The 144,179-nt window shown below is 37.5% G+C and overlaps 2 protein-coding genes and 1 non-coding gene across 5 annotated transcripts; 1 reads left to right on the top strand and 2 right to left on the bottom strand.

Annotated features, from left to right (window-relative positions):
- Positions 1–25,943: 25,943 nt before the first annotated feature.
- LOC112825384 (U6 spliceosomal RNA) lies at positions 25,944–26,049 on the bottom strand. Its single transcript, XR_003208679.1, has one exon. It is a non-coding gene; the product is annotated as a U6 spliceosomal RNA (small nuclear RNA).
- A 31,931-nt stretch (positions 26,050–57,980) lies between these two features.
- Positions 57,981–71,164, bottom strand: PEG10 (paternally expressed 10). Its single transcript, XM_073898843.1, is given in 3 exon segments — positions 57,981–63,263; positions 63,266–64,470; positions 70,917–71,164. Coding segments are annotated over 3 exon segments (2,382 nt in total). The 5' UTR covers positions 70,922–71,164; the 3' UTR covers positions 57,981–62,091.
- A 169-nt stretch (positions 71,165–71,333) lies between these two features.
- On the top strand, positions 71,334–138,335 carry SGCE (sarcoglycan epsilon). 3 transcript variants are annotated; one of them, XM_073898844.1, is made up of 12 exons: positions 71,337–71,528; positions 97,540–97,662; positions 99,255–99,412; positions 105,862–105,934; positions 110,569–110,767; positions 120,880–121,042; positions 123,401–123,612; positions 124,536–124,562; positions 125,296–125,484; positions 135,192–135,235; positions 136,114–136,148; positions 138,048–138,335. In XM_073898844.1, the coding sequence occupies exons 1-12, from the start codon at positions 71,420–71,422 to the stop codon at positions 138,096–138,098; spliced, it is 1,383 nt and encodes a 460-aa protein (XP_073754945.1). In that variant the 5' UTR covers positions 71,337–71,419; the 3' UTR covers positions 138,099–138,335. The 3 variants fall into 3 exon arrangements, with proteins under 3 accessions (XP_073754946.1, XP_073754945.1, XP_025729051.1); XM_073898845.1 differs by lacking the exon at positions 124,536–124,562 and having other exon boundaries at positions 71,334–71,528; XM_025873266.2 differs by lacking the exon at positions 136,114–136,148 and having other exon boundaries at positions 71,340–71,528.
- Positions 138,336–144,179: the final 5,844 nt, after the last annotated feature.

Raw genomic sequence — 144,179 nt, 5'->3', positions numbered from 1 at the left:
CCCTCATTAGCTCATTCTTTCTACATTCATTTAGAATAGCTAAGAGACCTTGAGAATTATCAGAGTGGATATTTTGCCTCCACAGCTTTGCTTTGTAACAAGCTCTGTCAAAGACTAGCAATCCCAGCATCAGAAAAAGAGTGACATCAAGACGGGGACATAGATTGCTCCTGACTTTGCTCCCTGTCACAAGAACAACTAACAACTACTCAAGAACAAGACACCACTAACAGAATCCTAGGACATGGAGGTGAGCCTGAAGCACCCTCAGACCATCAGAGACCAAGACAGTCTGCATTAGAAGCGTAAGTGACAACATTGACCACATTGCCCTTCCCCGAAACCAAAGCTGCACTATGTGGAGAGGTCTCCCATGAGCCTTCAGTTACTCCAGTGGGAAAAGAGAGCCCAGGGGATAACCAGACTCCCAGCATTGTAGGATATGGGAGCCCCCACTCTGCTCTTGTACCACAGGATCACAGGGGAATCAGCAGGGCTCAACCACAGGGAATCTGGCTGACAAAGAAGCGGGGGGAGGGCTTGCAACAACTTCTTGACCAACTTCATACCTGCAGTGCCCAAGTAGTAAACTCAGCTAGCAGTTTGGTCATCCACAGAGTCAAGGCAGGAGCACACTCTGACCAGGGAACTTGGATGGGTGCAGATCTGCCTGATTCAGATCTTTTAAAGATCTGAATCAGCCCTAAAATCCAGTTTGGACACACCCAGGTAAGGAGCTGAATCACGGCCCCACCCTCTGTAGAGAGTGTCTTCTGGTCCCATCTGACCAGAAGGGCTGGGGACAACTCTGGAAGCTGTGCGGCCTGGTGGTGCTCAATCCAATAGATGGGTGAGCAGAACTGATTTCCCCCAGAGTAAAGCCCCCAGTACCAGGCATGGAATATTCCTGTGCTATGCAAAGGCTTGGTGTTAATTCATTGCTGAAGGCTAAAGAGAGCTCCCAGCCCCTCCCAAGCAGAAAGCCAGTTTGAGAGTAGCCTAGAGCTGCTCCTTTTCCTCCCACCCAGGCAATGAGCTGAATCACAGCCCCACCCACTGTGAAGAGTATCTTGCAGTCCCATCTGATAAGGAGGGCTGACAGTAACTCCTGGAAGTTGTGTGGCCCAGCGGCACTCAAGCCAAGAAGCGGGTGGGCAGAGCCAATAGTTGCAGAAAAAAGCCAGTGGCCCTGTTTGGTCGGGGAACTTGGAGAGCTGGTTGGCTCCAGTTAAGACAGCAAACAAAGAACTTTGCTGGTTTTAGAACTGCTTCTCCCACTGTACCCAGGCAGAGAATCTAATTCATAGCCCCACTCATTACTGAATAGAGCCTTCAGCCTGTCTGACCAGGGAACCTAACCAGAGCACTGGGAAGCCACATAGCCCATTCAACAGCCCCGAGTATAGTTGCACTTCAACAGAGAGCACTACGTGTGGCTTCCCTGTCTGTAGAGCAAAACTAGAGGCCTTACCTTACCAGGGAATTCAGTGTACACTCTGCCTGATTTGGGTCCCCAAACAATAATCTGTTCAGGGTCTTGTCCTGCTGCCTACCAAGGCAGGGAAGCTAATCCATAACCCCTTCTACTGCTAAATATAGTACCCAAGCCCAACCATTTAGTGAGCCTGGCCCGAGAATCCAGGCAATTGTGAAGCCTATCATACAGCCTCACTTGGGTAGGGAACCAAGTTATTAGTCCTATGCCACTGTTCTCAGCCACTGGCACATACACACTCTATCCTCAGAGCTTGAACAGTTGCCTCACTCCAAAACAGACCATAATAGAAGGGCCCACCTACCTAAGGACATTACCAGTAGACATACCCAGAAACCCAAACTGAGCTGAATGGTGAAGAACTGTCTCTGTCAAAGCAAACCTATAAAGTTTGGAAGAAGAGCCTGATTTCTCAAATGAGCCTATACCGATGTAAGGAATCAATGATCATGAAAAATCAAATAAATATGACAAAACCAATGGAAACTAATAAAGTGCCAATAAGTGGCCCTAAAGAAAGGAAGACCTATGAACTGTCTGACAAAGAATTGAGAGTAATCTTCTTATGGAAGTTTAATGAACTACAAAATCCCCAACAAATAACCAAAAAACCCACAAGCCACAGACAGATAACTAAACAAAATTAGGAAAACAATGCATGAGCAAAATGAGAAGTTCAACAAGGAAAGAGCAATCACCAGAAACAAACAAACAAATCCTGGATTTGAAAAATGCAACTGAACTGCAGAATTCAATAGAGTTCCAAAAGCAGACTCAGCCATGCAGAAAAAAGCATAAGTGACCTGGAAGATAAGACATTGGAAATTATCCAGTCAGAGGAGCAAAATAAACAAACAAATAAATGATGAAAAAGTGTGAAGTAAACCTGTGGAATTATGGAACACAAAGGAAAAAAGCAATATGCACATTATGAGAATTCCTGATGGAGGAGAGAAAGAGAAATAAATAGAAAGTATATTTAAAGCAGTAATGGCTGAAAACTTCCCAAACCTGGGAAGAGGAATGGACATCCAGATCAACAAGGCCCAAGGAATTCCAAATACATTGAACATGAATAGGGCTACACTGAGACACGTTATAATTGTCAAAAGTTAAAGACCAAAAAAAAAAAAAAAAAAAGGAATTTTAATAGAAGCTAGGAAAAGTTACATACAAGGGACTACCCATAAGGCCATCAGCAGATTTCCCAACAGAAACTTTTCAAGCCCAGAGAGAATGGGATTACATATTCAAAATACTGAAAGAAAATAGCTGTCAACTGAGATTTCTATAGCTGGAGACCCCATTCTTCCAAACTGAATAAGGGATAAAGCCTTTCTTGCACAAACAAAAGCTAAGGGAGTTTATTACCACCAGAACTGCCTTATAAACAGTGCCAAAGGGAGTTCTTCGAGTGGTAGTAAAAGAATACTAATTGACATTGTAAAAGCATAAAAAAGTAGTAGAAACCTAACTAATAATGGTAAATACATAGTTATAGTTAAATTCCATAATATGGTAATAGTAGAGCATAATTCACTGACAACTGTAGTTTGAAAGTTAAAAAGAAATGGTAAAGAGAGAAAAGAGGTCATTATATAATGATAAAAGGGTCAATACATCAGGAAGATATATTACAAATGTTTATGTGCCCAACACTGGAGCACCTAAATATATAAAGTAAGAACTAACAGAGCTAAAACAGAGCTAAATGAGAACATAGCTAAAACAAGAAATAAGTAATACAATAATAGTTAGGGACTTTAATACCCCACCCTCAACAATAGATGGATCATCCAGACAGAGAATCAATAAGGAAACTGTGGGTTTGAATAACACTATAGACCAAATGGATAAAGACATATACAGAACATTCTATCCAACAAAAGCAGTATACACCTTCTTCTCAAGCACACATGGAAGATTTTCTAGGCTGGAGCATATGTTAGGCCACAAAACAAGTCTAAGCAAATTCAAGAAGATTGACAGCATATCAAGTATCTTCTCTGTCCACAACAGCATAAAACTAGAAATCAGTAACAAGAGAAAAACTGGAAAATTCACAAACACATAGAAATTAAACATTTTCTTGAACAACCAATGGAACGTAGTCAAAAGGTACAAACTTATGGTTATAACATGAAAAAATATTAGGGATGGCATGTACAACATGATGACTATTGCTAACAGTGCTGTGTGGTATATAGGAACGTTCTTAAGAGAGTAAATCCTAAGAATTCTCATCACAAGGAGAAAATATTTTTCCTTTTTTCTTTTTTTCCTTTTTTATTTCTTTTCATTTTACTTACTTTTTTGTTTGAGAATTTTTTTAAATTTAAATTCAATTAATTGACATACAATGTATTATTGGTTTCAGAGGTAGAGGTCAGTGATTCATTCGTCTCATATAATACCCAGTGCTCATTACATCACGTGCCCTCCTTAATGTCTATCACCCAGTAACCCACCCCCCATCTTTTCATTTTATTGTATCTATATGAGAAGATGATTGTTAGTTGAATCTATAGTAGTAATAATTTCATGATATATGTGAGTCAAACCATCATGCTTTATACACCTTAAACTTATACAGTGATGTATGTCAATTATTTCTCAATAAAACTGGAAAAGAAATTCAAATTAGAGAAATAGGTCAAAAGCTAAAAAAATGCAGAGAATGATAGAAAAGAGAGGTGAAGCAGAACAATACAATAATCATTATTTCATTTTGGCAGAAAAATAGAGAAACTTAGAGGTTTAAATATAATTGATTATAACATTAAAATGAGCTATATAATAGAATAATTTACTAAGGAAAAAGAATTTTTAAAAAGATCACTGTAAGAAACACATGGGAAGGGAAAACAAGTCTATAACATAATAAACTAAGGAGTAAATATAAAATAAGTTGAATATAACAAAATCAAATTGAATAATTGATTTGGTTAAATTCCCCCATAAAAAGACTTTTCGATTGGTTTAAGAAATAAAATCTAGCTATAAAGTGACTACAAGAAACAAACAGATGATGAAAATAAGGAGATGGAGAAAGATATGTTAGGCAAAGATGAATGAAAACATCAGACGATGAGGGGCGCCCGGCTGGCTCAGTCAGTGGAGCATGTGACTCTTGATCTGGGGTGATGAGTTTGAGCCCCACCCTGGGTGGGGAGCCTACTTAAAAAAAGATAAAATTAAATTAAAATTAAAAAAAAAATCAGATGATGATGTTAATATCAGATGTAGTAAAATTAAAAGGTATTCAACAAAAATGATTTTATGATAAAAATTACAATAGAAATTGATATGACATCACTAATATTATATTTACCAAATAACTAAGTATATAGAGATTCTGAACAGAACAATCTCCAACATATGTATATGTTTATGATATTTTATATCTAGCTATCTCTATCACTATACATATTTCTTAATTCATTACATTCATAGAACAATTGTAAAAAATCATCTGAAATTGGGCAGATAAAAAGCTTAGGAAAAAAAAGCTTAGAAAAATTTTAAATGAAGAAAGTAATGCTCTTTCAATAAAATGTGAGAAAACTAAAATCAGTAACAAAGAAACAATACAAACTTAGTTGCTTGGTGATTGAGAACACTCTTTAATATGATCTCAAGAAGAAATATAAATTTTACAAGAAGTGTAAAATCATTAAGGGATTAATGGAAAATGTAACATAATAGATAAAAACCTAAAAGAACACAGCTAAAATTCTACTTGAATAAATGCTTCAAGCAGAAGTTCTTTTTTTTTTTTTAGATTTTATCTATTTATTTGACAGAGAGAGACACAGCAAGAGAGGGAACACAAGCAGCGGGGGGAGTGGGAGAGGGAGAAGCCGACTTCCTGCTGAGCTGGGAGCCTGATGTGGGACTCGATCCTAGGACCCTGGGATCATGACCCGAGCCAATAGCAGACACTTAACAACTGAGCCACCCAGGCGCCCGGTCAAGCAGAAGTTCTTCTGGATATTCATTTTGATAACTGAGAAAAGAACAAGAAGAGTAACTAAAGTAACAACCAAGAGTCAGCAAACTTCAGCCTATAGACCAAATCTGGCTTGCTGCCTGTTTTGTAAATAGTTTCATTGGAACATAGCCACATTTATTTCTTTATGCATTCCCTCTGATTGCTTTACACAAGAGCGCCAGAATCGAGTAGTTGAAACAGAGGTCACAGGGATCACAAAATCTGAAATATCCACTACCTTGCCCTGAATGGAAAAAATCTGTTGATTCTAAAATAGACCATAAAGAAATTGCAAGATGATTATAGTCATAAAAAAATGATGTAAAGCAAATAAATCAATCAGTGAAATAGACAATACCCAGTAGATTCGTCTTTAGATAGATTGGTCAGGGAAAGTTAATCTGAGGAGATACAGAGGTCTGTAGGATGATTGTATGTCCAACATGTGAAGAACTAGGGAGAGAGCCTTCCTGGCAAAGATAACAATGTGGAAGAAAGGCTGATGATCTCGGGAAAGAGAAGGTAGGCTAGGGGGATGGAATACAAGTAAGCAAGGGCCAAGGTAAGAACTAGATCCTGCAGAGCAGGGAAAGAAGATGGGATTTTACTCAGAGAGCAGCAGAATTTACAGTAGAAAGACAATTATAGTTAGGTGATCTATCAATATAATATTTATAAGTACAAAAAGCAAAAATATGTAGTGATATTAATTGCTAATTTTTTTAATATGGTAAAATTCATCAGCCTTTCTTGATTACAACTGTAAACCAAAAGAAACAGAAAGCAATTCCAGAAAGACAGGCTTTCTCAGAGACCAACAACAACACAAATCATACAAAATAGAAAAACACTGAAGGCATTGCCATTGAAACCAGAAAAAAGACAGGGGTACCTGCCATCACCACTATTCAAGTTTTTTCTGAAGATTCTAGCTGATGCAAGAAGTACAAGGCGTAAGGACCACTACTGAAAAAAGAGATTATTTTTTATAGTTATTAAATAATGAATCTATGCCTAGAAAATCCAAGAAACTCAACTTTGAAAACTAGTATAGCTAGTTTGAGAATCTAATAAATGGCTAACAATAAATATGCAAAAATCAATAATTTTTATATTAAAAATCACAGCTAGAAATTAAAATAGAAAAATGTCCTGCATCCATAATAGTGAAAAATTATATGATATGTAGGAATATATTTAACAAGAAAAATAAGATTTTGTGAAGAAGAACTTTTGTGAAAATGTTAAGTACCATAAAACAAATCTGATTACATAGAAAGACATCATTTTCCAGGATGAGAAGACTTCATGTCCAATTGTCCCAGAATAAGATGTACATTGAATGTGATGCCAACTGGAATCCCAAAGATATTTAACTTTAGCACTCAATAAAATCATTCTCGTTACTGTAAAAGAATAAACACATGAAGCTTGCCAAGAAGTTTGTGGGAAAGAATAGTGTTGCAGAAGTTGTGCTACTAGATATGAAAACTTCCTTGAAGCTGCTTGATTAAAATGGTAGGATGCTGTTGTAGACATAAACAAATAGATCAAGAGAGTCTACAAAGTTATCTATGTATATATTGAATCCTAAAGAGAGATTGTGGAGAGTGGGGAGCATTAAAAGTTAGTGGAAGAGGGGCGCCTAGGTGGCTCAGTCGTTAAGCGTCTGCCTTTGGTTCAGGTCATGATCCTGGGGTCCTGGGATCGAGCCCCACATCGGGCTCCCTGCTCAGCAGGAAGCCTGCTTCTCCCTCTCCCACTCCCCCTGCTTGTGTTCCCTCTCTCACCGTGTCTCTCTCTGTCAAATAAATAAAATATTTAAGTAAGGAAGTAAGTAAGTAAATAAATAAATAAATAAATAAAAAGTGGAAGAAAGAATATATTATTCAATAATTATGTCAGGGCAACTGGTTAAATGCATGGATGATAATAGACATGTATATATACAAAAATATGAGAAAAATAAGACAATGAGCAAAAAATATACAGGCAGTTAGAAGAGAAAACAAAAGTGACTACTAAGAATATAAAAAGTTGCTCAGTCAGAGTTTACTGAGTCTCTTGGATGTATAGATTTGTGTCTTCCTTTAATTGGGAAATTTCAGCCATTATTTCTTGACATATTGAGTATTTTTCAAGTATTCTTCTTGCCTCCCCCCCCTCTTCTTCTGAGGTATTATGTGTTTGTTGATATGCTTGATGGTGTCCCACAATTCTCTTAGACTCTGTTCCTTGTTCTTCATCCTTTTTTCTTTCTCTTCCTCAGATGACATAATTTCATTTGACTTATCTTTAAATTCTCTCGTTCTTTCTTTTCTCTACTCAAATCTGCTAGTCAGTCCCTCCAGTGAATTTTTCATTTCAGTTATTGTATTGTTCAGCTTCAACTATTCCACTTGGTCTCTTTTTATAATTTCTATCTCTTTGTTGGCATTCTCAATTTACTGAAATATCATTTTCCTGGCTTCCTTTACTTCTTTGTCCATGGTTTCCTTCAGCTCTTTGAGCACACGTAAGACCATTTGTCGAGGTCTTTGTCAACTGAAGTACAGTGTTTGTAGCTTCCTCAGGAACAGTTTTTGTCCATTTCGGTTTTTCTTCCTGGGAAAGAGCCATAGTCTTCTTTCTTTGTATGCCTCATAATCTTTTACTGAAAACTGGACATTTGGAATATTATGATGTAGCAACTCTGGAAATTACATTCTCCCCTCTCTCCAGTTTTGCTGTTTTTGTTTTTTTTTTTAAAGATTTTTATTTATTTATTGAGAGAGAGAGAGAATGGTAGAGAGAGAGCATGAGAGGGAAGAAGGTCAGAGGGAGAAGCAGACTCCCTGCCGAGCAGGGAGCCCGATGCGGGACTCAATCCCGGGACTCCAGGATCATGACCTGAGCCGAAGGCAGTCGCTTAACCGACTGAGCCACCCAGGCGCCCAAGTTTTGCTGGTTTTTTTTGTGTTGGGTTCTAGTTGTTTGTTTTTGTAATTTTTCTAAACTATTTTTGTAAAGACTGTATTCTTTGTTATGTCTGACTCTGAAGTTTCTGTTCCTTTAGTTTAGTTGTTCACTAATTGCTTGACAGAGATTTCCCCAAACTTCTGGACCCCAAAAGAAGGAAAAGAGGAAAGAAAAAGAAGAAAATAATTCTCTCCAGGTCTTTGGAGAGTGGCACAGTGTGGAGGCACTCCTTTATTGCTTAGCCTGTCTGTTTACAGCTCTCACTTAGCCTTCACTTCCTGCTTTCATTGAACCTAAAGATCAGCCAGAGGTGAAAGGTTATGGTCTTTTTCATTCTTTTCTGAGCAGGCACGTGTGTGGTTTTCTAGGTTCCTCGTTATAGGCAGAAGCTTTGCAAAGCCCTTAGTCCCCAAAGATTCTCACTCCCCTGCTTCTCTGTGTCTATCCCCTGTCTTCTTTTTTGGTCCAGCTGACAAGCTCATTCTTTTGACTTTCTGTCTTGTAGAGGAACACCCTCCATGTAGCTGCTTCTCCACCTAGAGAGTTCCAAGTCAGGGGAAACAAAGGCAGGCCCCTTGCATCAGTCCTTCAGGAAACCCATGGACAGGTCAAAAAGAAAATTCCTAGGAACAAGATCTGCTTGGCTCTCTCTGGAACCATGTTCCCATCTGTACAGCTCTTGTGCTGGGAAGAGGGGCAGGGCAAGGCTAAGTGAATGTCACAAAATTTTCTTACCCTGTATCTGTGGCCTTACAAACCTTTGACTATCTTCCAGAGTTCCTGTGTGGTTGATTCTGAAAGTTCTTGCCAGGATTTTGTCGTTCTTTGGGAGACACAGGCTCCTGGAGGTTTATGCTTCACCATTTTCACTGACATCCATGTGTCTTAAATTTCTCCTTTAATGGAAGTGTTGAAGAAACATTTTCCCCTTTACGATGCCAAAATGCAGCGCAGGTTGCATAAAAAGTTTACATTACAGACTCATTTTATCAACAATTATGTCAAAAATTTTTGTGTGTTTCATTGGAAAGTGTGTCATTTATACCATATCCTTCCAGGTTGTCAGATTCTAGTTCTGTTCACTGTCTTTGAGCTACTTTGCATCTCTTCCTATGTTTAGGTAACTAACAAATATGTAAATAGTATTGTGTCTGGTAATGATTTTAATTGATTTCCTCCCCTCTCTGAAAAAAATAGTTTTGCCTCCATTTGCAATTCCTCTCAACATTCCTTTACTCCATATAATTTTTCCTGTTATTTGACTTTTTCTGTGAACTGATTGTAACATCTGTTTGGTTCTCTCATATGGGCATAATAAAAAAATTCTTTAACATATGCATATTTTTATATTTGTACAAGTGTCATGATTTTTCCTTTTGCTGAAAATTATCTGTTATTAATTATAAATATAAATATTCTAAATACAAACATTTGCAAATAAAATTCGGTATCACAATATCATATGTATGATATCTCAGGAATGCAAATTTGATTCAATATTAGAATAGCTATTATTATATATTATCATATTGTAATATTTAAAGAGAAAAAAGTCATATATCTTTCCTTTAAGAACTTACGTTTTTAATGGTTAAAGGATAATTTTCAAAAAGGTGAAGTCATGTCTCAAGAAATTATCAAATGAACATATGTCAAAGATTTTGTTCAACTCATCAGTTAATGAGGGAATCAGTAAGATGCTAAAACTAGAGAGCATTTAAGGAGCCAGGAATCTAGAGGTAATTTAATGAAAGAATATTAGTTTAGATTCCTGGTTTATATTTTACAGTATAATAAATGATACTGGGTAGAAGTTATTTATATCTCCACTGGACAAAAGTCTGCATGTTAATTTCTGTCCCTACAGAGTTGTAAAATACTGCCTGCAATAGGAAGTTAATCAGAGCTACAAGCCAACACTGGGCTTAAATAATTCACTCTACTCACTTATGCTTATTTCTGGTTCTGGGAGAATTTTCTATCACATTGGTAGAGATATGTTAAATTTCCTGCAGGGCTGGCCGGTGTTTAACCCAGTGTAATTTTGACATTTCTTTAATACCAAGTGACTGGAAAATGTGTTCCCCAAGGTTCTTTTCTTACCAGCAACCCTCTTAATAGACCAGCCAGTGAAGATGACTGGGAAGTCACTGGGAATTTACTACTCAGGGTCCAATATGGTTATAGGATTAGTTTTCAGAGGTGACTTGGAAAGTGGGATGACCATATCCTGGTTTTATTAAAGAGAGATAGGCAAGCATGGATGAGTTAGCTTGATCCACTGAATTTGAGATCTCCATCATTTTTGGATAAATGCATAGTCACATGCAGCTTTGGGTACATATAAATGAATATGTCTCACTCTCTCTAGAGATAGATAGGTAGATAGATAGATAGATAGATAGATAGATAGAAATATAATATAAGAGTAAGAAAAAATGGCATTTTTACTCAGATGTGTTGTATCTGGTGTTCAAGATCAAGTAGCATAATTTTTATAGTGGCTCTGGGTATTACTGATGGTGCTCATGAACTTTTCACAGCTAGAAACCAAAATTTTTCAAATGGGAAAACTCTGAATGGAGGATGTGGAATGAGCAAAGACAACTCAAGTGAGTCTAGATAGGAGTTATTTACTCACTTTGCTAGATCAAGGCAGTCAGCCTCTATCACTTGCATTTGGCAGAGACTCAAAGGCAGACAGGAGAGTATGAAAGCTTTATGGTGGAAAAAGGGCTAACTAGAAATGGGGCATCTCATGTGATTGGTTTGGGGGAGATTATTTAACTTTTTCTAGTTCATCCTGACTTAGAACTGAGGACAAAAATTAGGAAATCTGGCAATCATTGACTAAGTTGTGATCCTTCTGGGCTGATTGCGGCAGATGTTGTGGGTCAGAGTTGGATTACACTTATGGTCTGGCCATTATCAGTTTGATATCTGGTCTCCCAGTCACCCTCCCTGGCAACCTTTGGTAATTTTCTCACTTGTGAGAGGTTGACCAATTCAGGGATGGCTGAGAGGTCTAGAATTTCACCAACTGGGAATTGTTCAGTCACCTCTATAGTTAACTGTACTGAAAGATCTTCAATTCATGAAGAGGTGTTATAAGCTCAGAAAGATTTGGCACCAAATGTCTGCAATATCCAGTTAAACTTAGAAATCCCCTCAACTGTCTTTTTATAATGGGTATTGGATACGTTTGGATTGTCTTTAGTCTATTCACACTCTATTAGAGAGGGCTTTTCCCTTTTTAATTAGGTCATATCTTAAATAATGAGGGGTATTTTGGTAAAATTGTAACATCTTTTGAAACTTTATGTCTCTTTTTTGCTATGGCTGAGAGTAAGTGATCTGTTCCACAGGCTTCCTTGTTCTCTGAATAAAGTATGGCATCATCTACATATTGTAACAGAACTAAATCACAAGGGAAACTTAGATCTTTTAAACCTTCATGGGGTACCTGTTCCTATAGTTTCAGGTTTTGTTTCCATAATTCAATTATGGGTGTATATATATATATATATATATATATATATATACACACACACACACACACATAGATATATATATATCTCCATAATATATATACATTGTACACACACATAATATATATATGTATACACGCGTGCACACACACTTTTTTTTTTAAAGGGGGGTGAAACTTTATTTGCCATTCAGTGCCGGGGACCCCATCCCACCACCCTCCTGAGATGTCTCACAAGATCTTTGTGGCCTCCAGCTGCAGGTCCCCGCCCACTTCTAAGAGGCACACGCACGCAGGTGGGAATTGGTAGTAGAAGTGGTGGTACTAGGAGTCGTGGACCATTGCCTTGAACCCTTCTTCAGTGGCAATGAGGAACACTTCGAAGTGCTGCCCATGCTGGAAGGAAATGCCTGAGCCACACTCCTCTCAGCCCCAGGTGCCCTGCTCCAGGGCGTTGAACACCACGGTGGATTGGTCCAGGTGGGGACTGAATGCAGGGCAGCCTCAGCATCCTGCCCCTAGCCGCACAGCAGGTTCACATGGAACCTGCCAGCAAAGCCACGAACGCTCATCACAGTGCCGACTCAGATGCCCTTCGGCAGCGGGGATATTAGAGCTCCCTGCTTTGTCTGGGACAGTGGGGCAGGCAATGGTGGTGTCCATTCAATTTTTATTGGAAATATTTCAGGCATTGTTTTAGGAGACTTTAACCTCATTTTTGAGCCCTTTTCTGACTCTTAGATTTACTGTCTCAAAAAGGGATTTTTTGTAGGTTTCTTTCTGAGTTGATCCAACCAACATTTGCCATCAGAATTTAGTGTCTCAGGTTCTGATCAACATGTAGGTGTACATATAAGCCAGGTAACCCTGGGTTATATGTGCCTGAAATAATTCATCTACGAATACCTATCAGTCTTGTCTGGGTTTAGGGAAGTCCTGGACCGTGGGAAGAAGACGAAGGAGTCCAGGCAGGTGCAGAAGGAGAGAGATCAGAAGATAAGAGGAAGAGGCAGAGCTGGCTATAAGGAAGAAGCGGGAGGACAAGCAGGCAGTGGATTCACCAGGGAAATGAGTCCAGTTTGTTTCTGATTAAATTTGTTAAATTGCTCCTTGTTTTTGGCCATAGACTCTTTCAGTAAATTTTTTTTTCAGAATTTCATTTACGTCTCTGCATACCAATCAAAACATGCTGCTCATTAGACCCAAGAAACCATATTCCCTCCCTTTTGTCAGGTGCCTTTCAAACAGTAGTGTTCACATCAAATGTTCCCCAGCATAGCCATTGGAGGCCCCATTATGCCGTTTTGAAAGATACACGCAATAGTTAGGATTGTGATGAGAGAATACGTAGGAAGACATTGTACCTGAAAGGAGAAGGTTTTGGCTTAGAGGACTCCATGAGGGCAGGCGGGGGTCAATAGAGACGTGATGCTCCTGCACTCAATATTTCAGGTCCCTAATCTGAAAGTTGGCTTTCAACTGTAGAGCCACTAATCTGTAGCCCCCCCCAACACCCCCAACCCCACAGGATAAAACCAGAGGAAACACTCTCTCTGGATCAAAGGCAAGCTTTCAAGACCAGAAGCCAAGACAGAGGGGAAATTCCTGGTTTTTGGTGACCCTCTGCAGAGTTTGTCCAAATGGACACTTGTCCAGTAAGAACAGGAAATTCATGACTCTGTGAGGTCAGCTGGAGCCACAGGCTTATAGGGACTGGGCCTATGTTTTCACCTGTCATTCTCCTTCTTCTAACAAACACTTCCAGGCAGTACAATCCAGAGCAGAAGCACAAAACACAGCAAAATGGATGAAAAAAAAGTGATCTGATTCCATTAAGAATGCCAAACAAATGGGAACCAATAACAATGTCTGTCTATCAAACAGAGGATAAATAGCCAGGGAACTCAATGCGAAGACAGCAGAGTTCAGACCCGGCGCTGACTTACCACACGGGTCGGGGTCTCCACAGGCCAAGAGCTGCAAGGCACCAGGGGTGACCACGGGTAATGCAACTGGTCAAAGGCTGAGGTTTGTGGCAACAGCCAGGGCAGATCATATCTAGTTGGGACTCCCAGTAAAACTGTGGAAATAAATGAGTACCACCCAAATAAGAATTTTGAAAGACTATATTCAGAGCTTGCTATGGGTGGGGATGGGAGGTGGGGGTTAGCCACCATTGCTTGCCTTTGGCAGAGACTCCAAGGCAAGGAAGCTTAATAACTGGGAAAAAAAAAAAAAAAAGACGGGTAGGCTTCAGCTAGGCTCCGATTAGAGGTTGTTGGCACGGGAAAGTGAAAGGGCCTAGCTAGAAGTGGGACATCTGACATGACTGATTCGGGAAATGTACGAGGCTTTCTCTGGTCGGTCCTGAGTTGCACGCTGGGCAATCATTAGAGGAAGCTGGCAATCACTGACCAAGTCCTGATGATTCGGGGCTGATTGCTGCAGTGGTTGTGGGCAGAGTTGTATGGTCTGACATTGCCCATTTGTATTTTCAGTCTCTCAAGGAGACCAGTGATTTTTTTTTTTTTTTTAATCTAAAAACTCTTCATTGAACTGATAGCTGGAGCAGGTCTTGTGCTTAGTAAGAGGTATAATTTTTGGATGGATTTCTCTAGTCCCCGCTGGACATATTCCATTGGACCATTGGTCTGGGGATTTCTTTGGAGGCACTTTCATTTTTATAGGCTACTTCTGGTTCTCATTTCCTTTCCTCTTATACCGCTGTGTGACCCAGTGCCCTGAAGCTGACATATGGCTACAGCATGTTGCCCTGGCTTTGCCCGCCCAGAAGTGTTCCATATTCCAAAACGGCTGTTAGAAACTCTTTGAAGTCCAAGGCTTTTCCTTTTGTTATTCTTTTAAATTGTCAATAATACGAACACAGTCATCTACACACAGAGGGTGATCAATAAGTGATTCTGAGTCATTTAAAAATGTGCCTCCGATTCACCAAAGCCCAGAGCTCAGAGAGAAACTGGCTCATTAAAATGGTATCACACCAGGTCATCCTTATTATCTTCCCCCCAAATTATTAAATGTACATGTTACTGAGCAGGGGTGCTTAGCAGATTACTTAAAAAGCAAAGAAAATCTATTTTTGATTGTGAGAAAATCTTTGAGAACCGGAGACATAGTCAGTTTCAAACTGCTTTTGCACCTGAGCAGAATTCTCAGTTATTCTGTCCCAGGGAGGAAGAGAGAATTAACTCGCTCATTATCAAGGCTCCTGGTAGTCAGCCCCACAGGTTCAGGCTGACCCTGTAACTCACAAAATTGCCTGCTGGTGAGGCAGTTAATGAATAAAGAACTGAGTGAAAGCTCTGAGGTTAAAAATTACCAAGAAGGGTTCGATATGGTTCAAATAGGAAGACAAATACTCCACATCTATGTTTTTAGCTGTGGTTCTCTGCAGTAGCTGAATGTAGTTCTATTTCTATTCTATAGGATACCTGACTTGCTCACACTTTGTCAGTGGTGGTTAATGACTAGTTGTTAGCTTGCAGCAACCCAACTCTCTTCTTTATAGTAAATATTATTATCAGCGTGAAAGTGAGATTTTTTTTTTAAAGTGAGTTTTCTATGCCCTCAAGAACAGCTTTTCTGTGTGGAAAAGCTCATTTCTTAGGTTTCTTTTTAAATGACTATTTTATTCACTTGATTCTTTATTAAGCTTTTAATTTACCTTATATCCTGAATTCTTTTTAAAAGTTTAGCAAATTTAAAAAAAAAGTTTAGCAAATTTTTACAATTGCTTTTAAGGGGGATTTTAGCACCTTACTAAATTCCCTTAAATATCTGAACTTATTAAATTTTCTTTTATGTTTAACATTTCACGTTAAAATGTTCAATTTTCTTTTCAGCAAGACAATCATCTAACTTAAAGAGTCTTCCTGACTACTTAACTCTGATGGTCTCATAAACTAAACTTATAAATACATTATCTTCAGTTTTTCAAGAATGTACATAAATTGGGGCACCTGGGTGGCTCAGTGGTTAAGCCTCTGCCTTCCGCTCAGGTGGTGATCCCAGGCTCCTGGGATTGAGCCCCGCATCGGGCTCCCTGCTCGGCAGGAAGCCTGCTTCTCCCTCTCCCATTCCCCCTGCTTGTGTTCCCTCTCTCGCTGTGTCTCTCTCTGTCAAATAAATAAATAAAATCTTTAAAGAAAAAGTACATAAATTTAGTAAGAATTGAATTTAATATCACAAACCTAAATCAACTACACAGATACACGTTAGAAAATGGAATTACAGGCTAATTAGCAAACATTATAAAATATAGTAGAAAATATGCAGGATCCCTTACTGCAAAATATTAACACCATGGATTTTATTTTCCTAAGATTTTTATACATACTCCATATTCTTCCTGGGTGAAAAGATGCTTTATCACTAAAGAGATACTTATGTCATACCAAACAATTTTTGGAGATGCCTTCTGAATAAGGTGAAGTTCTGGAATGATTCTTTCTCCCCCTCTTTTATTCTTTTATTGCAGTAAAAAATGCATAACGTAAAATTTACCATCTTCACCATTTCTATGTGTACATTACAGAAGTGTTAGGTATATTCACATTGTCGTGCAACCGATCTCCACAACCTTTTCATTTAGAAAAAGTTAAAACTCTGTATCTGTTAAACAATTCCTCACTTTTCCCGTCCCCCAACCATTGGCAACCACAATTTTACTTTCTCTTGCAATGGATTTGACTGCTTTAGATACCTTACATAAGCAGCATAGTACAGAGTATTTGTCTTCGTGTTACTGGCTTATTTCACGTAGCATAATGTCCTCAAGGTTCATCCATATTGTAGTGTGTGTCAGCATTTCCTTCCTTTTTCAGGCAGAACTATTCTAGAATAATTCTTAATGACAACAGTGACAAACTTAGTTATAACCACTATATCTGTGGAGGATGGAGAAGAGTTCCACGAAGGGTTCGTGCGCATGAATTTAAGTCACAACTAAGTCATAGATTTCCTAATATAGACACAGCTGCTGATTCTCTCCTTGGTTAAGATCTTTCCACTAGGATGCATCTTGGATGCCCTGAACTTTCTCTCTCAAAACAATATTTTAGGCTGGTGTTTATGTGGAGAAAAATGTGTATTTATGTCCCCAAAGCTCAATGCGATATTTTTTTATTAAAGTGATGAGGGGAAAAAGCCTTGGGTTGAGATCCAAATACAATTGACAGAATGACAGGGTCCATGTAGAAGCCTTGACAAGAGTAATGTAATGCCAGTAAAAGAGACGTGACTCTTAGGATGTCCATGGTGTAAAGAGAGGCATTGTAGCATTACTGCATAGGATACAACCTTTAGTTATAATAACTTCACATCCTAATAATAGAGTCTGCTACTCATATGCACTGGTTTCCTGTACTTTAAGAAATTGGTTGGAGGCACTGAGTTGATGGTTAACATATTAAAAGTTTTCCATTTAAAATAATGAGGCATCGGTTTCTGTTCACAATTGTATGCGTAAGAGCTGATTGTCAGGAACAGTTTACTGACATGGCTCAGGACATGGCTGAGCTTGTCTTCTAGAAGTATGCAGCCCCGCTAGGGTTGTTATCCCTTGCTTTATCATCTCAGCTGGATTTTCACTTCTTTGTCTCCTAAGATATTTAAATATCTTCCTGTCCATCTTCAAAAATCTTTGACCTGACCATCTCTTGCATTCTTTTCATGTTCTAGCTTCTAGGACTATAGTTTTCATAAATATTAGAGGATATTTATAAAATAAACTTTAAAAGCCAGGCATCCTCATGGCTTTGTCTGGTTTCCACACTCTTGACTATTAAAATCTTCCTACCGACACTTACACAGGCAAGATCATTTTCTGTATGGATCTGTATTGTCTATCTATGTCTGCCTCTTAATCTGGTTTATCAAACTAAAAAGCCCTTTTTGGATGGGTTTTAGAAATGTCTCCATATTTACTGAGTCAAATCATGTTTTAATTTCTCTGTTTTAATAAATGTAAGCAGTGAAATATGTATATTAGGCTTCCAATTCAGACGGCTTCACCAAATTACAATTGACAAAGACATTTTTGCTTTAGTCCAAAACAGTGAAATCGTTCCTATTATGAAGTAGCCGGACTGATTCTGTCATCTGTAATCTTATTTTTTGATCTACCAGTCATGTTAGAAGGAAAATGTCCAAATTGTTTGCTTTACAAAAGGGTCAAAAGGGTAAGCTGCTCATTTTTCTTAACCTAAATTTTTATGTAAATAACTGCAAGATATTAAAGTTAGAAGAAATGGTTACTAGCCTTAGAAGTTTGATGAATTTTTGCTAGTTATAAATGGGAGCAGGTTAAGGTAGGATAGGCCAGTGTACTCGGGAAACCTGAGGGAATCTGAGGTCCAAACCCTGGTGAAACTTCTTTTAACTTTAATGGATTAACAACCAATATCCCCTTTGCCAGAAAATGGAAACAGAAATATTACCAGATCAATGAAAGATAATATACCATTCTAAATAAAGGATATGTTCTAAGGAAACAGAAGAAAATTATTCCTCTGAAAAATATTAACTGATTTTTATGTGGGAAATCATCTTAAGGCAATGATGCTTTGTGGTCTACCCCTGGACAAGCCATAGCAGAGGTCACAGATTAGAAAGGTTCAGAGAATTCCAACCCCCTGTGCCATCATGACACAACTATTCTTCCAGACAACTGTGGTCCAGGGAGATAAGACCAAAAATCAGTACATTTTACTACCTGTTCAGGGCATTTCTGCAAACTAATTTTGTCCAGGTGAATACTTGGCTCATTCAGATAACAACTCTTCTATTAGGACAGTAGGTAGCTGGCTTGGGCAAACACCTTGTTTCCCCTTCAATGGTTTACTCATTAAAACACCTCACCGCGTCCACCAATCCGAAATTACTGTGTCAAAACTATCACAGTCAGTTACCTGCCGTGAAAGACTTACTTGAAACCTCATAAACCCTACACCTAAACCCTACAAATACTGTTTCTTGAAATCTCCCTTCTGAGACACTACTAAGACTTTGAAGGTGCCCTTATTACAGCAAGTCTAATAAACTTAGCTTTGCTTGATCAACATGCTTTTCTGATGTTCTTTTGGGGAATTGACACTGACATTCTTGGAGACCATGAGAAGATCTGATGGAGAGCCCCTGGCCGTCATGGCCTGAGACCCTCGGCTCTGAAACCACATTTACCCCTGAGGCTTGAACTTCCTATTCAGAGGTCTCTCCCACTATAGTGGCCAGGTAGGTCCTGCTTTGGTGCTCAAGTCCAAGAGATTTATGTGAAGTCCTCTCTGAAACAGTTTATTTTGTGTCCTGGGAATGAGGATTCCTTTCAGGAATCCTTTGGTGATCTGGTCAGATTTGAAAACTCTTATATCTGGAGGGAAAGCTGGTTTGTTATCAATAACATGTCTTAGTTCTTTTTTTGTCCTTGTCACTTTTTGTTGTGAGTCCATAAGAGAAAGTTTGGAGGGGAAAAGATGAACGTAGCTTCAATAGTCTGTCTCTCGATCCATCCTTGGAGAGCTGACAGGTTCAGAAGGGCCCATCAGGCACAGCCTCCTTATTGGACCCATTTTGCTGTGGGCCACTGATTCAAACCTAGTAAGACCTTTCCTCAGTCTTGCTTTGTTTCTTTGATAATTACTTAATTTAGTTTCTTTTGCTTGGAGCCGCAAGTCTCCAAGCTGTGAGACTGGCTGATCAGTCAGATGCTTACGAGCGTTGCAGGAATCTTGGGGTCTTCTTTCTTTCACACCCTGGGCCATGCCTATGCTGCCTTCACACTTTCATTCAGGTGCATATTTCTCTAACTGGCCTAATTTCACCAAGGAGAATTTAGAAATACTGTGGCCACTATGGGATATTTCTGGCATGGACTAGATGCATTATTTAAGGGACAATTTAGAACAAATAGGAAGAAAACCTTGGGAGGAGATTCTCTGACTTGTTTGTCTGAATGAAAGATCACTTTTTATCGTAAGAGATCACCTTCTCAAATTTTCCTACTTTGGTGATTAGTAAGTACCAGCTTTTTAATCATATGGTTTGATTGAATCATTAAGGACTCTAGCTATTGCTTCAATAAGCTGTAATGCTTTTTCTCTGGTGTGTATAGGTGTAAAAATAGGGTTTCTTTCATCTAACCCTCCTTTCCTTGTAGAGTTTAGGTAATTAGGCTTTTACAGTAAAACTTGTAATATAACTGTTTATAGAATAACTGTTTTAAGCTGGCTTCCTCCTGCTTCTTTCCCCCTTCTTTTCCTTTTATCTTTTTTTTACCTTTGGAAATTTGGAAATGAATCTGTTCATGCACATGCTCTGTCATTATGTATAAATTCTAGAAATATCTAGTGCAGATATAAAGTGAAGACTTTCCAAAAAAGGGGGAAAGCAGGGGAAATATTAAATTGTGTGTGCTTCTTTTGTGTTTTCCCTTGCCAAGAGTGAAACTCAGAAAAAAAGTTAACTGTGAATTCACGTAATAGACATGGCTCCCAGATAGAAAGAAGAATTCAACACTGGGAACTTTTGGCAAAACTCCAGTCTTTAAATTTTTTGATATTTTAATACAGAGATTTATTTATATTTGAAAAATCAGGAAAAGATATTCTTCTTAAATAGATAATTCTTTGGGCAAATTAGAGTAATGGTAGTTTAAAATCAACATTGTCTTCTTACTAATTTTGTTAACATGTAAAAATCTTTAGCAAAATATTTTAGTTAGTACAAGAGGAGTTTAATTTTTCATCATTTAAATATTTAAGATTTCCTGCATTACTTCCATAGATCTAGTAAGTAATCTTTGTTTCCACAAATTATTTAGGGTTAAAAAAATAAAGAAAATGTGTTTAAATGAGAATGTAATGAGAGATGTCTTTTGAAAGAGATTAATCTTTTAAATTGTTATTTTCCAGCCCCAAATGTCAATAGTGCCAAAGCAGAGAAACCCAAAATTATAGATCTAGTCTGATTTGTCCAAGATTTCACCTTGATAATATGGATTTGGATTCTTATATAAAAGTGTTCTGAATTAAGTTCCTCTAGAAAGGGTTTTTAAAAAAGACTAACATATATAAAATATTAAAATTTAGTTTATTTAATTTCTAGAAATTCTGGGACCATTAGAGATATTGTATTATTGTACCTTATTAACTTGTATAAACCAATCAGAACAGAGCTCTTTTCTTTTGTGAGACTTTACAGTCTAATTTATTAATACCCTTTAGAGATAGGAATATATTTGAAATCACCCCCCAAAAGCTAAAAACTTCCCTCAATCACAAAAACACAGAGAGAGCCTGCAGCCTTTGGTCTACAACCTCAAGTAAAAGTAAACACAGAACACAAAAACTCCCCAGTTCAGATATCAAAGGGTTAGTCTCCTCTCCGATGAACAGAAAAATATTTTCTTAATTGATATGAGTTCACAAATAGTCAAACAGAAAAACAAGCCAGATTCTCTATTGTCTCTTACCTGACAGAGAACAGATCTCCATCATCCCTTGCAGATTACTAAATGGCTAGACCATGCAAACAGACTACCAGTCATTGTTGCAATCAAGTAGGAAACATTTACTGGCTACACACAAATTAAATTCATGTACACACAAGGTGCTCAAGACAGCCTACTCCCTGCTCTTGGTTGTAGAAAGCAAAGAAAGCAAAAAAAAAAAAAAAAAAAACCTGTAGAACCTGTGAGTCAGCAAAGATAAGTTTCCAAAGTTGATTGGAAAACCCTACAGGAACCAAGAAAAAACATGCCTTAGCTTAACAGCTCTTCGATTTCACTTCTTGGATGATGCCATTTTATTGAATCTAGCAGATAAAACCACTTGGGTATCTCAGTGGATGACCTATCAACATGTTAAACACAATTCTCATACGAATATAGAATGAATACAAGTCAAATATTTTTGTCTAATTTTTTTATTTTATTTCCTTTTCTTTTTTAAAAAAGTAATCTCCACACTCAACCTGGGGCTTGAACTCATGATCCTGAGATCAAGAGTCACATGCTTTACCCACTGAGCCAGCCATGTACCCCTTTTGTCCAATTTTTTAAATAATAAAGAACCTAGTCAAGAACTCTGAGGGGTCTGAGATTTTATCCTGTTTGCAAGCAAAAAATCTACCTGCAGTGGATTCATGGATGCCAGAAGAATACGCAAGATGCCTGGGTCAGAAGCAAAAAGAAATTTATTATTTACAGCATAGCAAGCAGCATGAGCATAAGCATATTTGGTGCCAGTTCTTCAAACCACAATTTCTATACAGTGATATGAAGAAGGACAGGTGACACCTGCACAGTAGTGGGTTGCATTCTAAGAGAGGAACTCTGAGTTAGGTAATACACACTGAGCATGCCTGACCCCCAGCTCAGGAGGGAGAGCTCTCTCTACCTTCCAAGACTGTACGCAAAACTGTGCTTTGTTCTGGAAGCAAATCAATGTATCATTCAAGGCTGTTTGCTGTATAAACATTCTTGGAAAGATAATTCAGAACAAAGGTATTCACCTTTACTCATAAGACACACAGATATGTGAGAGACCATTGGAGGATTGTCTCCTAACATTAGCAATTAGAATGTTAAAGCTAATTCAAAAAACATTTTGAGAAACGATCTATTTATAGGCACTTGAGTAAAGTAATGTTAGAATAAAATTGCTAGGTTACTTCACAGGAAGAAACAAAAAAATACAACACAATTTTGGAAGTTAAATTTTCTATCACACATAAATCTATAAGATAATGTGAATTTCATAGTGTCTGGGCTCTAATCAAATAGTAAGAAGAATACTAAAACACAGGTAAAAGTGCCAGTTTAATTTTCTTAAAGAATTAAATAAACCTCATTTTTTAAATTAAATAAAGATCCAGTATGACATTAAAAATATATCTGTATTCTCTTGGCTTTATTTCCAAGTTTTGGATAATTTTTCATAAACTATGAACATAACATAATTTGATATCTTTGCGTGGAGACTGAGAATATACTTACCTTCACTGTTCACACAGTAAACATCTTCACATCCTTCAAAATCTTACCTGAAACTGTTAGCAAAAACTAATGTCCACAGTTGTCATGCTAATATTCAGAGTGAAATATAATATTATCTAGAACACCGAGATATCCAATTTTCTTTGATAAGTTTGCTCATATCCCAGAAGAAGACAAACAGCATGTCTCCTGTCCGGGGATTTATCAACCATATGAATATTTTTGAAGAGCAAAGTTTTGCCTTGTAAGTTTTCTCTATTGTTGGTCATTTTCAATTTCATTGATTTCTGCTCTCATCTTGTTTCTTTTGTTTGATTTACTTTGGATTCAATTTTTGTTTTAAGGCTTCTGAGGTAGAAACTTAGATCAATATTGTTAAATGTTTCTGCAGGTCTAATATAAACATCTAGAATGATAGATTCCCCTCTAAACATTGCTCTAGTTGTATGTTGCATATTTTGTTATTTTCTTTTTTTCTTTTTTTAAGTAGGCTCCATGCCCAGCGTGGAGCCCAACACAGGGCTTGAACTCACAACCCTGAGATCAAGACCTGAGCTGAGATCAAGAGTTGGACGCTTAACTGACTGAGCTATCCACGTGCCCCATACATCTTGCATATTTTGATAAGAAGTCTTTCCATTATTATTTAGCTCAAAATATTTTAGGTTTTTATTGTAATTTCTTCTCTGACCCAGGTTTATTTAGAAGTGTAATTTCCAAATACTTGGGAGAGTTCCTAGGTATTTTTTGTTAGTATATTCTGCCTTTAATCAACCTTGTTGAGGTATAATTTTTGTACCAAAAACTGCACTCACTTCAAGTATACAATTTGATGACTTTTAACAGATATGAAACTCTCATGATATCGCTGCCAATCAACATGCTGAATTTCTCCATCAACCCCCAAATTTCCTTATGCTCCTTTGCAATTTATTACCTCCCTGCAATAGACAGGTTAAAATTATTTAAAAGGCCTACTAAGTAGACAATAATAAAAAAAACTTAGTGTGGGATATTAATATCATATAATGTAGACCCCAAAAAGGAAATATTACCCAGAATAAAGAAAGATAAATGACAATCATCCAAATAAACATGGAACATTCTCCTAACAGACATACTATAGGTCATATAAGAAATCTCAAAAAATTAAGAAAAAATGAAATCATACAAAATGAAAAAGAGAAATACAACCCTCCAATCAGGAGAGATAGCCTGGCATGTTTTCTGAGGAAAAACAGAATAGATTTGTTGTAAGTTCAGTTTGTTCCAGAATATTAAAGAACAAAATGAAGGATAAAACTTGATTGAGTGTGTATAGCACGTTATTGAAGGTTTGATGAAAGTGAATTTTATTGCCATGCTTTATAATATCTGAGTCTGAAAGAAAACAGACAACATATGTTAAAATTTTGGCAAAATTTCCTTAATTTTGGTGTGTTTATTTATAAGTATATGTTAATACACTTTATTGCCAAAGACTAAATTAAAGCAATACTGGAATTTTATTTTCTCCCTGTGAAAATATAAATTGAGCTTGAAATATTTAGTCTGCTTTGAACAAGCGTAATAAGTTCCTGACAATTTTGTAAGCTTCTTCTGTTTTTATTGCATATTGTTGTCACTTTGATTTATGTGTAGTTATGGTATAACTTGTCATTGGTCACAGGTAATTGTGTTCCTGTCTCAATCAAATGACCAAATCTTTTCTTATAATTCTTTATTTTGCTTCCCTGAGATCAGATCCTAAATTCATGAAAATAAAATTTTTAGGATGTCCTTTCCATTTTTTTATTGTGATAAAATATACATAAAAGGTACCATCATAACCATTTTTAAGTGTACAGTTCCATAGCATTAAGTACAGTAAGTACTTTGACACTGCAACCATCGCCACCAATCATCTCCAGAACTTTTTCATCTTCCCCACTTGAACCTTCATACCCATTAAACAATATCTCCTTCCTCTGCAGCTCCTGGCAACCATAATTCTGTTCTCTGTCTTTGTGAATTTGACTACTCTAAACAGCTCATGTAAGTGGAATCATGTAGTAGTTCTCATATTATGACTCGTTTATCTCACTTAAAATGTCTTCAAGGTTCATCCATGTGGAGCATGTGTCAGAATTTTCTTGCTTTTTAACACTGAATAATACTCCACCTTATGTACATTCCATGTTTTGTTTATGCCCTTCATCCTTCAGTGGACATGTGGATTGCTTTCACTAATGCTGCTATGAACATGGGTGTACAGATATCTTTTCAAGACCTTGCTTTGAAATCTTTGGGGTGTATATTGAGAAGTGGAATTGCTGGATTATATGGTAATTATATGTTTAATTTTTTTTTTTTTTTTTTTTTTTTTTTAGGAACCACCATACTAGTCTTTGTAGTGGCTGCACCATTTTATATTTGCACCAGGAACATCAAGTGTTCCACTTTCTCCACACCCTTGTCCACACTTATTACTTTCTGTTTTTTTAAAACAGCTCTCCTAATGGTTGGGAAATGATATCTCATTGTAGTTTTAATTTGCATTTTTCTCCAGTGATTAGTGATTTGAACATTTTATCTGTGCTTATTGGCCATTTGTATATTTTCTTTAGAGAATTGTCAATTCAATTTCTTTGCCCATTTTTAAATCTGGTTGTTTATTTTTTTTGTTGAATAGTAGGAGTTCCTTATGTATTTCTGTGTTCTAAGCCCTAATTAGATATATGATCTGCAAATATTTCCTCCCATTTCATGGGTTTCCTTTTCACTCTGTTGACAGTGTGTTTTGATGCACAAAAGTTTTAAATTTTGATATAGTCCAATTTATTTTTTCTTTTGTTGTCTATGCTTTTGGTGTCATATCCAAGCAACCACTGTGCCAAATCCAATGTCTTAAAGCTTTTTCCATATGTTTTCTTTTAACAGTTTTGATTCACATTAAGTTAATCTCTTGTATATGGTATAATGTTAGGTCCAACTTCATGCTTTGTATGAGAATATTTGCTGAAAAAACATGGAATGCTTTACAAACTTGCATGTCATACCTGTGAAGAAGCCATGCTATCTTCTCTACATCATTCCACTTTTGGTACATGTGCTGCCAAAACAAGCACTCGATGTCTTTTTAAATTAAAATTAAAATTATCTTTGAGATTTCTCAATGAGCCCCTGGAAAATCACAATGATTTATACATTTACCTTATAAAAAGAGAGATGCCAGAAATATTTTACATTGCCCTGCTATAATTTATATTTCTGAATTAGCTTGTCACTATTATAAGAAATTCATGGGGAAAATTGTCAAATGAAAGGATAATTTTGTACAGATAGAATGTTATTCATATAAAATTTTCTGATTGTACATTGTATAAAACAAATTGACAGGCTCAAGAGATTTGCTAATGCTTTCATTGTCCATGATATGATCTTATCTGTGGAAAAATTCTGATAAAATTGTTATGAAAGAGTTATATATTATAGTACAATGGAAAAGTTTACTCTCCTCAATTTTGATGTTGTTCATTACTATAATAAATCAATCTTACCATTTAGTCATACCAAGAAGCAGGCAGTTCTGCTTCTTTGGTGGTTATAATACAAAAACTATTCTTCACCAGATCCAGGAGCTATATTCTTAAATAGTTCTTCAAGAGACAGACTTCAAAAACTTAATTTGTAATCCATGTAATGAGAAATGAGAAAACAATTTGTAATCCATGTATTGTGACATAATTACTATACCCCAAAGAAATTACTTTATTTGTGGAAAAATCTTCAGAAATAGCCTGGAAACACTGCTTTTGCCTCATCAATGGAAAAAAAACATTTTTAAACAAACAAGTTCAGTTTTTGATGAATGTGCTAAAATTGCAAGGTCATGAAAGGTGTTTTTGCTCTTTTTGTTGTATAACATGGAGTTACACATTAATATGTATCTTTAACATATATTCAGTTCCAAAATAAAACATATTTCATTTTAAATATTATTCTTTACAAAGTAGGCTTTGTCTTACATAATTCAAAGGAAATTAAGCATCTTTTGTTTTCTTACTGAATAAAGAGTCTAGGGTGCCTGGGTGGCTCAGTTGGTTAAGCAACTGCCTTCGGCTCACGTCATGATTCTGGAGTCCTGGGATCGAGTCCTGCATCAGGCTCCCTGCTTAGCGGGGAGTCTGCTTCTCCCTCTGACCCTCTTCCCTCTCGTGCTCTCTATCTCTCATTCTCTCTCTCTCAAATAAATAAATAAAATCTTTAAAAAAAAAGAGTCTAATCTTATGCTTATATGCTTTAAAATTATTAGATATTACAATTTTAAATATTTTAACATTAAAATTATTTAAATAAGTATTAGATTTTATTTTTTGTTGATATGCTAATAGAAAAATGTTTCACTTAAGCTCACTTTTTTATTGTATATCATACAAAAATGGACAAAATACTTTTTAAAATGCGGAGAGTTCATAAGTAAAAGATTAGAAAATGTTGGGCTGGGGCGCCTGGGTGGCTCAGTCAGTTAAGTGTCTGCCTTTGGCTTAGGTCATGTTCCCAGGGTCCTGGGATCAAATCCTACATCAGGCTTCTTGCTCAGCAGGGAGTCTGCTTCTCCCTCTGCCCTTCCCCCTGCTCATTCTCTCTCTCAATCTCTCTCTCAAGCAAATAAATACAATCTTTAAAAAAAAAAAAAAGAAAATGTTCGGGTGTGTAATTATATACTAGTTTATAGATATGCCTAAAGAAATGGAAGAGAAGGAAGAAGAAATATAACCAGGCATCAAGCTTTCTTAATGAAAGCTAATAATAGGTCTATATCAGTTAAAACATAATTTTGTAATAACTCGATAAAAAGGGAAAAATTTTAATAGAATATACATAAATCCTAATTGTGTTTAGGCATTCATAAGAATCATATCTGTGTTAAAGGACCATTTAAAAATATTGAAGTTGCTCAATTCAAAATTTTTACTGAATTTTAAAATTGTTTTAGAAGAGTATTTTGACATTTTATCCACTTTATAAGGCAGCTAGATAAAAAAGGACATTCTTAAAAATGCTTACATAATAACAATTTAGCAGCTAAAAATGGAAACATATATAGCCTTTGTAGTTTCAACTTAAATAGGGACAGGATAAACCCTCTTTCTTTTTCTCTAGTCTGTGGTCCTTGTAAATGAAAATATTTTGCTAATGGCAAATTTAACATGCCTGAGGCTTTCAAGCATGTTAAAGCATCCTCTTCTTTATGACACACAAGTACTGGGAAGGCTTCTGAGCCTTTCAAAGAGTATTATTTTTAATCATTTTGTGTGTGCAGTAGAAGAAACTTCAGAAAACAGAGTAGTTTGAGAACACTTTCAGTATCATCATAGGTCATTGTTGGGTATCCCCCCACCTTCAGAAATTCTTTGTGGACACCTCTCCATGACTTGTCCCTGCATGCACCTTCCAGTTTCCAAACAGTGGTTCGAGGTATCATCCTGAAGTTCAAGGATTTACATAGGGCATTTTTTTCACTCTTAAATTTGTATATTCAGATTATGTGTGGGATTTCTGGGCTGCAGTTTGTGTTGTTTATGTTGCCACAAGAATATACAAGAGTGGATCCTGATGTGGGCACCTACCAGAGGAAATACTTAAAAATGACAACAACAACAACAAAACAACTTTGGCCAAAGTTATTTTTGAGAAGTATTCTTTAGTGGAAGAGGAATTTAAAGCATTTTTTTAAAGTTTCTCTTCAAATTCCAGTTCGTTAACATGCAGTGTAATATTAGTTTCAGGTGTACAATGTAGTGATTCAACTCTTCCATACATCACCCCGTGCTCATCACCACAAGTGCACTCCTTCGTCCCCATCACCTATTTCATACTCTAAATAGCAAAGAACATTTTGCATATTGATGATCTTCCCTTCTCCATCCCCCACTACCACCATTCAAACCCAACCTGTTATTGAGCCTAAGATATAAGAAACAACTGAATGGATTACTATTCATTTGAATATCCCAGTAGTATAAGCTCCAGGTGATGAACAACTACTTGGTGTTACCCAGCCATGCCTAAAGAAATGGAAGAGAAGGAAGAAGAAATATAACCAGGCATCAAGCCACTACAAAACCAGTTGAATTTTGAGTGCAAGAGCAATTATATTATTGTGCATATTGTACTAAAACATCTTATCAAAAAAGAATTATCAGTGAAACCATAGCTCAGAAGCATTTTTGAAATCAGCCTTTCTAGAGTGCTGGTATCTCCTGCTATTTCCAACTCAGCTGTTCCCATCGTTGGCAATAACTATTATAATCCTGATCCCAAACCTGGGTGTTCATGCATTTATTCAGCAAACATTTATATTATCAGTTAGACTGCTGCTAGAGTGCGCTGATGAGATGATGAGGATCCAGATCAGGCAAAAGGAACAGAAAAGACAGGTTTAAAATATATTTGAGGTAGAATGTATAGAATATGGAGACTGATTAGAATTAAACAAGAAAAGGAAGTTTGAGATTTTCAAAGAGGACATAATCATGATTCTCATACAAGAGTAAATTGGACACCTGCCAAAGATTTTATTTCATTCATTAATTAATGAGGAAGTCATCAATGTTACAACTGATTCAAATGAGATTTAAAGAATCACACATATATAAAGATTAAGTATGTTAAAATTAATTTGCAAATAGTTCCAAAACTGGCTTATTCCACGGGAGGTAGAGAGAAATCAGTTGTGTTAACCCCAGATAAAATCCATATGCATGATTTTGGACAGCAATCATTTGCATAGCTATTAGTTATCTATACCTTATAAGAATTGTAAAAGAGCTCAAAGACAATGAGAAGTACAGAGAACCTATAGAATCGGATACCAGTAATGGTGAGCTTAGACAACTGTTTAATTTTCCATTGAAGACATCCAGTAGTCCTTTTGGTCCATTTCAAAAGATAAAAGATATGGAGTTTAATTTTTAAATTTTCGAGTTCATGTTTTTTTCCAGAGACTTAAAGACAAGTGCTCTTTCTATTTGGCATTTGGTAATTGGTGTTACTTTTCCAGGGAAGAGTGATAACAAGGCTCATAAGAGTCTTGAGAAGGTTTATTGATCTGAATCTACCAGAAGGAACACAGTAAAACATTGTTAAGAAAATGGGCTCTCAAGTTAGATTGCCAAAGTTCACATTCTGACTTCATTACTAACTAGCTACGGACTTTGGGCAAGTTATTTACTTTCTCTATAACAGTTTCTTCGTTGCTAAAATGAGAAGAACAGGATTTAATTTATAGGACCGTTGAGAGGATTTCATTAGATAGTAAGTGTCATGTACCGACATACGGTAAGCACTCAGTAAATGCTATCTATGAGTAGCCTGAGAGAAAGGCTACTAATATCACTAGTCTTCTTATAAAGAGTACAGTTGGATGGAAGCTTAAATAAATTCACAAACCTTTCCCTGATTACAGCATGTTCCAGTTCCTTGGAATTTCCATTCGCACATATTCTCAGCCTATCACTTTCAGAGCCAACCCTGTAAGATGCTGGTAAGAGCGTCATCACGAGAGGTGGAAGTAGCTGCCCCACTGCCACCATGGAAATCTCATCCCTTCATAACTTACGCCCTCTCGGCATCTTATATCCCATGGCACTCACCTGTCAGCAGTGAGTATATTCTAGACAAATCCAAACTCTGACACTGTGGCACCAACATGTTCGCTAGGTATCTTCCCCGCGGCAAGTACTTATCAATCAAATAAGTTAGTTTTAATTAGGTAAAAATTTCCAAAATTACATAAACCCTACATGTCAACCAGGGAAAATAAACAGTCTAAAACAAAAATAAGACATATTAGTAGGAAATGCTGAATGACAGACGGCTTGGATAAATCCTATTGCTAAAAAATAAAGGTAAAGGAACACTCAACAAAGCAGTTTTATCCATGTACCCCAGCACTTAAGGAATCTGCAATTCCTTTTTTTTTTAAGTTTTTATGTTTTGTTTTGTTTTTTTTATTTGTCAGAGAGAGAGGAAGAGAGAGCACAAACAGGGGGAGCAGCATGTAGAGGGAGAAGCAGGCTCCCCGCTGAGCAAGGAGACTCGCTCCCAGGACCCCAGAATCATGACCTGAACCAAAGGCAGATGCTTAACTGACTGAGCCACCCAGGAGTCCCTGCAATTTTTTTTTTCAATTGCAGCTTCAATAATTGCAGCTATCATAACAAAAAATGCTTAAGAAAAAATACTGGAAAAATATACATCAAATTATTAACCAGGATTGAGCCAGGATAATGAGTTGATGGCTTTTTTCATTTTCTTTACATTTTACTCTGCTCTCCAAATTTTATATAATGAATGACTTCAATGTTTAATTAAAAAATAAAGGAAACTAAATCCCACAAACCCCTCCAGGATGTCCTTTTGAAGCCTCAGACAGACGAGAAGGGAGAAATGTAGATATATAAGGTAATATAAATTGTCTTAATCATTTAATTTTTTTCACTAACCATCATAAACTGCTATGTCAGTAACGAACATTTCCCTAAATTGTTAATACAGAGAATACTACTCCTGTATTGGGAATACTCTTGAAGAATTATGGAGCACCTGGCAAGGAAAAGTAGCCAACTTTATGATAGAAAGTTCTGTATTCCCCTGGTAAATGCACAGTTGTTATTCCAGCTTTAGCAATAGCAAGTGAGCACTTCTGTTAAAGTTACCAAGTTACTTACGCCCCCCCAGTTTCCATGGTAACAACTTTTGGGGGGGTATATGGTATACGCGTAAGAATCACAAAATTAAGAATGGAATTTTTTTTCAGAAGTTCCACAACGCAAAGCTGAGAGCTGGGTGGTCTGCATTTGAATGGACCTTAAAATAGATCGGCACTTCTGGTCCCTTGGTAGGGATCATAATATAATGTTCCTCAGTCAAACTGAAAGAAGATGTGGAAATGAGAAGAAACAATCAATAAGGGATTTAACTTCAAAAACAGGAAAAATACTGCTTACCGCAGCATGCCAATGGCCTGGAGGTGGAGGGCTGGAAAAGTGATTCTCTCAGCGTTGCTTCTGCAGGCCCCTAGAAAGGAATGCATAGGTTACACACAGAAAATCTCTTTCTCTATGGTTAACAACTTTCCCCAGGGCAACGGGAAACAGGAAGGGAAAAAATTTCTGCAGGTCTGAGGTGGAGTTAAATAGGTGAATTTTTTGGTAAACAATCATACTTCACCAGCTCCAACTCTGTTACCAAGGACCCTATGCTGGCTTGCTCTTCCCCCCGCCCTTATCCTATCAAAGTTTACTCTTAGCAATCTGGATAAATGTTCTCAAAATGTAAATACTTGATTATAGGTCATTATGTTAGATATATACTCACAATAGGGAATAGGAGCGTAACCTCTAGGAATGATGCTCTAAGGATGGCATTTAAGACATAAAGACAGGTTAGAGAGAAAAGAATCCTTTGGTGGGTCCTAAATTATACTCCTATAGCTGCCTTCTTATAAAGCCATAAAATTAGGCTTATCCGGAAAGATTTTTTTATATTTCTTCTATTTTTAATTGTAGTAAAAAACACATAAAATGTATCATCTTAACCTTTTTTAAGTATACAGTGCAGTAGAGTTGAGTATATTCACATTGTTGTGCAATGCATCTTTAGAACATTTTTATGTTACAAAATAGATTCTGTACCCATTACACAGCAACTCCCCATTTCTCCCTGCCCCATCCCTTGACAACCATTATTCTACTGTTTTATGAATTTGACTACTTTAGGTATTTCATATAAGTGGAAGTGTACAGTGTTTGTCTTTTTGTGACTGGCTAGTTTCATTTAGCATAACGTCTTCAAGTTTCATCCATGTTGTAGCATGTGACCTGATTTCCTTCCTTTTTAGGGCTGAATCATATTCCATTATTATGTATTGACCCACTCTTGGCTATTGTGAATAATGCTACTATGAATGTGGACAAATACCTCTGCAAGATCCTGCTTTCAATTCTTTTGGATATGTGCCCCGAAGTGGAATTGCTGGATCCTCTGTTAACCATATTTTTAATATTCGGAGGCAACTCCGTACTGTTTTCTATAGCAAACGCAACATTTTGCATTTCCACCAACAGTGCACAAGGGTTCCAATATTCTTGCCCACACTTGTTATCTTATGTGGTTTTTTTATAGTAGCCATCCTAATAAGTGTGAAATAATAATATCTCATGGTGGTTTTGAAGATTTATATTTTTGATACAACTTTTTTCTAATTTATAAATGTTGCCTATAACTTCACTGAATTGTAATATCATAAACCTGCAAATATGACAATACTTGGCAAATAATGATACACAGGAATTTAAAAGCTTAGTGATTTCCCAATACCCACAAGAAATTGGTGATAATTTGAAAGCTGAATTTGAAGCTATGAATCCCCTAGTTATTTACTTAAGTCCTAAAAGTATACATAAACTCCTGGCTTCCATGTTCTGTTATTATTTCTCTATGCTAAAATATGTATGTTTTTTACATGGATATTGCTGCCACCAAATTTTTATGAAGAACATACATAAAGCCAGTATTTTTCTACATGTTCACACAAAAAGGAGTCTTTACAATAAGTTATTTAAATGAAAATGAAGAGAAAATAATTTCTGATTAATACTAAGCATCATAAAACATAACTTTTTGATACAGCTTTAAGAAAATGCAAAAGCACACAAATCTGAGGCAACAAAAGGAAGTCTGTCAAAATAACACAAGAAATTTTGGAGTAACTTAATGTTTCACAAAATATGTGATTTTCAATTTAAAAGATGTTACCTTGATGGTCCATGTACAATGCTTGATTAAAATTATGTAATAAAGCCTAGTAGAGCACCAAAATTCAGCCAAAATTGATTCATTTATATGTACTAAAGTATAATTTTACAAAGTCCTTTGGATGATTTCGACACACACTGAAGTTTGGGAACCTTTTCCCTAGATAATGCTTTGGTGTTTGCCACCTCAGTATGACACTGAAGGGACATTGTACCCAACTTTCCACCTCACTTTCAAATTTTGCCTGTTTTTTTCATAGCAAATAAAAATGTTAATAATTTGTACTCTTTATTTTTCTGAGGTCTTGAAAATGCCTCCCAATGTCACTTCCACATTTAGGGTCATCTTCTGTCTCTTACTGCTCAGGCATTTTTAATAGATTGAGTCCCAAATATTAAAGAAAGTAAAATGCTACTGTTATAATATTTAAATAAAATAATCTTTGTACATATAATTTCATATAATTTATGGGAAAATCTGAGAGATGTGGGTTGTTAGCCAAATTATAATGGAGACTACCAAAACTCTGTATTTGCCACGGTAGACCTTAGACAAGATCTCATGTTATAATGCTGGTAATGTATTATTTCTTCTGCATAATAAATGTTATTGTTAAATGAATAGTTAACATTGATTCTTTTGTTGCACATTCCTAACGAAATTATAGTTCTTTCTAGGTGTGCTGACAGGACTAATTTCCAATCTCAGTTTTTAGAACTTTGTTCTTCCTTTATACAATAATACTCTGAAACAGTTCTAAGCAGTCTAAGGAGGAAGAAACTTCTAGCGGTAACACATTCTATTTCACACTGATTCTCATGAGTCATCTCAATAATATGTTGTTTTGAAGGTCAGCAGCTGGCAGGAAAAAGCAGAAAAGAAATAATGCATGAAGTTTTAAAACTTCATAGTACACCCGGAAATCTCTGCAACTGGTACATACAAGGCTGTTTATGCTTTTAGATTTTTCCATACCTTAAATTTACTGCTCAAAAATGTGATCAATTCTCTATGTAGCCACAGGCATGGTATAATATTTGTCTAGCAAACTGAAGGAAAACAAAAGAAATATTTTTATGTCTAAATGTCCCCTTTTAATTATATACATGTTTATTTTAGAAAATTTGAGAAATACAATTTAAAAGCAAAAATAGCATCGCTCAAAATTCCACCTTCCAGAATAACCATAATAAATATTTTCATCTTCATATGAAAAATATACTTATGTTAACAGACATATATATAGTTCAGAAAAGAGCTACAAAAAAATTTCTCTGAGGTATTGAAATGAATTGTGTAAATGTCTAGCAATACCTTGCATTTTTACAGTACTACAGTAAAGATGCCCATGTCCAAGAATGTTGGCACAAGTACATATTTCAAATATACCCATGAAAAGGTTGAATTTTCAATCAGACCAATGCATAGTTAGTCTAAGCTAACCTGTTCATTCTGATTTTATCCATTGATGTATTTACCCATGTGAAGTGGGAAAAAAAAATGGCACCACCACACTGAGATGACAGTAAAATCACCTTGAAAAATAGGAGTTATACAAGAAAAGGAACAAATCTACCAGCACTGGAGACAAAGCAGGGTGTTATTGTCATATAGAAAATTTGAGGAATTTCTTGAAAATATACAGTGGATAGTGGATGAGTGTTAGAAACCTCAGAGGAATGCAAAGCACTGAGCCAGCAGGGTTGGTAATGTGAGCTGGCCACAGGCCAGTTCATTAAAAGAATTGTGCAACAGCTGGGACAGACCCAACTTGAATGATCTTTGGCTCGCAGCCTAAATCCCATCAGAAGAGTTAAAGAAGGTGGAAATTCTGACTTAGGGGAAATGAAGATCCACTGTGAGCCTCTGGGCTAAAATAAGGTAAAAAAGTAAAATCTGACCCTCAAATGGGCGTGAATGAACATGAAGAAAATCCCAAGGACATGTAGCTTTAGGTTAAAATGAGTTGGACCGCAGTGATCTTTTCCTTATCTCACCATCTCAGGTAGCTCAGTGTTGTCTGTTTATCTATGGGCCCTTCAGAAAGATTGCCTTTTATCTCCTGGCAAGAAGCATTCCTTAAGCTTTCCCCCACCACACTTATGGAACCCAAAGTCACTCTTCTTGGGGGAGGGGGCAATTCTCAATAGGATAGAAAGCTTGAGAATGGCCAAAGCTTGAAAATCCTTCATTTATAAATGTGAATACAAAAGAATGAGTTATAAGGCATTTTGAGGAAAACAAATAGCAAGAGAGATACCAAAATCAATACACAAATATGAAGGAAAAAAATGATCTTCTAAAAATTTATAACTCATGTCTTCAAACAGATTTGAAAGGTGATTGCACCCAAAAAATGAAACTATCAGAATAAGAGGATTTTTTGAAATTAAAAGTGTGGTACTATGATTTAAAAAAAAAAAAAAGAATGAGTGAAAAGAAAACTCCATTATAGGACTGAAGGGTAATAAAATATTTGTAGAACAACCAAATGACTGAAAGATAAAGTAGGAAGAAATTCATTTTTTAGGTGCTAAGCAAAGAGGTGGAAAAAATAGGTAAGAAAATATGTAGTGACATTTGTCATTCCTTCTAGCTACTCAGCAATTTAGAACATTTTCCAATATTGGAGGAATTTCCCTCCTTATGAATATCACCAGGATAGAAGCCACTTTCTTTCTAACCCTCCTTTGTTTGAAGGTAAAATTTGATGAGTTAAAAATAAATATTGCAAACTCCAGGGCACCCCCTACTAAATTATTTTTTTAAGAAGCATAATTAATATGCTAAAAGATAAGTGGAATCACAACATGCTCAGTTGAAACACAGGCAACAGAAAAAGAGGGAGGATAAGGGAACAAAACAAGTTCAATGAATAGAAAACAGTTACAAACAAGGTAGATATTCGTCAAACTATATCAATAATCACTTTAAATGTGAATAGCCTAAATACACAACTTAAAAGACAGAGATTTCAGAGTGTATAAAAAATTCAAACAAAACTATATGTTGTTTACAAAAAAGCCACTTTATTTTTTTTAATGATTTTATTTATTTATTTATTTGAGAGAGAGAGAATGAGAGATAGAGAGCACAAGAGGGAAGAGGGTCAGAGGGAGAAGCAGACTCCCTGCTGAGCAGGGAGCCTGATGCGGGACTTGATCCCGGGACTCCAGGATCATGACCTGAGCCGAAGGCAGTCGCTTAACCAACTGAGCCACCCAGGCGCCCAAAAAAGCCACTTTAAATATAAAGATATAGATTAAAAATAAAGGCATGGAGAGAGATATACTATACTAACATTAATAAAAAAAGAAAGCTAGAGTAGCTATATTAATTTCAGAAAAAAGCATAGTCCAGAAAAGAAAATTATTAGGGATAAAGACATACATTAATTACATAATGATTATCAATTGTCCAAGAAGACCTAACAATTGATGTATGTGTACCTAACAACAGGCCTTCAAAACACATGAAGCAAAACTGATAGAACCTTTAGGAGAAATATATAAATCCACTATTACATGTGGAGACTTCAACACCCCTCTGTAGGTAATGCATAGTTCAAGCAGGAAGAAAATCAATAAGAATATAATTGACTAGAACAGTATTATCAATCAACTTGTTGTAATTGACATTTGTAGAATACTCTATACAATAGGAGCTGAATATACATTCTTCTCAAGTCCACCTGGAGCATTCATGAAAGTAGACTACACTCTGGGACATAAAAGACACCTTTAAAAATTTAAAAGAATAGAAATCATGCAAAGTGTGGTCTAAGATCATAATGAAACTAAAACAGATCAATAAAATTCTAGATCTGAAAAATACCCAAATATTTGGAGATTAAATAATATACATCTATATGATACATGGGTCACTAAAGAAGCCTCAAAGGAATATTAAAATTTTGAACTAAAGGAAAAGGAAAATACAATTTATCAAAATTTGTGGAATGCAGGAAAAACAGTGCTTAGCAGCAATTTTTTCTATATTAGAAAAGAGGAAAATATAAAATCAATAATTCAGCTTAGGAAACCAGATAAAGAAGAGCTATTTATACCTAAAACAAGCAGAAGAAAAGAAATAATAAAAATTAAAGCAGAAATTAATGATATTGAAAAGAGGAAAACAGTAGGAAAAATAAGCAAAATCAAAAGCTGTCATTAAAAAAAATGATTAGTAAAATTGATAAAGCTGTGGCCAGGCTAACCAGGAAGAAAGAGAAGAAACAAATTATTAATATCAGATATAAAAGAGGGGTCATCAGGTGGTAAGGGGATGGGGTAACTGGGTTGGACATTGGGGAGGGTATGTGTTGAAATGAACCCTGAGTGTTATATAAGACTGATGAATCACAGACCTGTACCCCTGAAACAAATAATACATTATATATTAATTTAAAAAAATAAAAAAATAAAAGGGGGGTCATCACTACAGATCCTATGGAAATTAAAAAGATAATAAAGGAATACTATGAACAACTCCATACCCACAAATCTGATAATTCAGATGAAATGGACCAATTCTTGGAAGACACAACTTGCCAAAAGTTACACAAGAAAAGACAATATTTATATCTGTTAAAGAAATTTAATCAACAATTAATAACTTAGCATCAAAAACAGAATGAACCAGGCCCAGATGGGTCCACTGGTGAATTATAACAAACATTTAAAGAAGAAATCATACCCATTCTCTACATCATCTTTCAGAGGATAGAAGCAGAGAGAATAATTCCTAACTCCTTTCATGTTAGCATTACTCTAACATCAAAACCAGACAAAGACATTACAAGAAAAGAAACTACAGATGAATTTCTCTCATGGATATAGGTGCAAAAAAACTCAACAAAATCTATAAAAAGAATTACACACCATGAACAAGCGAGATTTATCCCAATTATGCAAGGCTGGTTTAACATTCAAAAATCAATTAATGTGGGGTCCCTGGGTGGCTTAGTTGATTAAGCATCCAACTCTTGATTTCAACTCAGGTCATGATCTCAAGGTTGTGAGATCAAGCCCTGAGTCAAGCTCCATGCTCCATGGGAAGTCTGCTTGAGATTCTCTCTCTTCCTTTCCCTCTGCCCTTCCCTCTGTTTGCTTTCTCTCTCTCTCTCTAAAATAAATACACTTCAAAGTGTCATAGTTAAGATCATGTAAGTTTTAAGGTGACAGTATTATTGTAGGTGCAGGGCATGAATGACATGTAAGAGTCAGGACTCTTAAGAACACAGGGAAGATAAAGAATATCATAAGCAAGCCTGGTGATGATAGTTTGAGTTTAGTCCTGGGCTATGTTTTGGAATGATGGGAAGATATTTCCTTGGTGAAGTTATTCAGCTTGAGTTGATGAGGGTAGACAAAATTTGTTTGAGCAATAGATGCTTTCTGAAGACATCTTTGACTTCATGTCTCCCTCTGTGGGTCTGCTGCTATGGGCCCCCACCAAGAAAACCTAGATAAATATGCTAGAAGAGGAATGTCAAACTTTCCCCATGAGTGCTAGGTTTCCTCTTGATAGAAAAGAAAATGGACAACCTTAGCAGCAGGTAAAAAATGTAAAAACTTCAACTGGGGCAATCAAAAAGAAAGAGTAAATAACAGGGAAAACAAAATGGACCACTGAAAGTTTACCCCACTTAGTGCTGCAAAGGGGTATTAAAAGGGAGTATCTTTGATGCAGCAATAGTGACTCTAGGCCTTGGAAGTTAAGTGTCAGAAGAGTGCATAGAGGAAGACAGATCATATTGGTCCTTACTGGATCCCTGAGGAGAGGCTTTGGAGGTATCACCAGCAGCTACAGTTCAGAATTCTGCTGAGTTGGATTCTCTGGTTGACTATATGTGAGGCAAGTAAGAAACTGCACCAGAAGACCAGATTCAAAGGCCTAAGAATTTCCAGGGCAATAAGAAAAGATTGAAAAATGCTTTGGGAACTTTGTAGGAAATGAAGAAATACAGACAGTAGGAGATTTGGAGAATGGAGAAAGCAATGAAATGAATTGTACTTAAATAATTCCTTGACACAAATGTGGAGGAATAGGTTCAAAACAGGGCATGGAGCACTGTCATGATTTAAAGCCCATGCTCAGTTCAGTCCTGGGTGCCAGCAGTAGAAGGTACAAAAGGGGGAAAAAAATAAGTGCTTTTTCTGTGCATGATAGATCACATGAGCCAACCACACTGCAAATTTTTGAATTTTTCAAAAAAACAAGAATGAGTCAAATGAAATTTCTGCTCAATAAAACTATGTGCAAAATTGGATATTATTCCCCAAATATGTTGGAAACATAGCAGCAGAATTACTATCTTAACAGAGGACTACTTTTAACTGAGGTGAATTTGGTATGTTTGGGTCTCAGAAGAGCTGGTTTTGAATTAACTACTGCCATATAGGCAAAGTTCAAACCAAACTGTTTTCTCTCTCTCTCTCTCTCTCTCTCTTTTTTTTTGTTGTTCATGATTCTCTTTGCTCACCTTCCTTTTCTTAACACATGTAGCTCAGAAACAGTGTGGATCTGGACTGTACTATGTGTCAGAAACTGAGTTGTCTACTCTAATTTCATCTGTTGTTTTCTTTCTCCTCAGAAACAGGTCCCTGAGTTTTAGCTGGGTGTGAGACATGTGAAATGAAATATTACTTTTCATCCTCCACACTTCCACCCCACCACATAACTAAGTTCCAACCGATGAAGTATTAGTAAAAGTGTCTGGGACTTTTAGCTTAAAGGGAGCTGACTCAGCAGAGAAGAAACCCTTTTTGTTTTTCTGCCTTTCCTCTTTCTTCTGGCCAGTAGCTATATAAGACTGGGAGATGGTAGAACAGCTGCTGGAAGTCTAGATCTCTACTGATACTATAGAGCCACTTCACCAACCCTGGACTCTTTTCTTTTCTTTTCCTTCTTTGATTTATTTATTTACTTATTTGAGAGAGAGAGAAAGAGAGAGAGAGGAGGGGCAGAGGGAGAGAGAAGCTTTTAGCAGACTTCTCACTAAGCTCGGAGCCCGACTCTATCTCAGGACCCTGAGATCATGGCCTGAGCCAAAACCGAGTTGGATGTTTAACTGACTGCACCACCCAGAGGCCCCAAAGCTCCCCTGGACTATTTCTTTTTGGTCTTTCATTTGAGAGAGAAATAATGTCTATCTTGTTTTAGCTACTGTTACTTTGGAGTTTTCTTTTACATGCAGCTAAAACTAATACTGACTGATGCATACCACACATTTAGGCTTAAGAACATCATTTTGCTTGGTCAAAATTTAAGGAGTGTGGACCATAGTGTGTGTATGTGTGTAACTATAATACAGGCATACCTCGGAAATATTGTGGGTTCAGTTCCAGACCACCACAATAAAGCAAGTCCAGGGGTGCCTGGGTGGCTCAGTCATTAAGTGTCTGCCTTCTGGCTCAGGTCATGATCCCAGGATCCTGGGATCAAGCCCCGCATTGAGCTCCCTGCTCAACGGAAGCCTGCTTCTCCCTCTCCCTCTGCCCCTGCTTGCTTTCCCTCTCTTGCTGTGTGTCTCTATCAAATAAATAAATAAAATCTTTAAAAAAATAAATAAAGCAAGTCAAATAACCTTTTGGTTGCCCAGTGCATATAAAAGTTATGTTTATATAACACTGTAGTCTATTAAGTGTGCAAAAACATTTGCCTAAAAAAACAATGTACATACCTCAATGTAAAAACACCATATTGCTAAGATGGCGGCAGAGGAAAAGGAGACCTAAAGTGCGTCTGGTCCCAAGAATTCAGTTAGACCGCTGTCAAACCATTCTGAACACCTATGAACTCAAATGGAGAATGAAGAAAAGAATAGCTGCAACTCTATGAACAGAAAAGCTGCTTTCTGGAAGGTAGGATGTGCGGAGAAGTGAATCCGAGGTGATATTCGGGAGGATAGATGGCGGGGGAGGGGGCCTCCATCAGCCGCTACTGGCAAGTGATAGAGCGGCGGAGCACAAAATCGGAACTTTTAGAAGTCGGCTCCGCTGAGGGATGTCACTTCAGTGCGTAAGCAGGGGGTGGAACCCTCGTGGGAAAGTGTGGTCTCAGGAGCCTCAGGGTCACAGAAAGACCGGGGGTGCCTGAGTGCTGCAGAGCTCCTAGGGATTGGAACAGGGAAGCCGGCTGCACAGATGGAGCCAAGGCGCAGGCTCTCAGCTCGGGGTTGCCATAAACCATGATCCGTGGCACAGTCAGGCCACTGCTCCTCCAGCAGGGACCCAACAAGAGGCAGATCCGGGGAGACTCCCTTTCCTGCCCTGGGAGGAGTGGCGCGGGAGCGCACCACAGGGATCTGCTGGGTTCGGAGACTCCAAACGGGGTCATGTGCCAGAGATAAAAACACTTGGTCACAGGCCAGGTGAGCATGGAGTGCAGCCAGAGACCGGGGAGACGGGAGTGATTGACTGCTTTTCTCTGGGGGTGCACTGAGGAGTGGGGCCCCGGGTTCTCGGCTCCTCTGGGGCAGAGATTGGGAGGCCGCCATTTTCACTCTCATCCTCCAATGCTGTACGGAAAGCTTGCAGGGAACAAAAGCTCCTGAGGGCAAACCCCAGCAGATTACTTAGCCCGGACCCGGCAAGGGCGGGGCAGTTCTGCCTCCGGCAAAGACATTTGGGAACCATGGCAAGAGGCCCCTCCCTCAGAAGATCAGCAACACAATTCACAGCGCTCACCATAGCACATACCCTTCCCAATGTCTGTTACCCAGCCACCCCATCCTTCCCACCCCTCACATTGAATGGAGCACTGGGTGTTATATGCAAACAATGAATCATGGAACACTACATCAAAAACTAATGATGTAATGTATGGTGATAAACATAAAATAATAAAATAAAATTTAAAAAATGAATTAAAAAAAAAAGGAAGAAGATCAGCAACAACAGCCAGCCAAGACCAAGTTTACCAATCAATGAGAACTGCAGAACTCCAGCACTAGGGAAATACAGCACATAGAATTCATGGCTTTTCCCCCATGATTCTTTAGTCTTTCAAAGTTAATTTTTTAATATTTTCTTTCTTTTTCCTTTTTTTAAAATTTTTGAATAATTCTTCTTTCCTTGTACAACCAACTTATCAATTCCTTTTTTAAAAATCTTTTTTAATTTTCACTGTTACAGTCATATTCTCTCCCTTCATTGTATTGAACCTTATTTTTTGATTTCTTTAAAATTTTGGGATGCAGTTTCTTCTAAGAGACCAAAATATACCCAAAATCTAGTATATGGCTCTGTTCTATTCACCTGCCTGATCACATTATCTCTTATTTTTTAAAAAAATTTTCTTCTTTCTTCTTTTCAGCCAACTTCTTCTTTTTTTTGTCCTTTTTAAAAATATTTTTTAATTTTCATTTTTACAGTCATATTGCATCCCTTCATTGTATTTAACCTTATTTTTGTATATATATAACTTTTTCTTTCTTTAAAATTTTGGGATGCAGTTTCTTCTAAAAGATCAAAATACACCTGAAATCTAGTGTATGGCTCTGTCTATTCACCAGCCTGATCATATTCTTTTTTTTTTTTTTTCTTTTTCTCTTCCCCCAAGTTTCAGGTCTCTTCTGATTTGTTGATTTGTTTAGTGTATATTTCTCTGGGCTTGTTATTTCCGTTTTAGTATTTTGTTCTCTCATTCATCTGTTCTTCTCTCAACAAAATAACAAAATGGAAAAACTCACCTCAAAAAAAATAGAACAAGAGGCAGTACTGACTGCCAGGGACCTAATCAATACAGACATTAGTAAGATATGGAACTAGAGTTCAGAATAACGATTATAAAGATAATAGCTGGGCTTGAAAAAAGCATAGAAGACACTGGAGAATCCCTTTCTGGAGAAATAAAATCTAACCAAGTCAAAATCAAAAAGGATATTAATGTGGTGCAATAAAAAATGGAGGCTCTAACTGCTAGGATAAATGAGGCAGAAGAGAGAATTAGTGACATAAAAGACCAAATTATGGAGAATAAACAAGCTGAGAAAAAGAGAGATAAACAACTACTGGGTCACCAGGGGAGAATTCAAGAGGGAGGTGGTGATACCATAAGACAAAACAATACTAGAATCATTGGGATCCCAGAAGAAGAGAGAGAGGGGAAGAAGGTACATTGTAGCAAATTATAGCAGAGAACTTCCCTAATTTGGGGAAGGAAATAGGCATCAAAATCCAGGAGGCACAGAGAACCCCCCCTCAAAATCAATAAAAATAGGTCAACACCCTGACATCTAATAGTAAAACTTACAAGTCTCAGAGACAAAGAGAAAATCCTGAAAGCAGCTCGGGACAAGAGGTCTGTAACCTACAATGATAGAAACATTAGATTTGGCAGCAGACCTATCCACAGAGACCTGGCAGAAAGGACTGGCATGATATATTCAAGGTACTAAACAAGAAAAATATGCAGCCAAGAATACTTTATCCAGCTAGGCTGTCATTTAAAATAGAAGGAGAGATAAAAAGCTTCCAGGACAAACAGAAACTAAAAGAATTTGCAATCACCAAACCAGCCCTACAAGAAATATTGAAAGGGGTCCTCTAAACAAAGAGAGAGCCCAAAAGTAACAGAGACCAGAAAGGAACAGAGACAATATACAGTAACAGTCACCTTACAGTCAATACAATGGCACTAAATTCATATCTTTCAATAGTTAACCTGAATGTAAATGGGCTAAGTGCCCCAATCAAAAGACACAGGAGATTGGATAAAAAAAAAAGACCCGTTGATATGCTGTCTGCAAGAGACTCATTTTAGACCCAAAGACACCTCCAGATTTAAAGTGGTGGGGGGGAACCATTTACCATGCTAATGGACATCAAAAGAAAGCTGGGGTGGCAATCCTTAAATCAGACAAATTAGATTTTAAACTAAAGACTGTAATAAGAGATGAGGAAGGACACTATATCTTACTTAAAGGATCTATCCAACAAGATGATCTACCAATTGTAAATATTTATGTCCCTAACATGGGAGCAGCTAATTATATAAGTCAATTAATAACAAAATCAAAGAAACACATCGACAATAATACAATAATACTAGGGGACTTTAACACCCCATTTACTGCAATGAACAGATCATCTAAGCAATAGATCAACAAGAAAATAAGGGTTTTAAATGATGCACTGGACCAGATGGACTTCATAGATATATTCAGAACATTCCATCCCAAAGCTACCGAATACACATTCTTCTCAAGTGAACATGGAACATTCTCCAGAATAGATCACATCCTGGGTCACAAATCAGATCTCAACTGCTACCAAAAGATTGGGTTCATTCATGCATATTTTTGGACCACAGTGCTTTGAAACTGGAACTCAGTCATGAGAGGAGAGTTGGAAAGAACTCAAATAATGGAAGCTAAATAGCATCCAACTAAAGAATGAATGGGTCAGCCAGAAAATTAAAGAAGAATTTAAAAAATTCATGGAAACAAATAAAAATGAAAACACAACTGTTCAAAATCTTTGAGATGCAACAAAGGCAGTCCTAAGAGGGAAGTATATAAGAATACAAGCCTTTCTCAAGAAATAAGAAAGGTCTCAAATACACAAACTAACCCTACACCTAAAGAGCTGGAGAAAGAACAGCAAATAAAGCCTAAACCAAGCAGGAGAAAGGAATTAATAAAGATCAGAGCAGAAATCAATGAAATAGAAACCAAAAGAACAGTAGAACAGATCAGTGAAACTAGGATCAGGTTCTTTGAAAGAATTAATAAGATTGATAAACCCCTGGCCAGACTTATCAAAAAGAAAAGAGAAATGACCCAAATCAAGAAAATCATGAATGAAAGAGGAGAGATCACAACCAACACTAAAGAAATACAATTATAGGAATATATTATGAGCAACTATATGCCAACAAATTAGACAATCTGGAAGAAATGGATGTATTCCTAGAGATGTATAAACTACCAAAACTGAACCAGGAAGAAATAGAAAACCTGAGCAGATCCATAACCAGCAAGGAAATTGTAGTAGTAACCTAAAATCTCCCAACAAATAGGAGCCCAGGGCCAGATGGCTTCCCAGGGGAATTCTATCTTTTAAAGAAGAATTAATACCTATTCTTCTGAAACTGTTCCAAAAAATAGAAATGGAAGGAAAACTTCCAGACTCATTTTATGAGGCCAGCATTACCTTGATCCAAAAACCAGATAAGACCCCACCAAAAAAGAGAATTACAGACCAATATCCCTGATGAACATGGATGCCAAAATTCTCACCAAGATACTAGCCAGTAGGATCCAACAATACATTAAAAGGATTATTCACCCTGACCAAGTAGAATTTATTCCTGGGCTGCAAGGTTGGTTCAACATCCGCAAATCAATCAATGTGATACACTACATTAATAAAAGAAAGGAGAAGAACCATATGACCCTCTCAATAGATGCAGAAAAAACCACTTGACAAAGTACAGCATCCTTTCTTTATTAAAACTCTTCACAGTGTAGGAATAGAGGGTACATACCTCAATATCATAAAAGCCATCTCTGAGAAACCCACAGCAAATATCTTTCTCAATGGGGAAAAACTGAGAGCTTTTCCCCTAAGGTCAGGAACAGGCAGGGCTGTCCACTCTCACCACTGTTGTTCAACATAGTACTAGAAGTCAGAGCCTCAGCAATCAGAAAACAAAAAGAAATAAAAGTCATCCAAATCAGCAAAGAAGTCAAACTCTTGCAGATGATATGATGCTTTATTTGGAAAACCCAAAGACTCCACCCCAAAACTGCTAGAACTCATACAGGAATTCAGTAAAGTGTCAGGATACAAAATCAGTGCACAGAAATCAGTTGCATTTCTACACACCAACAATGAGACAGAAGAAAGGGGAATTAAGGAGCTGATCGCATTTACAATTGCACCAAAAGCCATAAGATACCTAGGAATAAATATAACCAAAAAGGCAAAGGATCTGTACTCATAAAACTATAGAATACTCATAAAAAATTGAGGATGACACAAAGAAATGGAAAAACGTTCCATGCTCATGGATTGGAAGAATGAATATTGTGAAAATGTCTATGCTATCTAGGGCAATCTACACATTCAATGCAATCCCTATCAAAATACCATCAACTTTTTTCAAAGAAATGGAACAAATATTTCTAAAATTTGTATGGAACCAGAAAAGACCCCAAATACCCAGATGAATGTTGAAAAAGAAAAGCAAAGCTGGTAGCATCACAATTCCAGACTTCAAGCTCTATAACAAAGCTGTAATCATCAAGATTGTATGGTACTGGCACAAAAACAGACACATAGATCAATGGAACAGAATAGAGAGCCCAGAAATGGACTCTCAACTCTATGGTCAACTAATCTTTGACAAATCAGGAAAGAATGTCCAATGGAAAAAAGACAGTCTCTTTAACAAATGGTGTTGGGAAAATTGGACAGCCACATGCAGAAGAATGAAAATGGACCATTCTCTTACACCACACACAAAAATAGACTCCAAATGGTTGAAAGACCTAAACGTGAGACAGGAGTCCATCAACATCCTAAAGGAGAACACAGGCAGCAACCTCTTTGACATCAGAGGCAGCAACTTCTTCCTAGACACATCGCAAAAGGTGAGGGAAGCAAGGGCAAAAATGAACTATTGGGATTTCATCAAGATAAAAACATTTTGCACAGCAAAGGAAACAGTCGACAAAGCTAAAAGACAACCGACAGAATGGGAGAAGATATTTGCAAATGACTTATCAGATAAAGGGCTAGTATCCAAACTCCCTAAAGAACTTATCAAACTCAACACCCAAAGAACAAATAATCCAATCAAGAAATGGGCAGCAGACATGAACAGACATTTCTGCAAAGAAGACATCCAAATGGCCAACAGACACATGAAAAAGTGTTCAACATCACTTGGCATCAGGGAAATCTAAATCAAAACCACAATGAGATACCACCTCACACCAGTCAGAATGGCTAAAATTAATAAGTCAGGAAATGCGAGATGTTGGCAAGGAGGTGGAGAAAGGGGAACCCTCCTACACTGTTGGTGGGAAAGCAAGTTGGTGCAGCCACTCTGGAAAACAGTATGGAGGTTCCTCAAATTTTGAAAATAGAGCTACCCTATGACCCAGCAACTGTACTACTGGATATTTACCCCAAAGATACAAATGTAGTGATTCGAAGGGGTACGTGTACCCCAATGTTTATAGCAGCAATGTCCACAATAGCCAAACTATGGAAAGATCCTAGATGTCCGTCGACAGATGAATGGATAAAGATGTGGTGTGTGTGTATATATATATATACATATATATATATATATATATATATATATATATACACAATGGAATATTACACAGCCATCAAAAAAATGAAATCTTGCCATTTGCAATGACATGGATAGAACTAGAGGGTATTATGCTAAGTGAAATAAGTCAATCAGAGAAATACAATTATCATATGATCTCACTGATATGTGGAATTTGAGAAACAAGGCAGAGGATCATAGGGGAAGAGAGGAGAAAATGAAACAAGAAGAAACCAGAGAGGGAAACAAACTAAGAGACTCTTAATCTTAGGAAACAAACTGAAGGTTGTTGGAGTGGAGTGGGGGTAGGAGGGATGGGGTGGCTGGGTGATGGACATTGGGGAGGGTATGTGTTGGGGTGAGTGCTGTGTATTGTGTAAGACTGATGAATCACAGACCTGTACCTCCGAAACAAATAATACATTATATGTTAATAAAAAAAAAAACCACCATATTGCTAAAAAATGGCAACCATCGTCTGGTTTCAATGAGTCTTAATCTTTTTGCTGGGAGGCTGTCTTGCCTCGATGCTGATGGCTGCTGACTGATCAGGGTGGTGGTCGCTGAAGGTTGGGGTGGCTGTGACAGTTTCTTAAAATAAGAGACCAGTGAAGTTTGACACATTGATTGACTCTTCCTTTCATGAGCGATTTCTCTCTAGCTTGTGATGCTGTTTGATAGGGTTTGACCCACAGTAGAACTTCTTTCAAAATTGAAACGAATCCTCTCAAATCTTGCCACTGCTTTATCAGCTAAGTTTATGTAATATTCTAAATTCTTTATTGTCATTTTAACAATCCTCACAGCATATTCACCAAGAGTAGATTCCATCTCAAGAAACACTTTCCTGGGGCACCAGGGTGGCTCAGTCAGTTAAGTATCTGACTCTTGATTTTGCCTCAGGTCATGATCTCATGCTCTCAGGGTCGTGGGATCAAGCCCCACCTATAGTTCTACGCTCAGTGGGAAGTCTGCTGGGGATTCTCTCTCTCCCTCTCCCCCTGCCCCACCCCCCTTCTCATGCTCTCTCTCTCTAAATAAATAAAATCTTAAAAAAAAAAGAAACACTTTCTTTGCTCGTCCATAAGAATCAACTCCTCATCTGCTAAAGTTTTATCATGAATTTTCAGGAATTCATTCACATCTTCAGGCTCTGATAATAACATCAAATATCACTGATCACAGATCACCATAGCAAATATAATAATAATGAAAAAATTTGAAATTTTGTAAGAATTACCAAAATGTGACAGAGACACACAGTGAGCAGATGCTGTTGGGAAAATGGCACCAACAGACTTGCTTGATGCAGGGTTGCCATGAACCTTCCATTTATAAAAAATACAATTTCTGTGAAGCACAATAAAGTGAAGTACAATGGAATGAGGTTTGCCTGTCTTCTTATGTGTTCTATTGTTTGTTTTGTTTTGTTTTGTTTTTTAAGGGACACATGGGAAACTGGGATTGAATTTGAGGGATGCCAAAGAAAGTACCAGCATCCCTTCAGGACCAGACAGTCCAAATGTAAGGAACCCCTACTCCACTCAGAGGGCAGTGACACCCCACTAAGTAGACTGAATGGAATAAGAAACTAGACAGAACAAATTGTGAACTCTGACCTAATTTGGAAGGGCATTTCTTTTCACTTTAATTTCTCCTAGAAGTAGCAGGGGGTTCACACATTCTAACTTGGCTTCCACATCATATGGATTTCTAAATTGTCTATATAATCTAATGTGTGTTTTGTTGGGCATAATTTGAGATTAAAATAATAAATGGGATGAAATTTTGGTCAACACTATGGAATGTTTTGTAATTAATTAGCATCCTATTAAGACTGATTTCAGAGATTTCTGGGATTAAAAACTAAACTGTCCACCACTGGGCGTAAAATAAACAAAGTAGCAGTCTGTGTTGTTGGGGAGATGCCCAAGAATAGGTTTAGGCTCACCTTATCAAGCTACTGATGGCCCTTTCTCCAAATGTGACAGCCACCCCATAGATTTGATTATTAAACCTAACCAGATAATAGAATGAGAAGCTGGGGAGAGTAGAGGGAAACCATTCTCTATCTTATCTCACTCCATATAATGGCTCATCTAACAAGAGCTTGCCCTCCTAGGGGCATTCTGGTGAGGAAATTCTCCCCTGTAGTATTAGAAAGATGGAGGTGACAGTCATTGCTTTTTCATGGCCCAACACTGAGGGCTCCTGGCAACAGAATGCTATCCATTTCTTTGCTCTAGCTCTTGACTTCTGGAATTCAATCTGTCTCCTCTGGTGAACTGTACTATAGATACTTCACTAGTTTTGATATCAAAATGCAAACATCAACCAGAAAGAGTGTGTTCATATTACTTATAGTTATTTTAGTATAATAAACACCAAATATAGGCATATATTTATACTTATTATACCTATATTTATTATATTATATTTACATTTATTTTAGTATTCTACATTTATTCTATAATGTAGAACACATCAAAGAATGATAGAATATGACACATAATATACCCTATTTAAGATACTATATTATGCTTACATTTATTATATTATACTACTCTATAACAAATACAAAATTTATGGAACATAACATACAATATTGTATTGGTCTTCTAGGGCTGCCATGACAAAACACCACAAGCTGGGTGACTTAAACACAGAAATTTATGTTTTCACGGTTCTGGAGGTTGGAAATCCAAGATGAAGGTGCCAATAGGACTGGTAGCAGATGACATTCACTCTGTCTTCACATGGTCCTTTCCTCTATGTGTATATGCCATCTCCACGTTGGGAGTTAGGGCTTCAACATATGGATTTCAGGGGGACAAAGTTCAGCCCATAACAAATATTTTATAGAGATTATATGGATTAACCATTTATGGAATACATAAGTATGGAATTAATCAACATTTTAAAAATCCAATATAAAATTATCTAATCCACCTAAACTACCTTTTTGAATTAACAAACACTATACACACACACACACACACACACACACACACACACATACACACACACACACATCTTTGTAGTAGGTATAGAAGGCTACCTTTTAACCTCTAGGTGTGTGTCTGCAATGGTCCATTAATTATTTTGTGGTAGGGACATTCTCTCTCTTCAAGCGGCCCTCTAGGCCATCACTGTGGATTGGAATCACTATGTGGGCCTTTGTCACATGGACTTTCAGAGGTTCTGACCAGAGATTCGATCTTCCAATATGAGAGGAACAAAGTGACAGCAGATATTATGCAGCAGAAGTAGGTGTCATCAAGTTCTAAGTCACAAGGATTTTTATACTTAGTGAACCCTGATATGTTGGTCCTAGAATGGTTAGCTTTCCTGTTAGGAGCTATCACTGAAATGGAGACAACTCTTATACATTAGTATCGATATTGTCCTGAGGACAAACTGGAGCTTAAGTTCTATATTCTGTACACTTATGCAATCTACACAGACCTGCCTTACAAAGGTAGGCTTCTGGGCATATCTATCTTTCTCTTGCTCCCCTGTTAAGCTTTTGATGGGTATGAAGCAGCTCATGTGCCTTCCTGGACTGGCTCTAAAGGTGTCTACTCAGCACACTTCTCACCTCATGTCCACAACCGAAATGCGAGAGAAGTAGGACGGAAAGCTTTAACCTAAGGCCCAAATTGCATTCTACAACTTAGCTTTACCATAACAAAGATTCATTTTTGGGCGCCTGGGTGGCTCAGTTGGTTAAGCGACTGCCTTCGGCTCAGGTCATGATCCTGGAGTCCTGGGATCGAGTCCCACATCGGGCTCCCTGCTCAGCAGGGAGTCTGCTTCTCCCTCTGACCCTCCCCCCTCTCATGTGGTCTCTCTCTCTTTCATTCTTTCTCTCAAATAAATAAATAAATAAAATCTTAAAAAAAAAGATTCATTTTTTTATACCAATGAAACTAAGCTGGTTTTTGAAAAGATAAACAAAACAGATAAACCTTTAGCTAGACTCAACAAGAAAAAAAGAGAAAAGACTCAAATAAAATCAGAAATGAAAGAGGAGACATTTCAACTGATACCACAGAAATACAAAGGATCATTGAAGACTATCATGAACAATTATACACAAAAATTAGACAACCTAGAAGAAAGGGATAAATCTGTAGAAACATAATGGCCCAAGACTGAATCATGGAGAAACAAACTCTGAACAAACCAATCACCAGTAAGGAGATTGAATCAGTAAAAAACAGACAAACAAAACCTCCCAACAAACAAAGTCCAGGATCAGGTGACTTCACTGGTGAATTCTACCAAACACTTAAAAAAGAAGTAATAGCAATTCTTCTCAAACTCTTTCAAAAAATAGAAGGTAAAGGAACATTTCCAAACTCATTTTACAAGGCCAGCTTTACTCTGATACCAAAGCCAGACAAGGACGTACCAAAAAAAAAAAAAAAGTCAATAGTCCTGATAATCATAGATATGAAAATCAACAAAATATTCATAAACTGAATTGAACAATACATTAAAAAAGGTCATACATCATGATCAAGTGGGATTTATCTCAGGGATAGAAAAATGGTTTAACATCTGCAAATAAATGAAAGTGATATACCACATTAACAAAATGAATGAAAAAAATCATGATCATCTCAATAGATGGAGAAGAAGCATTTGACAAAATTCAACATCCATTCATGATAAAAAGCTCTCAACAAAGGGGGTATAGAGGGAATGTACCTCAAAATAATAAGACAAGCGCATAGCTAACATTATAGTCATTAGAGAAAAGCTAAAAGCTTTTTCTCCAAGACGAGGAACAAAATAAGGTGTTCACTCTCACTACTTTAATTCAGCATACTATTAGAAGACCTAGTCATAGTAATCAAACAAGAATAAGAAATAAAAGGCATCCAAGTGGGAAAGGAAGAAATAAAGCTATCTCTGTTTGTGGATGACATGATATTATATACAGAAAACCCTAAAGACTCTACTAAAAGCTGTTACTACTAATAAACAAATTCAGTAAAGTGAAAATTTTGCCATTTGCCACAATGTGGATGGATCTTGAAGGCATTATGCTGAGTGAAATAAATCCAACAGAAAAGGACAAATACCATATGATCTCAGTGACATGTGGAATCTAAACAAACAAAAACAAAACCTAACTCATAGACACAAAGAACAGATTGTCGGTTACTAGAGTTGGGGGATGAGGGAGAGGACAAAATGCATGAATGCAGTCAAAAAGTAAAAATTCCAATTATAAATTAAATAAGTCCTGGGAATGTAATGTACAGCATGATGTCTATAGTTAATAATATTGTATTTATTGCATATTTGAAATTTGCTAAGAGTAAATCTAAAATCCTCATTATAACAAAAAAATTTTTAAACAGTGTGGTGATGGATGTTAGCTAGACTTCTTATGGTATCATTCCACAATATACACACATGTTGAATTATTATGTTGTACACCTGAAACTAATACATTATATGTCAATTATATCTCAATTTAAGAATAATAATGAAAGAAAAAATGCTTTTTAATTCACATCTAACTTCCTGTGTTCATTTTCAAGTAGGTTAAAAAGAGGAGAGAGGTAATCAATCAGCGAATGTTCTCCCAACCCCAACATTGGATTTTGATGAGGTTTAGCCCCTAGTAACAAGGCTTAAATCTAATTCTCAGAATTGGGCATTATTTCAGTGTTGGACTGATGCGGTAATTTGATATGCCAATTTGGTGGTCCTAAAGCTAGTAAAATGCCATTACCCTACTGTGAGTAATCTTAAGAACTGCGGGTAGTGTTGAAACTTGGGGTGGTACTTAGATGACTCCAAGTTATAGAAATGAGCAAAACATAGTCTTAAAATAAATTTTGGCATAGAATGTAGGATGTTGTGCTATTTTATTGGATTTTAACATAAGGTTGATGTAAATAAGATTTAAATAAGGTTGAAACCTCTTAGTAATAGAATAGAAAAAAATGTTTTTATTATTTTTAAAAAGAATTTTTATCTATAATGAATTTTCATGAGGGGGTGTTTTTGAGTATAACGCCCACCTATTTCTTCCATGGTTTATGACATGCACTGCTTGAGAAGAACTAGCCAATGATACAAAGTTATACAAGTGATAATTAATTTGAATTCAGTGATTTTCTTATCTAAGGTCTATAAGGCCAAATATAAAATAGTCATTAATGATCTTCAAGAGGTTCTCTTGCTTTCTCTTTGGGATTATTGTCATGGATCAAAATGGTATTCTGTAATTTATACTGATTTCCCGGAAAGCCGTATTCTAGATGTACCTGTGTCACCTATCTTTAGGGATTATCTGGGAACAGAATTAGGGAACTTTAGCGTGCACTGAAAGAGTTCCTTGGGAGAAAAGAGACATGTAGCCTCCTTTTCTCTTATCGAGCCTTTCTAATTCTCAAATAAACACTAATCAAAATAAAAAATTTCAGAAATTCGATACATTCTACAAAAATAATTAAAATGCCAAAAATTAAACAAGATCTTTTGTTTGCACTGAACGATGATGACATAGTGCCTGTTCACAAATGGCTTGGGCAACTATGGTGCCAAAGAGCAGTTGGGGTCTTCTGGCTGGAGAATCCTTGGGTGCTCATCCTTCAATTGCACTAATGTAAGGTCTGTGCCCAGCACTGTGTACCCCAAATCCTAGTCTAGTGTTTGGCACAATGAAAGAAATCAATAAATATCCAGGCACACAGACACACAGACTTGTTTGTTTATTCCCATCCAGATTCAAGATTCTTTTCTATATTATACTTAAAGAAGCTGGAAATCAATAAACACACACACACAAACACATACACTCACTATTTATTTATTTTCATCCAGATTCTTTTCTACATATATTCAAAGAACTCAGAAATCAATACACACACACACACACACACACACACACACACACACACTCATTTATTTATTTATACCTAGATTCTTTTCTATATTTTTAAAGAAGCTAGAAATCAGTAAATATACAGACACATATAGACACAGACATGAACTTAATTTTCATTGAGATTCTTTTCTATATATATTCAAGGAGCCCGTAAGTCAATTAATATACAGACACAGGGGTGCCTGGGTGGTGCAATCAGTTAGGTGACCGACTCTTTTTTTCAGCTCAGGTCGTGATCTCGGGGCGGTGAGATCCAGGCCCTGGCTGGGCTCTGTGCTCAGCGTGGAATTTGCTGAAGACTCTCTCTCCCTCTCCCTATGCCCCTCCCCCAGCTCTCGATCTCTCTTTTAAATAAATAAATCTTAAAAATATATATACAGACATAGACACACTGACACACACCACTTTATTTATTTCCATCCACATTCTTTTCTATATATATTTAAAGAAGCCAGAGATCAATAAATATACAGACACACTCAGACACACACACACATGCTTTATTTATTTATTTTCATATTCTTGTCTGTATATAAAGAAGCCAGAAATCAATAAATATACAGACATACAAACACACACGCATTTATTTATTTATTTCCAGATACTTTTCTGTATATATTTAGAGAAGCCAGACACACACACACACACACACACACACATTTATTTATCTAGCTAATTAATTTCCAGATACTTTTCTATATATATTTAAGGAAGCCAGAAATCAATAAATATTCAGATACACATACACACACACACACACACACACATTTATTTATTTACTTCCACTTAGATTCTTTTTTACATATATTTAAAGAAGCTGGAAATCAATAAATATATGGACACAGACACAGACACACACACACACACACAGACATTTATTTATTTCTTTATTTATTTCCATCCAGATTTTTTCTACATATATTCAAACAAGATGGAAAAGAAGCTAACGGTAGGGGTTGGGTATGGGTATTTACTTTATTTCTTCAATGAAATATTAGGTGCTTGAATAATAAGTTATATCACATATTTTATAGGTATGTACCAGATATTTTCTTATTGTGTTGTGCACATTATTTATGAATTCAAAACCATTCATCTTAGTTTTATTATTCCATGAATAATTTTATCTTTCCCCACCATTAAGCTCTTCTCCCTTCTCATATTCTTGATTTATCCGGAATTTGTTGGTGTATTTTTTGATGTATGGGTCAAAAGTGATTCTTCTTCACACTCATATTTGATTACTTTTATGTGTTTTTTTAAAAGTTGTATATTTTCCCATTGTTGTGTAACTTATTTTGTATTACTAATATAACTTATTCAAGAAAGGTAAGAGCTCCAATCAGTGAAACATAGATCTCTCTCAGGATTGACCAGAGTACCTGGGTGGCTCAGTCAGTTAAGTGTCTGCCTCTTGATTTCAGCTCAGGTCATGACCTCAGGGTCATGAGATTGAGCCCTGCATCAGGCTCCATGCTGGGCGTGGAGCCTGCTTAAGATTCTCTCTCTCTCTTCTCCTCCCCTCCCCCTCACACCGCCCCTCCCCACTCATACTCTCTCTCTAAAAAAAAAAAGATTGACCAACAAAAGTATATTTATGAAAATATATTTATGTGTTTTAAGTTAAATAGTGTGGTCTTCATTTTAAACAATTGTTTTGGTTAATTATTGGCCTCAACTATGCTGGATAAGAGGGATTCTTTATGTAATTCATATAGCTACAAAACAGACCTTGTTGATATCTCTCTGGGAAGCCACTTGTTTTGTAAAACTGTTCATGGATTTTAACAAATATTGCCATTGCTGTACAAAATAAGTTTAATGTTCTAGACTAGACTTGTGATCCAGTTGCATAATCTAATTTAATACAATCTTGAAGCTCAGCACCTTTTTGTTTCCCCTAAGCTTTGTTTAATCACGTGGTTTATGGAGAGAGGTGGGGGGTCAGGATGGGGAGGAGCCTAGGTGTCGCAAAACAGGGATGAATAGGATATTTCCATTTTCTTTCAAAGTGATTTGATTGATAGCTTTTCGCCATATTGTTTAATTTATAAGTAACTCTCCAGGCAGGCATTTGATGGGCAATTTGTTTTGCCCCCACTCCCAATTTCCCCAATTGCAGCCACCACTCTGTACACCTGTGGAAGTCTGTGTACTCTGGGCTGAATGGACAACTTGCCAGGGTAGCCTGATTCAAAGGAGAGACAGTTTTTAATTGTGTGTTTTCATTAGCTCCAGCTCTTTCCATTTAGTCACCACCTTCCTAGTACCCTTCCCAATAAACCATCATGTTTCTGTGACCACCATGTTATATGAACCCAACAACTCTTCGAAACTGGCACATTAAAGTCCCTTTTTCAAGTTTTCTATATGCAACCTATTACAACTCTGATGTCATTACCTTCTGAAATATGATAGGATGGACCCCATTTGTCACTTTTCTTTACATAAGTTTCATGATCACTCTTTTAGTGTTAATTGGTATTTTAAAAATCCACATGCTCATTTCCAGCACATCACCATGTTACTTCATTGGAATGTCTTCTTTTCAGTCCTTACTAATGATTTGATAATTTTTCTATTAATAAATATCAAGTATTCCATGAAGGCTTGATATTAAAGTTTTTTTATTATGTCAATAGAACCACTATTAATTATGTGGCTTTATTTTATATGTTAAAGTTTTGCATCTTAAAGATTTTATATTGTATCAATAGAATATTAATTGTGTTGCTTTATTTTTATTTTATATGTAAAGTTTTGAAGCCAGGAGTAATTTAGTTGATTTCCTGAAGTATTCTGGATAATGGATACTGGGTTGTTTGATTGATGTGTTCTTTATACCACCCCCTACTTCCAAACTTACCCCCACCCTCCCTCTAGACTCCTAGACCCTCCCCACTGCTCCACCCCTATTGCTCCACCCTCCCTTCTCCCTTCCTCCCCCCACTCTCCCCACTGTCCCACCCCCATTGCTCCCCCAACCCTGTTCCTTTGATGTCGGTGGATGACGCTGAAATGATCAGGACACAGTTTGCACTTAACCACTAAATCTTTATTAATTGAATGTTTATTATAACATCAATACAATATTAGTAAATAGAGAGAAATACAGCAATAAAATGGGGAAGGGTAGGGAGGTGGTAGGGGTAGGGAGAAAAGGCAGGGGCAGGTAGGAGGGCCACTGACAGGGTTCTTATTCATCACTTTTCTGTAACTTCCATGAATATTTACCATCCTTAATTATCAATTTCATTCCAGCAAGAATTTCTCAAAGAGTATCTACTCATCTTATAACTTTCCAAAGGCTTTGCTCACAATCTGGATCCCTGGAGTTAACACCCAGGGCAAAGTTAAATTATTTATCCAATCACCTTTGAACTTTTTCCCACTACAGTTTTATCCATGTCCAATTTGCCCTAAATAGGTTGATCTCCCTGCAGTTCCCTCTGAGTTTATCTGAAATCTTTAGGGGTAGCAATCATAGGGTAAAGGATCACAAGTAAGTACACATGTCCACTTATAGAGTTATCTAATACATAATATCATGCTAACTTTTAAACTAACCCCACCCACTTAAGATTACTTAATAGTCCCTCCCACCCTAAAATACTTATGATTATGTATACCCCTATTACTTAAACTGATAACATAAAGAAATAAAAAACGCAATTTCCACAGACCAATTCCATCAATCACATTCTACAATCTGAAACAACAAAGAACTTTCAGTCCCACTAGATGTTCATTCTTTCCATGAAAATGCAGCGTGGTTCCCACCTAGCTCTTCCTCTCGGCAGGTGGTCCTTCGTTTCTGCCCAGGTCTTCCCAGCAGAGTGTTCCCTGTTGCCAATCTTGGAACTGTATCTGACGTTCGATGTCTGTGGTGGATGACAAGCAGATCAATTCAGGAGCCCAAGAGGTACCTGCAAACTTAAACACAAATCCAGACTGCACTATATAGATGTGCCCCTCTTTATTTTATGCACCTGCAAGTTCCTTATGTCACCTCACCTGATTGAATCAAACTAATTCTCCATTTTCCAGCATCGACTGCAAATACCTCATTGCTCAAACTAAGTTGACCCTTCAGAAATGTATGTAAACTTCCTCCCTTTCAAGGTCTTAGCATGATGACCTTCACTAGTTCCCTCCAGGTTTGCCTAACAATGGGAGCTCCTATCGTCTTCTTCCTTGATTTAATTAACACCGACAATTTGGGTCAAAAGTTAACCAAATTTGCCAATTTGTTTCAAAAAAAGGTTGACTATTGGCTTTAATAATTCTGTTTTGTTGTATGTCCTTTATGCTTTATTTTTCTCCCTTTCTAACTCCCTTAGAGATTTAATTTCTTTGCTCTTTCCTTTCTTATGAATAAAGACATTTTGTGGGAAAAATGCCAAAAAAGAGAAGTATCCAATAAACATAATCAACAGCAACAAAATAAATTCAGTGAAAGGAAACTTATCAAATTCTGATACTATAGAATAAATTTGAAATTACTTATCCTTAACACCTACATTTATAGATAGTATATATAGCAATAAAGCATAGAACACACTGCCAACAGTTTTTCACAAGCTTTACTAAACAGCCAAATGTGCGCCAGGGTCTTCATCCATGCGTAGCTGACCCATACCACCATGCTTTCCCTGACAGCTGCTGTCGTTGGTCAACATCTCCAGATTTCCGCTTGCAGTGATGGCAAATGTCCGTGTGCTCATGCCGGGGCTGCAGACAATGACCTATTTCTAGGCCCTCAGCAGCTTGAAGATCAAGTGACAACTGTAAATTTGACACAAAACAACTTGAATTCAAATGTATGGGTGATGGGTTGATCTGAGGTAAACGGAAGTGACGCTTCAAAATAGTCCAGAAGCACAAACGCACCATTTTAAAGGTAATTACTCTAAAACACATGAGTGACTGACAAGCTTTCGGATTCCATTGAAGAAAATGAAAGGGGGAGGGGGGAGAGTTATTTGGAATTAACTAGCCAATTAGGTATCTTTTTTGAATTTGTAGGTCTTTTTGTGATTTTTAAAAGGCCCAATTAATAAAATTGAAATTCTATATGACATTAAACTAGCAGATTGAAGATGAATGGGATGAACTACTATACAAATACTCCAGTTCTGAGGAGCCTCTCATTCACAGTGTTGTAAGAGAAGTTCACAGTAAAGAAACATTTTATACTATGTTACTTATCAATTTTAATTAGTTTAACAATAAGAATTGGGTAGTACTTTGTAATTCAATGGAAATAACTTCTGAAAGCAGTCACCACTTTAAAACACTGTTAAAAGACACTAGTCACCTACGGCTAAAACTTTTAAGTATTTAAACATGCAAGAATAAGGGTGGGTGATAATGAATAGGTGAAAGATGTGGATGAAAAATGAAACTTCACCATTAGACTCCTCTTCATGATATGCAATTTGAAATCTATACCATGTTGTCTACTGCTCAAACTGTGTTTTGGCAATTGGAGGTTGTGTACTGAAACACAAGCCTCTTGAAGCCTGCCTCTTTCTTCTCCGTGCTTGGCAGCAAAATGGAGTCTCAGCGCCAGGCAGGAAAGATGACACAAATCCTGCAGCAGGGTTAATGGCAGTAGTAAAGAATTAAACAGAAAGAGAGAGGTTAGACAGAGAGTTCAAGGTAGTAGCAAAAGACCAGGCTAAAGAAGTCAGGCAGTCCCAGGTTAACACAAAGCATCCAGGAGACTAGAGGTCGACACTGGATTGAAGACAATGCTTGTGTTGTCTGTTGCTTTGAGTCATATGAGTTGCTTTGAGGCCTTTCATTCTTGGCAGCTTCTTTTTGTCTCCATCCTCTAGAGGGGACCCCTTTCCACTGTGTGAACTCTGATCCTTTTAAAGTGAGGTTATCCATCAGGCCACCCTCTGGATTTAAAGCTCACTAAAGAAGTCCGAATCTTCAAGACAGTGTCCAGTGCCCCAATTCCTCTTCTTCAAAGATATTCCTCGCAGGCATAGGAGTGTGGGTCTGGGTGCTAAATTCATGTCCCCTCTCTAAGCATCCTCGTGCTACAGTCTAGTGAGGGGACTGATGATGAAATGCCCAGATGCATATGGAGGCAGACACATGGAGAGATGCTTCCAACACTTCAGGTGATCCTCTTCCAGCCAATTAACAACACTCCTGAAATTTCTTCTTAAGTACCAGGATACATTGGTAACGTTAACTCAGAGTCTCTTAAGAGCTAAGTATGGGACTGCAAGGTAGTCACGCCTCAGAAACGTCTAACACACCTGGAGCCACCAACAGTCTCTGGTTACCAGGTTTAACATTTTATGGAAGCCATTACCAGCATGATGATGGTAAGGTGTTGTGAGAAAGCCAGAGTTCTTGGGTACATGTGATTTGCACCAGGGTGTGAAGGCACACTCAACATGCAAGAGTCCTTTCTGAGAGAGCACTTCCTTCTGAGGCCTGAGGTGTTTCTGTTGCAGGGGTTTTGCCTGCTCCTGTGAGAACCGGTCCAGTTGCTGCTCCTTGAGAATTAACGGAACCATGAATGTGGAGTTTGAAGATGGTGAAGTTTCTAAGGGTGCAGCAAAAAGATCACGGAAGCCGTTTTACACTGCACCAACAATTCTGGCTTCCTTAATAAGGCGTCGGTCCTCCAGTGATGTAAAGAGAGTACCGAGACTGCAAGAAAATTCAAGTCGTCCTCCTCCGTGTCTCCCCCTCCATAAAGAAATCAGCATTTCCTGTGTTTGCATCAGCTTCTCTGTAACTGTTAAATGTGGAATCTGGCAGCCTATTAATTTAGATGGTGACAGGGGTTTTAGCAGGTAAAACCCAGGCTTCCAGGATTCGCTGGGAAGTAAACTTGTTACGAATTTTAGTTAAATTGGCAGTTAAGGTGGGAAACCGAGAGAGAAGTTGTTGGTAAATATTCTGTCGCTCTCAGAAAATGGCGGAGGAGGTCTTTTGGTGCTTTTTTGGGCTGTGCGCCAGTCCAGGGTGGCCCTGACCTTTCCGTAGCCATCTCAGAGAGGGCTGTGCCTCAGGTTGGCCTGAAGATGCAGTAGCCTAATTTAGCACACAGTCACTGATTGAGAAGCTGAACAGGAGTAAATCTGAGGGTAGAGATCCTGAAGGACACGACAAGTGTTTACATGGTGCTGTAAGATGGTGGCGGCGGCGGCGGCGGCGGCGGCGGCGGCGGCTGCGGCGGCGGATACTGGGGTACCGGAGGCTGACGGTACCAATGCGGATTCCAAGTGATCATCACGGGGACATAGAGCGATCGTCCATGTCCATCTCGCCCCACTGGGTACCAGGCGAATCCTACTGGGTAGGTCGGGTACGTGGCGTATGTGGGGTACGTCTGGTATCCGGGTATTTGAGGTACGTATTCAGTGTACGTTGCCAGGTGAGCCTGGTCATCCAAATTTGGAATAGAGAGTCGAGGATACTGATTCTGGATGGTGAAACTGTTGGGAGCTCGGCAGTCGTAGGAAACTTGCAGTTTCCACCCCCTCTTCACCTGGAGAACTTGGGCTCCATTTGGGGCGATTGTTGGAGTAATCAGCCCGTCTTTCACGTTTCTGGCCACAAAATCTCGCAGGGCTGCCATTTCGGGTTCGGACAGTGAGTACACGTGTCCGCTGGGAATACTGTGTGCTCCAGGTATCATTTCAATGGTAGGGTCAACCAGGCGGTGGTCCGGGTAGACGTTTTCATCCACTGGAGTGTACACATTCTGGACATAGTAGTACCTCACTGGTTGGTAAACTCTGTATCCATCCACCGGGTAGTAAAACGACGGCTGTGCTGGTGGTGGGAGTGACGGAGGTATTGGAGAATACATCCGGCAGTGGTATCGGCAATATTCAGAATCAAAGACGATCGATCGGGTGCTCCATGTGATGTTGGGGTCGTGTGTGCTCAGCCAGCGCACCCCTAGGACGACGGGGAAGAACGGAGACTGAGTCACATCGAATGACAGCACCTCACGGTGATCTCCCAGGTCGACTATCAGGTCGTGCGTTTCGTGGACAACTGGGCCCGATGCTATGGGGCGTCCATCAATTGCTTCTACCAGTATTGGCCAGTCCTTGACCCTCAGAGGAATTCCATTTTGGGCAACGTATTCGTGATCAATGAAGTTGCCAGAAGCACCAGAATCGATCATGGCTCGGACGAACAGGGTGTGTCTGCCCGGGAGATGAATCTGGAGCATCACTTGCAAGTGTGGAGATGAAGCATCATCTTGTGGGGACCTTATTATTTCTGGCCCGGTCGCTGAAGGTCCCTCTACAGCGGGGCCGGGGAGTTTCCCGCCGGCGAAGCCTTTGAGGCCTTGGCAGGACAGTTGTCGGCGTAGTGACCTCCATTTCCGCAGTAGAGGCAGAGGTTCAGCTTTCTGCGTCTTTCTTTTTCTTCCTGGGTCAGGCGCATGCGGGCGCCGCCCACAGGCTCAGTCGGATCTACCTGGTGGTGGCTCGTGATGTGCGGCAACACGAGTGCGCGCGGCGGGGAGCGCGGCTTGCGAGCTGCGGCCGCTCTGGCCAGCCTTCTCTCGATGTGGATGCACTGGCCGATCAGCGCCGACAGCGACTTGGCCACTTCGAGGCGCGACAGCTCTGCCTGAATGTGGTCGCTGAGGCCCTCGTGGTACTGGTCAATCAGGGCGGGCTCGTTCCAATCCAGGTCCTGGGCAATCATCTGGAAAGCGTTGGAGTAGTCGATGACTGACCCCATGCCTTGGCGCAGACGTCTGATCTTGCGTTTGGCGGCCTCTCGCCTCTGAGGGTCTTCAAAGACGTGCTTCATTTCGGTCATGAAGGCTGGGTAGTTGTGCATCAGGTAGTGGGATCGCTCCAGCTTCGCAGAGGCCCAGCGGGCAGCACGGCCGGTCATCATGCTTGTCACGAAGCAGACGCGGACGCGATCGACTGAAAAATCTCTGGTGCTCTTTTCCATGAAGAGCTGGCACTGAGCCATGAAAGGAACCAGCATGTCTGGGTTGCCGTCAAACTTCTCAGGAAGGTCATCTGGGCACTCTTCCTCTAACGGAGTAGGTGGGGCAGCAGCCGCCGCAGCACCTCGGAGCTCGATGTCATCCTCCTCATCCTGAGGGGCAGGCTCCACTTGCTCACGAAGGGAGGTGTTCTCCTCTGTGAGCTTCTGCACCTGGTTCTGCAGGTTGTTGTTCTCCTCGGACTGCTTCATGACCTTCTCTCTGAGGTTGTTGATCTCTTCAGAGAGATCGTCCCGCCTTCGTTCGGCCAGGTTGGGGATGTACTGGCCCCTTTGGGCGCTGCGTGAGGATGAAGAAGAGGAAGAGGAGGAGGAGCAAGAGGAAGAGGAGGAGGAGGGGCCGTTGGGGGGAGGAGGAGGAGGAGGAGGTGGGCAGTCGGGCCCCAGGGTGAGAGATGGGGTGGGAGGAGACCTCCCGGGTGTAGCTTCGCTCCTGTGGGGATGGAGGCCCGGATCCTGGCCTCCTCTTCCACCCTTTCTTCTTTTTGTTTTCAAAAGCTTTTTGTTTCTGTAAATGAAGATAAAAACATAAATTTAACATACACATTCAAAGCAGCACATTACAAAAAAGACTTTAGCATTTAAAGTAGCCACTAAAGTACTTTAAATACATGAGTATTTAAAGTATCCAGCCATTAAAATACTTTAAATACATGAGTATTTAAAGTATCTACTAAAATACTTTAAATACATGAGTATTTAAAGTATCTCTTTGCTCTACTTGCTTATATTAATAATTAATAAACAAACACAAATCTTGCAAAAGAGAGAAAGGAGTTAATCAATTAAGATAATAGATAACATAAAGCACTCTACTTTTTCATGTCCAAATGACCTTTTTCTCCTCAAAGGTTACCTGTTTATTATGATTCAACAATTCATAACTATATCAACAGCAAATTTACCTTCACTGATTATAAAAGAATGCTGAGACATTCTAAACAAATAGTTTTGTATCAAGAGAGCACTGCAAGAAGCTTTCAAGTCAAAGATGGAGACCAAATAAAAACACACAAGTAGAGCCAAAATGAGTTATTAGACAAGTTACCTGAAAAATTGCTAATATTCCAGCCAATAGGGAACCAAAAAAAAAAAAAAAAAAAGAGTGGGGGGATTAGAATCACAATGCTTATATTCATCAACCCTGGGGGAAGGGGGCACTACCTCCATGGAGGTTACTAAGTCATTATCAAAACAAACAACAACTGTCACAAAACCCACAGGATTGTCTAAATCCGACCGTAATCTGATTTCCCAAAGAGAATTCCCTACGGGACAGAAGTGGCACTGAGCAGCAACATGTGTCTATCAGTTTCCCTCCTTATTATGCAGTCAATCAACAAATATTAATTGATAACTCCTAGGCTAGGAAGAGCTGGGCTATGAAATGGGACATTCCAAGAAGCCCAATAATAGTACACCTCAAACATATAATACGGATTTAATTAAATAATGCAGGAAAAGCAGTGAATATTCAACTGTTAGCTAATATTAATAAAGTTATTAATAAGAAAGGTAACTTTCTGTGTAAAGAGGCTAAAATTAAAACAGGGAGGGGGCTGCAACTATGGCAACCTAGGCATGCATTTCCCACCTAAAGATTAATTAATTTTATTACTTTGGATACACTGTTGGCCAAACAAATCCATGGCCTCATTTGATTTGCAGGTCACCAATTTGCAACTTCTGGTTTTGAAACAAGTTTTTAATAGCACAGCCCCACCCAAAAGTTGGTAACTTAGAGCAGGACAGGGCTGTACTCCTTCCTAGGTGATGGGTAGCTATATGGGGGGTTAGGGGGAGTGGGGAGATTAAAGGTCTTAATTATGGGTATGGTGACAATAAATCATACATACAATAAATCATACAACAGTGCCTATGTACTGCCTAAAAAGAGGGTTAAATGCATTTATAGTAACTTAATTATTTTAACTTTTTAATATTTTTTAAATGAGCATTAAATTCTCATATTGGGAAAACTTCAAGAAAGTGCTCAAAAGTTTAAAAACATAATTTATAAAAGCAGGCAAGATTGCCTGTTCACTAAATTTTAATTTGGCAGTCTTGGCCACCTGTTCTTCTCTGACCCATCAAGGCAAAAATGGACACTAAATTAATTATATTAATTAAAAAACTCACAAAGATAAACGTGTTATTCAAAGAAGTTAGGCGAAAAATAGCTAGTATTTCAATAAGGTACGAGGAAAAACAAAAGGCGGTGGTAATCAAACGTGATGCATGCGTACTTCAGCCTGGTCTCTGGCTGTAGAGACATGCCCCTTCCTCCTCCTTCCTTAAAACCCCTCATAATCCTTTAGGCTCCTCCCCTGCACCCCCAACCCCCCACCCCCAGCCACTTCCTCTATGTTCTGTACTGTCCTTGGAGTGGCTGTATAGCAAGCAGAGTCTTTAAGGGACAGAATTACTGTGCCATTGTAAGAGTTTTAATTGGCATTCAAGATAAAATATTCTAAATAGTCTGAAAGTTTAGAAAATAATACATCATAACCTGTGACACTGTTTCATTTCCAGCTCCTGAAAGATAACTGTATTAGTGTGACACTCAAAATATAAGGTCACAAAATAGTGCAATTTTTATTTATTAAAAGTTTTATTTTTATGGAATAATTTTTTATTTCATAAAATGAAGTTATTTAATAAAAATTTTTATTTAATAAATGTCTCATTTATTAAAAGTTTTAATGTCCCATTAAAATACCACTAATAAGCACAAGTCAGGTGACTCAGGTGCCACTTCTGTCATCTAGATATTAATATTTTCAAAACTTAGAGAGAAGACTTCTGGAAAGGCATTCAGAGCATGGCCTGGCGCTGCCTGACCCAGGTCAGGAGGGTTAACAACCTACATGTCAATCACAGTCACTGGGGTGAGCTTTATTGAGGCCCAAGTCTGATGGTTTTAACATCTGCAAAACACAATAATAGGACAGATATAACAACATGTTCAGAAATCAGCAAACAATCATTGTATTGTTTAGGGAATCAGAAGATCAGTAAGGGTTAAAAATTCAAATGCTTTTGGTAGACAGGAAGGTAACAAAAGTGAGAAGAAACTGCAGTTAAAACAATAAGGAGGGGGCTGTGACTATGCAATTTGGGGATGCATGTCCCCTCCCAAAGACATTAAATTCTTTAACAGATTTTTAATCCAGTGCTGGTCAAATTAAGGACCTTATCTGACCTGCAAGTTCACCAGTTTGAGACCCCTGACCTTTACTGAGATCAGGCATCAGGTACCCACCTCTGGGGTTTTGAACTTTGGGGTGAGACTCTAAGTCCTAAAGGAGATAACTGCCCAGAGAAGAGTAGTTTAACCTTTCAAAAATGAAAGGAGGGTGGGCAGGCAGGTTAACATTCAGTGTAAATAAAGTTTAAAAATATTTAAATAGCAACTACAGCACCAGTTAACATGGAAACAGGAGCACTGTGACTTGATTTGAATTACAGAACTATGACTCCTTAACCACCCCCCACCTTTACGAGGGGCTGGATTGCCGAGATGGTGTCAAGAGGCCCCATTCCTAAAACCTGAAAGGACACACAGCATAGAGCCAAGCCACATGAGACCGATGTCACCTTTACATATGATAAAGAATTCAGTGTTAGTCTATATAGGAATTAAATACATTTGATTAATCTTTGACTCTTCATGATGACGTCTAAAAACTTCTTTTCCCCAAACACACCGAAGAGTAAGAGTAGCCAAAAACCATTGCACATTAAATATCTCATTAGAAAATGACACTTCATTAAGCAACTCTTAATTGCTTTACATTTTCAAATGTCCCAATTTCTTTTTTAGTACCATGTGTACTATTTGAGAAAGGCAAAGTATATTAATACACACATTTTTACCATTGTTTTGAACTTTAAAAGAAGGCAGATAACAAATTTCCAAAGGGAGTGGGGGTTAGGGGGGCAAGATGGGCCTGGGGACTAACTGAAAGCTGTAATTACTTTAAGTATAAATATGTAAAAATATGTAAATTGTATACTTGTTGTGGGGGGTGATAGATATTTGGGAGTCAAAGTCCTGGCTTATAGCTTATAATATAGGATACCAGGTTTTAAAAGTTATGTTTAGTTAGAAACATAAACATGGTAGTCTGACTGAAGGTAAGGCATCAATTTGTTTTATATACATATTTTATAATGCCAATTAAAACCCTCCAATCTATATTTTGTAATGTAACCACTTGATTATACAAAATTTAAATATGACAATTATGTACCACCATTAAGTATTCCATTCACCCCAAATAATTCGCTTTTGCTTTTCATTTTTAAAAAGCTAATTATTTTAAATGTCTTATATAAGTATAGTTTTGTATTATAATTACAGCTTACATTACTGGAGTTTAAAAATGCATACTTTTGTTTTTTTGGATCCTGTTAAGTGTGAGAGATAAGGCAAGCAAGGCCTTGGACAATCCAGGACAGCAAAGCACCTTAGGAAAAAAAACAGAAAACACCTGCAGACACCAAAGAAGGCACTGAATAAGCCAATTTACTCTGGTCATTTAACACATATTTAATGAATGCCTACCCTGTGCCAGGCACAATTAATAAATATGTAGGCAAGTTAGCCAGGGCTAATCCCTTAGAGTTCCAAGGAAAAAAACCCAGCTTCATAGGCACACAGATAAACACCTCATCCTTGCCCCAAGGCCAAGCCAAGAGTACCAATAAGGCACTTAAAACTCCTATGGAAACACAGTTCAAGTTATTCCTTATTTTGTGTCCACCAAAGAATCTGATTCCAGTTAGCCACCACCAGTGTCCTTTAGTGTCTCAAAAAAACCTTAAATGTGAAAGCATTCAAAACAATTTATTTTTCATTTGTAGTAAAAACATTTAGCTGGATTGCCCTTAGGGGCACCAGCCATGTCCGCTCAGAAGCACTTTTCATAACCCACTATCAAGTTTAAATTGTGGAATTGTTATTTAATATATGCAAAGCACTTGCAAAAAGTGCTTGTAAATCCCAGGTATAATTACCATTGTTGCTAATTGTTCTTATTTATTATTCTCATATTTATTAGACACTAGTGGATAAAAAGCAAAATCGGCGCTGCCAAGAAACCGCAGGAGGGAGGGGCTGTGCAGCCAGGCTCAGGGAAAACAGTGAAGGCACGCAGGCGCAGAGGAGGTGGGCCTGTAGGGCGGGGCGGGGGGCTCACACTGCGCAGGCGCAGGTGGGCTCTAGGAGGCGGGGCCACAGGCCACTTCGGAAGAGGCAGGCTCAGGGAGGGGCCAAGCTTTGGAGACGCGGTGTCTGGGCAAGCCACCTCAGAGGAGGCAGGCCTAGGGAGGGGCGCTTTCTGGGAGTGTCGTCTCAGAGGAGGCAGGCTCAGGGGGCGGGGGGGAAAAGGGGGGAGAAAGGGGGAGCCACCTCAGAGAAGCGCTCAGGGAGAGGCGGAGTCTGGGGGGGAGCTGCCTCAGAGGAGGCGGGCTCGGAGAGGCGGGGTCTGAGGGAGCGGCCTCAGAGGAGGCGGGCCCAGGGAAAGGCGGGGTCTGTGGGGGAGCCACCACAGAGGAGGGGGCTCAGGGAGAGGCGGGGCTGGGGAGAGAGGGTCTAGAAGGCGCGCTCTAGGAAGGCGCGCTGCAGAGGAGGCGCGCTCTGAGTAGGCGCTGGGAGGCGCTAAGCACGCTCTGAGCAGATACTGCAGAGAAGGCGCGCTAGAATGGGCGGGGCAGGTCTGAGACTGGCTGTTTGCCTCTCCCAGGATCCCCCCTCCCAAAACCCCTCCCACCAGCCTCCACAGCCAGATTCATTTCATCCAACAGAGCAATCACCCCCAGATCCAACACCCCCCCATACTAAGCAAACCAACAGTTTCCACAAACTGTTGCTGGACGCCAATTCGCGCCACCTTCACAACTACACCGCCACTTCAGTCAAGCGCAACTAGGCAAGGCAGCCCGCTCTGCCACCACCAAAAGATTCCCTTATACACTCAAGTCAGCGCCCCTCCACTCCACTGCTATAGCAGGAATGGTGTGGGCAGAATGTTAAACACTAATTTTTGCCCGGGGCTCCATTTTGTCTAACAGCACCATCATGCAGACAACCGTCCTGCAAAAAAACATAGTGGGAGCCATTCCAAAAGGTGTGTTAGAGACAAAGGGTGGGGTCCCCCACTAAGAAGACAGAGTAATCTTACTCTGAAGCTCTTGTCCCTTTACAGCTGGTTTCTTTGTAGCGTAAAACAGTGCAGCTTGTATACCTCTGCAGCTGTTATTACTTTACAGCGCATTTTAGGTGTAAATTCTCTGCAGCTCATGTACCTCTGCAGTTCCTGTGCCTTGGAGCACAATGAACCGCTGTTGTAGTGCGAATGGTATCATTTTTGTAGCGCTAATCTTCCGCAGCTCAGATTTTGTAGCGCATTTAAAGCGCAAATCAGTCATCAGTCTGCAGCTCATATACTGCTGCAGTTCATAATGGTTTGTAGCACATTGAAGCGCCCATCAGTTTATAGCGCAACTGAAGCGCCCATCTATCTATAGCGCATTTGACGCGCTTATGTTTGTAGCGCATTGAAGCACCCATCAGCCTGTAGCGCATTGGAAGCGCCAGTCTATAGCGTATTTGAAGCGCTTATCAGCTTATAGCGCATTGAAGCGCCAATTAGTTTGTAGCGCCTATCACTACGTAGCGCTTTTGAAGAGCAAATTGCAAATCGCTCTGTAGCTCATGTCTGTCTGCAGCTCATGTCTGTCTGCAGCTCATGTCTGTCTATAGCACTTATCTGGACTTGAGTCCTGGAAATCAAAGCCCTGAAGGCTTGGTTTCTCCACTCTGTTTTGGGGTACTGCCAGTGAAGGCGTGACAAGATTTGCGTGGAGACATTCAGGGGCACTACTCCATCTCCCGCAGCTCCCGAAAAGGACAGAGAATGAATGTGATCTTAATAAAAGAAACATCCTCACCGCATACTCACCACGCGAGGACTCCTCTGCGAAGACAGGAGGACGGGATCCCACACCTGTGCCAGGCGTGGGTTCCGCTGGGTGCTCCGCAGCCCGGAGTGGCTCCGGACGCGAGCCCGCTCAGCGGACCTTTCGCGAGGCTCGGTGGACCCTCTTCGCTCTTCTCCCCAGGTCGCAGTCAGGTTTCTTCGACACACACCAACCGAAGTTGAAGCGCGTGTACCGGGAACGCCGACTGGGAGCCTTATATAGGCTGAACAGAGGAGGGGGGCGCCAAATCCCAGCGTGCTCTGCGAGTTAGGGGGGCGGAGGGGAGCGGGGGCGGAGGGGGGGATGGGGGATGGGGGTGGGGGCGATGGCCACGCTACACTGGCCCGCCGCTAGAGGGAGTACGGGATTAAGGAGGGGGTGCAGGATGCTGATGCTGAACTGGCCAAGCTGGGAGGAAAGAAGAAAGGGAGGGGAGGGGAGAATCGAGGACGGCCGGCCTAGCCAGGCCAAGAATGCAATTGCCCCGGTGGTGGGAACTGGGAGACCCTTGTGCTTGGACAGGACAGGGTCGGGGGACACGCAGGATGAGCCCCGCGACCACTGGCACCTTCTTGCTGACAGGTTAGTGGCCCGCGCGCGACGGGAGGTCCTGGGGCCAACAGGCCGCCGCCTCCCCATCCCCCGCCCGGGTTTTGGGTATCTGGGTGCATTTTCTGGGTGTCAGCCCCTCTTGCTGCCCCTCTCCCCACTATACCCCTCCTCCAGGACACCCCATACCCCAATTCCCGGGCCCTGTGAGTCCCTTCCCAGGCTTGACCCCTGGCCTTTTCTTTTTCTCCGCGCCCCCGCGGGCCCCTCCCTGCCCAGAACGCGCAGAAATTCCATCTCCAATTTCCATTCCTCCGCCCCCCCCCCATTCCCAGCCCTGGTGGTGGACCTCTCCCCATCCCTGCAGCAAAGACTTGGGGGTCGTTGCCCGTTTTTCTGGGGGTTGTTACCACACGAATGGGGCGCTGCGGCCCGGAGACAAGCCATAGGAAATGGGTGTCAAGCTTCGTCCCTTTCCACACAAACACGTCCTGTCTTTCCTTTCCTTGAATCCGAACGGGAGAGATCACAAAAATGTGCAATTTGAAACACCTAATTCCCCCTCTTCCTAAGAGCATTTCTCCGGCGGAGATCTCGTTTTTCTTAGGTTTTATGGAGCGGGGAAGCGGAATCATGAAATTCTGGGAGCTAAACAGGGCGTTCAGGTCAGGGTTAACCCCGGCTGGGGGCCAGAGACGCTGCAAACCACACCGTTTGCCCCACCAAGTGCACTATTTTGAAAAGCTAAAACAATTAAAAACAGCTGTGGATGCCTCCAATGTGCTTGGAGGCTTCGGAAGCTCCCAGCTATGGCCTTTTGGTGGTGATTACAAGGTTTACACAGAGACCTAGTTCTCCCTGCAACGTTACATTTTTCTAAATCTTGTAGAGAGAATGAGTACATTTAGTCACGGTAACCGCATGTTTAATCCTTTCAAGCGTGTTGCTGAGATTCGGCCACAAATGTTTTTGTGTATTTATGCATATAAACATACATATTTTACCTTAGATAAAATTGCAGGGGGTTACAAGCCTTTAAAATGCTGATGAAGAAGGATGCTTAAAAAAAAAAAAAAAGCCATAACAGGATTTCCATTTAAGCGCCCCAAAGTGTTAGGCTCTGAGAAAAAGGACAATTTGTTGATAATCTTAGAAAAAGAAGTTTAAGTTAAATTGTCTACAGCTGAGTGAGGTTCCTGAAATACGGATGAGACACATTTGTATTTGAAGGCTAAAACTGAGCATATTTTAGTAACATTGCTACAGATTATTTATACGTATGGGATAAATAAGAATTTGGCCCATTGTAGATGACAGGGTGTCAGGGATTGCATTTAAAGCTAGCTTTTCTAGGAATAAACAAAACTGGAGCACATTTACTGAGATTTTACTTTTTATCAAAAATGAAATGTTGACCATCCGATATATGAATGAATGAATGAAGTGAAGATTTCCAATAATGAGAGATATTTTTCTAGGAAGTTGGGTGAGCACAATTATACTTTTTAGAAGTGCCTTTTAATCTTACGATGTTCATCCTTTCCTGCAAGATAAAATAATTTTAGAATTCTTATGTTTGCCAGAGTACCATTCTCATGACCGCCAAACTATCAACCCCTTAGACTTTTTTTCAATGTAGAAAAGTTACTTCATCTAATTGTTAACTGATAGATTTCTTTTTCTAAAACATGAGATTAAAAACCAGTATAGATGGTAGGGAAAAGGAAAGTTTAAAAATTGATCCCAAGACACTTAAAGTTTGAACCGCTTTGGACCAATTTAATCTTTTATTTCAAAATGTTAACCAGAATTTTTTAATATAAAAACAGCTTTAGTATTATTTTTATCATACTGAATTCCTACTTACTGTACAAAATTCAGGAGAAAAAACTCCAGAAAACTGGGGAAAAAATCAAGAAAATCAAGATCACCTGTAACTTCTTCATCCTGAGCTAAACCCCGTAAACATGTGGAGTTTACTTTTTCAGACTTTCTTTATGCGTACTTATGTACCAAAATAATATATATTTTTCATAGAGCTGCATATTATTTTTAAAAATAAAAAAGGGGTTCAATTTAATTTTCTTTCCAAAGAGACCTAACAGTCAAATAACAGTAAATTTGCAGAGGGTTTTTTTTTAAAGAAATGATATTAATTACTTTTTCTAATTAAAATTTTAGATGAACAACATTAGTACATATATATTTAAAACTAGAGAACTGAGAATTTCCCCTGACTTCACTATTATAACATACACATAGTTATTTTGGTGTATTTCCTTGTGCTTTTATTTCTCAACATATACAATAATTTTTACTTTGCTTAGAAATATAATTTTCTAAGAAAACAATATCAACAGGTAAGTAATTATAAAACTTTTCAAATCTGAAACAGCAAAACAATATTAAAAATAAACATAAAAATACAACTTTGATAGAAAAATACTTTAGATAACATTTGTGTTATCTACCAAAACATTAACCCCCCCATTAATAGACAAGAATTTTAAACACTTTTTTGACATTTAGTATCCTAAGTGAATTTTGGATTTTCTCAGATATTTCCCAGTGTTGACTGTTTCTTACCCATTTTGCACAAGATTGCGTGTAAAGCAAAAAAAGGTGTTAATGAGCAGATTTACTTTTATCAAATAATAACTGGGCATTGTATTTGGACAGTTTAATCCATTTTTATGAGCACTTGCTATGGATCTATGAAGCTGTTGATTTACCACCTGTATTTAACTTCTTATGTAGTGGGAAAATTGTATTTCAAAACAAAGTAGAATTTTCCCTTGTCAAGCAGTAACTAGACTTTCTACTTGGACATTTACCTATTTTATGACAATTTGCCATGTATCTGTGAAACTCTTGACTTACCGCATGTACTCAGCCTAATTTGTAGGGTGGAAGGAAAATTGTATTTCAAGACAAAATGGAATTTTCACTTGTCAAATAATAACCAGACTTTCTAGTTGGACATTTTATCTCTTTTAAATGAAAATTTGCTATGGACCTAAGAACCTGCTGATTTACCACATGCATTTGGCTTAACTTTTAGTATGCTAGGGAAAATTTATTTCTAAGCAAAGTAAAATTTTCAGTTGTCAATATTAGCTGGACTTAGTATTTGGTCATCATATTAGACTTAGTATCTGGTCATCTCATCTCTTTATTATAAGAGTTGCCATCAATCTAAAAGCTGTTGGTTTACCTGATGTATTTAGCTTAGCTTCTAGGACAAAGGACAACTCGTATTTCTAAGCAAATTGGAATTTTCACTTGTCTCCCTCTCAAACATTAAAAATAGCAAGGAACAGCACCAGAGGAAACTAGTGAGAGACCACCTCAAAGAGATAAAGACAACATGTATTTCAGATTCTAACACTGGTTTACCACTGATGAAAACCATGCTCTAAACAAAATGCTGAAGTAGTGAAGAAACCCTGACTTGTTAAAAAATTCTCCATCAAATTTTCAGATTGTTTGAGGATTCCAGCAAGGGCAGGATTTATAGATCTTATTTTCTCCCAAATAACCAGCCACTTTGTTTCTTTTCCTTTTTTACTAACTGCAGCACACATTTACTCTTTCTGACTCCTTTTCTTAAACCTTACCCTTGCTACTCTTTCTGACTCCTTTTCTTAAACCTTACCCTTGCCTCAGCTCTAAACAGCAAAGTGCAAATCCTATTGCTGATCTTATTTCCTGCTTTTAGTGTAAAAAAAGGATTCCAGGTGAATAGATGATATGAATTTATGTGTCTGCTAGAAATTCTTGGGATGGAGCTGTGTTTTAGTCCAAAGCTTCACAGAACTATTAACATGTTGCCTTTTTTTTCCTTTTCATCCTTTTGAACTTCTCCAGCATAGATAGACAGACATAACAGACAGTCAGGAACAGACTTTCATTCTCTCTCTCTCTCTCTCTCTCTCTCTCTCTCACACACACACACACACACACACACACACACACGCACACAAAACATTCAAGCTTTTTCTAAACTTTAGAATACTGTTCTCCGGTCTACTGTCTTCCTGATTTCCAGAAATGTTAGCCAAAAACAGGAATGCAAAATTCAAAAAAAAAAGAAGCTGGTGTTCCTAAGGATCAACAAGTCTTTTTAAATGAACATTTTTTTGATTGGGGTTTTCAAGTTGGTAGCATCAGATAGAGTTTCAATGCTCTTAAAGCTGTTTCATATGAACTGCCTCCAAACAACATTCTCTCTAAGCAGAATTCCTACTTCAATTATTAAACAATGTAACTAAAGACAGTATTGAATAAAAAACAATCTCCACAGTCTGACGCTAGAATAGACATTTCCATTGATGCTCCTTTCCTTCTAGTCTTTGTTCCATGTGCATATGTATTTTTCAAAGACTATGATTTTAATATGTGTAGTTTTGTACACTTTGTTTTGAAACATAAGTGAATCTTGCTTTCAGCAAAGCATTTGTTAAGGCATTAGATGCTCTTATGTGAGAGGGTGTGTAGGCTAGCCAGATTGCTTTGTAAGTGTGAGGCAGGCTAAACTAGTACCCGCCAGGTGTGTGGGTTACTGGGTTGGGGTCCAAGAGTGGTCCCTGGGGAAAGATCCAAGCCTTTGCCCGGGTCTTCTCTTTTTCAATGAATTTTATGAATGACTTTGATGAAGATCTAAGATGCTTGCTTTAAAATCCAGAAATGACTTGCAAAGGGGTAACTGTTATAAGTAGATAACAGAATGTAGAGTTAATATGGCTTAAATAGGCTGCAGTGCTATGCAAAAAGATATTTTATAGCAGTAAATGCATCATAATTCATTGGTGTTATAAGGAAGGAGGTGACTTGATGTGGTGGCAATTTTTGAGGAAAAAGAAGGTTAATATGAACCAGCAGCTTGATGTGTCTGCAAAAAAGAAAAAAAAATCAAATTCAGATTCTGATAATAGTATAGTGTCCATATGTCACAAAAATTAATAGTACCCCCCTCTAATTAACCACATCTGTAGTGTTGTGTCCATTTCTGGCTGTCACATTTAAAGAGAGACGTTGACAAATTAGACAACTTCCAGAACAGTCCATGGGGATGGTGAGGGGTCTGGCAATCCTGTCATAGGAGGTATCCTCAAAGGGTCTGGAAATGTTTAGCTTGAAGACAAAAAGTAGACATAAACTCTCTTCTGTTTGTTTCGGAAAGCAGAACTAGCACCAGTGGGTGAAAGGTAGAGACGAATTTCAACTCCAGACCTTTCTAACAGTTAGTGCAGCTCAGCAAGGGAATCAACTTAACACCTTTACTTGGTCTGTTCTTTTAAAACATCAGAAATATTCACCTTTATTGCAATTAATGTGTAATCTGAAGGCCACAATAACATTTTCGCCTAGGACAGCAAAGAAGCTTGTGATGGAAACATTTTATTTTTTTCTGATAAACTGTCTAAAAAGAAGAGTCCTGTGTGTTGCAAGTTGATCTCTTACAACTTGAAAGTAGCTGCAACAGGGCAATTTAACACATTCCTTCCTACCCTCTCATTCTGTTTCAAACATGAATATTGGAGAAGAGAATTAAAGGGCTTTTGGCTTTGTTTTGGCTCCCCCCTCCCCGCCCCCCTGCAAAGTGTCCTGGCCTTAACTTGTTTCCTATAGTTCTTCCCTTCCTGGTGTTTCTTGCTGGCTGGGAGCAGGCTTCCCCGGGCAGAGTGGCCGCAGATGCTGGGGCACCCAGGGTTAAGGGAGGGGGCAGCCGCTGCTGGCTGCTGGTGCAGGACAGCTAAGCCCTTGGCTGCTGGATCCTCTTACCCTGAGGGAAGTGGGGGACAGTTCTCCTTTCTGCAGGTTTCACCACTCTTATATGTCCTTGCAGTACTCAGTTACAATTTTTAGCTTTTCAATTGAAGATAAAACCTTTCAATCAAAAGTAGCTTCCGACTCTGTGCTCTTTTAACTTCTCTCCATTTCAAGTTAGCCTGGATTCTGTCTCAGGGGCACATGCTTAGTGTCTTCAAGATGTCTTGTGGCAGATTTTCTTTCTCCTCCATCCACCTATTGATTGCTTATTTTGATTACCATGTCTAACTTTGGAAACTGGATTGCTCAAAATTCATCTGTAGGGTATGCAACAGAGGACCCCACTTCTAGGAACGATAACCTGTAACACATCTGACTCCACGGAAACTGTTTTATTCCCTGGAACCTTGAAAACTAAGGGGGACTCGGATGAGAGCTGGAAAGAGAGAAGGACATATTCTTCAGACATCTTTTTTAACCCACTTTTTCCTACTTCTTTTAATCCTGCCTCTTCCGACCTCCCCACCCCTCCCAACCTACCCACAATGTTCTCACTCAAATTGTTAGGTCAGGAACATATGGTCACTCTAACTCTGACTGTGTGAAGTATATTTTTCATGTTGAACAAGTTTTTCCTTATTTTCTCTCTCTTTTACAAAAGTGCCATGCACTTTTGTGGGATTGTAATAATGCACAGGGCAACTTGTAATGGCTCGCTTCCCAGTTGTTGAAGATGCCAGAAGCGTTCCTGCACTGAGCTCATATTTCCGAGAGAGAAATGCTCAAAGATGAGCTTCTGGCTTGTCAACGCTCATTCACCTGATCCACAGGCAGCTAGTTGTGATTCCTTGAATGCAGTGCTTGCTCCCGCTCTTGGGAAATAGTAAATAATCCTCGTGTTAAATTTTAAAACTTAAAGAAGTTTTAAAAATAGGTGGTCTCAAAAACATAAGCAGCTGGCATGATGACTAATGTTATATTCTTGGAAAAAAAAATTAACGTGAGTAAAGCTAAAGGGCTGTTGTCTTCTAGAGTCACTTTGGTAGAATTTTTATTTTTTGGATCTTCCTTCATCTAAGAATTTTTACACGATATTGGTGCAATAGTGGTTTAAATGGGTTTTATTACTTACAAAGCACTCATCTTTAGCACGTCTCACTTTCTACTTAATTGCCTTGGACTAATCAGATTTTTAGAATAGATCTTCGGCATTCTGTACCACGGGAATTGCCACGGCATCTGTTGTGACATGGAAGGCAGACTTTTTCTTTTCTGACAAATGAAGCTGCTCATTTCAAAAAATGCTCAGGAGTTAGGCAGCTCTGGTGTAAATTCTTTCCCATTCTTTAATGTTTCACTCATTCATCTGGTCACCACTTTGATTATTATGGAGATTTGGGGTTTATTGCGAATTTGAAAGAAGAGATCACAGTTAATTTTCCTATAGTAGTTAAAGAGAAATATTTTAGTTTCCTTTTTCTTCAGCGATAGGCATAGATGTAAAGTTATTCTTTTACCTTGGAATGCAGAAGAAAAGAAAAAAGTAGCCCCAGAGGTCTTTTATTTTTTTTTCCTCCTTAGCAAATTGGTGTTTCTTGTTATGCAGTAAAATGACGCTGGTTTTTTCTCTCCTATGAAATAGTTGATCAGTGTAGCACCTTTACCATTTTCCATTTTCTATAGCTCTAGGGTTGATTTTCATCAAAAACTAGTACTGCAGAAGTGCAAACAGAACAGGTCGTTACATGTGCTTATCAAAATTTGAAATGTATGCTCCTTTTTTTTTTTGTCTAGCCGTTTCACTTCTAGGAGTTTAGCTTACAGATAGACTTGTGAAAGTGCTCAGAAGTAAAAGTATAAGGATGTTTCGTGGAGTACTGATAGCAATAATGAAAACTGAGAAAGGGTAGTGGTCATCTTTATTAATTATTCTTTTATTTATTTATTTCCTGGGTGTCAACCTGTTTTGAGACTCCGTGTTAGATGCTGGGAAACATACGGTCCCAGCCATTATGGAACTTTTACACTACTGGGGTTGACAGAGATTAATCAAATAATCGCACACATAAATGTGCCCTTTGAGCTATGGTAAGTGCTACCCACACTACTAGGATTTCTAAGGAGAGGATTTGGCCAGGCAGGGGGATTAAGGAAGACTTCTCTGAGGACGTACTCAGATCTGAAGGATGAGTAAATGTTAGTGAGGTGAAGAGGAAAGGTGTATTTGAGGTAAAAGAAAGAGCTCTGTAGAGGCCCTGGGGCAGGTTGACTTGGCAAACAGAAGGTGCTAGAAGAAGTCCAGTGAAGTTGGATCCGAGAGAGAAGAGGGAACCCAATGTGAGAGGAGAAGTAGGAAGTCAGGGAGAGAATTTTGCAGGACCTTTTAGACCACCTTAAAGAGTGTAATCTGTATCCAAAAACCTATGGGAAGTCTTTGGAGGGGTTTTAAGCGGGACAAGATCAGATTTGCATTTCAAAAAGAGCATTTTGGCCGCTTTGTGAAGAAGAGGTTGGGGGTTCAGAACTGCTTGCCGCACACTAGATCCAAGGCTACTTTTGTAATCCCCAGATGGAGATGAAGCCCTCCTGGGCCAGACGGTGCTGGGGAAATGAAACGAGGCGGGACTTTTTGAGGAGTAAATAGCAACAGCAGTGGGTCGTGGACCGAATTCGCCCTGGAGATCGGCAGGAAGAGATGTCAAGGATGATTTCTAGATTTCTGTCATATTCAGGAGGATGAATGGGGGTGCCATTCAGGGCAGGAGGAATGCCAGAAGGGGCCCAGACTTTAAGGGAAAGATCAGGAGTCCTCCCTGGGACAGGCTGAGTTCGAGGTGCCGACAAGGAAATTATGTTTGAGCAATGCAACCTTCAAATGTGATCTCATGTAAACACGTCCAACATATATGCTAAGGGAAAAAGTGTGTAAAAAAGAGCACGGTGTGTGTGTGTGTGTGCGCACGCACAAATATATGTCTGCATCTGCATACACGTGGAAAGATGCAAAGTGGCTTCCCTAGGCATTGGATGGGGGGCCACAGATAGATGAGAGGGGGTCTTTATGTTTTATACCCTCCTGCTTATACTATTTGAATACGTGGCAATGAGGATATAGGGCTTCTATGATAAAGAAAAGGAATGACAGTTCCAAGTGAAAAACCAGTATGAGAGTATTTCTCTTTCAGAGGTTTCATAATTGGAAAAACCTTGCAAGGATTATTGTATTTTTTATTTTGAACGGAATTTTTCTGACAGTTTGACTTCCCTAACCCAGTAGTAGCTCTTACACTCTGCCTTTTAATCCTTTTCCACTAGATTGCACTATTACACTAGATTTCACATAGTCTATGTACTATTTTGTATTCTACCTTTCGCTAATTTTGTTAATTTCAAAATAGTCCAACATTTTGCAGATCAGGACATTACATTATAATGGTGCATATACCTACTGCATATATCAGGCATCTCTTTTGTTAAGGGTCCCATTCCTCCTCATTCATCTAACATTTCTGAGATGGAGCGTAGATAGTACCGTTTCCGGGCTGTGGAAACACAGTATATGTTTTGGTCAGGCTCTTTGAGCAAAGGAGGAAAACTACCAAGAGAAGAGGGTAACCGTCCCTTCTCCTGTAGCTATTCTATCAAATCAACACTTTTTCTTTTATTGGACATTGAATCCACCCCCCCCCCATTTTGGTATGTATGATGCAAAGCTGAATCTTGTGTCCATGCAATTTTTGCTTCTGTTGCACTATTTCCTCAGGAAAAATTCCTAAGAGTTTATGAGAGTCAGAGATAGCACATATCAATATGACTTGCTTCTTATTGCATCTGGCTTTCCTCAAAAGGATTAAGCTGCAGCTCTCACCCAGCATGCCTGGCCAGTGCCATCCCCTTAGTCCGCCAGGAGGCCGTGTGGACTGGGGGGTATTCGGAGCCCCTGGGCTGTTGCCTCTGCTCATTAGCAGCCTCCAGCATTTACTCCACTCAGCTATAGAAATATTATCATTTCTCATGTATCTTAATGACTGTGAAAACAAAAAAGATAGTGCTAAAGTCTCTCTTGCTAACTGTACTCACAACTTTTTTTCATTTAAACATCTACTTTTTAAGAAATCACATTTAAAGGAATCCAAAGTTTCCTTCATATTAGTTGTAGATTAAATGTAATAAGAGCTCACATTTTTTGAGAACGTATTATGTGCAAAGCCCTCTTCTGAAGGTTTTAAATGTATTGTCTCATTTAATAACTCATAAAATGTTTCTATGAAGCAGACACTAAACTGTCCCAGCCAGAGAAGGAAACCGAGGTACAGAGACATTGCATAACTTGCCCAGTGGACAAAAACTGGGATTTCAACCCAGACATTCTGTCTTCAGACACTCTGATAGAAAACACTATCTTTCTGTTTTCCAACTTCATTTCACTCTGAAGTCTAATATCTTACCTAGCTTGTGCTAAAATTATAAAACTCAAATAATTTTCAAATGTGTTTAATAATTCCTGATGTCTTGCCCTGCTGGAACTCTAATGTTTTAACAAAGTTTGAAGACTTCTTATTTTGGCATTCTTGGGTTTAAAATCCTGCTGTAACATTTCTCTTAGCAATAGCTTTTCCTGAGGTTGGAGTGGACAGTCCTCCTCAGCAAAGCTTTCTCCCCCCATAGTTTCCAACTTTCTAGATTTCCTATTTTAATGAAGTGTGTGTGTGTGTATTCATGCACATAATGCATGGAATTAATTTTTATGGGCATTGCCTCATTCCAGCTATTTCTAATCTACAGTCAGGGGAAACTTACTTTTTCTAGAAAGAAAAATAAGTCGAAGATGACCTACTAGTAATAACAGTACTTCAAATTACATTTAAAAATATGTAGTTTATACATAGCTTTCCCATTTAACCATTTGGGGTTAGTATTGATGAGTAGATGACATGGACTTTGCAGTAAGCCAAGAAATGGGTTCAATACCCAACTCTGCCACTTGGTAAACACATGACCTGGGGTAAGTTTCATAATTTCCCAAGACTTCTTGTCCTCATGGCAGAATGGAACTAATAATACCTACTCCACATAGACGATAATGTAAGGATTAAATCAGTTAATATGTATAAAGCCCTGAGTGTAGTGCCTCACACTTAGCATTCAAAACATGGTAGCTAACAATAATGTCAAAGACCATTGTTTCGAGAGACAAATATGAAGATATCTTAATATAAGGGACAATTGAAAAAGTATTAAGGATGGTTGCAGAAAGGAAGGGAAGAGAAGATGTAGGGGACAAGGAGGCAACATAGCGACGTGGGGAATGGTGAGAGAAGCAGAGAGATGTTGGGGACGTGAGCTATATATCCACTTTGTGAAAACAGAGTCTGTGTGCCGTTCAAGTGAAATGTGAAAAGAGACAGATGAGACCGTGGACAGAGAAAGACGTGACAGTTCGGTTCTAAGGTGAGTGCATTAATCAGATTAAATTTCATTTGGCATTTCCTGCTGTTTACTTGGACAGCGGTGTCGGAGTAAGTTACTGTTTATTATTTCTTTCCCTTGACATTCTGATTAGCTCATCAGCAATCAGTCACCATTCACAGCTCTTCAGTTATTTTTATTAAATAACAAACCCCTCCTCCCCAAGTCTGCAAATTATTCAGGTTTGGGAAAGAGTAATGTCTCTTCAGAGCGTGCTCGCCCCAGGCCAGATGAAATGTCGTCAGTCATGCTGCTACAAGACTCAGAATAAATCGTGGGATCTTAAGACAAACTTTAAGCATTGTATGGTTTCGAGGGAATTTTAAGGACATGCCAGCCACGTTTGGATTAATTCAGGCTTTGATGATTTCTGAGAGGGAGCGTTGAGGAATTGGTTAAATTGTATATGCCAGTTAATGGTGTGAATGTCTTCTTATTTGGGGCTGTGTAAGCACAGTATGTATGTTTTTCTTTGCTTTTGTGTTTATGAATTAGAGCAAAACTCATATCCAGGTACAATTGTAGCAGAGATTATCATGAACTCAGTGAGCACAGTGGAATTTCTTTCAAGATTTCTGAGGATGGTCTGTTATCTTTGGAAAGAGTCCAAGAACCAGTCTATACACATTAAAATTTTTTTGCACATTATATTTAATCTTGAAAAGTTATGTATAGGGCAAATATTTTCTAAATTGAGTTATATTTTCCCATGCTAACTAAGGAAATTTGTTCTCACAGAAAAAGAAATGCTCTGGTCCCTTTCTAACAAAAATCAAACTTTGAAATCATAATGTTTTTTGGTGAGTATCTACATTTGTCATTGCACGGATTATAGTAATTTTCTATACAAGAAGCTAGTCGAGTGGATCCACGATCTTGGACAACAATTAAAAACAAACAGTTAGGGCTCCTGGGTGGCTCAGTTGGTTAAGCGACTGCCTTCAGCTCGGGTCATGATCCTGGAGTCCCGGGATCGAGTCCCGCATCGGGCTCCCGGCTCAGCAGGGAGCCTGCTTCTCCCTCTGACCTTCTCCCCTCTCATGCTGTTTCTCTCTCTCTCTCTCAAGTAAATGAATAAAATCTTTAAAAAAAAACAAACAAACAGTTATTTCCATGTTACTGAGATTTCTCCCCCTGAGGTGTGGGACTTGAATGTTTAAGCAGACACACCATCCATGATGTTGTGTCTTGCCTTTAGTGACATTGTCTGGTGAGTAGAGTCATAAAAATGTTGTCTTTTTTTTTTTTTTTTTTTTTTAGATTTATTGGACTGCAGTCTTCTGTGGTCAGAGGAGAACTTTAGATGGATCACTATGAACTTTTTAAAAAATGAATATGCTCAAAGCCATGCTGGCCTTAAAATAGAGCAATATCAGTGGGATATCTTACGCTGCTTCCATTTTTTAATGATTGGGAAACCAATCACATTTGTCTTTTGAATCCTGTAAAAACCAACTGGTCTACCCTTACATAGGACCTGGAAATTATGAGCAATGATACGCTGGCTCACCTGGCAAGGACGTGACAGAGTGTAAGACAAAAATATCTCACGGACTTGTTATCCTAGTGAATTCTTTAAATCACCCATAAAGTACAATATGTGTAATTTTGTGTGTATAACTCTGAATACTGATTCTTATGCATACATAGTCTGAGAACCAATGGGCTAGAATAAAGGAAGGAATAAAAGGGGTGCTGTCTGGATACTCAAACCATTCTTTCTTTATGATAACTCCCCAATCCATGGGAGAGTTTTTCATCTCTAAGGTCAGCCTACATTTGGCACATATGCTATGACTCAGTTGAACATCCTATCTACCCTTGGGTTCTGTAGTTCTCCTCTCAGTCTTCTAGAGTTCATATTTGTATATGAGAATTGCCTGATGAAATTGTGTAACCTAAACTCTCCACAGTGGAGTCGTGAATATGTGTTTTTAAAATTTTTTTTGTGATGAATTTTTGAGGGTGTGAATATGTATTTTTAGAGAGGTACAAGTGATTCTTATGTGTTGCCTGTGGAACCCAGTGATCAGGAGAACACAGGGAGTGGGGTATTTTGCCACAGCAGACTACTATGAACATTTTTCATCCTATTTTAGCGTAAATTATTTAGGAAGTGATGACAGTATTTTTCATCTAGATTTAAAAGGACCTAATTTCAGTTGTTAAGCAAATCAACCATTTATTAGGTGAATCATCCAGAAGATTGATCTTTTAGTATATATAAAATTAGTACACTTAAGTTCACATATTTTAAAAAATTACACACCAACCAAGTCATTTATTTGCTTGGGATGCTAGAGCCTTTGATTTCCACTCGCGGGTTATCACTGAAATGATCACCTGAGGTTTTGTTTGCTTGTTTGTTGGTTTTTAATAACTTGGGTTTTGAATTGTATTCTTTTTTTTATTTTGGAAGGGAACTTGATATTTCTCCTAATTTTGTTTAAGCTCAGAATTTTCTTCAAAATTCAGTTTAAAAAAGAATGTACATTTCCTCTCTGATTTACTAAGGTGAGGAGCCCTTTCAACACGAAGTGTCCTGTGCCCCTACCGGTGTTTGTCTTCACTTGTCCTTACTTTCTGAATCATGAGGTGTTTTCTTTGCTTGTGTACGCTGGTCTCACCCATTCTGGTTTCTCTTGCATTGCATCTCATCGGTTTTGCTCCTTTCTTTATCCTCCGTCTGTTTCCCTCTTGTCTTTTCCTCAGCTTCTGAACAAAATCTCTTTCCCCACGTTCACATAACCAGCCCTCTCTGCATCTTGCTCCATCTCAATCTATCTAGCGTGTCATTTCATCTCTTTGCTCCCCTATCCTGGCCAATGTTCTTGAAAGATTAACTGTATTTGCTACATCTACATCTTGACCTTTTGCGGTTTGGCTTCTATTCTTATCCCTTTGTTGGAACTCCACTTTCAAGGAGTCACCAGTAACTTCTCACTTTACACATCTAGCAGTCTTTTCTAAACTCTCATTCTCTTTGACCTTTATGTGAGGGTGTGGATTCCACCCTCCTTGATATCTCTTCTGTTGACATATGTGACACTTCAGGCTTGGTTGTCCAACCTCTCTGACTGCCTTGTCTCTGATTTCTTTGCTGAATCATCCTCTGTGCTTGCTATATAAATGTATTTATTAACGTGTTCTTCTGCCTTTGCTGTCCCTCCCACTTTTGTGTGTGTGTGTGTTCCTAGTTGCTATATTTCAGCTCCAGAAGCTAGGACCAAACTGTGGGGTATATCCTGGGGGATTCTGGGACGGAGCTGAACCCAGAGGGAACATACCTGAGATGGCTAGATGAAGGGAGAATGAGATGGAGACCCGGTGTTATAGTTAGGAAAACGGTACCCAAATCCCATGTCTGACAGGTAAGAATAAAAAATAGGGCAGTAAGCCATAAGAGTGGTAGTTTGGTTGATGGGAAATAGGGTAGATGAATGACTCAAGAACATGAAGGTGTATTATCTCCGATCACTTTGGATATGAGAGTGCCTAGTACATGTTACCTGGGAGCATGGTCTGTTTAAAGAATTGTACTGGGGTTTGGCTTCAACCGTCATTCCGCTGGGGATGAATGTCCAAATCTGTATCTGAAGCCCCAGTAAGTTCTTTTATGCACCAGAGTTCTATTTCCATCTTCCTCTTAGATGGTTTTACCTGGATATCCATGTGGTACCCCGAATTTAATATGGCTGAAATTTATCATCTTTCTCCTGAAACTGACTCCTTTTTTGGGGGGATTCCTAATGTATCACTGTTCTGTGTCACTCTGGATCAAATCTTTAAAGTCATCTGATTCCCCTTTTTTAACTAACCCACATGCAGCAATTTGAAAACTTTGTCAGTATTATCTCCATGATGTCATATAACTAGCCCCACCTTTATTTTCAATTTATGGGCTGACTGCTACCCTACGTTCCAGAGATAACTCCCTACTTATTAGCCCCTAACCCCAATTATGTTCATTTCTGCCAGTGTAATGTTTCCAAAACTCAACTGTGAAATTTAAATGATACTTAAACTTATGACAACATCCCTAGCCAGGGATAATGGCTTCCCCCCTCAGGGTTTTGTAGTACTTATGTTTTCTACCACTGTGTGTATGTGTAATTATTATGTATGTATATATATATATATATATATATATTTCATACATATTTGGGTACATGAATTATCAATCCTTGTAGATTGTAAACTTGTTGGGGTGTAGTTCCTGTGTCTTGTTTACCCTGTATCCCCACATATGCCTTGTACTGACATGCAACAAATATTTATTAAGTGGAATTAAACAGCTAGTTGGGCTAGAAGGAATCTAATCTCCGTTAATAGTAGGTGACCTAGAATAGTCATTTTAATTTGACATTAATTTCATTTTTTGTGCATTTGTTTTATTCTGAAAAGCTTTTTTATTAAGCTGTGCTGATGGCATAAATGGAACAGTTAACTGGAAGACCAAACAGGCCAACAGTTTTATTATCAGCAGAAAAATGACTGGTGGGAAGAAAGATGGTGAGTTTAGGTGGTAAATCTAAATCTCCTTTGCAGAGTCAATTAAATGTCTGCTTCCAGTATTCCTTTTGCTTTTTTAGTCACGTGTGGATTTTTTTTTTTTGATAAGTCAGTCTGAAAAACTCCAGTTTTGTTTTTCTAATCTTCTAAAACTTCTGATCCTTTATGTTCTTAATCCATTATTTTCTAAGTTTTTTTCCTTTGCCATAGTTTTGCCTTTTTTTTAACTAAAAATAATTCCTGTTTTTAACCTATTGTGACCCTTATCCAGTCACTAGCTTGCCACTTATAAAAATTGTTCCAGTGTGGTCATTATAACAATTTATTTATAACATTGAAAAACATTAAGAATCATGCTTAACATAAATCATTTTAAAAACAGTATTTGTACAACCTTAGAAAAATGGTCATAAAATATTTTGGCTAATTGTGGATGATTTCCTGACTGATTGTTTAGTTGCAAAACCAAATTGATATGTTTTGCTATTAAATAATTAGATGGCACTTATTTTCTATAGGAAAGGTGACCTGACCCTTGGATGATTGATTATTTTTTCTAAATTTTTTCTTCCCTATCATAAATGTGTCCATTAGCAATATGCCAGGACCTTTGAAATAATGCATTTCATCAGGGAGAAAAAGACTTACTTAATAACCAAAAGATTAGTAGTTTTCAAAATGTCAGTTTTCATCATGAGCTTTTAGTTAATATTTCTTGATTATTTGCCTTTAAGACCTCTCTGCCCACCACCCCTTGCCCCAGCCCCCACCCCCCCACACACAAAATTTTGGCTATATGTGGTCATGCATGTTGATATGTAGCCTGGTTTCCATAACTTTGGGGCAACCAAAGTGTCTATGAAAATAACAACAATTTAAAAATGTTTTTAAAAGAACAGTCATTTTGGGTGATAAAATAGCTTTACCGCCATATAACAAATCCTGGGTACCTTGTAGGAGTGATTCCTGGCTTACCTCGTTGTCTACATACAGCCCTAAAGTTGGGAATCACTAGCTTTTTCCAGCTCATACCAAATATTCCTTAGGTGGAATCACCCACTTCCAGATCTGTTTCACAATAGGACAGAGGCTTCCAATTCTCCTCTACTCTGCTGTTTTTGAAACAAACCCGCAAACACCTTTGCATTTCTAAGGAATTTTTGTTGCTAATATCTATAAGAAAACATAGAGTTTTATAACAATAACTTTCCATGAGAGGATCACAAAAATTTATTTTAAAAAGCACTAAATGCATTTATTTTAGGTCCTAAACCCATCATCTCATAGTCCTTTCCCCACACCCTCCTTAGATATTCTCAAAGGATTCTCCCTGGTTTCTTCAAGGGAATTACCCCTGATGACCACCTGTGTCTGGTAGGTTCCTTAATCAAGCTGAGGGCCCTCAGCTTCTTAGACACATCCACTCTGCCTGTGTTCTAATCCTCCTAGTTATGGCCCCAGGTGGCCCTCAAGGTTGCCATCTGCAATGTTATAATGCTCTGTCATCTCCTGAGGATTTGGGACCTGCCCTGATTTCCTGGTGCCCCATATGAGATCACCAAAAACTTTCCCTTTGGACTTCATACCATTCTGCACTAAATTTACAGTCATCTTTTTTTTTTTTCTTCAGTTCCTTCTCTTTAACTTTGATCTCTAGAACTCCTGTCATCTTTGAATATGTTCCTCTGTTTCCATTTGATTTGCTAAAAAGGTGTTCTATAAGAAGCTCTTAAACGCTGTTGAGTCATCTACTCTGGTGCTTTCTTAGTGAAATGTACTATTCCAAGACCTTTGCATACAGCCTTCTCCAGAATCTTCAAGAGATACTTGTCTCTTCCTCTTTTAAACTTCATGCTCCCATTGGACCGCCATTTGATTTTTCTCCTTGGAACCTGAGTGATGACCATAGTTCTCAAAATAGAAGTGATCAATATATCTTGAATCTACTGAGGTACCACATCCTCAGTTTCTTTGAACTCATCTTTAGCTTCTTCTCCCTTCTTGGTCTCCTCATCCAATTTAAATCCTATCATTGTAGTTCTATATACAGAGAATATGGGGAGAATAATACATTTCATTAATTGTATAAAGAGAATTATTTCCAGTTGCTGATGTAGCAAGGCCATTTTAAGTGTTACTGCAGATATCAAATGTTCTTTGAGATGTTCTTGACCATGAGTCCCAAGCATCTCTTTTTGACAATTTCAAGAGAGCACAAAAGATTGTAAGAGCATTTATATAGTAAAATAAGTTTAGTGATTGTATTTTTTGTATAACTTTCTTTTAAAATAATGTTCAGTTCTAAATTTTAGCAGTGGGATGGTGTCTCTTCCGTAAATAGGATTTTGAGGAATTTGTTAGAGTCCAGAGCAACACATTTGGCATCATTCTACCTTGATATACATTCAATACTTAAAAAAAATCATAAAGAGCCCTCTAAATGTGGATTCCCTTTTCTTTTTCCTAGGGTAGAGTTAGACAAACTTAAAATTTACCCCAGAATAATGTAAATAAAAAAGGAATAAGCTTTCATATTACTAACTTATATACTTCATTTAGATAAATATTTTTAAATTCTCCTTTCTTACTTAAGACAACTCATTTTCCAAAATGGGTTAGCCTTAGGTTTACTGACAGACTTTCATTGCTTTTTTTCTTAAGAAACAAAAAATAAACTTCCTCCTAAGAGCAAGTCAAAATAATCATGTACTGATTTCCTATTTATTTTCCACTTAAATGTTAAACTTGAATTTGACCTTCTTGGGAATGAAGTACTATGTACTCTGAATAATTTGTTAGACTTTTCTTCTGCCATCTTAGAGGAGCTCCTCTTTAGCTCACTGACAGTCAAGGAATGGGCAAGGCTTGAAGATAGAAATATCTCTCTAGATGCCTTCTTTTTCTGTGTGGTTGGAGAGCAACATGAAGTGCTCCTAGGACTGAAAATACATGCTCTTCTTTGCCTCTGAAGGGTGGCAAAGTCAGGACGAAGAATCACAAAGTTCCAAGACCTCAAAGGACTGTCTATCAGGGAGATGAGTTTCTCCTTCTAGGCTCTGGTTATGCTGGCTGAAATGTCTCCTTTTAAACTTCAGGTTTGTTTCTTTCTTTAAACAAAAGAATCTTTAGGTTTGTTTCTTTCTTGAAATTGTGATTGCCAAAGCACTTCTTCCAATTGTGCGGTGTTATTACGATAACTTCACAAAATAAAGAATGAACTTGGATTATCTGGTCAAATTCTGGTTTGTCATCAAACAAGAGAGACAATTAAGAAAGTGAAGGTGTTATGCAGCATAATTAGCTTGCCGTAGCGAGTCATAATAATATAATGTACAGCCACCAAATGTATTACCTTATGTTTTCAAATCAACAAAGTACGTGACTTCCTGGGTTCAAGTCACTGGCTTTTCCCCTTACTATTCTTGTAGGCTTGAACCTATCGTTTTGTCTCTCTGGATTCAGTTTTGTTGTCTATAAAATGAAGGACTGAACTCTCCAGGAGAGCAAGTGCATGCCAACTCTGATTGGTAGTATCTGTCAGGAATTCTGGGTTAAGTAGAATGCTGAGGCCATATCCAAGTAGGAAGTAATGCTATGATCTCTCTTTAGTTAGAGAAATATATTTGGCATGCTCAGACAGGATGACATCTAAAGCCCTTTTCAACTGCAACGTTCATGAGACTAAGTTTATTGATCACCAATTAACAATGGTTTGCAACCACTTTCCAGCTGACATTTAAGAAAAAAACAACAGGAGAAAACAAAAACATGTGATCATTATATGGAAAATCAAGACGTTTAACAAAATAGTTTCGGTAAGTGGCTTTGGTTGGGAGAGAGAGAGGGGGGAAAAATCTTTTTACTTTTTGTAGAAAAAGACACAAATCGTGGTTTGTCCTCTTCATGTAAAGAACAGTGCCCTTATCTCTTAGAGGAATGAAGTTTAAAAAGGCAATGTAATGCCTTCCTTGTGACGAATTCTATGGCCTAGGCGTGCTCTGCAAAATAGAAAGGGTTGCTGGCCACCGCCAAATGAATGGCCTACAGCACTTTGATGTTGAGTAAACTCAAAGGTGAAGGGCAGACAGCTGAGAAAAGTTTCTGATTCAAAACCAAGATTTTTAAAGCGGGACTGATAAAACACCAGGTAAATCTTGGTGAGGAAAAACAACCAAACAGGTTGTGTGCCTGGCTGGATACTGATGTCCCTCAGAATATTTATCTACAGCAATTATCTGGTTTGATAATTAAATTTTAGTTTGACTATAGAAATAACACATTAAAAAATAGGTTGGGAAGGAAACCATAAATACATCAGACTCTGAAAACCCTGAAATGAGTTCTCTCAATGCAGAGATAGCAAATGAGATTTATCTCTTATAATCAATTCTGATTAATTGGTAGCAGCTTCTCCGAGTGCTATGGATACCAGGGCTCCGAGCCTCAGAGAGGGCTTTTAGCTGTTAAAGCTATGAAATGTAAGACAAGTCTTATTTTTTTTCTGACAGAACTTATAATTTTTAATTATCAGGGGTGATCATGTAGTAAAATAAGTTTAGCAATTATATTTTTAATGTAACTTTCTTTTAAAATAATATTCCCATCCTTAACATTAGGATTAACATAAGGATTCTTAATGTAAAGAGGATTTTGAGGAATGGAAATGTCTTAGTCTTTAGGTAAAAGTTTATTTTCAAAGCTATACCAGATAAATGACTGTTCAGCATTATCTTTCATCTTAAACGTCTTTAAAAATCTTCATCATTTTTACCCCCAGTTTTTTTTTTTCTGGATAATACTTACTACCAAGGCAATACTATGAAGAGTTGAGAAATATGCATCATGTTATTTAAGTAATTTGCACTCAGTTAAAGCACCCTTGTCATACTTCCCATTGAATAGCTTATCTCTTAAAACTCTCTGAACATGAGAGGCAAATTAACAAAATTGAAATGCTTTTAGAAATAGACTTTAATTTCTTATTAATAAATTACTTATTAATTATAGTGCATTATAATATTCTTAGGCTGACTTAGCTATTGCTAAGGGTAATAGATCACTTAATCAATAGATCTCTTTGTTTAAATTATGCAGCATATTTCCCACACAACAAATATGTAAGAAATTATTTTATACAACACATTAAATCCATTCATTTTGATTTGACAGTTCATGTTTACATAATGTATGGGTTGAATTAAGACTTTCTATGGTACACTTATTTATTTCTGAATGCATTTAATACATGGAGTTTACGCTGCCATTGCAAGTAATGGCTATGTCCCAATTATAGCAAGATCATCTATTCAGAAGTATACCGCATCAGCTAAGGACCAGGAAATAAGCCACAGAAGGGTCTTCGGGTGGCCAAAATCGATGTGGCAAATGCAGGCTTCTGTTTTTCACATCTAGCAGAGCCCCGCGTGCGTTAAGACAGAACAAATTTGTTCTTACTTCAACACACAACGCCACCTCATTTGGTAGTCTGGTTTCTAAACCTGCAGCAGATTAATAGCAGCAAATTAGAAGGAATAGAGAAGCTGCTATAGGAAACATACTGATAACAATGAGAAATGACAGCTGACAAGTTGTCTACAGAGGAGAAAACAGAAAATCTATAAAACAAACAACCTGAAAAAGCATTAGCAGACTGGGACCCGCTAGCAGAGGTGTGTGATCAGTAAATGACAAGGCAACCAAATGGTCCGTAAGGGCATCGTTATATAATAGAGCAGAGTGCAATTATTGGTGTGCCAAATGATGATCCTCTACCATCATGAAAAAGGATTGAGTCAGTACTTGAGAAAACTCAGCTCTCTGAAATGTTTCCTTCTTTGGGGGTTTGTGGTAAAGTCAGGATTTACTATCTTAAACCTTAAACATTAGCAAGTGATGGTGTAAATGGACCTTTTAGAACGATTAATTTGTTGATAAAGCATCTATGAGAGAGAGATACACATAATAGGTACCTAACAAAGGCCACCCGGACGTGAATACTGACAATACTTTATGACTTTCTTCTCAAAGAGTTCTGTGGAGAGACAGCTTTGAGATTTAAATCTAGCTGGGACTTGCAGGGTCTCACACTCAGCAGCTAGTTCATTTTATGACCATGTACTCGTTCTTGGTGATGCAGGCAAAGGTCTGGTGAGTGTTCTCTGGACTTTTTTGCAGAGAAGGGACTTGGTACATGCCTGTGCACGTGCGTATGCCATTAAAAATAATCATTGTGATAATTGTGAAGTTATATGCGTAAATTCATTAGCAATGCACTATCATAATCCTTTCAAAATTTAATGTTTACTAAATACATCCAAATTTGCTTTTGTTTTTAAGTCATTGTAAATAAGCACTCAAATGCACACGCTCATCACGATGTTGCTCCCTTAGGGAGAAAATTTCAAATGGACTATTAATAAAGGGAGACAGGATGCTATTTAGCTAGCATGAGGTCCCACTTTATTGCTATGGCCATCACCGTCTGTTACTTGATTCTTGGCTCTCTGCTATCACATAATTGTTGAAATGGCCTGTAGTTTTTCTGTACCTTATGACTAAAATGTACAGAGAACAGTTTTTGTGAAGTTTTTGGTGGTATGGTAATGAAGGACATTGAACTGCGTTTAGGGAGGGTGATGTAATTACCCTGGCCACTTGCCCATACACCCTTTTGCTCTTCTCAGATGTGTAATTTTTCCTTTAAAAAAATCTGTTATTTATGACTACCTGTCTTCAGTTTTTAATCTTTGCAAATCTAGCTACCGTTGCTGTTTGAAGATGATGTTTTTGACTCCCTGTGGGTTGGACTTTTGGTTTAATTGTTTTTCCCATTAATGGTGATGGATTTGCACGGGATTTAGCCACACACTGGTTTCCAGTTTCATTTGTATCCAGTGGCATGTGTTTGCAGAGGTAATGGATTTGCAGCTGTAGACAATTGCAAAGCCATGCGATACACAGAGAGACCAGACCCTGTGACCTCAGCTTGATTAGCATGACACTGTACACATGTATATTTCAGGGATTATTAGATTTTAGTACTGTGCATTTTTAGAGTTTAAATTTGATTTTCAGGATTTGCTTTTAAGGAAGACAGTATGCTTCAAGCTTTCTGTTTGTGAGTACTACTTAGATACATGTGAGCGCAACACGTGTTAGCCGGAGTGCAGCCGTTGTTGCTATTGGTGCAGACCATATCAGCATTATTTATATAGCTCGCTTTTAGAACAAGAGCCTATAACTTCGAATCCTGTGTCATTTGTTGTTTCCAAAAGGAAGCAAGGTGTAAATACTGCCCAAATAGCCTCTGTTGAAGAGCAATCTGTTTTTTAAGTAGCAAATGGGGAAGGTAAAGGTAAAGGGCGCTTCTCTAAAATGTTGTGTGGGTGCCCATAATTTAAACTGATGCTACAGAAAGGAAGTATTATTTTCACAAACAAAACACAAGGGCTTAGTCATTTTCCATTTCTCGATGATGAATGTACCATACATCCATATCATGTTTTTCTCAAAGTGAATGGCGTCCTAGACTTATAGAGAAGCAGTCTTTACTGTCGAGTTGCCAAGGTAACTGACCAGCAAGGATGCGGCTCAGCAGCTTGCAGAAAGGCAATTGAGTACATGTGAATATGGAAATGTGCATGTCATCTTAAAACCCACGAGGGCCATGGTGAATTGTGGTTTGGCTCTGGAGATCACAGAAAGGATTTTTATGAACCAGAAACTGAGATGTTCTGTACTAGTCCCTGAAGTGAGGTGATACTAGTCCTTGAAGTGAGGTGATAGGCAGTGGCAGGTACCCTATTAGGGTTCCACTTCAGGCCTTGGCAAGTGCTATATAGAAAACAGAATCATTTTAATATTGCTTCCTATGAACAACCTTTCTTTTGGCTTTATAAGCTAGCTTTTACTACCTTATGGCAGCAAAAACTGAGGGAGACTGTCAGGAGTTTGTAATGTAAATGGAGGATGATAACCCATAAACTGCGACACACCTGTGAGAATTAATTCAAGTTATAAAATGGAAATTTAAGTGAAGTATTATATATATATATATATATGCTTAGTCCACAAACATAACAGCTGTGTTTACCTCCACAGTGCTTTTTAACTAGAAGGTATTCATCCATTCAATAGGCATCGATAAAATTATTCAACTATGGCAGACACCTTCTAGGTGCCAAGCAAATAACAAAGGTAAATAAAATTTAGTGCTGGACTTCAAGGTGTTTTAATCTCTAGAAAGAATAAGCTACATAAACTCTGGAGAGATTCCTTTAGGTTATTCAAAATACTCCTGTGCTTTGAATGTAGGGTTGTGATCTGGAATTTAAATACCTTTAGGTATAGAATGAAGTAACTTCTCAGTAGGGGTTCACAAATCTCCATAATTTGACTCTTCTTACCAGTTTTTCTCCTTTTACCTTAATTATACCCCAGGATCACTGGCTTAATTTTTTTTCCTTGAAAGGCCCCCCAGTATTCCACAATTGTATCTTGTACAAGTTTTCACCACTGAAATGCCCGAATTCCCATCTATGAGTTTCAGAATCTTGCTGGTATTTTACGAGCCATGTTGAATTCTACTTCTTACATAAATCTTTTCCAGATCTTTTCCAGCTTCCATTGCTCCTCGCCATCTTTCCAGGTATTGCCAGAGGAGTTTATACCTCAGGTATCATACCTAGTGAGGTGGGCCTTGGTCTCCCAAGCCAGATGGTGGGGAAGGCAGGGAGGGCGTTGGTCTCCCAAGCCAGATGGTGGGGAAGGCAGGGACTGGGTCTCCTTCGTCTTCACATCCTCCACAGCACCTAGCACTCAGGGGACATTGTGGAGTCCAGCGGGGGCGGGGGGGGAGGATATTGCAAATTCTCATCCTCACTGTTTTTCTGTGATTTGTTCATTCTTGTTCTTTGGAATGGGACCATTTCCACAGGTGAGTAAATTGTTCTTGGGGACAAGAAGCTGGGTACTCTAAATGCCATGCAAAGACTACTGAGGAATACTAGCAAAGCAAGTCAGGAAAGGAGGAGTCTCTCAACATACCTAGTTTAAACGTAACTTGCAGCTTCCTTCTGTCTGTCATATAGCCTTTGAAGTTGTGTTTTAGTAGCAAAGCTATGGATACATGAAGCTACAAGCCAAATATTTTAGTTCAGTTCTCCATTTTTGGCAGCCATCCACAGAACTGTAGGGACAAGTTTTCACAGATAAAGAAACATTTTGTGGGAGTTCCTATTTTTATGCTGAAAAATTTGCTGTCAATGATCTTGCTATCTAGGGCTTTTAGTTAGTTGTGAGCCTAGGGTGAGCAACATTGAAGTTCTCAAGGTTAATTACTACATTTACAAATCCTTCAGTGACTAAGAAAAAAGGACTGGATTTATCTGTTTAAAAATTACAGCCACTAGCCAATCAGGAAGATAGAAAAACTAAAAGAGATTGTAGAGGCGACAAGTGTAATGGCAGTAATGTGTTGGTGGAGATGATGATATCACAGGAAAAACAATAGGTGGGAACTAATCAAACCAATTTAGCCAATTTAGTGTACTCACATCACATATCTTAAGTAATCAGCAAATCATGAAATCTGTCCCATTTCATTTAAAGAAATCATTTGCACTGAACTTTATTATCTGATTGTTATTGTTTATTTAGGATACAGCATAGTAGAATAGATTATATTGTGTGATTTATTAAATGTCAGGATCGGGTAAAATGGAATAAAGGAGAGATATGAGGAGAGATACAAGAAATAATACAGAAAAAGTATCCAATGCATTTTTTATGAGTGTATATGAAATTCACCTTATATATACTGATGGCATTATATAGTCTGATATGCTATGTCTAGCAAATAGTTAATACGGTTTAGATTCTTACCATTTAAAAATTACTCTTTATACTTTACTTTGAAAAAAGGAAAAAAAATAAACTGTAGTAATTATGTAGTCATTCAGTTCTCATGATATATTTTGTTGGTAATAATGCCCATAAAAAGAAATTACTGAAAAAATATTATGGATGTCTTCATTATTTAATAACAATTTAAGTTATTAAATGTGCCTAATTTTGTTTATATAATATTTGAAAATCTCTAAACATACCATGTTGAAAGAGTTGTTCCATGTTTTGTCCTGAAATCACTTCTCTTTAAAACAAACTTCTTAACAATATCTTGCATGTTGCTTTAGTTTTCCCAGAAATTTCTAAAGAAGTGAAACACTTCTTTACAGCATAAGTGAATTCATTATTTGTCTCTCTATCTCTTATCTTTCCTCTTTGTTTTCAGTGTACACTATTTTCTCGAAGGTGCACTCTGATCGGAATGTATACCCGTCCGCAGGTGTCCTCTTTGTTCATGTTTTGGAAAGAGAGTATTTTAAGGGGGAATTTCCACCTTACCCCAAGCCTGGTATGTTCTCAGTGGGAAAAAAAAAGTGGTTAACTTATTAATTTTTCTTTTTGTTCAGTGTGCATAATTTAGATGATATATGATCAAATATTACTAACATTATTTGAAATGGTCTGTGTGTGTGATAAATTGGTTGTTGTAGGATATTTCCCATTTTAAGATTAGAAATTTAATTATAGAAGGAAATAACTCATTTTTGAATTTTTTAAAAAAGATTTCTAGTTTTCCAGTGTTGAGTTTTGTGTGTCTGACAAATGACCTACCTACCTATGTTCATGTAGAAATAATTATAGCTGTACAATTATGATTTTTGTATTAAGACTTAGATTCTTACATAGTACATTGATTTTTGGAAGACCAAACATATGTTGTAGAAGGGAATGAAATATGGTATTAAGAAAGAATTCTCAAGAAAGCTTTTACAGTATGAGATAATTTTAACTTCATAATAATATAATGGAGATTAATTTTTCCTTCAAAATAATACCAATTGTGGTGCTTTATTTAATTCACCATTGGTTTAAATGACGTTATGTTGGATTATCATAAATGCCATCAGATTAATGAAGATATAGAAAGAATAGCAAGAAAAAATATATTATTACAACTACTTAAGTAACAAATAAAAAAGGAATTTTCTGAAAATTAGAGCATTAGAATTAATATAAATATTATTTTTGTGGGTTATATGATAAATAACATACCTGAAAACAGTCATAGAAAATAACCATGTTCTCACCAGCAGTAAGAAAAAGTAATCTTTCCATCAGTTATTTAAAAAATGTTTTTTTATGTGGCATTCTATGTTTGCAAAACTATATAAATGAACCTTTTGAACAGTAGCTCCAACGTTTGGGAAGAAAATATGTAGTTAAGAGCATAGTTTCTGGAATCAGCCGAGATTAAATTCTAATCTCACCATTTGAGAAGGTACTTAACTTGAAAAATTACATATCCCATCAGTAAAATTAGGGCTAATATTAGTTCCCTTTATAGGTGTGTCTGAAAATCAGGTGAACCTGTGCCTGAAGAGGCCAGGCACATTCTAACAAATGATGCTGTTGTTATTATTATTCTTAGTTATAGTTCTTTTGGATTTAGCAACTCATTCTCCAAAGTTTTAAAATTACATTATTTTTGTTTTGATGACACTTTTATCATTTTGAGATATCCCTTGAGATTAGTTCGATAGTGTCCAGAGTTTTATGAAAGAAAAGAATTCTCGAGAGAATGACTACATCAGCATGAGTAGGGAATTTTCCCGAAAGATAGTTGTCTCATTGGCAGAACTTCCACACTCCTGTGTGACCAAAAAAAAAAAAAAAAAAGGAAAGAAAACAAAATTTCCAAAGACATTGTATGACTGCTTTCTTTGTTGCGTGAGATTTCTAGGCAACTAAATAACCAAAAAGATTTTTTCTGTACTTGAGGCTCTAATCTGAATTCCCAGATGGAATTTTTTTTTTTTTTGGTGTGTGTTTAGTTTGCTACAAATGTAAGAAAAAGATTTTAGAAATATTTTGATTGAAATTATGAAAGCAGCATGTGTGAAAATAACTGTTTTATGTCTTAACTCTGTGCTTCTTATCTAGGCGAGATTAGTAATGATCCTATAACATTTAACACAAATTTAATGGGTTACCCAGACCGACCTGGATGGCTTCGATATATCCAAAGGACACCATATAGTGATGGAGTCCTATATGGGTCTCCAACAGCTGAAAATGTGGGGAAGCCAACAATAATTGAGGTAATTTAATTAGAAAGAGCAAAATTATGTTTTCGGGTTTTTTGTAATTTGAGTTTCAAATGTTGAAATTAAAATTATATGACAGTGGTTTTCAGTATTTTATGCATAGAAACACATTAGATAACATTTGGAAATGTACCATTCCTTTCTGTTCATTTACAGAGGTCTCCGTTTTAGTTCTTATGTATAAAAAAAGAGCAATCTAAATTAGTGGAAAAAAATTTAAAGCCATTTAAAAGAGATAGATTGTTGGGCGCCTGGGTGGCTCAGATGGTTAAGCATCTGCCTTTGGCTCAGGTCATGATCCCAGGGTCCTGGGATCGAGTCCCGCATCGGGCTCCCTGCTCCTTGGGAGCCTGCTTCTCCCTCTGCTTCTCTCTCTCTCTCTCCCCCTCTGTCTCTCATGAATAAATAAAATCTTTAAAAAAATAAAAGAGCTAGATTATTATAATATGAATTCTATTTAAGAAGATAAATGCAAACTTAAAACACTTATTTGCTTTATATATTGATTTCAAATTTTCATGTTCATTGAAATACAGTCTTTAAACAGACTCTGATAAGCTCCTACCATGTGCTAAGTATTATGATAACTGCTGGTGGTAGAAAGATGAGTAAGAGGTGAGTCCTGCCATGATTCTGGTCCAGTCTTTGAAGCACTGGAATGGAAATCCATTGTTAGCCAACATCGTCATAACCATTCTAATCAGAAGGTACTGTTTGATGCAGTCGTAAAAGGGTAAATAGGAATTCACTTTACAAGGAGAAGGAAGGCTATCTTAGTTAGCAAAACAACACATCAAAATCTTGGAGGTATGAACAAAACCACATCATCTCAGAGAACTCTAATTGTGACTAGAAGGCATGACACACCCCAGAGGGCAAATGATGGGAACAGAGGTGTTGATGTTGGTAGGGGTAGATCTTTGAGGGCTCTGTAAGCCATGCTGATAGGTTTGACCCTTATTCTTGAGGTGATATTAGAATTCATCAGATTCTAGCCTAGTACCTAACATCACACCTGGAAGGTATTAGAAATTAAAACAATAATAAAAACAAAATACTGACATTGAGCCTTTAATGGGAATTAATATGTTTTAAAAAAGAAAATGGATATAAAATCTAGTAGAAGTGTTTCCTGGTCTACTATACCCACCAAAATCAGAATTATAATGGCAGTTAATGGCAGGAGAGTCCTTTATGCCCTGATGCCTGCAGGAGCTTAGATTCTAATTTAACTGATCAATTCCATAAAGATTTAGTGGTAGTGACCAGGGCAGCAGCATAGGAACTACTAATGGAATTTCCAGGAGCTTGTACAGGTCCTGAGTGGCATGTTTTCTATGTGGTATAAACTCTCAGGGGATTGCATGCTTTGAGTTATTCTCCAGGGTTTTAATCAGCCATAGATTGTGGATATGAGCTTCCATGTTGGCCAAGAGAAGGTGTTTCTTCTTTTGAGTTGAAGTTTGTATTAACACGACTTTTCAGTGATTTCTATGAATAAATCTGTTTCCTTAAGACAATACATAGATACATAAATAGAATGTATAGACACCTATATCTATGTAGATATGGAAATATATCGAGATATAAAGAAAGTTATTTTGAGTTATTGTCAAAATAATTTTTTAAAAAATTCAGTAAAATTATATAGGTTATTTACCCAAAATAAGAGAAAATGTCATTTCTTAAATGGGAAAACACTAGAGGAATTCCATTTAAATTGAAGAGCAAAACAAGAATGAACCCCTCCACCACATCTATTACAGAATATATTAGAAGTCCTAGCCAGTGCAGTAAAGTAAAAAATATTAAATCTGTAAGTATTTAAGGAAAGAAATAGAACAGTCAATGATATAAAGAGTCTACAGACTACTAAAATTTTAAGAAAGCCAAGTAGTAAGTTATAGCCTCAATATAAAAAAAATTTGGTTATATTTCTATACATGAAAAACAAGTATTGAGAAAATAAATGTTTTAAAAAGTTACCATTTTTAGTAACAACAAAAATTGTAAGGTACTTAGAATAAATCTAACAGAAGGTATGCAAAATTTGTATGGAGAAATTTATAAAACTTAATCGATACTAAGATTATATAAGTGAAAAGGTCGTCTATTCAGGGATAGGAATACTCGAAATCATGAAGGCATCACTTTCCCCCTAACTGATCTATAGATTCAATGCAATTCCAATAAAAATTGCAATAGGTTTTTTTCATGAAACTAATGTCAACTAATTCTAAAATTTGTAAAGATGATAAATGGCCAAGAACAATCAAGATACTCCTAAAGAAGAAACAAAGGGGGAAAGTTTTCTTTCCTTTCCAGATATCCAGATTTATTATAAATCTATGGTAATTATCATAAGGTTGTATTGATACAGAGATAGACAAATTAATCAATTAATAGAATAGAGAGCCCAGAAACAGGTACATCTACATAAGGAACAATGATGTATTTCAGAAGAGATGGTGCCGCAGATGATCGGGGAAAAGGATGTCTATTGAATGGTGCTCAGAGGATTGGTTTGCCATATGGCAAACACAAAATTAGATTCTTACTTCATAGGAAATATAAAACTCAAGTCTAGATAGTTTAAGGATTTAAACGTGAAAAGCAAAATTTTAAGCTAGTATATGAAAATGTTGAAAAATATTTTTCTGAGTTTGGGGTAGGGAAGCATTTCTTAAATAATACCTACATATTTTTACTTGAGAGATTGAGAAATTTTACTGTGTTAAACTTGTCAACTGGTGTTCATCAGAATAAACCATTAAAAAAATAGACAACCCACAAACTGGGACAAGTTATTTTAAAAATATATAGCTGACTAATGATGTGTATCTAAAATATAAAAAAGGGGCGCCTGGGTGGCTCAGTTGGTTAAACGACTGCCTTCAGCTCAGGTCATGATCCTGGAGTCCCAGGATCGAGTCCCACATCGGGCTCCCTGCTCGGCAGGGAGTCTGCTTCTCCCTCCGACCCTCTTCCCTCTTGTGCTCTCTATCTCTCATTCTCTCTCTCTCAAATAAATAAATAAATCTTTAAAAAAATAAAATAAATAAAATAAATAAAATATAAAAAAGGACTCCTATAATAAGACATGAAAATCAGAAATAAGACATGAACAGACATCTCACTAAAGAGAAGACATAAATGACAATTAGGTAAAGACACTCTCATCAGTAATGAAAAATGCTCAAATTAAGACCACAATGAGAATTTTACCCTTGGTAAAAGTCATTGAGGTTGGATATGGGTTGGATAAGTACTTTGGAAAACAGCATTCAATATTTTACATAGCTGAGTATCACTGTACCCTATGACCCAGCAGTCCCACTTCTAGGCATATACCCAAAAGAAACATCTGCAAACGTCCATTGAAGGCATGGACAGTCATGCTTATTGAACAATGTTTGTATAGCAAAACACTGGAAATCCACAGAGCAGTGGAGACCCAAAATCTATCAGCATGAGAACAGATAGAAAAGTTCATCAACAGAATAGATAAATAAATTGTGGAGTTTTCATACAGTGAATTAAAAAAAATTTTTTTTAGTAGAGTTGACACACAGTGTTACATAGTTTCAGGTGTACAACATAGTGATTTGACAATTCTCTAGTTATGCTATACTCACAAGTGAAGTACCATCTGTCACCATACAAGTCTATTACAATATCATTGAATGTTTACAGCAACAATGTCAGCTTGCCCAGCAAGATCAGTAAATGTTGTAAACGTAATGTTGAATAAAAAAAAAAACAAGTTCCAAAAGACTACATAGAGTTAAACATTTCTCTGGAGCTCAAAAACAAGCAAACTGAATAACAGATTTTAAGCATACATGCATTTATCATAAGATGATATTTAAAATGAATGGGATGATAAGCATAAAACTCAAAATGACTACTTCTGTTTGGAGAGAGGGATAGGAGAGAAACACGTGTGTTGAGCCAGGAGTCTCAGGGGTTCATGATGTTCTCATACTGTAAATGTTATAAATATGTCAAATAATATGCTAAAAAGATAATGATGAAAATTTAACATCTTTTTCATTTAACACAAGTAGTGATTAATCTGTAAATAACATTTCTTTATTCATATATAGTAACATATTTACAGTATTTAAAAAATTCTATAAAAGAATTTTGCATATCTTAAACTCATTTAATCAGATAACCCCCCTGATTAATTTATTCAGTAGATATTTATTAAACATCTAAAATAGATCAGCCACTGTTCTAGAAATAGGGGATCAAAAAAGTATACACACATACCTCTCTGCCATGAAGGACTTCACATCATCATGATAAGTAAAATTTTTTTTAATTTTATTATGTTAATCACCATACATTACATCATTAGTTTTTGATGTAGTGTTCCATGATTCATTGTTTGCGTATAACACCCAGTGCTCCATGCAGTACGTGCCCTCTTTAATACCCATCACCAGGCTAACCCATCCCCCCACCCCCCTCCCCTCTAGAACCCTCAGTTTGTTTCTCAGAGTCCATAGTCTCTCATGGTTCGTCTCCCCCTCCGATTTTCCCCCCTTCATTTTTCCCTTCCTACTATATTCTTATTTTTTTAACATATAATGTATTATTTGTTTCAGAGGTACAGTTCTGTAATGCATCAGTCCTACACAATTCACAGTGCTCACCATAGCACATACCCTCCCCAATGTCCATCACCCAGCCACCCCCTCCCTCCCCCCCCCCCCCACCCCAGCAACCCTCAGTTTGTTTCCTGAGATTAAGAATTCCTCATATCAATGAGATCATCATGATAAGTAAAAGTTGATTGAGAATGTTACTATATTTAAATATCTCATTAGAAGTGATAGAAGGACTGCATTCTGTTATAGCTGTTAAAATTAAACATTAAATATAAATTCAGGTAATAAAATTCTCTTCCTGATTTATGAAACATACTTCACCCTCTTCAGGAGCCTGTGACTTTAAAAAAAATATTAGAATTTATGAAATTTATAATAATGAAATTTGTGATAATTATGGAAAGGCTAGCCATAAAAATCTTGCCACTAGCTAGAAAATGTCTGTTTCTGAGTTTTAGCTGTGAGGTAGTCTAACAAATAGTAGAAAATTGATACTTTTTTTTCCATTGAGAGTATGATTAAATTTTTTTGCAGGGTAAACCTTTAAAATCATGAAGATTCTCAAGTCTTTTTTCATCATTTCGGTTGCTTCTTTGTGAACAATAGTTCCTAATTTATTTTAATGACTAGTCTTAATTTTAGTGTCCCGAGTGAACCTTGTTGATTACGTGTCCCAACAGATAGCAACGAGGAAGTCATTAAATCCAACAGAAATTTGACAAATTGAGGGCAGAAAAATCCTTTTGACTTTGTACAATAATATGCTTTTCAGAATATGTACTTTGAATTAAACGTTTGTTTATTCCAAGAATCCGGTGTTTTCTTTTTCTCTCAAATAATATTTCTGATAAGTGTGATTTCTTTCATTTAAAGCTCATATACGATGCTATAAAAATCTTCAGTATTTATTTTTAAACAGGCAAGAGTGTTCTTTTTAGTTGGAGTCAGTTCTGTCCTGCTCCTTCGTCTCAGTGCTCACTCCAGCTTCAGTCACTGCCAGGAGCCTAGTGCTGGGATGCTGAGACTATTGCACAATCATTTGTTGTTTTTGAGGTACTGCAGACCTGTCTGAGTGATTTAATATCTGTTATAAAGTTAATTATTCCTTAATTTTTGAAGCCATATCCTGTTGTTGGCCTTTGCTTTGTTGGTTGTTTGCAGTGGCTGTTTCTGAGTTGACTTTGATGTAAGTTCATTGGCTCTGCAAATGTTTACTAATCTTTGACTCTACAAAGGTATTGATTTGTGTTTTGGGGCATGTGCCATAAGCCTTAGAGACTATGATCCTTACTGCTCTACTCCCATCATAAGGGAGATATGATTTCTAAGGGGTTATTCATGCATATTTTGACTGGTTGGTGTGCAGTTTAGTACTGAATGCAAGCAACACAGAAGATGTGCTTTTTTTTTTTTTTAAAGGGTACTTTTTAGTATAATCCTCAAGCTCCATTTAAAAGTACAAAAATATATTGTTTTGTTTTGTTTTGTTTTTGAAATCTTAGAACGGCCGTGGTAAGTAACTTCTAATGGTTAATCCATTTACTAATGATGCATCTGCATTGCTGCTAGCACTTAACGGTGTTCTGTAAAAGGGTCTTTCGGATTTTAACTTTTTGTTTTAGCATGTTAAATAGACTTGCTTAATTATTTATTTTCCCATAACATTGCTAAAAGCTCTGAGTTGTTCTTGCCTGGAGAAGGCACATTTTGTAAGTACATAAATAATGAAAATGGAAAGAACGACAGTTTGTTTTCATTTTGTCCTTAATGAATTTTGTTTCCCAAATAACATTTCACTTCTTTAATATGATTTTCTTTTTCTAATAGATAACTGCCTACAATAGGCGTACCTTTGAGACTGCAAGGCATAATTTGATAATTAATATAATGTCAGCAGAAGGTAGGTATGGAAGATATGTTGCTGATTGTTTTCTTATTTGCAAGAAGTATTTCATTATGGTTTATATCTATGTAAAATACAGTTAAAGATTTTCAGGTACCACATACTTAATGTAACTAATGAAATGGTAAGGTGTAGAAAAGAAAGCTAAGCAATCTTTAATTGGTTATAAAATATCATGATGGGTGTTGGTGCTGAAAAGCTCAGAATAGGGAGCCAAGCACATAGGCCACTTATCTCTGTGGGCTTTGGTTTCATTATCTGCAAAATGAGACTAAGACTAGCATTTCTCTCCCAAGTCTGGGGTAAGGAAGGAGTCTATGAGTTAAGGATTGAAATGTGCTTAACACGGGGCTGAGCACAGGGTACACGATCAGTAATTAGTAGCTAGTTTTATTATAAAACTGATGATAGGTAGTGGTTTAGTTGTGTGTGAAGACAGAGAGTTGTTGATGGAAATAAACTGGAATTTGGGTCACAGTCTCCTTCCTGAATAGCTAATCATGCATTGTTGGAGTCCATCAGCAATTTGGAGTTACATATACTCAAATTGGAAGTGATTCCCAAGGATTTGGAAGTTTAGGGACATGTTCTAAGAATTGTGCTGTCAAATATTCTGATCCTTCTTTGGCATTTGATTGGGAAAAATACGTACTGCTAAAGACTTTGTAGTTAAAATTTATATTTCATGGGATACACCTCTCTATCTTAGATACCATTTATGAGGGTAACAGAAGAAGAACGGACACAGCATTTTTACCCCTAAAATTAGTAAAACAATTGCGCATCTTAAATAGGGAATTCAGAGTTCTCTTTGCAAGTACAGTTAAATGAGCAAATACTAATTTGGAATTCGTGGTAGTTCATAAAGGTTGAGTTAAAAATTGCCTTTGTACTGTATGAAGGAAAGTAATTTCTATAGAATTGATACTGCAAAACATAACTGGGAAGATTGCTTAAAGATTTTGCACCCCTTTCCATGAGTTTTCCCCCCAGGTATTTTGGCAGTATCAATTGCAGACAACACGTGTGCTAGTTTAAAGTTTAAAGTGACTTTCATATATGAAAAGCAAGTCCAAATCCCAGTTCTGTGGGCCTGGACAGAAGATTCCTGTCCCCTCTTCTACGTCCCAAGGGCTTTTGGTAGGTATTCCTGCTCGGAACAGGAAGACTTTCACTCCCAACTTCAATTGTAATTAGATGCTTGCATCCCACCTAAAGCTATCCCTGCAGAATTGGAATACCATTAATGATCACAATCATCACAACATTCCCTTTCTCCTTAGGAGTTCATCAGTGCAGTGATATGGTTACATTACAGTGGGCTTGGACCACTAACCTCACCTTTATGCCCTCAGGGGGGCTCCCCATTCTCAGGTACAGGAGTCCCTACAGACTGGAGGACAACCTGATCTACAGTTTGAACTTCCTTCTCAAGTCTGGTCTCAGTCCTGGTAGATCCAGAATATACCGGTATCCTAATAGGTGTTTGATGTGCAGGGACCCGTGTTCAGGCAGATACTAATGGAGGACTGCTAGACATCTGTAGGATTGGAAGTTGGTTTTACAGGCTATTCATCTAAATTGGGGATTTTGAATGTGGGTTGGTGAGGGAGGAAGAGTAGACAGGTTTTGGAAGCCTCCATTTTCATTTCAGGCAGAGCTGCCCCGCTGCCTTTTACATATGAAAACCAGTGAGCCAAAGAGCGTGCATTTATCCTTGCTGGTCTGGACGGAACGTCTACGGGCACTAGGATAGACACATCTTTGAGCAGGGCCTACACACATGCCATTTCTCCCAGATGAGATGAGTTTAGGAAAAGAAGTAGCAAGAGTGGCATCTCAGGATAATCCTGCTCAGTCTGACTCCCTGCCCAGCTGTCTCCTGCTCTGAGAGACCTAATGGGAAATTAGGCATGGAGAATCACAGAGTATGAAGCTCAAGGAGAGTACATGGAGTGATTCTCTAAATTGGGTTGAGTGCCTCAGAGGCCTGCCACCAATCTGTTGGCCTACTGTTCGCTTGGCCTCTGTGATGTCCAAATATAGCAGGCATGGGATTTCCCCAAAGTTAGAAAGCTCCTATGACTCATCTTTGGAAGGTCTGGCGGTGGCGCTGGGCTCGGTAGAGAGCGGGCAGCTGCTCGGCCCAGAGCTTCTAAGGGTGTGGCGGCAGCGGGTCTCAGAGAGGAGCCACAAAGCAGGGTCATGTGGATTAGGAAAAACCAAGGAACAGTTCTCCAGAAAGGAGCATTGAAAATAAGAAAGATGTTTTGCATGCTTTTTTAGAAAAGTGGATGTAAAAACACTGAGTGAAATGAATGGGTGATAGACTTCTAGCACCCTCAAAACTATATTTGGTATTATTTATAAATATTATTTATTGCCAAGAAACTGTTCTTCATGACATATTTATGCATGGCTGTTTTTCAGTATGGAGAAAAATGTGGCATGATTAAGCTACTGTTTATCTATATAAAACAGGAAATGTATCTGTATAAAACAGGAAACTTATCTACATAAAATAGAATAAATATATCATATTTTAGAAGACTGCAGATGGGCCATACATCAAACAAATATAACAAAATCACAAGCAGAATAAATGGCAGTGTAGAAGATGAATGAAGAACCTTCTGTGATTAGAGCCATGAAAAACTCAGTCTTTAGGAAGAGACACCACACTCTAGAAAACTCTCTTGAAAATTCTAAAGCCTGAACATCTTCCCTGACTCCCCCTCTGGCATCAGGCATCCTTTAGTATTAAAGAGGCTTCATAAGAAACAAGGTCATCAAGATTTCAGTTATTTATTGTGTAATTTTTAGTTTTTACTACTCTTATTGAATAAGAGTATAATACTTTACAGATATATGACTTTTTAGTGAAATACATCAGAGGATAAATGTAGTGTAGTTAACTACTGAGGGCTTTAAATGTGTGTATAGTCCAGAAACAATTTCTTTTCTTTTTGAGGGAAGAATTCAGGTAAACAGCTTGTTCATGTTTACAATAATTGTTAAAGTTTACTGTTTTATAAGTTCTTGTTCTAGGCTGGAACTCCACTGAGCACTTTATATAGTCTCCTTTAGCTTAGTGAAAAAATCATCTGAGGCAAGTTTAAATGATTATGAAAGCCTGGGCCATCTACAGATTGGTTTCTCCCTCTGAAAATAGAGGGCAAGCACCTACTCACCCCCAGGTTGTGAGTATTAAATGGAATAATTCACCACACTCCCTTTAGCTTGGCCCACCTCATAGTAAGTATTCCAAAAAAGGTAGCCTTTATTATTATGGAAGTATTATTAAACAAATAAAAGCTATTCTTTACCTTAATAGAACAGTCAAAATACAGGAAATGATGTTTTTGAATTGAAGAGTAGCATTTGAGAAATTGAAATACGATTGACCTTTGAACAATGCAGGGGTTGGGGTGCTGACCCTTGAGCAGTTGAAAATCTTTTTGGCTCCCAAAAAGCTTAACTCCTAATAGCTTACTGTTGACCAGAAGACTTTCCAATGATAACATATATAAGTCGAGTAACATATATTTTGTATGTTCTATGTATCATATACTATATTCTTACAACAAAGTGAGCTAGAGAAAAAATATTATTAAGAAAATCCTAAGAGAAGATACATTTACAGTACTGTACTATATAAAAAAAATCCACATATAAGTGGACCCACATAGTTCAAACTCTTTTGCTCAAGGGCCAACTGTAAATTCTGTTTATTTCTATCCTACTTAGTTATACCAAGAGTCTGAGTTAGACATTGGTTACTTTAAAATAAATATTAATTTTAAAATCTTTGGAGGGAAAGTTTGATGAGATACTGAATAGGAAAAAAGCTAAATGGCTAACAGGAGATACTGGAATTTTGTGGGAAATTTAAAATATAATTCTCTAGAATACTTAATTATGAAGTGATCAAAAGAGTGAAATTACTATGACTTCACATTTCTTCTGGAAACTATAACCGATATTTATTTTAGTAAAAGTAATGTTTTAGCATGCTCTAAAAAGATCAGTAATACTGCAAATTAAACATACGGTATTTCAAATTATCCATAAGCAACTCACAAGCAGTTACGGGTATTTTGTAACGTCTTCTGTATTTGGAGAGGATGTTGCTGTATGCCTCAACTTCTTCCTCCATTCACATGGGCATAGCACTACCTAGGGTTGTAATGATTAAATGAGACAATGTACTTGAAAAAAGATCTGTCAGTTTTGAAACACTACCAATACAAAATATTATTCCTACCCACGGTGGGTTCTGGAAATGCTCCTTCTACCTGGGAGCCTTGGTGGAGGAGGAGATTGGCAGGTTACTGGCAAAATGGAGGCGGACTTGGCAGTTTTCTCTTTTTTGGCCGAATTCTATAATTATAAATTGCCCTACAGGAGCTTTCTAAAAGTCCCTCGGATTTGATTACACTGTAAGTAAAATTCTGTGTCAAATGTATGTTTTCTGTCTTTAGATATGTCCTCCGTTATACAGAAAGCCTTTAAAGTCAATATTCATAGTGTTCCCCAAAGCCAGGATTATGACAGAAATCAACAAATCTCGAATTTCTCTTTCTAAAGATGACTTCATTAACGATATGCATACCCTTTTTCACCAAAATTAGACTTCCCGTTACCATACCAAGCAGAATTCTTCATTAAAAATATGAATGTAGAAGAAATGTTGGCCAGTGAGGTTCTTGGAGACTTTCTTGGGGCAGTGAAAAATGTGTGGCAGCCAGAGCGTCTGAACGCCATAAACATCACGTCGGCCCTAGACAGGGGCGGCAGAGTGCCGCTTCCCATTAATGACATGAAGGAGGGGTAAGCAGACCTTTATCTCGTTTCCTTAACTCTGTAATTTTTTTTTTAATTTATGACATGATCTTGAATTTTTTAACTATGGTGATCTTACCAAGTTTATTATAGATGGAAGATGGCCTATTGCATTCCTTGTAATAAGAAGTAGGTGTTGTAAAGATATGGAAACACTAGCAATTTTCTATATTGACAAAGAGGTTACGTTAATGGTTCTTTATATCTGATGTCCCAGGTCCTGTGAATTCTAATTGTAGATCAGGATCAGCATCATAAATTATAGCACTAAGTCTTTTGTACCTTCCCTAGAGAAGCTGATTATTTAGGGCCCTGCATTTCAAAGGAAATGGATGCCCCAGTTATCAGCTGCAGGATACTCAGACTGCTGTAACTTTATTCTAGGAAACTATTTCTTCGCCTTTAACATTCTTTCCACCATGTGTCGGTGATGGATGGCTGGAGTGGATTTGAAACCTATTCCTAAAGCCTGGCCTTGTCACTCATAAGCTGGGTGACATTGGGCAAATGCTGCACCCCTCTGTGCCTCGATTTCCCCATTTGCTCCAAGGGGAACTTTTTCTTCCCTCAGAGTTGTTATAGTGTCTAAATGAGACAGTACATTTGAGAGGGGTTTGTCTGTTCTCGTGCCTTACAAAGTTTGACTTAGACCCTTGTAGAGTTTAAGAAACACTTTTTATGCCTGGGTACATTGAGAGGATTGAATGTCAATGTCGAATCAAACTTTGATCTTTAATTTTTAACCTGTAGGTTGAAGCAGATCTGCCCTTTTTTTTTTAACCCATCCTATAAACATATGAGATATGGAATAAATCACAGTTAATATAGCATATCCCTTTCCAATTCCTCCTTTTTCTGTACACATGGTAACATTTTTATACAGATGATCTCTAGAATTAACTAGAGTACCTAGATTAATAAGAATTAAATTTCAGGGCAGCGTTAAAGGAGAACTCTGTTGGAAATGAGGGAAGAGATCACCAATAGACATAGAGGAAGTATGAGAGAGGGCAGGAGAGGGATAAGGGATAAGCGGTGAGCTGTGAAGTCCAGCTTACAAATTTCAGAATTAAATTGTAGCTTGTATGTTACAGTAATGGATTTTGAAGTCAGTCAAGCACACGTAGAAGTGCTTTGAGAAAAAGAGTTGCTTTATCTCTTGTCTATCTGTTGGTTTTCTATATGAAACCATAATTTTAGAGCTTACATTTTTTTTTACTTCAGCATTCCAACATGAGTCTCTGTCCCACTGAGTAATTAAATTAGAACCAGGGAAAATGACAAACAGGGAATCTCCCCTGAAAACATTCTCCAAATATGAAGCCTTTTCAAGAATTTCTTAAAGTAATATGGTCCACAATGATTGTTAAAACAATGACCAAAAGATGGTTGGAGGAAGCAGCCTGGAAACCAGGCATGGGTAGAGTTTTGCCTCATTGCGCTTTCTTCCGGGCTCACTCTCCCGACTCAGTCATGCAGGCCGCACCCACAGAGGCCCTTTCAGAAACAACTAAGCTGAACTACACAACTCTCGAAACCAGACTCTGACCTAAAACAGTGCTTCCCAACCATGTCTTGCCTAAGAATTGCCAGTAGCACTTTAATAAAGATATATATAGGGGCGCCTGGGTGGCTCAGTCGTTTAAGTGTCTGACTCTTCATTTCAGGTCAGGTCTTGATCTCAGGGTCATGAGTTCAAGCCTGTGTTGGGCTCCACACCCAGTAATTTAAAAATATAGATAGATGATAGATAGATAGATAGATAGATAGATGATAGATAGATAGATAGATAGATAGATAGATAGATAGATAGATAGATAGATTCCTGTCTTCTGCTTCCCCCTAGAGATTCTGAATCTTTGAGTGTAGGGCTGGGCCTGAGCATGCGACTCTAAATTAAGAACAGAATTTTGGTCCTACAAGTACTTGTTAGAGAATTCAGTCATTAGCTGATCCCCCAGCACCTGCTAGAGGGTGGCATGTGCTGTCAGATATTTGAGAGAGTCAGTCTTGTGGCATTTATTTGGACCCTGTTGTCTCAGATCCCTTCCCAACTTGAAATGCTTTCCATGAGTTTTAATTTAATGTTAAGCCGTAACCTTTACAAAGTATTCATATGATAAGTCTTTTAAAATAGCATTTCTATAAATTGTACCCAATGCCAACCCTACTGCCCCAATGTCCCTTATATGAGCACCAATGAAACAAGATCGTACTTCAGGATAATTTCAGAAGAAAAAAATTGTCCCTGGGAATGATTTTGCATATTTCCTTCAGTTGTTATCTAATGCCATGGTAACAAAAATAATTTTTTACCTTATTGCCTTAAACCTAGAGACAAAATCCTGTGCTTGGCTAACTCATCTCTTGTGCTGTCCTTTCTTTTTGTTGATGTATATCATAATACTTAAATTTATCTAGTAAACTTTTTGCTCCCGTAATTTCTTTTGAAAATAGCATGGGCTATAATCCCTTTTTAAAATGAAATATTGAAGAAAATATAAAAAACTAGGGTCAGACATAGCAAAGGAATTCCATCCCTTTTCTAAGGTTTTATTTACAAATGTTGTCATACACTTCCATCATATTAATTGAGCACCTGACCAAAGTGTTCTGCTTAATACTCAGTGGCAAAAGTCTCAGTCTCTGATAAAAGAAAAACAAATAAAACCTCCATGAAATTATTTCCTATTACTCATGGCAGCCACAATCTACTAAATGAAAATTTTCCCAAACTTGATCTCTACGTAGTCAGATACACAGCGGATGAATAAGAAAAGCTCTCAGGAGTAGACCGTCAGAGTAAATCCCCTGGCCTTCCACAGCCCAAAGCACCATTAAATGTCGATCATCAAGAAGGTACTCTGCAGCATCCCAGCTCCTCTTCCCTCCTGATGTACATTTGTTCACCTCTTTAGACTCACTGACAGCTTTCAGACTTGTCCTAAATCTAACAGAAAACAATTATAAAGATTTACTTCAAAGTCAATAAGCTCCTGCAAAGGAAAGCTGAGCCTCCTGAAAAGATTTTCTTTCCCTTGCCAGACCCATAACCCTGGGCAATTGTGCTCCCTCCGGGCATGGTCTCTGTGCTGCTTTTGCTCCTGATACTGTGCCAGAGGCTAAGGACTTGTGGATGCATTTAGCCTGGGAGAAAGCTGGTGGAAAGGGGAGCAGGTTCATATTTCATTCTAGGCATGGCATAGCTGCCAACCCAGGGTGAGTGATGTGGTGTAAATGGCGGCTCTGAAGGGAATGATGGGGTGTGAGGATTAAAGAATATACTCACTTTTCATAAGAGATTGTCAAACCCACCACTATTTCCTCTGGTTACCGAAGCACGTGGATCTAGCCTCAATCAGCAAAGAGAATTCTAGTTTATTCGTTAGACGGTCTCACAAAGTGCTCCCTCTAATTAATTGTTTGCTTTCTGCCCTAGAAAGCCCTCAGTGAGAAATTACACTTGAGGAAGAGACTGTAAGTCAGTGGCTACCAAGTACTCCTCTGATGGAAGGTCATGATCCTGGGCTAGTCTGTAGTGCTCTGCTGAATTTGTCCCTGTGTTTGGTGATCTATAAGATTGTCCTTTATTCTTAAGTTAATGTGCCTCCTACACTTTTGGTGCAGATATTCTTTTGTGGAATGGTGGTGATATATGATAGGAACTTCTAAAAAGAACCTTTAATAATGTAAAAATTGAAAGCTCATATAAATCCATTTTTTTAAAAGTATAAAAATAAACCAATACATGAAATCCGTGTGACTATATGTCTCAAATCTATTCAATGTTCTACACATAGATTCACTTATTAACTATTTTTCCTGGGGAATACTATATTAATCTTTGTGGTATAGTGATTAAAAAAAAATCTATGCTCACAGTCCAGTAGGGACCAGGCAGGTAATCAGATAATTAAAGAACAGTGTTGTACATACTCCTGTTGACCTCAAGAGGTCACAGAGAGTGTTCCTCCTTCACTTCTGGTCCATGCCTGGAAAGGGTTTATAGAGGAGGTGAAGATCTGAGTTTCAACTGTGTGTACAAATTAACCTGCTCAAAAAATAATGAAGAGAGATTCTAGATAGAGGGGTCAGCTTGGGCAAAAGCCCTGAGGTAGGAGCAAGCCTCATGGATTTGGAAACCTATTTCATGTGGATTCGGGGGACAGGGATCCAGAAGTGATCGTCACCAAGGAGGCAAACACCAGACCAGGTAAGGCCCCAGACAGCAGCAGAAATTGTTTGGATTTTATCCTGAAACATTAGGGATGTTTGCAGAAAATAGCACATGGTTGAAAGAGTAGACTGCACCCAAATGCCTCCTTTCTGTAAGCAGGACGATCTTTCCCCATCACATGCACACAAAACAAGAAGGGTCTGACCCTTGTAAGCCAGTTCCCCTCTTCGGATAATGTATTCCTTCTCCAATGAAGAGGAGCAGGCAAGTAGTAGAACTAGAGTCCGGAAGTGTCACTTCTTTTCTTTTTTATTCTGCATTAGATCTTTTATTTAGTTTAACTATTCTTTATTTTTCACCTTACTTTTTGACCAATTGATTGCAGATATACAGAGAACAAAGAAGTGGTGTGGGGGACAGAGGGCAGAAATCATAGTGCATTTTCTTTTAAGAGCTCAAGAGTTCCCAAGCAACACGTAACATGTGGACACATTCTTCTCTAAACTGTCTTTTATCTCCTATCTCCACAAAATAATCAAACACATTTGTTGCTTGGACAATTAGGTCAAATATGCAATCATTGGATCCATTTACCTGGCAGAAATCTGGCTAAAAAAAGCAGAGTTTTGACTTATTTCTTTTTTTTTTTTTTTTTTTTTTACCTGTTACTTGGTTTTCCATGTTGTATGTGTAAAAGCCACAGTGAATATGTTCTACCTCAGGGGAAGTTGAGTTCTTCAGACTGGAAGAAAAGACTCCTTTATAATGAACAGATTCTGCCTGTGTAGATCAATTCTTAAGAGTTTGAGACATCGGGGCGCCTGGGTGGCTCAGTCGTTAGGCGTCTGCCTTTGGCTCAGGTCATGATCCTGGGGTCCTGGGATCGAGCCCCGCATCGGGCTCCCTGCTCAGCAGGAAGCCTCCTTCTCCCTCTCCCACTTCCCCTGCTTGTGTTCCCTCTCTCGCTGTGTCTCTCTCTGTCAAATAAATAAAATCTTAAAAAAAAGTTTGAGGCACCATGTTTTGTTAACATTGCTTGAGAGCCTCGTACTTGGCACCATGTTCCCATCTGTTTACACCTTTGAAAGTTTGAAAACATGTGGCTGAGGTCATAAAGATAAGGATCATTTTCATTTCACTTTATAAAAAATTTAAGGTTTTTCATGTCAAAAAGCTAGCTAAAAGGAAAACAGATTATGAAAAATGTAATTTTAGCATGTATCGCATAGAGTTATTATTCACAGCCTCATACAAAATTATTTTTTTTAAAAGCCAACATGTTGAAACTTACTGGCTCTACAAAAGAAACAATAAATACACATTTTTTTTTTTACCTGCAAAGCAAATCTAATATCTCCTCTTGAGCATGACATTTGTAGTCTGTTTGCATTTTATATATTAACTTATTGATTTTCCCAGTATTCTTGAGATATAATTGACATATGGCATTGTACAAGTTTAAGTTGTGCAACAGAATGATTTGATGTATGTGTATATTGCAAAACAATTACCATAATAGGTTTGGTTAACATCCACACCTCACGTAGTTACAATTTTTTTTTTCTTGTGACGAGAACTCTTAAGATCTATTCTCTTAGCAACTTTTGAATGCACAGTGGCTCGTGTTTTGAAACGGGTATAATGCTTCTTATTCATTCACTTATTCTGCAAATAGGCTCCCTGAGGACAGTGAGAAAGACTGGGTTCAAGGAGAACTGTTAAGGGGCTGTTGCTTCATGCCCTGTGGAAAGCGATGGTGATCAGAACTAGGGTGTAGGGAAGATGGAACAAATTGGACAGATGCATGTGAGAGTTCCTCTGGGGTAAATGTCAGAGACTGATGATGAATTGAATATGTGGAAAGAAGGACAGGAGTCAAAGATGCTGCTGCTTGAGCATCTGGCCGTGCCAATCACCAGGAGAGAAGAAGATGGAAAAGGAGGAACAGGTGAAGGTGGGGTGGGGTGACGATGAGCTCAGTTCGGAACATATTAAGTTTGTGAAGCCTATGGATCATCCAAGGAGAGATGAAAGTAATTTGGCAGTATGTGTCAACTGTCGTAAAAATGTTTCTACTTCTAGGCATCTCTTTTAAGATAGTAACATTAAAGAATATGCACAGAGATAGTCTTTGCAATATTATTTATAACATCAAAAAAATTGGAAGCAACTTACATGTCCGACTCTGAAGTAATTGTTGAATAAATCATGTGCACTTACAAAATTATATTGCCATAAATCTAAGACTGTACAATATGGTAAATGCTTATGACGCATTAAGGGAAAAAGGGTACAAAATTGTATTTTAGAGATTATTGCAATTAGGTTAAAATATATGCATTTGAAAAACATTTTGCAAGGTACATTGGAAAATGAAAATAGTTATCTTGGTAATATAAATTAATTCTGTTTTTGTATCCCAGGTTTTATGTAATGTTTTTATATCGCTTTTATAATTTAAGGAAAAAATAAAACATTTCAAAGCACCAAGAACTCTATGCCCATTTATGTTATCTTGAAGTGAATTAATTTGAAATCTTACTAATTATAAATGCAAATCAATGTCATGTTAAAATAAGTTAACAGTTGTAAAAAATGTTCATTTTATTTCTGTACTTATAAGTATATGTCACAATTATTAAGGAGATATATGGTCTTGGTTAGGCAGTCAAGAGGGGATAGAAATTGACTTTATGTGAAGCTTACAAGTAAGAACTTGTTTTAAATGGAATATATTTATATTCACTGATCATCTAAATACTTTACCAGTAGTTTCTCATACACACTTTTGTTCTGAATTTTTTATTTTCATCTTTAGCTTTAGCCCATTATATACTATTTATCTCCCGAAGGCACCATAGTTTTTGAAAAAATCTTCCTTCAAATGAATCTTAAGTCCAAATACAAATTTGACATAAAGAACGACCAAATGAGTTTGTGTAATCAAACTCTGGGATATAGTTGTCAGCTCAGGGTGTGAGTTCATACTTACATTGACATAGCTTTGAATTTTTGTGATGCACTTTCACCTAATTTCATTTTGAAAAATAACAGCTTAATTGGAATGTAATTCACATACTGTACAATTCACCTATTTAAAGTATGTAACTCAATGGATTTTAGCTTATTTTACAGAGTTGTGTTGTCTTTATCAGCATCAATTTTAGATATTTTCATCATCCTAATACCTTCATCCCATACCCATTAGCAGCCACTTACCACCACCACCACCACCACCACCACCACCCGACCCCACCCCAGCCCTAGGCAACCACTGTTTACTTGCTATCCTTATAAACTTGCCTACTGTGGACATTTCATATGAATGGAATCATGCACTATGTGATCTTTTGTGACTGGCTTCTTTCACTTATCCACAGTATTGTTTTCAGGGTTCATCCATATTGTAGCACGTATCAGTACCTCATTTCTTTTTATGGTTGAATAATATTCGATTGTATGGATATTCTACCGTTTATTCATTCATCAGTGAGCATTTGGATTGTATCCACTTTCTGACTACTATGAATAATGTTGCTGTGAACATTCATGTACAAGTCTTTGTATAGATATCTATTTTCATTTCTCTTAAGGAATATACTTAGGAGTGAAATTGCTGATTCATATGGTAACTCTGTATTCAACCTTTTGAGGAACTTCCAGACTGCTTTCCAAAGTAGAGGCACAATTTTACATTGCCACCAGCAGAGTAGGAGAGTTCCAATTTCTCCACATACTCTCCAGCACTTCTTATTATCTGTGTTTTCTATTATAGCCATCCTAATGGTTGTGAAACAGTGGTTTTTTTTTTTTTTTTTAAGATTTTATTTACTTAGGGACACCTGGGTGGCTCAGTCCATTAAGCGTCTGCCTTCAGCTCAGGTCATGATGCCAGGATCCTGGGATGGAGTCCCGCATCGGGCTCCTTGCTCAGCAGGGACCCTGCTTCTCCCTCTGCCTGCCGCTCCCCCTGCTTGTGCGCTCGCTCTCTCTCTCTCTGACAAATAAAATCTTTAAAAAATTAAAATCTTTAAAAAAAAGATTTTATTTATTTGAGAGACAGAGAGAGAGCATGAGCGGGGAGAGGGTCAGAGGGAGAAGCAGACTCCCCACTGAGCAGGGAGCTCAATGTGGGACTCGATCCCAGGACTCCGGGATCATGACCTGAGCCAAACGCAGACGCTTAACCAACTGAACCACCCAGGTGCCTCTGAAACAGTGCTTTTGATTGTGGTTTTGATTTCTCTTCTGCTGAGGGCTAAGGGTGTTGGACATCTTTTCATGCACTTATTGGACATTTGTATACTTCTTTGGAGAAATGTCTATTCAGAGCCTTTGCCATTTCTAAATTGGATTATTTGTTTGTTTATTTTTGAGTGGTAAGGGTCCCTTATATATTGTAGATACAATTCCCTTATTAGATACATGATTTGCAAATATTTTCCCTCATTCATGGGTTGCCTTTTCACTTTCTTGATGGTGACCTTTGGAGCACACTATTTTTAATGTTGATAAAGTCCAACTCATCTAGTTTTTCTGTTATTGCTGGAACTTTTGGTGTCATAGCTAAGAAACCACTGCCTAATGCCAAGTCATGGAAATGTATACCTTTTTTTCCTCAGAGTTTAATAGTTTTAGCTCTTACATTTAAGTCACTGATCTATTTTGAGTTAATTTTCTTATATGCTAAGGGGTAGGGGCCCAACTTTATTCTTTTGCCTGCGGATACCCTGTTGTGCCAGTACCATTTGTTGTAAAGGCTGTTCTTTCCTCCATTGCATTATCTTGGCATTTGTGACAAAAATCCATTTACTAAATGTAAGAGTTTATTACTGGACTTTGAATTTTATTTCATTGATCTACATGTCTGTCCTTATGCTGGATTACTATTGCTGGTTGTTTTGATTACTATTGCTTTGTAGTAAGTTTTAATCAGTAATTGTGAGTCTTCCAAGTTTGTTTTTCTTTTTCAAGAATTTTCTGTGGTTATTTCAGGTTCCTTGAATTTACATATAAATTTTAGGATCAGCTTGTCAGTTTCTGCAAAGAAGACAGCTGGAATTTTGATGGGTTTATTTAATTTTATAAGTAGCTGTAGCATTGTCATCAGGAAAAAGAAATATTTATTTAGAGTAATTTCCCAGTTTTCTCTCTTCTTTTGAAAGACCCATGAGATTCCCTTTTCTCGAGCTGCTTCAAGATTATTTCAGTGCTATTATCACTAACTTTTTTTGTGTTGAAACTCTTACTAATTAAGTAGAGTTCTTTCTCCCTGATTACTAAGATACACACCAAGAAAAATTTTGCTTGCCTAATTTGTGCTTATCAAATAATAGTTTTTCTCTTAGATTAACTTCTTGGAAAAAAAAGTGAGAGACCTTGTGGTAGGAGACCTAAGAGTAGGGGTCTGTGCAGTAGAAAAGCTGACAGAACTCTTGGGTAAAATAGCTAAGTGCCTAAAGCTCTAGAGATGTAATTTCACCATCTTATTAAAATGAAATCAAGTGAGATTTATTACCTACAATTATTTATTGGCTTAATGATAGTGTTATTTCTAAATAATTTACTTTAGGAGTAATTTTTAAAGGTAAGTAATCTACCAAACATGGTAAAAACAATATGACAGACACACGCTTACTTTGATTTAAAATAAATAGGATGAAAAAAAAATTTTTTACAAATTAACCTAGAATCAAGAGAGTGTCTAGAACACCGAAGCACTCAGTAAATATTGCTGGAATAAAGGAAAGAATGGAAGGCAGCTCCTACATGAATCACTGCTTTTAAAGCCCAGGCCCCTACCTTCGGGATGATTCTAGATAATCCCTTAATTCAAAAGGATAAATCCTGCTTTCAGGGTAGATTGTTTTTCAGTGTTTCCAATTTTCTCAAAGGATAACCTGAGAGTTTCACATTTTTGCAGCGTTTATGTCATGGTTGGTGCCGATGTTCCGTTTTCTTCTTGTTTACGAGAAGTTGAAAATCCACAGAATCAATTGAGATGCAGTCAAGAAATGGAGCCTGTGATAACATGTGATAAAAAATTTCGCACTCAGTTTTACATTGACTGGTGCAAAATCTCGTTGGTGAGTTTTTATTTTATTTTGTTTTTGCAAATGTAATTGGAAGTGATGTGGCTGGAGATAAAATTTGAGTAAAACCTGAAGTGCTTTGAGGTACAAATCCTGGGTTTACTTTGTTAACGCAATTGACTTCTCTTGACTTTAAGAATTTGGCAATCTTGTTGATTGCCAGTCTACCCTTGATTAGTTGTTGGGGCTGCATTAGCTTCGCAGGTGGTCCAGATGACCCCCCTGGATATCCAGGGGGCTGCTAAGCCAGGATAGATTACAGAATCATTGTGACATGTGAAGAAAGTCTTAAATATGCTGCCATTACCCACCTAGGAAGGAGAGACTGGGGTACAATAATACACCTGAAAATAAAGCAATATTGTGCTACGAGTTGGTGTCCTAAAAATTCAAATTGTAGGGCAAGTTCGAGGAATAAGAAAAAATTCCAAGTGAGCAAAATTAGAATCTTACCCACAGCCCCATATATACGAAATATCTCCTTCTAAATTACTTTTATTTAGGATGCTAAAAAACTTAAGAAAATGTAGGTAAGGTTTCATATACACTTGATATATATCTATAATATTTCATATAAAATTTATATTATTTTTTGATCTTGCTTTCTGGAAGATTGGTAAGTTGTTTTACTTCTTTAGTGACCTTTAGATTTAACTTCTGTCAACTCTTGATGATTGGTGGTGAGTGAATTAGATCTAAGTTTAAAGTTGACATTTGAACAAAGTTATTGACACATAAACACAACTGTCATTTCATGTCTTAGAGAACCAACTGCAGGCAACTGTCCCAGATCTCCCAGGACAGGAGAACACAGTATTCATGTCATAGCACTTAGCACCGGTGGCCCTTGGCCCTAGACTCCTCTTTTTATGTGACTGTGTCTTAGGAAAATAATTTTCTTTGTCTTCTTAAATCAAGTAAAATTATTGAGCCGCTGTGGTTTACGTGTACTATAGATGAATGTTGACTTTGCAAAGCTTAATATTTCTATCATGGTGCTAATCATACAAAGATGCCAAAGACTGAGTAACTGCAGTCCTAACTTGAGTAGATACCTGTAACTGGAGTCAGCAGACAGCTGGCCCTAACAATGCCGTTTAACTTGTGTTTGTGCTGTGAATTGTTTATGTTTAGGAATACTACTGAATTTCTGAAGTTTTAAAAATGACTTATGCTTTGAAGCGTTTAGTTTCTATGGTAAGACTTTATAAATGGAAAAATTGGGATTTTCCTTTTTCATCTTACCTGTATTTATTTATGTGTCACATCTTACCACAGAAGATATCAGGAGGCTTAAATGAAATAGTCAAGCAATACACATAATAAATAAAATAGAAAAGAAATGGAAGATTGGGACCTGAACTTCATTTAACAAATAAGCCTAAGGTCAAGTTTGAAAATAAGCTTCCTATGTCCAGGATTAAAAGAGGAAATTCATCAGTTACTTAGTTCTCCTTCTTAAAGGAGACGGAGCATCAATTCCTTGGCAGAAAAATAAAGGTTTCACTAGCACTGTATTCTTGACAAAAGTCTTCAAATGGTTTTTTTTTTTTTTGAGAGGATACTGAGAAATGCCACAGATCATTTTCTCCAACATATTTTGGGGAGAGGGCATTCAGGGGGCAAACGTAGGGACAAATTTCACATGGCTATTTTTACGGTGCCCTTCAATAAAAACCACAACATAATTAAATGCAACTCAGTGAAAACAGTTCAATGAATGTGGAGGTAAATTAATACAGTGCCAATGTGCATTTTTTTTATTCTGGGATAGAATTTAGTAAAATTATAGTATTGGATGAGTTCCATGTTCCTTAGGCTGTCTTTCCTCCAAATCATTTCTGTCAGCTGGACAGCAGAAAGATCAAGGTTGTAATCATTTAGAAATTGTCTCTCATTTTCTTTTTCTTTTCTCTTTCACTAACATTAGAGACCACACCGGCATACCTGGTTGTCCACCAGTTCATGGTTTGTTAGCATCTGCACTAGAAGTTTGTCCCTAGGAAACAAGAAATGTACATGGTAGTATGAAGGACTTCTTCTTCAAAGGAAGGAAACTAGGAAGAACAACCACATACACACATACACTTATTATGTATGCATTCATGTACATATGTCTGTATGTTGTGGAAAGGGCATAAAATGTTGGCCAACATAAGCCCTTTAATCTGTTTACTTTTGTTCATTACCTCTTCCTAGCTCCCATAAACAGTGGCATGTTCAAGATGATAACGTAATTGGAAAAGATGGCTTTTTAGAAATGTGTCAAAGAAAGTTTTGATATGTCTAGGTCTTCAACTCTTGTGTTTGCAGCTATTAATTTTGATGTGTAATTGTGTTCTTTTATATCAGGTCGATAAAACAAAGCAAGTGTCCACCTATCAGGAAGTGATTCGAGGAGAGGGGATCTTACCTGATGGTGGAGAGTACAAACCCCCTTCTGATTCTTTGAAAAGCAGAGACTATTACACGGATTTCCTAATTACACTGGCTGTGCCCTCGGCGGTAGCACTGGTCCTTTTTCTAATACTTGCTTATATCATGTGCTGCCGACGGGAAGGAGTGTGAGTACTTTAAAACACTAATAAAAAATTATCGAGCCTACTAGGATAACAACATATAAGATTCCATTAAAAGCCAAGTTTCATTTGGTTCATAAAACACTTTATAAATTAATTGAAATTGTGTTCAAGTCAACCTACAGTACTTTATTCCTTTAAAATGAATTAAAACAGTTTTGACTCTAGTAAATCAAATTAGGGGATATAATTACTTTATTCAACAATTATTAAGGCTAGATGTAAATTCATGCTGGCAAAACAGTCCCAAGAATAACTGAGGCTAGTTCTTTTGGTTATATAAGCCATTTTGTGTAGAGACTGTGGAATCTATTGACATGGTAATTGCACTTTAAGTAAATAAATTGTCTTAGTTTGATCAGAAGTGATGGTCAGAATTCTTCTTGCAATTGTTCTGTCAAACGGGTGACCTAATCTAAGTATTTAAAAGATACATATGTATACACATAAACCTAGGAGTAAATTAGTGAAAATAAGAGTATAATTGAGTGTTCACTTCATGAACAGTTAGCACTTTCAGGACATCTGTGTCAATTAAAATAATCTCCAAGATTATCTGGAAGTCAGGGCAACAAAGCAAAGGATAAAAAATTAATAAAGCAGCAAGTAACAAATTCTTCCATTTTTTACATGTAGCCTGATTTCATTATGTCATAGAATTTATTTCTAAGAGCTTAATTCTTAATCTTTTTTTTTTTCATTTTTCTGTGTGTTTCTCATCAGTATTCCATCTCTTTATGTGTACTCATCCAAGTAATGTCATAAACCTGGTGGCAAATGCTGCCTGGTTGCATTTAATAGTAACAATGTCAGCATTTCCACATCATGCAAGATCCCATGAGCATATAGTCTTAATGTTTCAAATATCAATGCTATTATTTAATTCATAAATTTTGTTTTGTTTCTAGGGAAAAGAGAAACATGCAAACACCAGAGTAAGTGTCTTCTTTCCTGTTATTTTCTTTATCATGTTTTTTCACTTCTCAGTTGCTCATCATGCTCCATACATGTGTGTCATGCTTTGATTTTGTCATTCATCATCTTTCATAGTTTATTTCATAAATGTGAAAGCTGCTTTTTAAATAGAGATATTCAGGAGGGGTAGAGACTAAAAATAAAAAGTTTGAAAACTAAGATTGCGTAGATAAAAATTAAACCTAAAATTTCAGATTCAGAATATTAACTTGCCATTTATATGATGTGATTTCCCAATCTGCATTTCTATAAACCAGAGAACAGATGAAAAGAACTTTCATACACGTTTTCCTGAATCTACAGTAATAACCTACCATAAAATGAAACTTCTGTGAGTATTTATAAATGCCCCATCAGAAGCACCAATATAAAAGCTATGGTAGTTTAATCTTAATCGTAGAAATTAAATAGCATACTAGTTTGTTACTTAGGGCTATAATATTAACACAATGCTTTATAGCTTAGTTTCATGCAAGACACGTTTATTTAAAAATTGGTTTACGATGTTCAGTTTTGCCGTGTTAAAAGCATGTGAAATGTATCTCTTTCAGAGATAACTTGTAGAATGCCCAAAGTGCAATAATGTCTTATTTTAAAAAGAAAAAAAAAATTCATAACTTTTTCAAATTTGATGACCCATCAGGCTAATACTTGATTTTAAATATGTGTGTGTTTTATTTCTTTTTGATCTAGCATCCAGCTGGTCCATCATAGTGCTATTCAGAAATCTACCAAAGAACTTCGTGACATGTCCAAGAATAGAGAGATAGCATGGCCCCTGTCTACGCTTCCCGTGTTTCACCCTGTAACTGGGGAGATCATACCTCCTTTGCACACAGACAGTTATGAGAGCACGAATATGCCACTGATGCAAACGCAGCAGTAAGTACCCGTGTGCTCCTGTCATTATTAATATGCATGAATATATCCACTTAATTTTCATAAAGACCAGAACTTTTCATTATTGCTTCTGTTTGTTTGTGTATAACTCTAAGAGAAAATACCAAAAAGACATTGATAGTGTAGATCCCCAACCCCATGGTGCTGACACAAATATAAAGGATTACTTTCAGGAAAGGCATTTTTTTCCACTAATTGAAACAAGATGACATTCACCTTAATATTTCAGAAATTGACACTGTTAATAAACTAACATGTGTGCTCAAAGATGAGTTAATTTTGAAAAGAAATGCATATCCTAAAGCATAACAAATTGATTATTTTTTAGAGTTATTATTAGAATTATTGGGTTCTGTTAACCTATTTTTTGATGTTATTACCACACCTCTATTTAATCTAATTTTTTTGTGCCTCAGGATAGAAGGTTTTTTTGTTATTTCTTGTGATCTGCTTGTATATCCAAAATGAGTAGTTCCAATTTTGACTGTAAGTACAATTTATTAGTGCCAACCTTTGTAGTGCTGGAAGGACTGTGATCAGAAAGCCAGGAAGAAGCCTTTGTAAGGGGTACTTGTGGGAGGCAAGGGGTTGAGGGAATTGCCTAGTTGCTCTTTGAGAACCCACATTATATGCCTAGAAGCTCAATTTCAATATAAGGGAATTGTAGGTAAAATTGCCATTTATTTTTAAGAACATGGCTCCTTTTTTCCCACCAATTTTAACCATATGTTGAGATGGGTTAAATTCAGTTTCCCAAGGAAGTCACAGGTTGGCTTTTGAGATCCTCTTCTTCATCACTTTACTTTTGTGAATATGATGGATATAGAGAAAAATCTACCTCCCGCCACCACATAAACCTTAGGGTATGATATACAGGTAACCTCTTACTGATTAAAGATTTCTCTGGGAACCATCCTGGATGCAAACATTTTCCCATTGCAAATGCTTATTTTGTAACCATGCAAAATGTATGTGGTGATTTGGAGATTAAGCAGTAATGAATATGAGGAGTATAGATAGACTCAATAAGTTTGTCCAAAATACTTCAGAAATCTAAAAGTATTGTATTTTCCTAAACTTATCTAACATGATTCACTTACTGTTGAATAGGCTAAGGCGTGTGTTTATATGTGCATGTATGTGTAAGTAATTGAAGTCTGATTGACAGTGGAGAAAATTGCATACATTTAACATTTTGAGTTTTAGAAACATAAATATTTGATCAGGGATGTGAATATTAAAGTCTCACAAAATATAGTTGTACTGAACGGAAGGGATAGATTTCTATGTTCTCTGATGGTTAGTGGGTCATCCTAAAACCCACTTTACCAGGATTAGATACTGATGAAAAAAATTAGTATAATTTCAAGAATATTATAATAGCTCACAACTTAGCAATCTCTCCTGCTTTTTTTTTTAAATGAAAATATGAACAGCCTTTTCATTCATTTCCAAATGGAAAGAATTTTAAAATTCTTTTAGGCTACCATTCTGTATTTTCTTTACCCAAGAGTTTACTAGTAAATGTGGCTATATATTCCTCAAATGTTGATATATATTCTCAAAACCGAAATGGTCAAATACACTTGAGAAACAGGTTTTGTTTTTTGTTTTTGTTTTTTTTTTTTGTCTTAAAACTACAAGGGTTCTCAGAGGCCTTGAGTGTTGATATGCTTCATGAATCCATGGAAAAAGGCCAGAAGAGATAACTCTTCAATGAACACAGTCTGGGAAATGCTTCTATTGACAAATAACAATACTATCAAATTTTGGAATAGAGAAATATTTGTTATAATGAGTAGGGGAACTTAAATATGTTTGTAAATCAGTAAAACTCTGTTGCTAGTGAAGTTTAAGGGAAAGAAAAAGGCTGTGTCATTTAGATATGCTTTCTAACCATATATGTTGAGAATGAGAGTAGCTCCTTAAAAATTATTTTGATTTTCTGTGGTTAGGGTTTTGCAATGTTTCTACTTACATACAAACACAACAACATTTTCTATCTAGTTTACAACCAAAAACATCTTCCTGGTCCTCCCATAACCCCATCAACTGTCATTATGTTGATGACATCTCTCTATTTGCAAATGCAATAGGTTATTCTATTCAACTTGTGACAATTTGACCATATATGTATTTTTAAGTCCAGAAAACCTTCACATTATTCAGATTTCTGCTAATGGAAAAACTCCATTAACTAGCACTTCCATATAAATAGGGTAGATAGATAATTGATGATGTGCACAATGATTATTCTGAGGCACTGCGAGATCATCAAGTACGTCTGACTCATCAGAGGGAAATTAAATTACATTCGGTGTAGTTTCAGTGTTGAGTGTATATTATCTTTCTTTTATTCTTGGAAATGGATAATATGTGCACTGTCTCTATGGTAACTCCCTATAAGCCAGAATATGTGATTAACCTCATTTTCCAATCATGCCAGATAATAGGGAAATTCATTGTATCAGGTTCGTCACAGCTGTCCTTTACGCAAATTCAGCTTTTACTCTCTTACCTTAAAAGCATGGCCCTGTTTTTAAAGTTTTATTTCAGCACCAAGTACACACAAACATACATACATATTTTGGTCATTTGGATTGAATTGAATTCTCCACATTAAAATGAGATATTATATTTGATGAGGCATTACAGTACTTGATAACCAAGTACATGCTTAGAGAATGCTGCCTGGTATTTGTTAATTAACCCTTCCTAAAAGGGCATGCATTTCATCTTCCCATATTCATAGTAACCTTACTGATTCATAAATGATTTGGCTAGCTACAGGATTTCATGTTTATTCTTCAGACTTGACACTGGAAATATTCAGGCATAAGGACATGGCTGAAAGTTTATGTTGGCTTCTAAGCAAGACTCAAGGACATTATAAGACTTTTCAAAGCTTTCCTTCAGAGCTACATGGAAATTTGGTTGGGTCTTTTAAACAAGTCAATCCAGGAGGTTTAGAGAACCTTAGAAAAGTGTGAGGTAAAGAGGATTCAGTAACAGTTGTATGATGAGGGGCTGCCACCATAATTTGTCAGTTACACAGTAATATTTTCTTTTTGGTACAGTGCTTCACAGGATCTAGACTGGCACCATACCTTAGACAGCAAAAAAATGTTTAAACATTTGCAGATGATAAAATTAAGGCATGGATAAGAGACAAAGCTAAATTAGGTCAAAACTGAGATTAGATTATTTGCCTACCTTGCTATTAAGTCAAAGATAATGTAGTCATTGAACTCAGAAGGATCTCTGATCCAGGTTACAGGCAAGGGATTGAATAGGTCATGGAAAGGGAACCTGGAGAGGGACCAGGAGATGGAGCATATGCTCAGAAGGGACAGTTTCATTTTGTACAGTGTTCCTTCTACATTCCAGATTACAGAGACAATATAAACAGGCCGTTAAAATGATCACATAGTCAATTTAGTTTGGTCTTTGCTAATGTGTTTATTAATAACTGTTTTATTTTGGAATGATTTTCGAGGTTCAGAGAAGTTGCAAAGATAACACAGAGAGTTTCCAGAGATCCCTCACCCACTTTCTCCCATTGTACCTTTGTCAAGACTAAGAAACCAACATTGGTGCTTTACTATTAAGCAGACTTCAGATTTTTTTTTTTTTTAATAATTTGAGATTTCACTAGTTTTTTTTTTTTTAAAGATTTTATTTGAGAGAGAGAGAGAGACAGCATGAGTGGGAGGGGCAGTGGGAGAGGGAGAGAGAGAATCTCAAGCAGACTCCATGCTGAGTGAGTGTGGAGCCTGACTCAGGGCTTGATCCCAGGACCCTGATCTCATGACCTGAGCCAAAACCAAGAGCCAGAGGCTTAACTGACTGCACCACCTAGCCGCCCTGTGAGATTTCACTAGTTTTTCTCCTAATGTCCTTCTTTTTGTTCCAGGACTTATGTCAAGGACACAATAATTGGCATGTCTCTTTACTCTCCTCTGGCCTGGGCAGTTTTTTAGACTTTCCTTGTTTCCCCATGACCTTGATAGTCTTGAAGAGCACTAGCCACATATTCTGTGGAATATTCCCCATCCCCTAACACAGTCAGGCTTTTTGCATCTGTACTTAGTTATCTTTGCAGTTCAGTGAGCACATGTTACCATTAACAGTAAGAACTTCTCTCTTTATAGGCTGTCACCTCATTTCCATTCATTGCTGGAGATTACATTATAAAATAATTCTTTTTTTAAATTTATTTTTGATTTATTTTTGATTTTCTGAGAGAGAGAATGAGAGAGTACGGGAGCAGGGTGGGGAGGGGCAGAAGGAGAGGGAAAGAGAGAATATTAAGCAGGCTCCATGTCCAGCAGGGCTCCATCTCATGACCCTGAGATCCTGACCTGAGTGGAAATCAAGAGTTAGTTGCTTAACCAGCTGAACCACCCAGGCACCCCATAAAGTAATTCTTAAAAGTAAATCTGCTTTGCCCAAAGAATCATTGTTGTGATTAGGAGTTATCTTTTTGACCAAAGATTTAACTTAAAATACATTACAGATTGACTGATGTACCTTGAAAACAAAACTTTGTAATGATTTGAATGAAGAAAATCAAATTCCAAGTCATAGAATTTTAGGTCCTAAAAGGTATGTTGAGAGAGAGTCTAGCCTGGTTGTTTCCAAACCAAGCTGAAGATCACACTCACCTGTGGAGCTCCTACAATGCAGATCCCAGGGCCCTAGGTCTACGGATTTGGAATCTGGTGGACTTGTGAGTCAGGTGGAACAGGAAAAAGGGTTGAGAATTCCCAAATAAAATACTTGATGGAGCTAGGTTTGAGGATTTGGGAAAGCCAGCTTGGTGTTTCTTTTGGGGGTGGAGGTGGGGAAGGGGTTGTTATTCACATTCCTCCACCTGGAGTTTTAAAAGGGGAACAGTGTCTCCTGATTCCTCCCTAAGACGTATGTACAGAAGAAAAGTGTGAAAGGGGGCGGTTCGGGTGCTTGATGTAGAGTGTGGGGACTGTTTGTGGGTTTATACTTACCAGCTTCAAGACTTTTCGCACCTCCTTCAGTTGCCTGAGGAAAATGGTGTAGAGAAGTGAGAGATGAGTACTGATTAGTACTGAATGGGATAGAGAAATGCAGAGCCTCAAAAAATGAAAAACCACTGGGAAATTGTGATTTTGCACTTTTATGGGAGGCGTTGGCTAGAGAATTTCAGATACTCAATTTTCTGAAACGGAATTTATTCTAAAATGTGTGATATATTATGTGTTTTTTTAGGGGGTAGATCTGCCTCCTTATTACTCTTTTCTCATACCAACATCAATATCAATCTATTTTTCCTGAGTGGGAGGCATCCTCATAGAAGATTTTATGTAATGAATAATAGGGAAAAGTGCCCAAACATTTTCTAGAAAGATTTTAATTGTCTATATGAAAAATTTCCTTATTCATTATACTAAACATGGTATCTAATCCAGAGTAATTGGGTCTCCCTCAAAACAGGAGGTAGGTTGTGCTTAATCTTTTATAAATTAACGAATATAAAACTAGAATTAAGTCTTCTAATTAAAGATATAGTAACAAATCATTTTAACTCTTGTCTAAAGTATTTTTCCATTTGTCTTCCCCTGGGTAATAATGAGAACTAACTATGGTAAAATTTCATAAATAAAAAATCAGATTTCAATGAAAGTTAATATCAGTTGAAGAGATTGTTTTAGGGGACCAATATAATGGTTTCCTGTTGACAAGAAGTGTCAAGTGGCCAAGGATATTTCAGAGCCATTGACGTTGTTTTTTGTTTTGTTTTGTTTTGTTTTAATTCAGCAATGGATGCAATATCTCTTTGATAGCTTTTGGTTCTATAGGTTTGTACTGCTTCAGTTTAAAGCCATGGTAGGCTTGCTTTTGGCTTTATTCAAGCAGGAGAAAATAACTAAAATAAATAAATAAATATCTCCTTTCTCATTTATGTTCCATGTATGTTCTACACTGATTTTAGTTAAAATTAGGTTTTGAAATTAAAAATTATAGTGATGTTTTCCAGTTTCTCTGTGTCCTTCCTTCCTTAGTCCAAATAATGGCCTGGTTCTTTAGTAAAAGTAAGTAAGGGGTCCAAATCGGCATTTTTGTTGGAAAAAAATTATAGAAAATTCAAGGGTTAGGCAACATCAATTTTGCTGAAATAATTGGGAAATTCCAAAAATATACTACTATAGTTAAATACATTACTTATTGTTAAAGGGCTCCATACTAATTCAAAAGAGAAGTGTTTTGTATTCTACATAGCCAAACTAATGTCATTTATTTTCAACTCTGGCACAGATTCTGTGGCTTAATGCAAATCACTTAACCTTTCTTTGCTTTTGAGTCTTCCAGCAAGTTGGAATAGAATGTTGATAATCATCAACCTAACTCATAGAATTACTCTACAGGATATCCAGGAACATCAAATTACCTTAAAATGGTTGTACAAATAATAAATAATTGTGTCCTCCCCCCAAATCACTTATTTATTAATTTGCACATTATTACGTTTGCTTCCTTGAAGAATAAAGTTTGTGCAATGGCCAATTTACATAATTTTCTATTTAAATGCATGCAATTAATGGTAGTAAAATTAGAAAATAATTAATGCTAATAATTTAGAGAACTCCAGTTTTCTTAAATCTTTTTTCCTCTGTAATGTAGTTTACACATAATAATCTTTCCATTAGTCCATTAATAACGTAATTATTGTAAATAGTTTTATGACTTTGTAGAGGTCCTTTCTTTGAAGGTTTATTGGGCTTCTATTTGAAGTCATCCCTGCTCTCTTGTGTAATTGCCTTCAGCGGTGTGTTTTCACCAAAGATGGAAATGCTTCCATTTTCTCGCTGTCTGGTCTGCTTGACTGAAGCAGAGTTACTCCTGAGAATTTCTCCAGTATCCCTGAAGCAGTGCTCTCATGAGGTAACTCCGTTCAACACTTCAGTGGAATTCACACTTCAAGTATGCCCATCATGGACATTTGAACCCTCTGACACTCACAGGCTCACCTGCAGTCACAGGTTTGGGCCCCCACCCACAAAAACAGAGCCAGCTCTGCCCACCCAGGAGATGCTGGGGATATGTGCTTCTCCATCTATTTCTTGTCGAGCACCTTTTTGCACATAGAAGCACTTTCATAGAACTCATCCATAGTTCAGTTGAAGTTGCAAGTAGTGCATGTACATGGCTCAAACCTAACCAATTGGGACATGCACTGCAGGTAGTTTTAAATCCCTAAACCAAAGTCCCACCATTACTTTCTCACCGATCTCCAGATTTCTTGCTACCTTGTGTGTGGCACTTTCTCAACCAACCGTTCTCCTTGAACCTAGCCAAGCCCATTCCTACTTAGATGGTTTAGTAGTGTAGTGGAAGAGGAAAAAAATCAGGGGCTAGAAAAGAAATTACAGGGTGGAGATTGACTTTGATCAGTGGTTTTCAAACTCTGTTCCACAGAAGGGTTAGTTGGGCTGAACAACGGGAGTGAGGGGGCTTCCAACTACTAGCCAAATATTGATTTTGATTTGGGGCTTTTGAAAGCTTTCCTTGTCATCGTCAGTATTTTTGTTTTGTCAAAATGTATTGATTTAATCCATTGATAGGCTAGGTAGAGCTAGAGGTGATGGGAAATGAAGCGCGCGCGCGCGTGTGTGTATATAAGATGTGCTGTAATAGCTTCTAATGTAGAATAGATAGGCCCACATTAGTTGTACCTGAGAAGTTAAAACAAAATTCATATCCCCCTCCCAAATGCCCATGAAATTGCGTTTTGACTTCTGTATTAAAGATATTTGTTTTCCCACCTTTAACTCTAAAACTTATTTTTTCTGTGGTTTATAAATTAATCTTTTTACTTCCATGATCAAAACCAGTATAAATACATTGTATGAAATACTGTAAGAATAAACAAGCATATAAAATACTCCATGAGACCACACAAGGATAAGTAGGGTTGTTAAGTAATGGCAAACAAGAATATAATTATTGGGATGAATTATTAAGTAACTTCCTCGAATTGAATTGGAATTGATTTTGTTATTTCCTTAACAATATATTTAAAATGGAGCTGAAAATCTAAAAAAATTACTTGAAGTCATTAACATTCCTATAGATTAATTTAAGAATTTAAATAGTATTTAGCCTTTATAGCTTTCCACTTTAGATCACTGTATTTGGAACATAATATTTGCCTGCCTGAAATGATTCAGATCAATGGTTTTCAACTCTCTTTCTTGGAGGTTTCTTAGAAATGCCTTAGGGGCCAGCATGTGGGGCAAAAGAAACAAAGCAGACGGGATTCCTGGCTCCCTTGTTTCAAACCAGGCAACCTCACATTTATCTCTTTTGTACATCAAGAGTTCTGCTTAGGATTTCAATTAAAAGGAATTCCATTGCTGAAGAGAAACAAAAAAACTGAAAACTCCTGGCTTGGATCTAGCCCTACTCTGTAGTGAGGGGCTGACTCCTAGAATTTCTTCCACACAGAATCTCAACTGTACATTTTTGCAAATCAATTTTAATATCAAAATTTGAAACTAAATGAGTATGAATGTTAATAAATATGTGTATTTTCTGTGAATCTTTCTAAGTATCTGCACTTTTGCACGTATTCATTCAAAAATTATTTATTGCATGCTTACTGTTGGGGAGACTGAACAAAAATAAGGGGTTCTTACTGGTAAGGCACTTTAACATTATGTGATGAGAAATACAACAATCAGCAATGTACAAAACCATATTAAATGGTAACCTAATGGGGAGGCAGTGCTTAGAGAGTGAGGAGGCTAGAACAAGTGGTACTTGAGGTATTTTTTAATTAAAACAAATAATAAGTTAAAAATTCTTCATTAACATTCTTTGTGGGATAGTTTTAAATTATAAGACTAACTGTGTCCATTGTAACAAATTTTAAGTTGAGTTTGCAAGGACAAATGGGAGCTGGTTGGGTACAAGAGATGGTCGTGGCCATGGTGGTGGTGCTCCATGTAGGGACCAGATATATTGATGGTCTTCTGGGCCAAACTTAATTTGCAGGTAGGCATAAGGAAGTAATGAAATGTGTGTTGTTTGAATGACATAATCGGCGTTGTGTCTTAGAAGATCATCTGACAGCAAAGAGTTCCCAAGATTGGGATGGGGGAAGGGAAGGAGGGAGGGGTCGATGATGACTTCTGCATCTTGACTCTACAGTTGGGTGGATGGCCCATGTCATTCCCTGGGCAGGGATAGAAGAACATAGCTTTGGCATAATGAGTGAAGATGGGTATGTATGTTGTTCTGTGAGAGTATGTGAGCATATATGTATGTTCTAGACCTGAATCTGAAAGTGTGTGTGTTCTAAGCACAAGTCCTGGAGTCCCTGGATTCATATCCTTATCTGCCCTTAGCTATGTAGCCTTGGACCTCTAAGCCTGTTTCCTCATCTGTAAGTTGAGAAAAATAATACCTACCTTTTAGGGTTGTTGTGAGGTAGAACAGAGCATTTAATAGGAGCTTTATGAATGTTATCAAATATTATTATTTATCTTCTTCAGACCTTAGGTTTCTCATGCATAAACTCATGGGGGTAGGCTGGGTTAGATGATTTCTGGGGATCTTTTTAGCTATAAAATTTTTCATTCTAGTATGTCTGCTGTCTGTTTGCATGTGTATAAACAAACACAGTTTTACTCAAAAATACCAATCATTTCTAGGAACTTGCAACATCAGACTCAGATTCCCCAACAGCAGACTACAGGTAAGTACTAAAAGTAGTAAGTTGATATTAATGTATGAAGCTAACAGATTAAAAGATTATTATAGGACCATGTCATTTATGAAGCTTTAGCTTCATCAAGTAAGGCAAACCAGTTGTGTCATTCCTTAATCAGAGTTGGAACCTTAGAATAATAGCTTAGATTATTGCATAGATTGCCATCAGAGTGATAAATACAGGGTAAATGATCTTAGAGCAAAAGCATCCATGGAGGTCCTGTCTAATTAAGGAAGACTGAATAAAATCCCCTTCCTTCAGCGAAGCTCCCTATTCTTCCCCTTGGTATGAAAGATTCTTAGCTTGGATGCATCCAGGATTTGTCTCAGTAAGTGAGCAGCTTGAAACTGACTCTTACAAAAGGAAACCATTGTGACTAATCATTGAGGCTTCAGGGGGATAAATGAGAAATGGTTGGCCTGGTTTTAATGCCACTTTAAAAAGCTGTTATAACATGACCAGTGACAACAAGATGGCGGACGATTCTCCCTTGACTATTTTATTTCCCTAAGACTTGCTTTCTTTAAGTTTATTTCTTTCAAGTGTCCCTAAAAAATTTCCACAGCCAATTATTTCATTCATCTCGGTACCAAGTAGATAACTTATTCATGATTGTCTTCTAATTAGTGGTTGATTCCTAGTTCTAATTGCCAGGCAACCAGTAATGCCTTTTGTGGCTCTCTTGGAAAAGCAAGAGAAGTTTTAAAAATGTAAGTTGGATGTGGAATTCTGAGTATGAATAGTGGTATTGTAGTAGGGAAGCTATTAAGTAAGTCTCTTAAAAACTTTAGGCACATATAGAAATTTATTGGATGTTTTTATTCAGAAATTATTTTCTCTATTACTGCTTTCGGGAATTTAAGGAGATTTTCGTTTGACAACTTTTCAAAGATTTGAGGCAAGTATAATAAAGTTGTTCATCAGATTTTAATTATGAGATAATGTTTATCAGAATTTTCTCCCACAGTTTTGATCATTTGTTTTAATTAAATGCTAACATGTTTCAACAAGGGTGTTCAATATATTGATGTGGTGGTGCTACTGTGTAAGCATTCAGGAGATTGATGAAGGAATAAACTTTGTTATAAATATCTGTTACCTAAAGAGCAAAGACAAAAACACATCCCTCTTAACACTAATTGCCTGGCTTTTTTTTTTTTTTTTAACAAGAAAACATTTAAAGGAATATTTCTACATTTCCCTCATTAAATTCATAGATTTCTAAATCTTCTAAGATGCCTTTCCTCTGATTCTTAATTATTTCATGCAAGGAGTGAGTAGAAGGGAGACAGTTTCTAGTTAAACAGTAAATAACTTATTTTTGTGTTTTAAAAATCCAGATTTTACTTATTCTCCCATTAGAGGAAATAAGGGAGCCTGAATAGATGATATTAGAGAGACATATTTGATAGTGGTATAGATTTTCAGCAAGCAGACTTGTTAATGTGCTAGTTTTTAGTAATAGGCAGCATTTCCAACTGTAAGGACAATTTATGCTGAGCAAATGGGATAAGAGCCAAAGAATTTCCCTAGAGGAATTTTAGGCTGTTCAACCCAATTTTCTAGATTATTTTTCTAAAACAGATTTTGGGGAGCAGGCATTTTGCTTGAGTCAAGGAAGCTTTGATCTCCTTTTTAGTTAATATGATAGCCTATTACCTCCTTGTTTTCTTATATTTTTCTGTGATTTGGAGCACATTATTGACTAAAGTACACTAGCTCCTCTTGGTTGTTTTCTTCTTGTCATTGTTGTTTTCTATGAGTCCCCAAAGTATTTAAGTGCTAAAGGGAGAGAGACACCCTAACATTTTTTATAATTATAATAGATTGTTGTGTTTCTGCCTCTGATAAACGTACAACCAAATAGAGTTATGCCTCCCGGAGAGAAGAACTGAATGGGCAGGTTACGTTCCTTATTCCCATTCCGTTTGTTTGAATGAAAAAATAGTTTGTTTTTCAGTTTCCAAGTTATTCTGCTCTGTGTTCACATCCATGGATTTAGGGCTCTTTATGTATTTTCCTGGGTACAACAGCTTTTCTCTCACTCCTTCCTGGTCGCCCCGGTACCACAAAGAGGCAACCACATTTGAAATAATAATTTGCTTTTTCCAACCTCAAAGCACTATGTAAGGTCACAGTTTTCTTTATGAAGGTGATTTAAACACAGGGCTTGTCTCTTGGATACCAAGTAATTTTATCTCTAGCTACTTGTATGGAATTTTTCGGGAAGAGTATATTTTGAAGTTTGTTTTATTTAGTTAGTTGTTTTTTTTTGTTGTTTTTTTTTTTAAATGATCACCCAAAGTTTAAGAAATGAACTAGCTGCTGGTGTTGTAATCCTGGGCTTAAGCACTTGCTGGGATAATAGAGCAGTTACAGGCTGACATTAGCACTGCCTTTTTGGACGAGGCCCAAGCCATTAGGTTCGATGCCCCTTCAGGTTTTCTCATTTTCTTTGCCCTTCCAGCCCACACAGTATTTTCTAAAAAGCTGCGATTAACAGGTACAGTCATACATCCCGCAGTCAACCCCATTCTTTTTGTTTATTGTGGGAGGAAGTTTCAGACCATACCTTCTGAGAAGTACAAACCATTACGTCTTTGGCCCAAGAAGGAGAGGACTGATTTAGAATTTTTTCCTTTTTTTTTTAATGCAGAGAAATAATGTCAACATGATTATTTTAAATTGCATTGAGAAGATAGAAAATTACTCTTTGTCATACTTTGTTTTGCTCAAAATCTAAAAAGTGTCCATGCCCTGACTAACTCATGCCCATGTTCGTTTTTCCACACTCCAGGTAAATGGTATCCCTGAAGAAAGGAAACTGACTGAAGCAATGAATTTGTAATAAGACAGCATAGCAGTTATATCTCATTTCTTCTCTTTTCCACTAATGCATGAGCTTTTCTGGCATATGGTGTGCATGTCGACAGTATTAAGTGTGTAGCAAATAACACAATATAACTTTCATTTTACTAATGTATTTTTTTTGTACTTAAAGCATTTTTGAAAATTTGTAAAACACCGATGACTTTATATTTGTTACAAATAAAAAGGGACCTTTAAAATAAATATTATTAATGAAGCTTAATGTCGGGTGAAATTTATTTCAGAAAATATTTGATTGCCTTCTATATGGTAGGAATCTTCTGTTGCTAGGAACAGGTTCATGTGGTCGTTCTTTATTCAGTAAGATTTTATTAAGCACGTTCTATAAATATAGAAAAATGTCTATGCTCTGTGTTCCAAGGGAACAACCCATTTAAATAGTGCTATTATCCTTATGGCATGTCTCAATCTGTTCTTTTATATACTACTACTTGGAGTGTTTTAAAGTAGACCAGGTTGTAAGAATTATGGATCTGATGATACCTTGTTTATGAAGGATGGCCCTGGGCTGCATAATTACCTGTTTCCATTATCAGATACTTGTTTTTAGAAGCAAGCCAGGAGCTATTACTCAAAAAGAGAATAGTTACCCGCTGTTAGTGACATGAATTAGCTCCAAACCCCTGAGTTCCCCTGTAATGACACTACTTTCAAGGCTTTCCTCCTACCATGGTGGTCTGCTTCATGCATCTTGGATACTATTGGTTAAAATGTGGTTATCAGGCCAGCTCGCAGGGCTACTTTTTTTTTTTTTTTTTTTTTTTTTAATAGACTAGACCAGCTAGAAAACTTTCTACTCTGCTCTGGGCAGATTTCTGTGTTACTTGTTAATTAGTCAAAGGACACACAAATGCTATGTAAATCTGATTCCAAAATCTAAAAAGATTCCCTGTTAGCATTGTTTGCAACAATGTCTCTTTCACTTAGGGGGAATATTCTATCATGTCCTTGGCATTGGAACCCCCCTTCCTGCCTGCCCCCCAATGCCAAGGACATGATAACTTAACAAAGGGTGTAGGTTCTTTGATTTCTTAAAGATTTATATTTTTATTCCTTCCCAAGACAAATAGAGTGTTGCTACTTGCTATTCTTCAGGACTTACCAGCTTGAGGTTGTAAATATATTGGGTCAGGTTCAAGTCCTAGGAGGAAAGGTTGCCATGACTCCAGATGACTAGATTGTGACACGGTGGCAGAGAACTAACAGACTGTTGCTCCTTCCAGTGAAATCAAGCAGGAACTTGGAAGTCCAAGTAAACAGGAACAATAATACATGATCCACAAATAAGGAACTAGAGATCAAGGGTTAGGAACTTTATTCATCTCTTCTAGGAAAGAGGCCACTGTGGAGGTTGGAAAATGCAGTTGGAGTTAACATTGGGTTTTTGCACTGAGCATATTAAGGGATGGAATAGGATAAAAATTATTGGTCAGCATCTCACAAATTGGCAATAATTGCCTTAATCTCTGCAATTCTCTCTGAAAACGTGATCTTGCCTCTGACTTAATATTTTTATGGGGACTAGCCATGTTGAACATTTTTTCATGTGTCTGTTAGCCATTTGTATGTCATCTTTGGAGAAGGTCTGTTCATGTCTTCTAACCATTTCTTGACTGGATTATTTGTTTTTTGGGTGTTGAGTTTGGTAAGTTCTTTATAGATCTTGGATACCAGCCCTTTATCTGATATATCATTTGTGAATATCTTCTCCCATTCCATGTGTTGCCTCTTAGTTTTGTTGACTGTTTCTTTTGCTGTGCAGAAGATTTTTATCTTGATGAAGTCTCACTAGTTCATTTTTGCTTTTGTTTCCCTAACCTTTGGAGATGTGTCTAGCAAGAAGTTTCTGTGGCCAAGGTCAAAGAGGTTGCTGCCTGTGTTCTCCTCTAGGATTTTGATGGATTCCTGTCTCACATTTAGGTCTTTCAACCATTTTGAGTCTATTTTTGTGTATGGTATAAGGAAATGGTCCAGTTTCATTCTTCTACATGTGGCTGTCCAATTTTTCCAACACCATTTTTTGAAGAGACTGTCTTTTTTCCATTGGACATTCTTTCCTGCCTCATCGAAGATTAGTTGACCATAGAGTTGAGGGTCCATTCCTGGGTTCTCTATTCTTTCTGTTGATCTATGTGTCTGTTTTTGTGCCAAGACCGTACCATACTGTCTTGATGATGACAGCTTTGTAATAGAGCTTGAAGTCTGGCATTGTGATGCCACCAGCTTTGGTTTTCTTTTTCAATATTCCTTTGACTATTTGGGATTTTTCTGGTTCCATACAAATTTTAGGATTATTTGTTCCAGCTCTGTGAAAAGAGCTGATGGTATTTTGATAGGGATTGCATTGAATGCGTAGATTGCTCTATAGCATAGACATTTTAACAATATTTGTTCTTCTAATCCATGAGCATGGCATTTTTCCATTTCTTTGCGACTTCCTCAATTTCTTTCATGAGGGTTCTATACTTTTCTGAGTACAGATCCTTTGCCTCTTTGGTTAGGTTTATTCCTAGGTACGTTATGGCTTTTGATGCGATTGTAAATGGTATCATTTCCTTAATTTCTCTTTCTTCTGTCTCGTTGTTGATGTATAGAAATGCAACTGATTTCTGTGCATTGATTTTGTATCCTGCCACTTTACTGAATTCCTGTATGAGTTCTAGCAGTTTTGGGGTGGAGTCTTTGGGTTTTCCAAATAAAGTATCATATCATCTACAAGAATTTGACTTCTTCTTTGCTGATTTGGATGACTTTTATTTCTTTTTGTTGTCTGATTGCTGAGGCTAGGACTTCTATGTTGAACAACAGTGGTGATAGTGGACATCCCTGCCATGTTCCTGACCTTAGGGGTAAAGCTGTGTTTTTTTCCCCATTGAGAATGATATTTGCTATGGGCTTTTCATAGATAGTTTTTATGATATTGAGGTATGTTCCCTCTATCCCTACACCGTGAAGAGTTTTAATCAAGAAAGGATACTGTACTTTATCAAATGCTTTTTCGGCATCTATTGAGAGGGTCATATGGTTCTTGTCCTTTCTTTTATTGTAGTGTATCACGTTGATTGATTTGCAGATGTTGAACCACCCTTGCATCCCAGGAATAAATCCCACTTGGTCTTGGTGAATAACCCTTTTAATGTATTGTTGGATCCTATTGGCTAGTATCTTGGTGAGAATTTTGACATCCATGTCCATCAGGGATATTGGTCTGTAATTCTTTTTGGTGGGGTCTTTGTCTGGTTTGGGGATCGAGGTAATGCTGGCCTCGTAGAAAGAATTTGTAAGTTTTCCTTGCATTTCTATTTTCTGAAACAGCTTCAGAAGAATAGGTATTCATTCTTCTTTAAATGTTGGGTATAAATCCCCTTGGGAAGCCATCCTGCCCTGGGCTCTTGTTTGTTGGGAGATTTTAGGTTACTACTTCAATTTCCTCGCTGGTTATGGGTCTGTTCAGGTTTTCTATTTCTTCCTGGTTCAGTTTTGGTAGTTTATATGTTTCTGGGAATGCATCCATTTCTTTCAGATTGCCTAATTTCTTGGCATATAGTTGCTCATAATATGTTCTTATAATTGTTTGTATTTCTTCAGTATTGGTTGTGATCTCTCCTCTTTCAGTCATGATTTTATCTATTTAGGTCCTTTCTCTTTTCCTTTTGATAAGTCTGGCCAGGGGTTTATCAATCTTATTAATTCTTTCAAAGAACTAGCTACTAGTTTTTTGTTGCTCAGTTCTACTGTTCTTTTGGTTTCTCTTTCATTGATTTCTGCTCTGATCTTTATTAATTCTCTTCTCCTGCTGGGTTTAGGCTTTATTTCCTGTTCTTTCTCCAGCTCCTTTAGGTATAAGTTTAGGTTGTGTATTTGAGACTGTTCTTGTTTCTTGGCAAAGGCTTGTTTTGCTATATACTTTCCTCTTAGGACCACCTTTGCTGCATCCCAAAGATTTTGAACAGTTGTGTTTTCATTTTCATTTGTTTCCATGAATTTTTTTTAATTCTTCTTTAATTTCTTGGGCGACCCATTCATTCTTTAGTAGGATGCTCTTTAGCCTCCATGTATTTGAGTTTTTTCCAAATGTCCTCTTGTGATTGAGTTCTAGTTTCAAAAGACTGTGGTCCAAAAATATGCAGGGAATGATCCCAGTCTTTTGGTACCAGTTGAGACCTGATTTGTGACCAAGTATGTGATCTCTTCCGGAGAATGTTCCATGTGCACTCAAGAAGAATGTGTATTTTGTTGCTTTAGGATGGAATGCTCTGATTATATCTGTGCAGTCCATCTGGTCCAGTGTGTCATTCAAAGCCCCTGCTTCTTTGTCGCTTTTCCACTTAGATGATCTGTCCATTGCAGTAAATGGGGTGTTAAAGTCCCCTACCATTATTGTATTATTATCGATGCGTTTCTTTAATTTTGTTATTAATTGGCTGCTCCCATGTTAGGGGCATAAATATTTACAATTGTTAAATCTTCTTGTTAGGTAGATCCATTAATTACTATAGAGTGTCCTTCCTCATCTCTGATTACAGTCTTGGTTTAAAATCTAATTTGTGTGATATAAGGATTGCCACCCCAGCTTTCTTTTGACATCCATTAGCATGATAAATGGTTTTCCACCCCCTCACTTTAAATCTGGAGGTGTCTTTGGGTCTAAAATGAGTCTCTGGCAGACAGCATATCGATGGGTCTTGCTTTTTTATCCAATCTCATACCCTGTGTCTTTTGATTGTGGCATTTAACCCATTTACATTCAGAGTAACTGTTGAAAGATAGGAATTTAGTGCCACTGTATTACCTGTACAGTCACTGTTTCTGTAGATTGTCTCTGTTCCTTTCTGGTCTATGTTATTTTTGGGGTCTCTCTTCATGTAAAGGATCCCTTCTAATATTTAATATTTCTTGCAGGGCTGGTTTTGTGATTACAAATTCTTTTAGTTTCTGTTTGTCTTGGAGGCTTTTTTATCTCTCCTTCTATTTTCAGTGACCGCCTAGCTGGGTAAATGATTCTTGGCTGCATATTTTTCTCATTTAGCACCCTGAATATATCATGCCAGTTCTTTCTGGCCTGCCAAGTCCCTGTGGATAGGTCTGTTGTCAGTGCAATGTTTCTACCCTTGTAGGTTATGGACCTCTTGTCCCGAGCTGCTTTCAGGATTTTCTCTTTGTCTCAGATTTGCAAGTTTCACCATTATATGTCAGGGTTTTGACCTATATCTATTGATTTTGAGGGGTGTTCTCTGTACTTCCTGGACTTGAATGCCTGTTTCCTTCCTCAGATTAGGTAAAATTTGCTCCAATATACCTTCTGCCCACCCCCCTCCCTCTTTCCCCTCTTCTGGGATCCCATTTATTTTAATATTGTTTCACTTTATGATATCCTTTATCTCTCGAATTCTCCCCTCATGATTCAGTAGTTGTTTATCTCTGTTTTTCTCAGCTTCTTTATTCTCCATTATTTGGTCTTGTATATCACTAATTCTCTCTTCTCCCTCATTTATCCTAGCAGTTAGAGCTTCCATTTTCAATTGCATCTCATTAATAGCCTATTTGATTTCGACTTGGTTAAATTTTTGTTCTTTTTTTTTTCTCCAGAAAGGGATTCTCTAGTGTCTTCTATGCATTTTTCAAGCCCAGCTAGTATCTTTATAATTGTTATTCTGATCTCTAGTTCCGACATCTTACTAATGTCTGTATTTATTAGGTCTTTGGCAGTCAGTATTGCCTCTTGTTCTTTTTTGAGGTGAATTTTTCCATCTTGTCATTCTGTCCAGAGAAGAATAGATGAACGAGAGAACAAAATACTAAAATGGCAACAACAACCCCAGAGAAATATACACTAAACAAATCAGAAGAGACTCAAAACCAAAAAATAAAACAAGATAAAAATTTTTAAAAAGAATATAACCAGAAAGGTGAACAGAATAGAGCAATACACTGGATCCTGTGTGTATTTTGGCCTGTTTGTTAGAAAACTAGATCCTGGGCGCCTGAGTGGCTCAGTTGGTTAAGCGACTGCCTTTGGCTCAGGTCATGATCCTGGAGT

This window comes from Callorhinus ursinus, unplaced genomic scaffold (assembly GCF_003265705.2).
Source record: "Callorhinus ursinus isolate GAN/ISIS: 27379988/994484 unplaced genomic scaffold, GSC_fseal_2.0 scaffold12, whole genome shotgun sequence".
NCBI classification, from domain to species: Eukaryota; Metazoa; Chordata; class Mammalia; order Carnivora; family Otariidae; genus Callorhinus; species Callorhinus ursinus.
This window is presented reverse-complemented; position numbering and strand designations above follow the sequence as displayed.

Bases quoted from the DNA above. Each gene is read 5' to 3' on its own strand.
- SGCE (XM_073898844.1), top strand. From the start codon at position 71,420: ATGCAATTGCCCCGGTGGTGGGAACTGGGAGACCCTTGTGCTTGGACA. The intron at 71,529-97,539 runs GTTAGTGGCCCG...CTTTGTTTTCAG, and splicing joins TGGCACCTTCTTGCTGACAG to TGTACACTATTTTCTCGAAG. The intron at 97,663-99,254 runs GTATGTTCTCAG...CTTCTTATCTAG, and splicing joins TCCACCTTACCCCAAGCCTG to GCGAGATTAGTAATGATCCT.